Raw genomic sequence first — 121,896 nt, 5'->3', positions numbered from 1 at the left:
GCAAAATATTTAACACATGCCATATTCATGAGTGCCTAAAGATATTATATTATATGACAGGAAAATGGTTTCTACTAACAAAGCATTTGTATAAAAATATCATCATGGTGTTACTTGTTAATAATAATAAACTAAGATTATTCCAAACATATTTTTCCGTGGAAACATACAAGATGTTTTCTCTTCGGCCCCCCGTGTTTCTTTTATACCCCCTGAATTTCCAATTTTGCCCTTGTAAAAAACTTTGGTTTATAGAAACCGAAGTTTTTTTTGGCCTTGAAAACAAATTTCGGTTTATAAAAACCGAATTTTACTCTGAATTTGTACTAAAAAAAATTCGGTTTCTGCGAACCGAAATTTTTATTAGGGGCAAAATTGGAATATTTGGGGGTATAAAAGAAATACGGGGGGCCCAAAGAGAAAACATCAGTATACAATGAGGTTTCTTGTTGGGCCAAAGTATTTGAGCCCAGCCCCCATACAAAGGGCCCAAAGAATACAAAATTGATTTTTTCTGTTCCCATCCCCCTGTTTTTTTTTCTACCTCTCGTTTTTTCATTTTTGCCCTTGTATAAAAACTTTGGAACGCGTTTTTCGAAGTTTTTCAAATTTAAATTTGGAAAACACATTCCGAAAATTTTTTTACAAGGCAAAAAAAATTCGGAAAACGCGTTCTGAAATCTTTTTCTTGGAAATATGTTTTTCTGAATTTTATTTAATGAAGAAAAGTTCCAAAATTTATTGGAGGAAAAAAAATACCGAAGTTTTTCTCGGAAAATTCTCGAATTTTTTTCCCAATATATTTTTTATGGAATGTTTCCGGAAAAAACTCACAATTTTTTTTAAGTTTATTTCCCAAAAAAAAAAGGATTTCACTGTCCATGTGAAAATGGAGGAATAATTCTATTTTTGAAGAAGGATTTCACCGTCCAACTGAACTCACTCATGTCATTTAAAAAAAATGATTTAAGATAGTAATTCCAGGTGCACTCAAACTCATACGCCTGGATGGCCGCACTAGTTTGGAGACCATTTTCATTCGGTGGAAGTGTCCGCCTGAGAGATGTATCAAACTCAATTGTGATGGAGAGGTCTATAAATCTATCAGGGTGTGGAGGCCTTTTACAGGATTCAAATGAGAGATGGTTGAAAGGGTATGCTCCAAAAATTGACACGTGTGATGCTCTCCATGGAGATTGCTTATTGCTATTGATTTGGCTCGAAGATAAGGAATTAAGGCTCACTCTAGCATGAAATTTTATATAGAAAGTGACTCGATAGTCCTCATTGATATGGTGTCTGGGAGAAGCACTCCCAATGGTGCCCCTATACTTTGGTTCATCGTATTCACAAACTTATTGGTCTTTATTGGAATATCTAGATCAAACACAGTCGTTAGTTATCAAAGTAACAAATGCGTTCATTGAATTGCAAATTTTAGTGTCAACTTGAATTCTTTTAAGTGTCATGCTAAACAGTGCCCCCGGGGCACTAGTTAAGCATACTAAAAAAAGAAACAAATGAAAAAGTTAATGATGAGAGAGAATAACTTTTTACATATTAAAACATTGAATGCACAATTTATGAGATGAAATTTCCATATTTATATCCTTAACTAGTGCCCCGAAGATACTGTTTAGCATTTTCCTTCTTTTAATGTGCATTTACTTGATGGCATTTCCAAAGCTGGAATTCTTTTAGTGTCAGGGAACTTCAAAATACTGTATTCTATTTTGTGACATTTCCAGAACTTAATTTTTTTTCTCTTCCAAAAGAATTTATACATGATGACAATATAAAATATATTCACACTATTATCGAATAATATCATATCTTTTAGCACATGGTCTTAAAATAAAACTTAAAAATAAATCTAATTTATTTACTGATAGTTTTTCTTTAAAATAAAATTGACTGATAGCTAAGAAAAGCGGGTATCACGTATAGCTATCAATTTAGGGGGCAAATAAATTTGGCCCGGGCCCAAATATGATAAACATAAATATATTCCTATTATATAGGCCTCAAAAAGACTAAGGTAGTGTTTGGCCGGATTTATTTTCTACTTTTTTACAATTTTTAAGTAAAAGTTAGGCCAAACATATTTTAAATAAAGTTCTCATAATATGAGAAGGAACTTTTTTAGAATGAAGAAAATTGAATACAAGCAACTTTTTTAGTATTTGTAGGTAGGGGTGTACATGGGCCGGATTGGGTTGAGTTTGACCAAAACCAAAACTCAAACTACATATGGTACTCCGGGTTGGGTTTAGTAAAATAACCACCCGTTATAATATTGGGCCGGGTTGGGTAAATCCACCAATTTCCGGGTTGGGTTGGGTTGGGTTGTGGGTTATCCAAATTATTTTTCTATTTTTTTTATATTAAATATCTAAATGTTGAATAATCATATTTTTTCATAAAAAATAACACAATCAATGCATTTTCTTGAAAAATAGGGTAACTTTTTTTCACTATAAAAAATAATCACCCGTTTTTTTGTGTAAATCTACTAATTTACGGGTTGGATAGCGTGTTATCCAAATGATTTTTTTGCTTTTTTTAATATCAAATGACTAAACCATGAATTACTATATTTGTTTACGAAAATTATTCAATTTTTTAAAATTTTAAAAAAATAATGCGAAAAATTATCATATTTGTTCATAAAAATTATTCAATCTTTTTTATTTTCGTAAAAAATAGTATAACTCATTTTCAATATAAAAATATTTAATAATCAAATGAAAAAAAATTTAGTATTTTCATAAAAAAAAAAATTCAAGAAACATAGCACTAGTGGGTTAGTGGGTTTTTTGGGTTGGGTTCGGTTTTACCCGAAACCCGACTTTTTTAATGGGTTTTTCATTTTTGAAATCCATATTCACCCACTTGTCCGACCCAACCCACTTTTTTGGGTTGGATTGGGTGGATTTGCCCAACCCATGTACACGTAGGCTCATCGATTCCTTCTGACAACATTTATTTTTAATTATTTCAGTTTCATTAGCCTACCCTCCGTGTGTTCATTTTGGTCCATCAGTCCATGATCAATTATAGTGCTTCTTTTGTTTTATATGCATTTATGTTTATCAATAATTGATTAAGAAAATGAATTGATGTTTACTGATCAAAAAATATAAATTTATGTTTTATATCATTCTCCTGTTGTTTTATATTGCAATTTCATTTTAGAATGTTTATATATTTTATAATTAAATATGATTTTATTTCCTATTAAATTAATGATAATTTTAATCTTCATAATATTGGAGTTTGTATTAAATTAATAGTTTATATTTTAAAAACTTTTTATACAAAATAATGCTTTTAGTCTTCAAAATAATCTTTTTTTTAGTTTAAGATTTTCATACTAATAACAAGTTAATTTCTCTATTGTTATGAATCAGAGACTAAGTTGTTCACAATATAAAAATGTTGAGAACTAATTTGATTTTAAGTTTTATAGGAACCTAAATTAAACCGTAAAAAAATTGTGAGAAAATAAAATGGATGTTAGTCTCTTTTAAAAAGAATTAATATTTTTTGTTTTTTATTTATTTAACATGGTAGTTTATATTTATAATAAAGTCAAAGTTTTATAAAAATATTTTAACAAACAACTTTTAACATAAAAATAGCTTTAAAATAAAAATTGTCAAACAACTTTAACTTTATTTATAAAGTTCTTAATTTTTACTTTATTCTAAAAGTTACTTTTAGACTATAAAAAAGTCGGGTCAAACGGTATCTAAGTCCCCTCAAATAAAATATAGGTCCCAAGTCTCAATTTATTTTTTTATTCAAAAAAATCCGAGAACTAAGTTCCGATATTTTTTTCGAAAAAAAGTTTTGATTTTAGATAAAACAATTCCGGAGTTTTTTTTTGGAAAAAAGTTCCGATATTTTTATCGGAAAAAAGGTTTCAGATTTTTTCTCCGAAAAAAGTTCTCGATTTTTTTGGGGAAAAATTTTTACGATATTTTTCAGAAAAAAGTTTTCGATATTTTTTCGGAAAAAAGTTCTGATTTTTTTTGGGAAAAAAGTTTCGATTTTAGATAAAAATAATTTTGGAGTTTTTTTCAGAAAAAAGTTCCGATATTTTTATCGAAAAAAAGTTTCAGATTTTTCCGGAACAAAAGTTACTGGTCTTTTTTCGGAAATTATTTTTGATTTTTTTGGGGAAAAAAGTTTACGATCTTTTTTCGGAAAAAAATTTCCGATCTTTTTTCGAAAAAAGTTCCGATTTTTTCTCGGAAAATAGTTTCTTATTTTTTCGTGGATTTTTTTTTTATTTTAGATAAAAAAACAATTCCGGATTTTATTTCGGAAAAAGTTTCGATATTTTTTTCGGATAAAAGATTTCCAATTTTTTCGGAAAACAGTTTCCGATATTTTTTTGGGAAAAATTTTCGATTATTTTTCGGAAAAAAGTTTCGATTTCAGATAAAAACAATTCCTGAGTTTTTTCCAGAAAAAGTTTCCAATCTTTTTTCGGTAAAAAAGTTTAGATTTTTTTTCGACAAAAAAGTTCCCGATTTTAGATAAAAACAATTCCGGAATTGTTTTCGAAAAAAAATTCAATCTTTTTTGGGGAAAAAAGTTATGATATTTTTGTCGGAAAAAAGTTTCAAATTTTTTTGAGGGTAAAAAGTTTTAAAATTTTTTCCATAACAATTTCCCAATAATAAGTTTTTTAAATTGTTCCAAAACAAGTTTTTCTTGAGTATGTGTTAGGCACAATAATAAGGCCCCACAAGGGGGACAATAATTTTAAAAAATATAATAGGGTTGTGTCTAAGCTAATAAATATAAAAAAATTTAAAATGAGGCCTGATATTTTGGGGTTCATTAGGGGGCCTAATAATGAGGTCTCTTTTGACACCTCTAGTACCACGTGGACAAAGGATGCCCTTGAGCTTGAGCCACCATACTGCTTGACGTAGGACTCTCCACGACACATTTTTTTTCTCTCGTAATTTATGTATGCAATGCACTTTAAAAATTTGACAATCGAGAAATAAAGTAAAAAAATTCTGTGCAAAAGAAATTGGTGGGGGGTTGGAGCTAGGACTCCACGTGACAACAACAATGAATACAAAATTTGATGCAATTTGTTGAATGGAGAGTGTGGATGGAGACATGCAGTTATGAATGTATGTACCGATGGTTGGACTTACCATTCCACTTATGAAACCATTTTCTAACGATAAATATTATCATCACAAGCGTGAGGTGAATTAATTAAGTCTCATATTATTTATAAAATTAGAGGTTGAACATTTTATAAGTGAGATGATTCATAAACCTAATCATTAAGATTTTGAGAAAAAAAATTGTAATGCCTAATTTACTTGTATATTTGCTTTCATGACCCGACAAATACTTCCTACAAAAACAGATATTGTTCTGTAAAAAGATATCTTGTTTTAAAGTTGATTAATTCCTCTGATGCTTTTTATAAAAGACGGTAGAAAGTATTATATATCATGTGCATTTGATTTGAATTAAATTAAAAATGTATTATTGATCGAAGTTTCTATCGCCGTTTAATAGTGATAATCTCCACCAAAAAAATCTGTGAAACATATAAAAGTCACTCTCACAATTTTTCTTTTTTCATACACAAGATTGAACTCTTGACCATGCATTATAGGTAAATGTGTATTCATTGATTTCTTGTATATTACTACCTACCTTTTGCATGCAAAAATTTATGGTTCACAACCCCCCAAATCACAATACTACAGCAACTAGTCAATATAATACATTTTGCCATTGTTGTTTTTGCTAGCAGCTACCATTTTCATTCTCCACTCTCAAGCTTCAACCAAAATCATGACAATCTCATCATCAGAGAAAAAACATGTTGCAGTTTATGTTTTTCCCTTTGGAAGCCACCCTGTTCCTCTCTTAAACCTTGTCCTCAAACTAGCACAAGCTTCACCAAACACACTATTCTCATTCATTGGCACTCAACAATCTAATAAACCTATTTTCTCAAAACCAAACATCCCAAATAACATCAAACCTTTTAATATTGGTGATGGAGTTCCTGAGGGTCATGTACTTGGTTTCAACCCAGTTGAAAAACTCAACTTTTTTCTACAAGCTGGTCATCAAAATCTACAGAAGGGAATAGATTTGGCTGTTGCAGATACAAAAGAGAGAGTTACATGCATCATTGCTGATGCTTTTGTTGTTCCTTCTCTCCTTGTAGCTCAACAACTTAATGTTCCATGGATTCTTGTTTGGCCTCCTTTGTCATGCTCCCTCTCTGCACATTTTTACACTGATATTATACGCCAAAGTTGTGCTGAAAACAATGCAAAAGATAGATATTTGGATTTTCTTCCAGGTTTGTCTAAGATGAGAGTTGAAGATTTGCCTGATGATGTTACCAATGGCGGTGACGACGAAACACTGTTCTCAAAGACACTTGCTTCATTGGGTCAAGTGTTACCTCAAGCTAAAGCAGTGGTTTTGAATTTCTTTGAGGAATTAGATCCACCTTTGTTTGTTGAGGATATGAGATCAAAGTTGCAGAATTTTCTTTATGTTGGTTTTCTCACTCTTTCAATTCCTCTACCACCTTTGCCACCATCTGAAAGTGATGAAACTGGTTGTTTATCATGGTTGGACAAACAGAAGGGTAAATCAGTAATTTATGTTAGCTTTGGAACTGTGGTGACACCACCTCCGCATGAGCTTGTGGCATTAGCAGAAGCATTGGAAGAAAGTGGATTTCCATTTCTTTGGTCTCTTAAGGATCATTTGAAGGGACTTTTACCAGAAGGGTTTCTTGACAGGACTAGTAATTTTGGAAAAATTGTGCCTTGGGCACCTCAAGCTCAAGTTTTAGGACATGATTCTGTTGGAGTGTTTGTGACTCACTGTGGATGTAACTCAGTTTTTGAGAGTATTTCCAATGGGGTACCTATGATCTGTAGGCCATTCTTTGGAGATCATGGGATGACTGGTAGAATGGTGGAAGATATTTGGGAGATTGGTGTGAAAATTGAAGGTGGAGTGTTCACCAAAAATGGATTAGTGAAGAGTTTGAACCTTATTCTTGTGAATGAAGAGGGGAAGAAAATGAGAGAAAAAGCTCAAACAGTGAAGAGGACTGTGATAGATGCAGCTGGACCACATGGTAAAGCAGCACAAGATTTGAAGACCTTGGTGGAAATAATTTCTAGCTCTTAATTAGTAACCAGTTACATGTTAAAGTATTTGTGTGTTTTCTTTCTGCATGTGTATTCTATCAATAAATTTAGTGTACTGTGTATGAAGTTTGTTTTGTTTGCAATGGTATAAGTACTAGTAATTTAGGAGTTTGGGATTACTCTCTTTTAAGGGGATTGACCCCTCTTTGTTTAGCATGACCCTATCTTTATGGTAAGAAAGTTTTAGTTACTAATAAGAGAAGAAAAGGTTATAATAAGATAAGAGAGAGAGATTAAAAATAATAATGTTAATGATAGTAAACAAATAAAATTAAGTAATGTATTACATAGAAATACCTAAAAAATAATCATTGCATTTTCTATGTATAGAAATTACACTTTAAAACTTAAACAAATGAGCTTAAATGTTTGTTCACATGTCATTCAAAGAAGTTTATTGAAATAATTTAAAATAGTTTATGAGCATGTCATAAATTATTTTAGGACAACACTTAATAGAGTGCAAAGATTTTCAGAAGCAACATACATTGACACTCTTAAGATTTTTGAGAGGTTGGCATTGCCATGTTAATCTTGTCTTCACTATCTGAGTCCTTCCAATTCTGAGTTACTGTTTTGATTTGTGTATAAAAGTTGACCCCTGCCTTGCCTGTCATACAAACAAAAATACAGCATCAAATCCAAAACTAAGTCCATGATAAATAAACAAGTAGTATAAGTGAAAAAGAAGAGCTAAATTTGTGATACCATAGAAATTAAGATCGCCCGCAAATGATGCCTTGTTGCCAGTAAAGGAGAAAAACGGCAAAGGAACGGGAATAGGAACATTGATGCCCACCTAGTTCAATTCAAGTTACTATCCATTAGAGTATGACTCAAATATAGTAGTGTTTTTAAAGAGTAAAATTTTTACAAAACAATAAGCATAAACTCAATTCACAAAACAATTTTATAAGCCGAGTGCCTAGTCTCTGCTAGGGTTTGCTATCTTCTCTTTTGAGAAGCTTGTTTTTCATAATTCAAAATTGCCGAGATAGATTTTTCGAGTTAAGACACACAAATTCATCCAGCGCATCATGGCTAATGTTAATCTGGAGGACTTATCAATTCACGCTGAGGAGGAAGAGGAGGGATTCATCTTTGACATGAAGGAAGAGGGAGTGAACAAGTGGACTTTAGGTGGTGTCTTATTGGGAGATTCTTAAGTAATCGGCCCATTCATGTCAACTCCATGAAAGTGACAATGGCAGATATCTGGAGGCCAGGGAGGGGAGTGAAGATTAAGGAGGCAAAAACAGGTCTATTCTTGTTCCAATTTGCTCATGCTATTGATATGGAGGAGGTTCTACAAGGAGGTCCGTGGATGTTCGATAATCATATGCTAATCATGGAGAGAATTCAACTTGGAGTTCAAATTGAGAATATCCCCCTGTACCATGTTGACTTCTGGGTGCAGGTGCATAATCTTCCGGTGGGACTCATGGCGGAGAAAGTGGGGACGAAACTGGCTAACTATATTGGTGCCTTTGTTGAATATGACAAAAACAACAATTCTAGTTTTTGGAGACAATACATGAGACTGAGAGTTCGAGTTGATGTTCGCCAGCCACTTAAAAAGGACTCTCGAGTTGACCATCGAGGCCGCTTTATTCTTGCAGGAACTTACTTAATCAATGGAAGGCTTAATACTTTGGAGGGTGAAGCTATGGCCCTCAAGGAAGCTATTTGCGAGGTGAAACAAAGAAGTGTATCCCATGTTGTTTTTGAAAGTGATTCCAAAGTTGTTGTTGATGTTATTTCCTCTAGACAATTAGGAACATCTGAATTTAGTGTTGTAATCTCACATATTAAATCCTTATTAGTGTCGTGTCCAAACTTTGAGGTCAAGTTTGTCAAGCGACAAGCGAATATGGTGGCTCGTTCCTTAGCAAGGGCGGCCTATTCATTGTGTTGGAAAATATTTAGTTTCCTAGTTTGTTATTTCTAGGAGATTCTAAGCTTATCTATCATTTCCTTTTATGTTTGTACTCTTCCTATTTAAACCAGCCTTGAGCTGAGGAATAACACACAACAGACACACAACAGTATTCACTTATTATTTTCTACATGGTATCGAGAGCTCCCGATTTTGGGGGTCTCGTTTCCGCAAAACCCTAGCCGCCGTCGTGTTTACAATCTGACCACGACGACTGATTTTGTGTGCGGCACTGTTCACCTGTGGTACTGTTCACACGCACTGTTCATTCAAAAAACTGTTCATCGGAGGCACTGTTTATACGTACTGTTCACGTGATTACTGTTCACGAGTACTGTTCACCGGCGTTACTTTTCTTTGTTGCTTCCGGTACTCCTTGGTTAAGATTATTAATTATGACGTTTTTTTATTCTCGACGACGATCATCCACTTTCAAATACCGTCGTGAATGCAAATATTGTCATCGTTTGGGACATACTATTTTTCAATGTTGGAAATTACATGGTCTTCCGCGACCTTCAAATCAGAAGAACAAAGGTGGAGGTGAGGGTCATACATTCCAAGCCAGTAATTCTGATCAAGAGCATCAGTCTTCTTCAATTCAGCTTTCATTCACGATGGAACAACTAGACAGACTATACAAAATTCTTGAATCTAACACTCTTTCTGGCTCTGTTGCCCCCAAAGGTACTTCTGCCTTTTTTAGTGTCAGTCCCAGTCGTGCTTGGATAGTAGATTCGGGTGCAAGTGATCACATGACTGGTGATTCTACTCTGTTTTCTTCTTATAGTCCATGTGCAGGTAACCATAAAATAAAAATTGCGGATGGATCCTTTTCAGCCATTGCGGGTAAAGGTTCGGTTGTGTTGTCTCCAAGTCTAACCCTTAAAGATGTTCTTCATGTCCCAAATCTATCTTGTAGTCTCATGTCTGTCAGTAAATTAGCCCAAGATAGAAATTGTCAAACTAATTTTTTCCGTAGTCATTGTGTTTTTCAGGATTTGAACTCGGGGAAGATGATTGGTAGTGCTAAGGAGAGTGGAGGACTCTACTACTTCGACATTGAACCTGAATCACAACTACCTTCCAAACCAATAAGTTCATGCTTTGAATCTTTTTTAGTTCTGAATAATAATAATGATGATGTTATGTTATGGCATTCACGATTAGGTCATCCTAGTTTTCCTTATTTAAAACACTTATTTCCTGAGTTATTTCGTAATAAGGATTTATCTTTGTTTAAATGTGAAGCATGTGAATTTGCAAAACATCATCGTTCTCATTTTCCATTACAGCCCTACAAACCATCAAAACCTTTTTCTGTTATTCACAGTGATGTTTGGGGCCCTAACCGAACGAGTACACTTTCTCATAAAAAATGGTTTATCACATTTATAGATGATCACTCAAGAGTTAGTTGGGTGTACTTGTTAAAGGGGAAATCTGACGTTTGTCAGGCCGTAAAAGATTTTGTTAAAATGGTGCAAAATCAATTTCAAACAAATATTCAAGTATTTAGAAGTGATAACGGCAAAGAATATTTTAACACAATGTTGAGTGATTTTTTTCGTGAAAATGGAATTGTGCATCAAAGTTCATGTCCTAACACTCCCCAACAAAATGGAGTTGCAGAAAGAAAAAATAGGCACTTGTTGGAGGTGGCTAGAGCTTTACTTTTCGCAAGTAAAGTACCAAATTATTTGTGGGGTGAAGCAGTTTTAACTGCTGCATACTTAATTAACAGAATGCCCTCCAAGGTTCTTAATTTTAAAACTCCAATTCATATTTTCAAAGAATGTTTTCCTAATGATCGTGTTTCAAACGATTTGACCTTAAAAATCTTTGGTTGCACTGCATTTGTTCATGAACATAAGAATATTAGCAAACTCGAACCGCGTGCTATAAAATGTGTTTTTGTTGGGTATTCTCCAACCCAGAAGGGATATAAATGTTTTGATCCAAAAAACCAGAAAATGTTTGTCACCATGGATGTTACATTCTTTGAAAACAAACCTTTTTTTGACACGCATCTTCAGGGGGGAAATTTAAATGAAGATTCGTCTCAAACTGAGGACATGAGTTTTTTTAACTCGTTTCAAACTGAGGACATGAGTTTTTTTAATAATTTATCTTTGCCGGTATCACAAAGTTCTAAGACTTATACTTCTGCACCAACGAAAAATGGCCATGATTCTTTATCTAATCCTACTCCTGTTATGAGTAGTGAGCTTGGTGAATCCGAGCCTACATTTTCTCATGAAGAAAACAATGAGAATCTTGAAAACAATGATAATGATGATCTAATTGAAATGCCACAAAATAATGAGTCATATAAAGATAATAGTTTTGAAGCAGGAAACAAGACTTGGAAAGGAAAGGTTTTTGTGAGAAAGAATCACAAAGAAAGTGATGAGTCCACATCTCAACACTGTCATGAATCTGAACCGGAGGATGATCAACTTCCTAAAAAAAGAAAAGGTAAGTCTATCTCTGTTTCTGAGAGTCGTATTTTGTATCCTGATATCGATGATCCTGTGGCTGTTAGAAAACCTGTTAGATCTTGCACTAAATACCCATTGTCCAATTTTATATCATATTCAAATTTGTCTTCATCTTTTTCTGCCTTTACCTCAAAATTGTCTAGTGTAGAGATTCCAAAAAATGTACAGGTTGCTCTAGAAGTTCCAAAGTGGAGGGAAGCTGTACTTGATGAGATGAAAGCTCTTGAAAAGAACAAAACCTGGAGTGTTATGACACTACCGGATGGCAAGAAGACGGTTGGATGCAAATGGGTGTTTACTGTGAAGTATAATTCAGATGGGTCAATCGAAAGGTACAAGGCTCGATTGGTGGCTAAGGGTTTTACTCAAACCTATGGTATAGACTACTCAGAGACTTTTGCTCCTGTTGCAAAATTGAACACTGTCAGAATTCTCTTGTCTCTTGCTGCTAACTTAGATTGGCCCCTACATCAGTTGGATGTTAAGAATGCTTTTCTCAATGGTGATTTAGAAGAAGAAGTATATATGGACATTCCTCCTGGCTTTGAAGACAAGTTTGGATCAAATGTATGCAAGCTAAATAAGTCTTTGTATGGATTAAAGCAGTCTCATACAGCTTGGTTTGAAAAGTTCACTTATTCCATGAAGAAACAAGGATACATTCAAGGAAGCTGACCACACCTTGTTCACAAAGTTCTCCCAAGATGGAAAAATTGCTGTCCTAATTGTTTATGTTGATGATATCGTCCTTACTGGAGATGATATAGTTGAAATGGCAAGAGTAAAAGAGAAATTAGCATTAGACTTTGAAATCAAGGACTTGGGATCCATGAGATATTTTCTTGGTATGGAGGTTGCTCGATCAAAAGATGGTATTGTAGTTTCCCAGCAAAAATACATTCTAGATTTATTGAAAGAAACAGGAATGAGTGGATGTCGACCAGCAGATACTCCCATGGATCCTAATGCAAAAATTTGGGAAGAAGGTAGTGTTCCTGTTGATACTGGAAGGTACCAGAGATTGGTTGGGAAACTGATTTATTTGTCACACACTAGACCTGACATTGCTTTCTCGGTTAGTGTAGTAAGTCAGTTTATGCATTCTCCTTTTGAGGAACATCTTGAGGCAGTCTATAGGATACTGCGATATTTGAAAGCAAATCCTGGAAAGGGATTATTTTTTAAGAAGACTAATGAAAGAAATGTGTCTATCTTTACCGATGCTGATTGGGCAGGTTCAGTCACTGACAGAAGATCAACCTCCGGATATTGTACCTATGTTTGGGGTAATCTTGTGGCATGGAGGAGCAAGAAACAAGGAGTTGTAGCAAGAAGTAGTGCAGAAGCTGAGTTTAGAGCTATGGCTCAAGGTATTTGTGAAGGATTATGGATACACAGAGTCCTAGAAGAGCTTAAGATGAAAATTGAGCTTCCATTGAAATTATACTCTGACAGTAAAGCCGCTATTAGCATAGCTCATAACCCAGTTCAACATGACAGAACCAAGCATATTGAGATCGATCGACATTTCATAAAAGAGAAGTTAGATGCCGGAATCATATGTCTACCTTTTGTAACTTCGAGTCAGCAAACTGCAGATATCTTGACCAAAAGCTTAGCAAGACCCACCTTTGAGCATTTGATCGGCAAGTTGGGCATGATAGATATCTATGCACCAACTTGAGGGGGGGGGGTGTTGGAAAATATTTAGTTTCCTAGTTTGTTATTTCTAGGAGATTCTAAGCTTATCTATTATTTCCTTTTATGTTTGTACTCTTCCTATTTAAACCAGCCTTGAGCTGAGGAATAACATACAACAGACACACAACAGTATTCACTTATTATTTTCTACACATTGTCTAGTCGCGGTATCTTTGAGTCGGCTCCTCGTTGTATTGATAATTATTTGATTAATGAAATGAGTTAAGTTTGCTTTTGTCAAAAAAAAAATAAATGTACAACATTTTTATAAGGGCTAAAATATATATTTAACTATATTTATTTTATGCTTACATAGAGGTGGGAATAGGCTAGGCCGAGCTAGGCTTTGCCAAGCCTGGGCCTGGCCTGTCAAAAAATCTAAGGCCTGAGCCTGGCCTGTGGCCTATCATAGGCCTAATTTTTAGGCCTGAGCCTGGTCTTTTGAAAGCCTGATGTGGCCCGTTGGCCTGTTTAAAAGCCTATTTCATATGAACATATTTAAATAAATAATTATATTTTTTTTAAATATACTTATGAACGAATAAACCAATGTTCCTTTTGATATTTAACATGATATTTTAGAAATTTTGACTATATATGTCATCATATTTTAATTCTAGTTTATAATAATACATTTATATATGTTAAAAACGAATGTAGATTAATAAATTTAAACTACTTAAAAAGTTAATAGATTTATAATTTAACCAAAGTACAAATTTTAATATATAAATTATAATCTTAGTAAAAATATCATTCATATTAAGTTAAATAGGCCGGCCTAATACGCCGGCCTCAAAGGCTTTTTTAATGGCCTGCGGCCTGACCTTTTTAGCTAAATAGGCTTATAAAAAAGTCTTGGCCTGCTCTATTTAAAGAAATAGACTGGCCTGGCCTGAGCCTGTGTAGGCTGGGCCTTAAGGCCCGGTAGGCCGGCCTGGCCTGTTCCCACCTCTATGCTTACAAGAGCAAATGTACAACAACCAACCTGCCCTGCCTCGATTTCGGTCTGAAATTTCCTTGCAGCGACACCAGATCTAGTGAATATAGTAGCACCATTTCCATACCTGTTGCAAAAGTCAGAGTAAGAGATAAGTAGAAGTTTAACAAAAGCAAATGACGCGGGATAGTTATTAACAAAATACTTGTTTCCGTTGACAATGTTTATGGCCTCTTTCAAGCTATCAGCCTGAAGTGAAAAAAAAAACGCTATCAGCATAACATTGCTTTGAGCCAAAATGAAAAATCCAACCAAAAAATGATAAATAAAATTATTCAAATTAGAGGGTTTTGAGGATTAAACAAATAAAATGTACCTCCATGAGAAGAAGAACTGGGCCAAAAATCTCCTCCTGCACAAGCATCATAGATAGTTAAATTTAAGTCTAAAGTTCAAACCTTATTCGTTGGAATTCTTAAGTGAATACGTACACATGAGAGATTAATATTTAATAAGAACATACCTTGTAGCACTCCATGTTGGAACTAACATCTGCTAAGATGGTTGGGCCAATAAAATTGCCAGATTCATATCCGGGGACCTACAAGACATGCATGTAAGAAAAATAACTAACAGGTCAATATCAGTTCCTATGCTATATATAACAGGTAAACCGATCATATACAATAGTAAAGAAATGTGTGAAGTGAACTATAAAACATGAAATGATAGAAATGGTTGAGAATATAACAGTTACCACTATACTTCTTCCATCAAGCAATAGTCTTGCCCCACTTTCAAATCCAGATTGAATTAATCTGTGAATTCGCTCCTTTGCCTGTGCAGTTAGTGAGAATATTTAAGAAACACGCACTGAATGCCTATGACAGTAATTCTTAAACAATACTGAGAAGATTTTATATTAAATTTGAGCTCAAGTTCACAACACAGGAAAAGTAAAATAAGAACCATATACAAACCTGTATGCTAATGACTGGTCCAAGGTCTGCATCAGGTTCAGTTCCGGCGTTTACTTTAAGAGCTTTGGCACGCTCCACAGTTATACTTTCCCTGGACAAACGGTGAGAAGACTAAAGCATGAAATTATACTAGTTAACTTCTTATTAGTGCATGGTTATGAATAAGTTTTATAAGGATGAAAAAGAACTAAGTCAATTTCCCCAAGACAAATTTATTGCATGTCCAAATAATACAACTGTTTTTTTCTCTTGCTAGCTCCGGGGGAGAGCATGAAATTGCTTCAAGCGTAAGATGCTATTTCAAAAGTCATAATAAACACAGATTAAATATGAAACTAATAGAGTATCATACCATGGTTTTGAGCCTCCAACAAAAACAACTGTGCTTAGAGCCATGCACCTTTGTCCAGCAGCACCAAAACCCGCAGCAATTAAAGCATTTATAGTTGCATCAACACTTGCATCCGGCATGACAACCGCGTGATTTTTGGCCCCCATATTAGACTGCAAAACAAAATTTTGTTGCGTGTACAACTTCGATCATTGGCATGGGTAGAAATAAACATTTGCACAATGGAAAGGAGAAAACTAGGACTAAGTGCATCCACCTGAACACGCTTCCCTTTAGCTGTTGCTCTTGCATATATGTGCATTCCCGCCTCAAATACAAAATAAGATAATCAAAATAAGAATATGTAACAAATTGTAAAACTACTCAATTCTGCTGTCATACAGCAGGATTCCCTTTGGTTAAATAGTTTGGTTTATCATTAAGTGTAAAAGAAAAGGCATCACATAGAAGCAGTGAAGTTTAAAAAAATTAAAAAATCATTATTAGATGACTTACAACATTTGAACCAACAAAAGATATAGCTTTGATGTCATCATGATCACAAATAGCATTCACAGTATCCTGTCACCAATTGGATTATCATAACATCAACAAACAAGAAAAACATAAAACAGCAAGGGGCATTGATGCAGCACAATTTGACAAGTGCAAATCTCTACTTTAGAATTTGAATACATGATGAAATTACCAAATGCTGAATTTCTTTACTTGGAAAGTGTCACATGAACACTTAAGCTTAAAAGTTTAATTATATAAAAAAAGGTTACGGCATACATGGGCTCCGTGAACTATATTTAAGACGCCCTCGGGCAAACCAGCCTCCATTGCCAATTCCGCAAGAAGCATAGAAGCACCTAAAAAATATATAAATTTAAATATGACCACCAATTTTCTCTACCATAAGCTGTAAGAAACTAAAAATTTGAATAATGAAAGCTGACAGAAGACTGTATACTTGTGAGTACCATAGGAGCATGCTACATGTACCATCACAAGTTTAGGGAAGAAAAACTAGTGGGGGGCTGATACAATTCAACCATCCATTACTAAATGGATCTATAAGACCACTTTATCATTCATCATTCAGTAAAATTAATAAAACTGTAAAATATGACATTGCTCCTAAAACAATTCTTCGAAAATTCCTTAGTGAGGATCACAGTCAACAAAATTGAATAATATTTGAATTTAATGATAAAGGACGGGTTAACAATGTTTGAACTTCTAGAGCATCAATATTTGGAACATTGCTCTTGCTTCAAAGTTTCAAAATCTCCAAAAAAAATTTATCCAGATTAGCAATATAGATGAGATATTCAAGGGTAATGCTTAAGCAAAGGTAATAAGAAAGATGTTTATTTTATTCATAAATGTCTTAGTCCTGGTGTTCACGATAGTGCAGTATAGTCTAGGCTGATATTTCCAAATTCAACAATGATAATATCATATTAAAGGAGCATAAGTTTCCTTTGTCCATTATATTCAACAGTAAGTTCCATGACAAGGAGTTGAGTCCATGGTAAAAACCAAAATAAGTAGAAAAAAAATCACCTGGATCTTTCTCTGATGGTTTTAGGATGAAAGTATTGCCACAGGTAACTGCCACTGGGAACATCTGCACAATGATCATATACATTTGGAATTTGTTACGATGTCTTTATCGATAACAGTATTTTCATTCTTGTAACCAATACAATACTATATGGTATGTTATAGGAGTAATTCACATAAGTTACTATATAATATGGGAAGATACAACTACAAAGCTATTTCTAGCCTGATCTTTCTCTAATCACTTTACATAATTTGACCATTCTTATCTCATTCATGCTGATATGGACGACATAACCAAAATGCAGAAATTAATTCCATAGCCAAAAAAGTAGAAGCCAGCTTACCCAGAGGGGAATCATTGCAGGAAAGTTAAAAGGACAGATACCGGCACAAACACCGAGTGGTTCTCTAATGCTAAAAGTATCAATTCCATGTGATACATTGGAAACATACTCTCCCATCTGTAGCGTTGCCATCCCACAAGCATGTTCCACCACCTCTATACGACACAAATCAAAATATGCAGAGAACACCATCACAAAAAGTTATGAGCTCAATCATTATCTCATTCTCATCACAACAACTTCTCAAACATCATATTAGAAAGACCAACCTAAACCACGGAATACATCTCCTTGCGCATCCTTCAACGTCTTTCCTTGTTCAGTTGTCACATTCAGGGCAAGTTTATCCTGAAACAATTACAAATTAGTGATAGTATTTCTTAAAAATAAATAAAATTTCTGTCATATAGTGTCAAAATCATTGTAAAGTGCTATGTGTATAACCATATCTCTGCGTATAAGCTCCTGGAACTTCAACATAACACGTTGGCGTTTCGTGATTGGAGTGTTACGCCATGATGGATATGCCTTCTTTGCTGCAGCCACTGCAGCTTTAAACTCTTCATTTGTAGTCAAAGGAACTTGTGAAACAACTTCTTGTGTTGCCTATTATATGAGATTAATGTCAACATTAGAAGCATGTTTTTCTCAAAACCACAAACAAGAAACTCAACTATAAGCTCAGTAGTAAGAAAATCACTTACAGGGTTTATAACATCTATAAAAGTCAATGATTTTGACTCAACAAACTTGCCCCCAATGAGATTCGGAACCCTCTGATTCAATACAATTAAACAAAAATGAGAGATAATCTGAAAACTCATTAAAAGAAGAGTACTAATGAAATTTTGCACAATCAAATTGTGATTGATTCTCAACTATGTAGCACTGACACTTCAGATTGAAGATGTGTTCGGTGTCCAACATGTGTCAGTGTCCAGCACTTACAATACACCAACACAAGTAGTAGTTACAATCAAATATTTCACTTTCTCAGATTATTACCGGCATCGGTGTTTCATAAATTCTCAAGTTCAAATATAAACTTTCTTAATGCATAGTAAATAATATGATATCACTCATTATATTTTACATATGTATAGACTAAAATAAACAAAAGCATACCCTAATTTTCTTGTTCTTTTCAATTTGGTGTATTCTTCCTAACTAATTCAACGAACATGATTAAAACAAATTGAAACAAACACAAAATCCTGAAATTTTCAAATTCTATAGCAAAATTTGTGAAAAAAACATGGAATTTTTCGAAGTAGAGTGAGTTCAAAGATAAAAGTTGAACTTACCAGGGGATAAGGTTGCGTTGAAAAATGAGAAGTTGCCATGAATTGATCAACTTTTGTTCACTGCAATAGCATTAAAATTTGATTAGATTTTCAAATTTCAATTATTGTTAATCATCCATCAATTCATGTTAATTAAATTAAAAGTAAATAAAAAGCGGGAACGGACAAAAGCAGCGTGCTTCATTATTTGGGGAAATTTTCTTGTTTGTGTTGTGGGAATGTGCTGGATTCGATTTGGATTGGATTATTGGATTAGTGTCCGTTTGAGTTTGAATTTGCTTATGATAATAAATAAATTGTTGTCTTAATTGATTACCTTAAAAACTTATAATAAGATATTTTTGCATAAACTCAAAAATAAGTCAAATACAAACGGACACTTAATCTGCATGTTCTTATTTAAATTTTCACTCTTTAACAAAACAAATTTTTTTATATTAGTAAAAAAATAAAATTTTATTTAAGTTAAATCACACTTTTTTTTGTCTCTTTCGATCTTTTTCAATATTTACATTACATAATAATTTATTAATATGACATTTAATTTTACAAATTGTATCATATCTCATTCTCTAATTTTCTACTTCTCTCTCCTTTCTCTTTATTTCTCTCTTAAGAGATAGATAGAGAGGAAAGAGAGAAATATAAAGAATTAGAAGGAAAAGATCTAAATATCAGTTTTTAAGAATATTGGTGAGTTTTAGTAAAAAAAAAAGTATTGGTTAGTTATTTTGCAAAATGTGTGAAATGCGTAGGGATGGCAATGGGTAGGGTATGGGTAGGGTACTATAGTACCCATCCCCATACCCGCGGATTGAAAAAATACCCGTACCCATTCCCATACCCGCGTGGGTAACAATTTTTGCCCCCGTCCCCATACCCTATGGGTACCTAGGTACCCATACCCATACCCGTTACCCACATTTTTACTAAAAATAAATTGATCAATTATAAAATATCATATAATTTTAATAGAATTAAAAAAAATTAAAGATTTTAATATTGACTAATGAAAATTATAAACAAAATTATTACTAACCTTATGTTAAAGTCCATATTTATGTTAAATATTCACATTATTTTTATATTATGTTATAAATAAACATTTTTATTAAAAATATGTAATAGTTTAGTAGAGTTGTATTGTTTTAAATTGATTTACATATATTATAATATACTAATATAAATAAAATAAATAAATATATATTATGCGGGTATGGGGCGGGGTGGGTACTAAGGTACCCGTACCCGCACCCATACCCGTTCATTTTTGCGGGTAATTACCCATACCCGTGCCCGTACCCAAAATGCGGATTTTTACCCTACCCATTGTGGGTAATTTTTGCGGGTACCCTCTGGGTATGGGTCAAATTGCCATCCCTAGAAATGCGGTGTTATTCAACTTAATCAAATTTTATTGATTTTGGTTGGGTTAAAAAAAATCATATTTTTTACGTTAAACTCAAACCAACTAGACTTTCAGTAAAATTTACACTAAAAACAATTCCAAAACGTTTTACGAATTCTCTTTACATATTTTGAGGTAGAAAAGAAATGTGAGGTGGAGAGAAAAATTGTTCAACTAGACCTCAATGACCTCTCGTTGGTTTGAAATTTGGATTGAATCATTAGACTCTATAAGAAATAATATTTGAAAAAATGTCGAAAAAATTAAAAAAAAAATATTTTTCATGAATATTTTAATACTTACACTAATTTTATTTTTTTTGGAAACATACTACAACAAAATACACTATAATAGTATATGTTTTCTTTTCACAATGAAAAAAACAGACCAAAATCACTCAAACAATGTGAAGTGTTAAAATTGCATAATCAATCACAATGCTTTACTAGCCAAAAATGCATTTAAGCTTAACATTAATGTTAAATTAGTTTTGAATGATTCTATCATAGAAACCTCAAAAAAATGTGATTTTGTACGAGAAACAAAGAAGCTGCACACATACACACACAACACAATGATTCTGAATCTTAATTTGAATCCTCTGTCATACAATTGCATGTCATTCTTCACCCGACAACTTTCAGCCACTGTGGTCCACACACAATCCCCTTTAGACCATATCAAAAACTTGGTTTCAAAGGGTCTTTATCACCAAACACTTCAATTTTTCACACAACTACACTTCCATGATCACCATTTCAATTTAATCCCTTGTGTTCTTCCATCAGTTATCAAAGCATGTTCATATACTCACTTTCATGCATTTGGTACACAGCTTCATTGCTTAGCTCTTATTAGAGGCTGCTACTCCGACCCAATTGTCTCGAATTCGATTATTTCTATGTATGCTAAGTTTTCGGATATCCAATCGGCACGCCAAGTGTTTGACACAATGCCTCATAGAGACCACATCACCTGGAACTCCATGATCAATGCTTATTTGCAAAATGGGTTGCTTGCGGAAGCTTTGCAAACGTTTAAAGATTTGTACTTTATTGGTTTGCTTCCCAAGCCGGAATTGTTAGCGAGTTTGGTATCCATGTGTGGGAGGAAAGCGGATTCGGGTTCGAGGATAGGAAGACAGATTCATGGTTTTGTTGTTGTTGATGGGAGGATACGAATTCAACATTCGGTTTTTCTGTCAACTGCTTTTGTGGATTTCTATTTTAGGTGTGGTGAATCTTTGATGGCTCTGAGTGTGTTTGATGGGATGGAGACGAAAAATGAGGTTTCGTGGACTGCATTGATATCTGGTTGCACTGCTAATCAAGATTATGATGTAGCTTTAGCATGCTTTAGAGAAATGCAGGTTGGGGGAGTTAACCCGAATAGAGTAACACTGATTGCACTTTTAGCAGCTTGTGCAAGGCCAGGCTTTGTTGAATATGGAAAGGAGATTCATGGCTATGCATTTCGTCATGGGTTTGATTCATGTCATAATTTTTCATCAGCTCTCATAAACATGTATTGTGAATGTGGAGAATCACTGCACTTTGCTGAACGAATTTTTGAAGGGTGTAGTTTAAGGGATGTGGTGCTATGGAGTTCAATCATAGGGAGCTATTCTCGAAGAGGAGAAAGCGATAAAGCTTTGAAGCTTTTTAATAAGATGAGAACCGAGGAAAATGAACCAAACTCGGTAACTTTATTGTCAGTGATATCTGCCTGTACAAACTTATCTTCATTGAAGCATGGCTGTGGAGTCCATTGCTATATCTTGAAATTTGGACTTGGTTTTAGCATCTTTGTATGCAATGCACTTATAAACATGTATGCCAAATGTGGCTGTCTAGACGATTCTCACAAGATATTCCTAGAAATGCCGAATAGAGATTATGTTACATGGAGTAGTTTGATTAGTGCCTATGGCCTTCATGGCTGTGGAGAACAAGCTTTACAACTTTTTTATGAAATGAAAGAGAGAGGAGTGAAGTCTGATGCAGTCACATTTCTTGCTGTTTTATCTGCTTGTAATCATGCCGGCCTTGTCACCGAGGGACAACAAGTATTTGAGCAAGTAAATGCAGATTGTGAAATTCCAATCACTGTAGAGCATTATGCATGCCTAATTGATCTTCTTGGAAGATCAGGGAAGCTTGAAGATGCTTTGGAAATGTTGAGAACAATGCCTATCAAACCGAGTGCAAGAATATGGAGCTCTCTCGTATCGGCTTGTAAGCTTCATGGAAGATTAGACATTGCAGAACTACTATCATCTCAGCTTATAAAATCAGAACCAAATAATGCTGCTAATTACACATTGTTGAATATGATTTATGCTGAGAAGGGTCATTGGCTTGATATAGAACAAGTGAGGAAAAACATGAAACTACAAAGATTAAAAAAATGCTATGGATTCAGTCGCATTGAGGCTGGAAATTAGATCAAGTTTCTAGCAAAACAAAGAAGAATGTTTGAACTTTGAAGACTAGGTAGACAGGATCAAAATGCTTTGACAGAATGCTTTCTTGGGGCTTTTTTTGCCTCTCAACCAAAGAGCACGTAGTTTGTAAAATAATATATTAACGGGACAAAGCAAGTTGGTTGTTGAAAATCAAATAGGTGGACAATGATCAATGGAATTTGGGCTAATTCACATGGAATTTGTATCTTCGAAAGCAAGCTGTTATAGTCAAATAAAGCAAGAAGGGAAGTGTATTCCTAGCTCAACTAGGAAAATGTTGGTATTGTTACGTCGGACGTCTTCATTTTGCAGCTGTGTGTGTAAATTTCAGTATTACTTGTTACGATACTTCGTCTAAGAAAAAAAAAAGGAAGCCTTACGTGTAAAAAAAAAAGTAGGAAAATAGTAATAGTAATAGTTAAAATTCAACTAACAGCCTGCATAATTACCTTATGTTTAAAATTTAATCTAAAGTAAACAATGTTTTGAAATCGAATGATTCAATTTACTTTTCATAGAGTTTCTATTCAAATCTTGTTTTTTGTACGATTTCTAAGAAAATGAGATTTAGTAATCCGAAGTTTGAACAAAACGATAATATTTTTAAAGATTGTTCAAATCAAGATTTAAACTCGAGTCTTTATAAAAATTCTCTTTTAACTAAAGTTCATTAACCACTTAAGTTTTACCAATTAATTTATTTAAATGTTGTATCTTTCATTTAAAAAATTGTTTTCAATTTATTAATTAATTTTTATTTTTTTAAAAATGAAAAATTAATAACATTATTTTAAATGATAATTATTTATTTGTAAATAATAACAAGTGTTTAAAAAAATTATTTAATACATACTTCTAATTATTAATTTCTCTAGTTCTTTATTTATATTTTAATTACACACTTAGTTATTTATCAACTGTTTCAACCTATTTATTTCTCTATGATAAATATTTTAGAGTAATATTGATTACTATTGCATTGAACCTTTTTTTGGGTAGATACATTGAACTTTAAAAATAACAAATAATTAAAAAAAGTTGTATAGAAAAAAAAAATATAAGCAAAAATGAACAAAAGAGTGATATTAGTTTTTGGTTTTTAAATGAATAATTTCTATTTTTAATTTCTTTATTAATATTCTTAACATATTTTTCCTGAATTGTTAATTTTTTCTCTCTAATTGCCAATATTTAATTGAAGAGAAAATAGGGAAAAAAATAATTACAAGTTCATAGGTCGTCCAATCGTGAATCTTCTTTATGAGATGTATCTATATTTAACGCTCACACACTAACACACCATGTATGATTATTTCTGATAAAGAGAACTTATGAAAAACATTGTTCAACATGTAAAATTTAAATTTTGTCGTAGTCTTCAATGGTAAATAATTTAAGTTCTAACTTTTTATTTTTAACGTGAATATATATATTTTTTAGTGTTGTATGTGCCTTTTAAGTTTAGATACTTCTTTTTTTTACTATGTTAGAATCAAGTAAATTTTAATAGTGAGATGATGAACATAAGCCTCTCATTTAATTCAAGAAAAAAGCTATGTATCCCTAAAACATTAGTCATGATAAAATCACTATGGTAGAATGTTGTTTCCGTGGTTCAAAATCGTTAAAATAGTTTTCATCCACCGAAGAGATTACTGGATTGAGTCGCGGGTCGATACGCTCTCTTTAAGACGTTTCGCGGCACTGCCCAAAATTGTGCAAGGCAGACGATCAACCACGAAGTCCCCAGGATAAAACAGCCCAGTTCTACTGATACCGATAAATACTGCACTGTAGATATCGGGCAAGAATTACACCCTCAATTATGATACTTAAACCAGTGCGCAATGGTTTTAAGTTCATTCTAATATGGTGCTATGACCATTCCAATATGGTATTGAGACCATTCTTATATGGTAACTAAGACCATTCAAATCATAGGGAATATGGTTCTATGACCATTCTTAAATTAAAGGAACCGTGATACTAGGATCACTCTTAAAACATAATAATAATAAGGTTTCTCTCTTATTCATTATGAAATAATATAAAAACCTAGTAACATTAACAAGCATCACTGCTTTTCGGGTATTATAATGACGAATTAAAGTTAAGAGACACTTTAACAAGCATATCAAATCATCAATTTATGTCTCAAAACCCTAACACGAGCAATCACATGTAGCTATGAAATAATCATATAGATATGAATCAAACATAACACTAATATATCACTGTCTTCATTTATTTTCATTAAGAAAATTGAATAAGGGAACATTCACTAGCTGCATGGATTATATAAATATAATATAGCCAAATAAACATATATACAGCAGTCATATAATAATCTATATGTTCCACATTCTCATATACCACAATTTAAGATAGATAGAAGTTGGATGATAGATTATCATTACCATATAATTATGAGAAGCTTGAGTTCGTCATACTCGGCGTTAAACAAACTGAAGAATGAAAGGGGTGATTCTAACAACCAAAATCATGTCATCTCGACTGCTGCTCCCTTGATTTATCTTACCAATATATTTTCTCACTTGATTGCGGCATAACACAAGATAAGAGAGCATTTTATTGTGTTCATGTTCACTAGGTTTTTTTCTCTTTCTGAATTATATATATAAAAAAACTGTAGCAAGCTAACTACTTATTTTAAGATCACACTTATCACTTAATAAATGGGTGAGGTGGTCATTAAAATAGGAACACATGTTTTTACTTTTTCTACTACCATTCCTATAATTTAGTAACTCTAAGTTTCTACAACATGAGTCTATTTCCATTATTTTTATTCTCAAAATACACATTAGTATATAATACATACTAATATGTTCTAGTACCCGATGTGGGACTCAACTATTTTATTTTCAATTCACACATAATGTGTTATTTGTTCCAACATAGAATGATGGTACCTCTTCCTTTTTTAGCCACCCATGTATTCCAATAAATTTAAGATCTAATTAACAACAAAAAATAATTTGTTTCTTTGCCACAAATAGCATGCTCTTAATTCAAACATGAGAGAATCTAAATCCTTTAAATTTCTGTCTAAATGTTTTTCTATATGACTGTGGTACGTTTTGCTTCTTCTCTTCCAAACACACACACACTTCATCAACCAACATTTTAGTCTTTGCTTCTTTTTCAAACACTACAATCAACTAGTATTTGTGTGTCACGTACAACAAGTTATGTATCCACTCAAGAGCCTAAAATTGGAAAAATTAATATCAACGTTAAATATCCATGTCATTGCTTGTAACATCAAGAACATAGAAAGCTAGCCAATGAATATAATATATACCTTGGAGCATAATCTCTTCAATTGTGGATAAGGATAACTTGGTTATTATTTAAAAAAAAGACAAGTTGGTTAGTTTAATTTGAATTAAAATGAGCTTATGAATAATTTTCAAAGTGATATCACTTCATTTCACACATATAAGGTTCAACAATCTAACCATGAATTTGGGTCGTGATTAGTGAATGACTTAAGGAAGGTCACTTTACACTTGCCTTCCCTACGACACAAGGCAATGAACTCCACTTAATAATACTAGCAGTGGTCCATTTAATTCAACCTCCACGTTTTGTTTCATGACACAAGATACAAATACATTAAAAAAACTTAGGCAAATAAGATTCCATCTACAATCATTGTTGAGGTGAGCAATACAGTAAGATTGTTGGTGGTCCATTTCACTCTCTTTAACGCGACTATTACCAATCACCTAACTAGTTTTTATCTTTATGTAGCTTTAACATAAATATATTATTGTTTTTGAGTTTAGTTCAGTTAGTTGGCAGGACATTGCATTATATATGTACGGGGTTGAAGTTCAAACTCAAGTCATCTCACTTATCCATCTTAAGGGTGAAATTTCTAGTCACCAGACTACTTGACAAGAAAAACCATAAATATATTATTATCATCTTTTTGTTAAATAGTGAGGAAAGGAAATAAAAATGTAGGAAAAATGGTGAGTAAATTTCCATTTTCAGCCAAAAAAATTCATCTCTTACATGGTTAATCGGAAACTTCACAAAAATTTAAATTGGATCTTCTATAGTTTCAGGTATAGAACCAGTTGCATTTAGAGAGACAAACTTTATCTTCCTAAATCTAACGATCTCTACAACTCCGCAACATCATACTATAGCTGTAGAGGATCCAGGTCTGCTAAAATTGGACATTGTATGAGACTAAGTGTATGTTTGGTTTCCATTCTGGAGCAGCCAGAATTGATTCTAGATCCGTAGAATTGATTCTGGCTTGTTTGGTTTCTCAAAAGTAGAATTGATTCTGCCTCCAGAATTGATTCTACTTGAAGCTAGAAATTGTAGCTTCTCATTCTAGAATTGATTTTTACACTCAAATTTTTTGTTCAACTCACTTTTGTATGAATATATACAAACATAAATCAATTCTATCAAACTCAATTCTATCAAAATCAATTCTGTCAAACTTAATTATGTCAAAATCAATTCTGTCAACCGCAGAACCAAACACATACTAAGAAATATGCGCACAATGAGTTTCTTTAACTTTTGGCAAAACAAAAAGGAACCCTTTCCTACCATCTTAATGAAATCTGTGATTTTCACCATTACATGTCAATGTCATTGTTTCATGCTTGCAAGAAAATCCAACACCCTTTCTCCCTCCCCCATTCTTCAATCAAGAGATGTACACAAAAGAAGAAAATGATCACACACAAGCCGTACATAGATATAAAAATTGTATTTTGTACAATTTCATAAAATCCATAGTCATGTGTGTGTGTGCCCATAACTGACAATATCCCAAAGAACCATAGAAAAGGTACACACTAGTACACTGCACTCAGTGCAGAATCACATGATGAGCCATAAAGGCACAACGAAATTTCCTCAAAAGATACATAAGCAAATATTTCTCAAGCAAATGAGTATTAGTATGAACCATAAAGTTGAGGCTAATTAACAATTGAAAAATATCAAAAACAAGAAGCCAAAAGAATGGCACTGTTACCAATCTACAAACACACCATATGTACACAGCATTACATGCCTAAAACCATAATCAGATGCTTGCAATGTCAAGTGCTTCATAAAATTCATTCACAAGACTAATGTAGCATAAAACATTATGAAAGTTGGATTACTTGAAACCCAATTCTACATATGACAAAAGATACAAACTTATCATATCACAGTAGTTATTGATAAATTTAAATGCATTGATGGATAAATATAATTTACAATGGGAATAAGGTAAAATGATGCAAAAGGCATTTCCATCTAGCAATCATGATGAGACTGATGAGAATCATCAACATCATATTCAACAGAGAAATTACAAAACTCCCTAGTAAAATCAGCACCTTCGATTAACTCGATTTCTTCATCCTTCATAAACTCCCTAAGTTTCTCCTTAAAAACCCCCAACTGTTCCTCCAAAAAGGTCTTCTGATTCTCAAGTTGCACAACATTCCATCTCAACGATTCAATCACTTCTTGATCATACTCTTGTCTCTCTTCCACCATTCTCCGAAACTGATTCGCTTGAATCTCAATCGAACTCTTCTCACTCTGCAGCCTCAAAATCATCGCCATTGCTTCCTCCGCCGCACTAGAAGCCGCCACACGCTCTTTCTCAATCTCCGCACACGCAGCAAAATACCTATGTCTCTCCATTTTCACCATTCTTCTCAGCGACATTACATCAAACACCTCATCTTCAGGATCCTCCTCCTTCTCTTTCTCCTTCTCCTTATCCTTCTCATCCAATCCAACAACCCCATCATCACATTTCACCGCAGATTTCAAATTCTTATCCAAATCAACCTCCTTTGGCGGTTTCCAAAACCTGGGTGCATCCGAAAACTTAAGAAACTTAAGACAAATCCCAAAGATCAAAACAAGACCAATGAAATTGAACAAACGAGAAACATAACCAAGAAGAACAAAACCACAACCAAGTTCACTAGCTTGTGTGAGAAAATTGAAAGTGGATGGAAAATCCATAAAGAGAAAAAATTGAAGAGAAAATCGAAGAAATTTATTGTAGTGATGAAGAAAAATCAACAAACAAAAACGACCCAGAGTCTGCATCTGCATAATCTGGGTACACTAACAATAGATTTTGACACAACACCCAATCTTAACGTTAAAGGGTGTTACCTAAAAAATTAAAACAAAAAATAAAACACTATTAATATGTAAGACAAAACAAAAACAAAAACAAAAAACAAGGTTGTTGTTTTTGTTGTTGTTGTTGTGTTAGTTTGATTAAGATGTAAGAAGTGGCATGATGAGTGAAGAGAGAAACATGGAAAGTGAGAGAATTGAAATTTGAAGAAGAAGAATGAAGAAAAAAGCGTAGAAATAGATGTAAGGAAGAGAAAACGGTTAGAGATGAGGTTTTTTTATACCGTTGGCTATTATATATTGTTAATAAATAGTAATAATTCATGTTTATCTTTATTTTTATTTTTATTTATGTTATAAAATAAATGTATTTAATTCTAAGATCCACTGTTTGTAAAAATAAGAATAAAATATAAGCTATATTAGTATATAAATTATACTAGTATAAATAGTAATATGATATCCATGGTATCATGATCCGGTTTGATATATTTTTAAATTATTATATTGTAATTAATAGACACAAAATTTTTAATGATGAAAAGTTAAGGAATTTTTTTCCAAAAGGAAAATTTGTGTGTATTAAAATAATGTATGAATTTTCCTTTTAAATTTAAATTAGTGTTAAATTAGAAAAGATTATATTTATTTTTTTATTTTTTATAATGAAGAGGGCCTAAGCATAAAAAAAGAGATTAGATTATATTTTGATTCTTAAAAATAATTACTTTTTTTGACAAAATTCCTAAAAATAAATGATAAAGATTTAGGAGTATGAATGTCTTTGCTGTAAATTTTAATATGACACCTATAATGCATGAACCCTTTCCTTTAAAAAATTTCTATACAAAGCATTTCCACTTTTTCCTTATATTTTTTTCTGATACTTTTGGAATATGTTTCGGATACTTTATATTTTTAAATTTTACTTTTTAAGAATATTTCCAATCCAATAAAGGTGTTTCCGTTTAAACTAGATTTCATATAAAAAAGTTAAATGGTCTAAAGAATAAAATCTACGTGTATGTAGAGACTAGAGAGTAAAGAACAAAAACAAAATTTATTTACCATGCCTCAAATAAAATTTTCTTTAGTTAAAAGAACCTATGAAAAACCAACAAAATGTATTATAGTTTTTTTCATTAATAAAAATGTATAATAGTGTTTTTACTGAAAAATGTTATATGACATTGATATTTTTTCATCAACCAATAACAATGTCTTTTTTTTTTCTTTCTGAAAAAACGCATAATAACAATTATGGTCCGTTTATTATATGTAAAAAAATGTGTCCTAAGACTCAGTTCAATTGACAAATGTTAATATTATTAAATCAGAGGTTTTCACCTGAGTTTGAACTTAGAACATCATAATCATGTATCTAAGTTTTTGGTGGTGATTGCTACTTCGTTTACATATCCACGCACACAAAAAATAAAAATAAAAACTAATCGTACAAATAATCGTGTTTTAGCTCTAAGGGTTTAGTAGTAAAAAGATAAGAAGATTTTTTACGTTTGGACCGGGGAACCATTCCTTCCAAAGTTTCTATTAACAAAACAAAACAAAAAAATATCGGTTTATTTTTCATCTATGTTTTTTTGGTTATTGTATTATATGTACGAATTTTCTACCGCTATTTAGCGCTGGCTAATTTTGTTGAAGAACTTGTATAGTACACAAAGAAAGTTCTTCCCTCTTAACTACTCCCTCCTGCCCTAAATATAAGAGACAAAACACTTTTTTGATTCATTGAAAAATAAATGTATCTAGTTTATAATATAAACCAAATACATTCATTTTTCAATGAACCTAAAAAGTGTTTTATCTCTTATATTTAGGACTAGAGGGAGTAATATTTTTTCATACGCACGAGCAAGGGACGGACATGTGACTAATTACTTAAAAAGTCTAAAATCTCAAAAAAAAAAAAAAAAAAAAATCAAACTCTATAGAAGTCACTAATATAGACATTTTGAAAATAGTTTAATATGTAAGAGTCTAATGTCTAATTCATTCTTGGAGGCCAAATTTCATTCATTCACATTTGACTAGTATGTTTAATATACTTTGTTCTATTTGAAGTGTTTGGGTGAACTCTTGTCACACTAGTACACATTGGGATCAATTTATATGTATGACTAATTAATTGGGGTGGTATAGAAGAGAGCTCTAAATTCTAATAGAAAAAAGGTGTATGCTAATTGAGAGGTGGTTTGGTTATGTCACCACAGGGGTGGAAAGAAACACAGGGGTGGGAATAGAAACATTATTTTAGTTTAGAGATGATGTTAAAGCCCAGTTGACGCAGGTAAAGCCCAATAGAAAACCGAAAATCCAATCCAATAATTGCTAAACCCTTTTCGCGGCTACGCTGTGTATTCATTTCATTACATTACATCATCACCTAAACCCTTCTCTTCCGCCGTAGACAGACTCAGCCACCGCCATCTTCGCAATAAGGTATTCATTTCCCACACTTTCTATCATGTTTATCAATTTCAATATATTCAATCTCCGATTTTCATTATCACCGCCCCCAACCACCTTGTTTCCAATTTATTGTTACACGAATTCCTCTTATGTTTCATGTTTAGGGTTTCACATTTGTAATTCATTGGCAATTATTATAGTTGTATGGTATAGGTAATTATGGATGTGTTTAGGGACTATTTTGTTGTTTCTTAAGATAGTTTAGGGAGTAAATTGAACTATTTTAATAGTTCAGGGACCACTAACGGCCAACGGAAAAGTTAACCGAGGGACGAAATTGTTTGATGTGAGTATAGTTTAGTTACCTTTTAATTGTTTTTAATAGTTCAGGGACTAGATTGGTGAGATAGTGATATTTTAGGGACGAAATTGACTGTTTACTCGGTTTTTCTTTTTTTTTTTTTTACTGCATGAATGATTTTCCCAGTAGCTGAATTTTGCGGAAATGGTTAAATTCTTGATTATTTGAAACATATGTATGTGTGAAATTAATTCAAGCTTTTCATTATGTTATTTGTGATTTGATTTTATGAATCATTATTATGCTACCCGTTTTTGATTGCAAGTTCATTTTGGTGTTTTGTTGGTTGGATTTGTTGTTGTCTAATACTATCCTAGTAACTTTGTTGTTTGCTTGTTGTTCTCGTAATATATCACAGTTTCCAACTTTCATATTTGATTAGATGTAGGTTTCATCCGAGTTATATGCGTATTTATTTTTCAGGTTTGGTTGTGAAATATGAGTTTAATATCTCAAAATGCTCGCTCTAAGAATGAGACTAAGAGAGAGGAGGACAATAAAGAAAAAGAGATTGAAGATGGGAGAGAGAGTGATGTTGATACCCTGGAAGTGAAAAAGAGGAAGCGAGATGATGGAAAGGAAGAACAGTTGGCAAAGGAACAAGTTAAAGCTATGAAAAAACTTGAGAACTTTTTGTTTGGATCTCTCTATTCCCCTCTTGAATTTGGAAAGGGTGATGATGATGAAGTGGATGCCGAGGCTTCTGATTTGTTCTTCACTGATCGTTCTGCAGATACTGTTCTCACCGGTTACGAAGAAGATGCTGACTTTTTAGATGGAAGTTCTGATGATGATGCTTTGCAAAGAAAGCCAGTGTGGGTGGATGAGGAAGAAGAAAAAGTCACCGTAAACATTGCCAGCGTCAACAGGTTAAGGAAGCTAAGGAAGGAAGAGGATGAGAAATTGATTTCTGGTTCAGAGTATGTGGCAAGATTGAGGGCTCAACATGTTAAGCTCAATCGAGGAACTGACTGGGCACAACTTGATTCAGGGTCAAAAATGGGTGATTCTTCTGATGATGAGTTGACAGATGATGAAAATAAAGCTGTTGTGAGCCGAGGTTATGAGGATGAGGATATGAGTGATATTCTCAGAACAAATGAAGACTTGGTTGTGAAGAGCAGCTCAAAATTGTTGCCAGGACATATTGAATACTCGAAACTTGTAGATGCAAATATACAAGATCCTTCTAATAGTGTGATAAATTCAGTTCAGTTCCATCAAAATGGTCAGCTGCTTCTTGCTGGTGGATTAGACCGGAAGCTTAGGTTTTTTCAAATTGATGGAAAACGGAACACAAAACTTGAAAGCATCTTCCTTGAAGATTGCCCCATTCGAAAAGCATCTTTCTTGCCTGATGGGTCTCAGGTGATAATATCAGGAAGAAGAAAGTTCTTTTATAGTCTTGATTTAGTTAAGGCTAGTGTTGATAAAATTGGGCCACTGTTGGGTAGGGATGAGAAGAGTTTGGAAGTTTTTGAGGTCTCTCCTGATTCTCAAATGATAGCCTTTGTGGGTAATGAAGGTCATATTTTACTGGTTTCAACTAAATCAAAGCAGTTAGTTGGTACTCTGAAGATGAACGGATCAGTCCGTTCGTTAGCTTTTACTCAAGATGGACAAAGGCTGTTAAGCGCTGGTGGTGATGGCCATGTTTACCATTGGGATATGAGAACAAGAACTTGTATGCACAAAGCTGTAGATGAAGGCTGTTTAAACGGCACAGCCCTCTGTACTTCTCCAGTAGGGACACATTTTGCAGCTGGTTCATCGAGTGGAATTGTGAATATTTACAACAGTGACGAATTTCTGGGGGGAAAGAGAAAGCCTATCAAGACCATTGATAATCTGACTACTACAGTGGATTTCATGAAATTTAATCATGACTCTCAAATATTAGCAATCTGTTCAAGTATGAAGAAGAGAAGTTTGAAATTAATACATATTCCATCCTATACTGTTTTCTCTAATTGGCCGCATCCAAATACGAGCCTGCAATATCCCCGTTGCATTGATTTTAGTCCACGTGGTGGTTTTATGGCTGTAGGAAATTCTTCGGGGAAAGTGTTATTGTATAAGTTGCGCCATTATGACCATGCCTAAAACAGATTAGAAACTTTGGCATGCAGATTTTTGTTGTATTTTTTTTTTTTGAAAGCGATTTTTTGTTGTATTTTATTTGAGGTTTTGTGGAATTTTTGAGACTTGAGTTATATTTTATCATTAATTAATGATGAAACTTTGTTTTTCTGCATCAAATAACCAGTTTCATGTCTTGTCTTTTATTTTCTTACATCTACTCTATCTGTATATGAAATGCACTTGCTTTTTTTTGACGGTCTGAAATGCACTTGCTTTTGTTATGAGGACACACCCCCAATTCCCCAACTTAGTTGCAGGAAGCTGTCAGTGACCAACTGCAGCAGCATTCAGATTGATAATTTCTGTAGTGAATTTCAAGATTGAAAATGTCCACACTTAAGGAGCATCATATGATCACTTTAGTGCTGAAGCTTCAAAAACATATCAGAATGAAAAATTCTGTTGATAGTTCAATAGAAAATAAATAGATGATTTTAGGGGATTATGTTGCATGATTTTTATTTGTTAAGACCAAGATGAACATAATAGATTAGATTTCTTTTTCCCTTTCAGAAATGTGCCAACAAGTGCCACTGGTTACTGCTTGCCATATCACACAACAACCCATAGCAACCACTTATTTTAGCACAACAATAGTGTTTGAGCTAGCAGAACACAAGTACTTGACATTCTACTTTCAATTAGTATCAATACTGTTTTATTAGCAAGCAGTAACCAGTGGCTTTTGTGCTGAGTAGACTTTTGTTTATATAAAGATCTCATTTTGGCTTGTTCAAAAAAAAATACTGTTTTATTAGCTAATAATGGTTTAATATGAAAAAATTCAGGTTTAGTTCCAATACTGATTTATTTAGTATAAAAATTCTGGTTTACACACTGCACACAAATTGTTAGTTCATGACTGCACACAACTGGTTTAGCTCCAAATATTTTAAGATGGATGTCTTCAATGAATTACAGTAAAGAAACATATATGAAGCACCATTTGAACATATATTGCTGAGAGCTACAACAAACTTGTAACCTTGATCATTTCTATTTTCTAGCACTTTCTACGAATTTAGTTGTATGGGATGGAAACAAACCTGATTTATATGCATCCATAAGACTCAGTTTTGAAGTTAATAGACTTTGAAGGTCGTGTGTAACAATTACTTTTCAAGCAAAACATTGATTTTCTGAGAGTATGGTTGTTTAATAATTCCAGAAAAATCTTCCTTCCATTGCCATGGCACCCTTGATCTTTAGTATAGCTGCATAACTAAGAGTGAAAAGTAACAAGATGGAACCAGGGTTTCTTTTCTTCTTCTTCAGACTGGAGTTTTTAAAAGGCCAAGACACATTTCTTTCCTTTCATTTTGGTCCTAACGATACATCATCAAACTATGTCCTTCAAAATGGTCAATGTATTTTATCAAAGAGTAATAATCTGTTTAACGTCAAGGACAAAAATAACTAATAAAGAGTGGAGGGTTAGTGTATTTTCGTGAGTTAGGGATTGGTGTGATAAGGTGTTACATTTTCATTTTCAGAAATAAAAAGTGGTGTTTTGCCCTAATTATGACTAGTAATAATTAATCAATGATTGAATGAACTATCCTAACCCTCTATCAATTGATGAGTATTTTTTGTGTATATACATGACTTTGTGCACATGCGTGTTGATTGAACGATCATAACCTTCATCAATTTGATGAATGGTTCTATTTTAAAACATTGACCATGACCAAGACGTCACTTATTTGATCTTCAACTGTTTTTTAGGAAAATGGAGTTATGTTGATTTTGGTAGTTTGATCTTCAACCATGCTACCTTTCGCACCATAAACTGAAGCTTGCATCCCCAATGTATAAAAACTGAAAAAGAGAAACAACAACATAGAAGGCAAAAAATGCCTTTTAGTTGATCCATAAACAGTCATTTACAAAACTGTTGCAAGCCTTAGTTTGTTCTCGAAACCAAACTCGTCTAAGTTTTTTGCAACCGAAAAAAGATTACAACAGACTGATACCTAATGTCCCTATTTTATGGCCCTCTCAAGAGCTTTATTTGCATTACTAGATATATGAAATTTGAATCATATATATATCTAGCAATCATTATGAAACACTGAACATCTCTTTGCTTCCTGTATGTAATATCAAACAAAGTAGTTCTTCCATGTCAAACTTCAGAACCAACTTCATATTACTCTAGTTCTACTTAAGGGAGTTTTCAATGTCTATTACAAACCGATATTTCACGTCCTTATTTACGACCCTGTCAAGAGCTTCATTTGAGTATCCAATTGGAATCAGTTCTATATCTGGGTAAATCTTGTTTGCAGCACAGAAGTCCACCATCTCCTGTATTTCTTTTGTACCACCTACAACACTTCCGGAAACAGTTCTTGATCCTGTCAAACAGATGAGGGTTATTTAAGGTTCCGACGCTACAATCAATGAGTTACCTGAAAGAAAACTGACCATTCCAACAAAACTTCTGTACTTCAAAAGAAACATACCTAAATTAAGGCTTGCAGGGCTGAATTTGACTTCACTTGGGAACCCAACTAAGACTAGAACACCAGATATCTTCAACAGTGACATGTAAGGATCAAATGGGTGATCACCGGATGCTGTGTCAACTATAAAATCCAATGATTTAGCCAACGCCTGCATAGAAATCACCATTAATTTAGATAAAGAAAAACAGAAGCACAAGTCATAGTAACAGTGCTTCTCTTCGTGTTTTGAAGAACATGCTATGGTATAAATGGTTCATGTAATACTTACCCTCATCTCTTCTTGATTTGATGAAACAACAAAGTTGTCTGCACCAAGCAGGCTCAGCGCCTCCTCTTTCTTGGAAATACTAGTGCTGAAAACTGTTACACGCAAGCCAAATGCCTTCCCAAATTTTACTGCCATATGACCGAGGCCACCAAGACCAACCACTCCTAGAGACTTACCAGGTTGATTCATCTTATGGCGTATCATGGGAGAATAAACTGTGATTCCAGCACAAAGCAAAGGACCTGCTGAAGCTAAAGGATAGCTTTTAGGTATCATGAAGCAATACCTGCATATGAAAGACCATATATAATACGAAGTTATGAACTGAAGCTACAATCTCCATTTAATATGAAAATCAAAAAAGTATTTTTAGTGCTCATAATAAGTTTCAGGAAGAGAAGGCCTCGCAAAAGTTGACATAACCAGAACAAAGTTAATATCTATTGAGTTTACCTTTCATGTACTACAATGGAAGTGGAGTATCCCCCTTTGGTAACTGTACCATCAAAATCGACACCATTAAAGGTGTAAACTGATCCCTTGACACAATGATTTTCTAATCTATCACTACAATACTCGCAATCCCTGCATGAGTTGACGTAAGTCCCCACTCCAACATGGTCACCAACCTTGAAACGCTGGACATTAGGACCAACCTTTGCCACAACCCCAGCAATCTCATGTCTGGTAAGTAAAAAGGAAAACACAGATAATTTAGCTTATGTCTATAGTATTCTCACCCACCCATACACACATGACACATTAGCAAAGCCAACCACTTACCCCGGCACAACAGGATACTTTGAATCCCCATGTTTATTCCTTGCCCAAATTACATCAGCATAACAAACGCCACAGTGTGTAATTTTAACATAAACATCTTCACTCCCAAGTTCCCTTAGCAATCATCATTATCATATTGTCAGTATTTAAGAAAAAAAATTGAAAAAATGTAAATCTCAGTATGTAAGTCATACAAAAATACATACATTCTTATATGCGTATGTATTTATGTATTGATATGGATGTGTAGCAACAATTAGGAACTTCATTAACTAGTAACTTATGGTGGTAACTGGTAAGGTTGCCTTGAAAATTAAAGGAAAATGAAATTTTATACAAAACAATTACTTCAATCTACAAATTAAAATGAGGGGCACTAAATAACACACACCTGCGATTGAATTTGTAAGGCGACAGAACTCCAGATGCATCTCTTGCTGCCCATCCAAGGCAATCTTCACCGACACCTTCGGAACTCATAGTTTTTCTACTCAAAACATATTAACATAATTAGTCCTCAGTTTAATTTGAAGTTTCATTTCATATAATTGCCATGTTTGGATAAACAACTTAATTTGCAGCTCACAACATAAGCGCTTACAAATAAGCTATTTCTATTACACAAGATAAAATAAAGTCAAATTGTTCTCTTATAAAGCTATAAGCTGTTTTCATAATGTATCTCGGAGAACTTATGAAAATAAGCTGAAAACAACTTATGCTTGTCATAAGTTATTTTCATAAGCTCTCTCAAACTGTCTCACAAGTGCTATGTAAATAGATAAGTTAAAATAAGTCAATCCAAACAGATTCAAATTCTAATAACTCAAACAACGTATGGTTGGGAGAAGAGAAATGTTAGAAATAATGGATTCATGTGACACTTTGATATGAAACAATGATACAATAGTAAAGCAGAGCAATCAACATGCAGAGTAAGAAAATAAGTAGCATTCATAAAACTAAAAACAAAAAAAAATCATAGATCCGACAACAAAAAGAAAACATTTTATTTCCAGAAACACTGAAACAGTATACAACGAAAGTATGAAATGAAATGATAATATAAGTGAAGATAGAATTTAGAAAAGTTATGAAATTCGATTAAAATTCATAAAAGTCAAAACACCAGATTATTTTCCTTCCTCTTAACAGTCTCTAAACACGAAAATGAATAAGAATGAAGAGTTTCAGAATTATAATTCAGAAATTATTTGTTGGTATAATCTAAAGTGTTGAATGATAATTTGGCAGAGAGAATAAGATGATAGAGTTACCTTTGGAATTGAAAGGGATTCACTCACAGAGAGGAAAATGAACAAAACAGGTCTTCGCGGTGTGACTCTGAGTTTTTGTCTTTCTGCATATACACTGCGTTTGGATACCGAGAGAATGAATTAAGAAAGAGAGAAGTTGAGGAGAAATTTAGGATTGTTCGGTAAAAATAAGCTATAAGCTAGCTGATAACCTAATTTATAGTTGATAGCTGATGGCTGGTAGTTTGTAGTTGAAAAGCTAGTAGAATAAAATTAAAGTGTTTGACAAATTTATCTAGTTTTATACTTTTTAAAAAATAAATAAAAAAATTAATGAGGATAAATATGAAATAAAATGAAAAAACTATAAGCTACAAGCTAGTTAGAGAAACTCGTTACCAAACACTTCACATTTTTTTCAAACAAGCTTATAAGCTAGTTCAATAAGCTATAAGCTAGCTTATTGGACTTACCAAATAGTGCCTTAGTATTGTTTGGATGAATAGAAATTGAGAAGAAAAAATAAGCAGAGAAATTAAAATAAATAGCAAAAGACTAATTTAACCTTTATAGTTATAATTTAAATATAATTCATTGTTTTGGTTTTTCACTCTATAAACATTATTTTTAATTATTTTCTAATAAAGTAAAACGTACAACATAAGTATGTGCTTATTTATTTATTTATATTTTTTTAATAAATTTTTATTTTGAAAAATTGACTATAAAAATGAAGTTGAAAAAAAAAAGGTTAAGTGCAAAAGATATATTGTCATGATAAATAGATGATGGAGGGATAATAATGGAAAATCACAAATGCTAGGTTTTTTATGCGACAAATTTCACCTTTTATGGAGAGATTTTTTATTGGATAGTTATGGGTAGTTTCTACCCATTATATTTTCCTCTCTTACCTTTTCTCCTCTCTTCCGAACCATGGAAATACTTTATTTCTTTGCGATTTCTCTCTTTTATATTTCTCTCTTTTCTAAATCTACTCAAACAAACACAATGATAATGTTGACAAATCATATTTTTATGGAAAACGTCAACGATTTAATTGTTGTGCACCGTTGTAAAATTTTTTTACACATGCATTCATTGATATGTTGTCACATCATTTAATGAACGTGACACATTGTGTGTTTTTAAATATAATACATGATGTCATGTGTTAGTATATTATTGAATGTATGTGTAAAATAATTTTACATTAACAGTGTATATAAATTAAATTCAAAGGTCGTACTAATTAAAAAATTCAAATAAAATAAAATATTTTTTTTCAATACAAAATTTTATTTTATTGTTTTTTTTAACTAGTGCCATGACATTACCCTGTCTTTATTTTTGCTTAAATACTTTTATTAAAGTAAACTATTAAATTGTTCTCTGTATTTTGTAACTCGTTTACACTCTCATTCTCTCAAATATGTTGTTTGACTCTATATACCTGACATATCAAAATATTTTGTCTCCGGTGAATTTTTTTAGTTGGTGGTATATTTTTTCGTGTCAAGTAGTCTAGCCGTTAGAATTTTATTTTTTAAGGTGAATAAGTAGGAATATCATAGTACCAGTGCTGACGTGGATTGTTAAGTCTCATTCTCTATTTAGTGGATTTTGTTCCATAGTATTATTCGATAAATCTAAAAAGTCAACTATTTTTTATAAATTATTGATATTTAGAAAACATTAGATTTTGTGGTGGTGCTAAAAGTATATCACTTAAAAGCTTATTACCAAATAATATATTGAGCCCAAATAGCTAGCTCGGCCCGTAAATACAAACTCTCATCAATTTAACATTGTTGAATAATTGCAGAAATAGAAGTTAACACTTTTATTTTATTTTTGGAGAAGAAGTTAACATTTGTTACTTGCTATAAGCTTAATCCCACATAAATAGCTGGGGTAAATATAACATTGTTGAATAATTGGTCAATTTGTCCCTATAAGCGTAATTCTCTCACCAATTTAGTGAATAATAAACTATTAAACGGTATATGAATATCAAATATCATGTTTATGCTGCGTTGATTCAAGACGTTAAAGAGTTATTTTCTCAAAGTAATACTAACTTTATGCAACACTCTCAGAGAAGGAAACAATGGTGCAGATTTCTTAACCAAATTTGGGGGTGGAGCCTCTTCAGACTCTAATCTCATGATTCACGCATCTCTTCTGAAAGATTTCTTTGATATTCTCAGAAGCCTTGTAACAAAAAATATATTATAAAAATGCATCTATTTCATCCTTAGGTTATCGTACAAAATAACTAATGAGTAATTCTATACAATTTTTTTGTGGGTTAATATCCTTTTTTTGGGAACATGATCAACCATGAATTATTATTTTCACTATTCTTCATCCATCGCATAAAATTATCCAGTTTTCGTCTTCTTTAATCTAATGCACAATCAATATGAGTGACAATGTTTGATATTTTTGCAATAAGTACCATACCACAACAATATTCAACACTAAGATGGAGCAATTAAAAATGATGGACAAGAAGAGTGTCACTATCTAACTAATTAATTTTCCACCAAATTCACATAGTAGAACATATTTTTCTCAACAACTCAAGATAGACACATTGTATAATAATAACTCAGATTTTCAATAGAAAACGTGAAGTACAAAGAAAAATCAATCTTGAAGATGCTTGAGAAAATTAATTAGAAGTTACTAAACGAGAAATATGACATGGAGTGGATGTTGGTTGTGGATAAACTGAGCCCCCATGAGTTGTGGATTAGAGGAGAGGGACACTACAAGAATTTTGTGAATTTACGAGGAATAAATTCATAGGAAACAAGTCTAAATTCGTAGGAAATGTTGGTTTCCGAAGAGGTATTTAACAACAAAAAACAATGATGTTTGAGTTTGATGACTAATTGATTGTTTTTGTTGAAATTTGAAAATTTAGAAACTAAATTGATGTATTTTTTTAGCTTAAATTCTGCTAAGCTAACATTCAACTTATTAGGAGTGTTAATTGACGAACGAAATAATTAGACGAGAGAATAAATTAAGAAGTTTTTAGTTGATTTTAATAATTTAAAAACTAAATTGATGATAGTGATAATTTAAGAACAAGATCGACTGTTTATTCTAATATTATTTTTAAGGGTTTGGTTGTGCACTTGTTAAATATACTAAAAAAAATTAAAAGAAAAATTAATGTTAGAAATATAACTTTTTATGTTTTTAATGTATTGAATGCACACTTTTTTTAAGATGAAATTTCCTTATTGATATAATTAACGGAACTGAGAGCTCAGAGACACTGTTTAACATTTTCCTATTTTTAAACCATATAGTAGTTCATATTTGTTGTTCGATACTACATATATGGATATATGGATGATAAAAATATCCGTACTAGTGGATAAAATTTGCCACAAACACGAGGCGGATAGCTTAATGAATATTCGCACGGAAGATAAATGTATATTTTATTTGTAAATATTCACGTGTACCTCAAAATTGGCGAATACCACACGAATATAAATATCACATTTATTCAATAGGTCGAATACGAATATCCTACTTTCTGCCTTCACGTTTATCTATTTACATCCTAACTATATAACATTATGGCCCGTTTGTTTCAGATTTTTTTTCAAAATAATTTTTTTTTTATTTTACTTGTGTTTGTTTCAGATTTTTTTTTCAAAAATCATTTTAGTAAAAAAATTATTTTTTCTTCAAAATGAAAAAATATTTTCAATAACTTTCTTCAAAATCTATTTTTTTAAAACTATTTTCTAAAAAAAATAGCTTTTTGTGATCGTAAACAAACGAAAAATAGCTTTAGATTTTTTTTCAAAATTTCTACAAAAAAAATCTCTAGATTTTTTATAAAAAATCATTTTTTTAAAGTTTAAACAAACATGCCCTATAGCTTGTCAAAATGACAAATTCACACATGAAAGTTTAGGGAGCATATCTCGTTAGGATCTCAAAGAAAAGGTGGAAGCAAATGCAAAGACCTTTACAAACTGTTTCTGCGAACGCGCTGTGATTAATTAACAAAGGAAAATACGTATTAATTAGTGTATTTGAGAGTACTAGTTAATGAATATAATAATATAGTAAAGTATTTTTTTTTTACAATAATATAGTAAGGTAATTTAAAAATTTTATAATCTATTTTTCAAAATATAAAACATGCATTTTTAATTATTTTTTTTAACGAGAACATTAGTTAGCACTTAGCACGACTCATTAATAAATTAGTACAACTTGCAAGAATCCTCGTACTTACTATGATTTTAATACTAAGCCACAAATTAAAAGCAATAATTCTTTAATCCTTTGACAATTTTTTATCATTATCTTATGGCATCTGGAAATGTGAAATCTTATCTAACGGTTTATAATGGGGACCATTAGGCATTACCTAAGTTTTACGTTTTTGCTTTCCACTCATGGAAATGTGAAATCTTATTATAAAATGTTTTTATTATAAATGAAGCAACTTCTTGATTTTTATTTATTTTTGGTCAAAAGTATATGAAAAATATTTATATAGGCCCAAAATATATATTGAAGGGGTCAAAATTGTCAAATTTTAAAATAGGAAGAATAATTCTTCGATATGGTGAAAATAGGGGATCAATATATACTTCATGTTAAGCGAAGATTATTTTAATATATATGTCATTTACATTTTTTAATATAATTATTATTTTATTTCTAATTATACTCTCTAATAAATTAAGTATCATCTCTCTTGGGCACTATAAATTTAGTGGCTAAAATTTATTTATTTTTATATGAATAAATGAAAAATTTCAAATTTAATCTATATCTCTTAGATGTATATCTCTATCAACTATAAATCATGCTCACGATTACCAACTTATCCTCCAAATATTTCGTTGTGTACCATAGAAGTAGTCAATAAAATACAAGTATAAAGTACACTTAATATTAAGATAGTTTAAATTAATTCGTAAATGATGTTTGACTAATTATAGTATAGCCATCAATGAGTGTTGATGATTGACATCTGCTTTCCCTTAGTTGGAGACGTTGTGTTTATGGCTTTATTTATTCTATCGTCTCGTTCCATTGATTGTTTGAGGAAACAAGATATCCTCACTGGTCACATGAAATCTCTATCACGTGGGCTACAACCAATCAAGAGCAAAAGTTACATTATCAAAAAAAAAAAAAAAAACAAGAGCAAAAGATATATCCGGTGTCAATTTCGGTGACTAGTTCTTATAGAATAAAAATACTCTGCCTTTAAATAGGGTTTCTGCAACTGATCGATGGACAAATTAGTCGGTCCTAAGGCCGAATATCAAATTTTTTAAAACAAAAAAGAACAAAAACTACAAATGAATTCCTCAAGCTAAACACTACTAGCCCCCGTCCATGTTAAATAACCTATTACTCTTTTTTAAAAAAATAAATTAAAATTATGTTCTACGTGCAACCGCAGAGATTAATTCACTCGAAATAACTGAAATCTATTTACCAAGATAACAAAAATTACCTTGTAAAAATATAACTAAAAAAAGAATTAATAAGTAGCATTAATGTTAGTAATAGGTATGAAGTTTTTATCATTTTTTTGTTAAATAATCTAGTGACTAGAAATTTCACCTTAAAAGATGAATAAGTGGGGTGTCCAAGATTCAGACTTCGACTTCTGCATATATAGGGCAATATCTTTACCAACTGTGATAAGTTCATGAGAACAAGTTTTTACCATTTTTACCATAGCTCAATTCAATGATGTATGAAAAGCTTATAAAACTGAGAAAAGTTGCTATAAGATGGAGTACATAATGAATATTGATACTGAAAGCGATTATAAAATGATTTTGGCGATATACTGTAAATAGAAATTATGAGTATGGGAGAAGATATTTCCAGTTTTGGAAATGTTACTGAATATGAAAATGACATACATAGTCTTAGCGGCAGTCTTTCCACAAATTGCCAGTTCATCACGTGTACGATGTTTGATTCTTTCTTTCTTTCTTTGTGTTTTTCGATTTCATGCATTTGCCAAATCCTGCTGTTTCGTAACTTGCAAAATCATGACTAGTACTATATCTTTGTTAAAAATAACATAAAATATTATTTCAGTTTTTTATTTATAAAATTTAAATCTAATTTATTTAAAAGGATTTTTTTTAATGCTATGTTAGATCGACTCATATTGTCTACTTGTTTCATGTTTATATTTTGATTAATGCAACTACAAAGCGAACACATATGTAAGATTTGTTGTAATTTTTATAAATTTGGGGCCGATTTTGGCAGCCACAAAGGAAATGTGATAAAATGAGAAATTAGCATTTTGGCATCCTTCTAGCAAGATGTCTAGGTGGGGGAGATGTCCTTGTGACATCAAATCATAAGTTGACACATTATTTGTTTACCGTTTATTTTTTAGGTGGTTGGGGTCCAAGTCTTATATGTTTGAGAGTGTTTATATACACACACGATTATTTTGTCATTATAAAACTTTTTTTTGTTGTCTATATATAATTTGGAGATTAATCACTCGAGATACAATAATATATTTTCAGAATGACATCTCCAAAATATATTCTTAATTTATATAATTTATAGCATACGAGTTAGAATATAAAATTAAAAATTACACCCTATAAAATTAAAGGACCTTATCTATCAATCATGTCGCACTATGTGTCAAACTCAATAATATTCTTTACTTAATCACTATAACTTCTTTAAAAAAGTTTGTCCATTCCGTAAAAAAGATTTTTTTGCATTTCGGTAATTATTACTATTAGTAGCATAAAGCTTGATTTTGAATATAGGGAAAGCTTTTTTACTATATAAGGCATCATCAAATCCACACCATCATTCTCACATACTGTATGTAGTGAGATTACACCAGTAATACCTTCCTTCAAATAGCCTCTACAACATGCATTATAATAATAAAAATATAAATGTAATTTCCATTCTGGAAAAGCAAACGAAACAATAATTGTAGTACCTTACTATTTCTTTTAGTAAACAAACAGGGTTCAATCTTTTATTTCAATAAAATAGTGTTCAATTTAGTACGGTGTTTTTTTATAGTATTGAATTCCCTTTCCCCTAACCTCGTTAAGGACAAAATTGTAAACAGTGAAGAACCGCTTTTAGCAAAACCTTAAAGCAGGAAAAATAAGCGCCCTCGGTTTTAGAAACACCACATGTCAATTCCCCATACGTCACTACTTTTAGGGCCCCCACGATTCCTGGACTCCGATGTTGTCCTAGGATACACGTTTACCCACGCGCATACTTCTAACTTTATCGCCACTCTCTTCCTCAATGAGCGAGTATAATCCACGCGCTTCCCTTGTGGATTTGGTTCAACCAACCAGACACAACAGAACCTTAAAATAAAGGAGTTTAGACCATCTCCAATGGTGTAGTACCTATTACGTACTCATGGTACTTATTAGGTACTACCATTGGAGCACAAAACATTTTAGTACCTAATAGGTACCACTTCTAATATAAGAACTCTCTCTTCTTTTTATGGGACCCACTTTATTTAATATATTCAAAAAAATTTAATTTGGCAATATTATTTTAAATTAAATTTCAAATTTTAATGATGTGGAGTTATTGATGGGACCCATTTTAGAACTTTTTAAGAAATGCTTCATTAGAGGGGTTGAGTACCTATTAGGTACTATTATTAAAAAAATAATAAATTAATGATGTGTCTATGTGGGACCATTTAAGTACTAAAAAATGGAGTGCTCCATTGTGGATGCTCTTAAAACCACTAATCTTAGAAAACCACATTTAGGTTTTGCATCAGAAATAACCAGTTCACACTATCCCCTTCGGCTGTACAGTACTATTATACCTTTGTTTTGGGAGATCTGAGATTTTAAAATGGAAATAAAAATGATACTTGTAATTGATGGATTTGGATCTTCCGATGTGAATTAACATATAGTTTAACGCAGAATTAAATCTCATCCGTTGATTTGAGGTTGAATGATCTGTATTACACATCAATTTTAACTATTAATACACTTTCAATCGTTTGATTGGAATCGAACGGCCGAGAATAATAACTGCGTGCAGCAAATCTGCGTAGACCAAATACACAATTTTTTATGACCCACTTTTGCATATAATTAAGACTAGATCAAATACAATATTAATAAGGCTACTTCTAATGTGCACAAGTAGCACAAATTGTGCACCATGCACAAGTTGCTCGTATTATTATAAGGAATACGAATTTTACAAAATCCACCGTTGGATTGAAAGTTTATATCATATAGATCGTCCATAATTTTTTTAAAAAAAATCGAAAATTATTTGATATGTTATTGTGACCCATCAAAATTAACGGTTTATGAATTTTAATTGAATACCGTTAATCTTGATGAGTCTCAATAACATATCAAATAATTTTTAATTTTTTTAAAAAAATTTATGGATGATCTATATGATATAAACTTTCAATCCAACGGTAGATTTTATAAAATTCGTATTCGTTATAATAATATTCGAAACTTGTGCACCATGGAAGACTTAGTGAAGTCTTCCATGTTAGCCAAAGCCTATTAATAAATAACGGAAAATAAATGTAATACAGTATTTTTATTAAAATTTACCGAATAATATATGTCTTTATTTGACACAGGAAAAAAAAAAGTTACGTTCGAACCGAAACCATATTAGACGAAGTCAGAAGAATCTCATATTCAAACTCAGAATTCTATAAATAATGTCTTCGAATTTAATCGTTATTTGTGAAAAATAATAATAATATTTTTAATAAAGTAATTTAGTTGTTAGAATTCTACCCTAAAATAAATAAATGAAGTGTCCAGAATTCAAACTTCGAATTTTGCATATAAAATGCAATGTTTATACCAACCGAACAAAACTCACGAGTACTAAGAAAAACAACTATTATCTCTCTTTTATATTGGACACCTATAAATAGAATAAAAATAAAAATTATATAATTGTGGTAGTGACTTTTGTCCTAAAGCTCTTTGGTCTTTCCATATAAAGAATTAAAATTGCATCACATATAACTCTTATACGAATCTAAAAACAGCTTTGTCAAGTTCTTCATCTTCTACTTCCTTTTCTCCTTACTATTCACTCCTATAATCTTCAAGTAAGTCAAACATTTCTTTGGATTTTTATCATCCATGATTATTTTACTCTTATTTTCGCTTTTTAGTTTTTCTATAAGCATTTTCTTTTTTCTATTAATTATGATTCAAAAGATTTAATTTGATCAACTACCTCACCATATTAATCAATTTTTTCCCCTTGGTCATGAACAAAGATCTAATTAGAAGAGTATTTGTTTGTTGATCTAGCAGGTGAAAGAAACCCTAATAAATATTTTTAGGAAATTAATATTAAGATGGGAAGAGGAAAGATTTCAATTAGAAGGATTGACAATTCAACAAGTAGGCAAGTGACTTTCTCAAAAAGAAGAAATGGATTATTGAAGAAAGCAAAAGAGTTATCAATTCTTTGTGATGCTGAAGTTGGATTGATTGTCTTTTCCAGCACTGGAAAGCTTTATGATTATTCAAGCACTAGGTACCATATTTAAATTTAAATTATTAATTTTTTGATAGTATTTTAAATTATTGTTCTAAATCTCTCCTTCTCTTATTGTTTTAATTAATTTCTTCGATTTTCGATTTATAAACTTAGTGATCTGAAATCCAAATTTTTAGTTGTCTTTGGAATTACATGTTTTTTATTTACTTGAGGAGAAAAAGATAAAAAAAGATAAATTAATCTCATATTAAAAAGTGTAAAATTAAATTAAATTAAATAAATATACACTATATATGTTTTTTTCTTATATTTTCCATTCAGAAAAATAAAATACCTACGTTTTTTGTGATTGTGATTGTTGTCTATGTTATTTCATGGTTAGTCTAGTTGTGTTGAAGAGTTGCATTATTAATTAGGAGTTTTTGTATGACAATAATTTCTTATGATTTCCCCCCTTGTTTGATGGGTTGATAATTGATGATCATATAAAAAAAATATGTATGTCATCTTCATTTTTTTTTTACTAAGTATGTGTTTAAGCTTAGTTTCACTCCACACAAAATGTAAGCTTCTACTTAATTTCATGTTTCACTCTATCTATCTAAAAATTCATCTAAATTTTGAATATATAAGACTATGTACTCTTATATGTGTAAGTAGTTAAAAGTGGCACAAATGTGTATAGAGATTAAGGTATAGAGATTAAGGTATTGTTTGGGAATCAATATTTTGCACTGAACACGATCAGGAGAATGCAGGTGCATACCTTTTGTTTTGAAGTTTTCGAAGCAATAATTAATAATATTATTATGAAGTAAATCTTAAAAATATAATGGTAAAATAAAACTTTAATATAAAAGACTACAAGAAATGTTTTTATATGGATAATTGAGATTCAATATATTGCAATCCACGCATGCATTGTCTCCAATGTTTTTATTTATTTAATATGATAGTTAATAAGGAGTTAATTAAGTCATAAGTAGATTAAGAGTTCAATTCTAACACCATATGATATTTGTCAAAATGTATACAAAATCCAACTATAAATGTTAGCCACTTATAATTTGGTTATGTTGTTTGGTGTTTGTGGCTATTATTACATAGGACATGGTTTCAAGATGGTGTAGCTTAATGTGTTGGTATCTTTGATCATCTTTCTTGATGTAATGCATGAGTTGTTACCCATTGCACTCCCTTTTTTAAGGATCAATTCTTATATTTTAGACATTCATAATTTTTATGAATAACCTTTGGATTCTTTAGATTGTATTCTTAGGTGATTGTATCTCTTATTTTGTTTGGGGGATAATCTTGGGTTTGAATACTACTTGTATTTCTTCTATTGTACGTTTGGGGTTAGTATCTCATTGCATTTGTTTCCAATTTTGTTTATATAATTGCTACTAAGAAAGAAAAAAAAATTAGACATCCATAATTCTATTTCTCATACACTCATTCAACATTTTATTGTTTTTCTATCTCTCTCTTCCGCATTAATTAAAAATTGACCTTTATCAATCTTGTTATTCAAAATTGATCTTATAGCATATTCCCTCCGTCCCAAAATATAAGCAAAAATGAGTCAAAGAAACTTGATGTATTTTGTTAAAAATTTGGACCAAATACATCCACTTTAATTGACCACCTTTTACTTATATCTTGAAACGGAGGGAGTAAGTCATTATTTAGCCAACTGCAAAACTCTACCTTTCATTTAAGTCCAATAAGTTTAACTTTGATCAATGTTTTCTTTTTCTTTTTCTTTCTGACTTGCTATTGCTCATATTCGAACCCTAACATTTGCTAGCTAGTTTAATGTATATATACCATGTACTATTATTCAGCTAGAAAGATTTGGCTATCTTTGGTCTCACCCACTTAAAGAAACTTAGCTAATCCAAAATGTCACTCGTATCTTGTACATAAAGATAACTTTTTATAAGAAAAGTAAAAATATGTAATATTTATAATATGTGGGACTTCTAATATAGACTCATTTTAACGGCGAATCTTACTATTTTTAGTAAATTTTAATAAAATGTAATATTTATTTTTCATTTTTTTTTATCAAATTGTTATTTTACTAAAAAAGTAAATAATAATAATAATAAGATTCCACCATTAAAAACATCAACAATCTATATATTAGAGAGAGGGTTAGTGGAGCAAATTTATTTTGTTAACAACTACTCATGCATACTCAATTTAATTGTATAAGCATTATTAAATAGGAAAAATATTAATGGAGATGATTTGTCCCTTATAACTTAAAAGAGAAAAATTTTCTTAACTAGCTTTTTGTCCCCAATAATAAATATAAGGGGTACTCGACTCACAAACAAAAAAGTTAAGAAAAATATATCAACTCATCACTATATCTGAGAATAATTTTAAACACTATTCATAGTATAGACTTGTACCTCCCTTTTTCTTTCCCCAAAACCATTTCCATGATAAGAACATAATCAATTATTCATATAGTATAGGCCACTGTTATGTTGTTGGTACTATGTTGGGTTTGAGTTGTTTTAGTGAGCTTTGGTACTATAACCGTTTTACTCTCCTCTTGTACTGCTTGTGCAGAGGTTAGAGTATATATATATAAATTTAGTATTTTAAGTTGGTTCCTTATCTTTTAAAAGTTTTAAGTTGGTATCTTATCTTTTCTGCAAGTTTCAAGTTGGTCATTCCCATCAAATTTTTCACTAAAATTTGGACACATGTCATCTTTTCAAGTGTGGTTTCCGTTTGCCACGTGGCCAAATTTAACGGTAATAGTGAAAAATTTGACGGGAGGGACCAATATGAAACCTGCAGAAAAGATAAGAGACCAACTTGAAACTTTTAAAAGATAAGGGACCAACTCGAAATCAAAAATAAAGATAAGGGACCAAAAATGTAATTAAACCTTTATTTTGTGAGTGGTGTGTTTCCCCTTTTGATTGTATAGTTAGTAATGCCATTGGGGTGGGTATAGAGATTCATTATGCATTTGATTCTCTTTTATTGTTTTGGTGTAGTAATATTTGTAATTGTCTCGAAGTATGAGTTAAGTAACTCTTGTACTGTTACCTTTTATATTAATATATATATTTGCAGTTCAAAAAAAAAAAAAAAAACCAAATTTCCAACACTCTTTAAATCGCCTAAAAAACTGTATGTCAAGTCAACAACAACCCCTTTTTCCTTGCCGACTTTGAATCTCAAACCTTTCTAAAAGTGTAAACAAAGTACCAGGCAACGCATAAATCTTCCCAAGCCAATGATACCTAAGGAAGAGGTGACCCTCCGACTCAACGACCCTGGTGCACCAAACGCTACAAGCCCCCGACGCATCCTCAATAATCGCACCATTTTTTAGTAAATTTCGTCAAGTTGGTATATGACAATGGAACAGTTGAATAGAAAACATTATGACCTTTAAATGTGCATCAGTATCCCACTTTTTTTCCCCAATATTTTACATTTTTCCGGATCCAAAGAAAGGAAGGAGGAATTTTCACTTAAATCCATGTAAAATGGGTGAATTGAGAATATACCTCCGTTTTGATTTTGCCATTGCCAAGAATCCTAATTCTCAAGTTGATACTTGAAGAAAACAATTACTTGGTTTAGTTCATAACGTTATGAAGTTATAGTGAGATTTATATTGGTTCATCCAATGTGGGGTTTCCAATCCTCACAACTGTGAGGTTTTCACTATGACGCGTCAGAAACTTTCTCAACTCCTACACCTAATTCTTTGGAACTTTTACAATATGTATTCTCTAAGCCTCAACAAGACTACAATCACCTATAAGTCGCACTAGACACTAGAAATTAAGTTAAAATATATTTTAGGATTTGCCTCAACACCCTATAATTAATTGGATGTACTCTACTTTCAAAGCATTGCATCAATAGTAAATAAGGTTAGTTTAGTAAAATTGACATGTCTTTTGATAATCATTACATTTATTAATATGTGTGTATTTTATGAGTATTAGGCTAGCAAGGTGCTAGACACTAATATTGACTTTTCTCTGTGTTTGGTGAAAGAAGGAATGCGATTCATTTCTTATATAGGAGTCACTAGGAGATAATGAAGAGAGTAGTTGAGAAATTATATTGAGTAATGAGGCGGTGGTTGAGTAAACATAGGGAGTAGTGGGCGAGTTCATCTTCCACTCTCCTCGACCTCTTCCTAGTTTTTAGGTCATGCTTTCCTTAATGGTTATTGCTTAGTCATTTGATAATTACAACCCCATTGTATGTGCTAAGTTATAACGGTTGTGAATAAGGTCCAAAATGGCATGACAGTTCAAGCGCCCTAACCTTCTAAACTCTATCATGAACAACACTCATTAAAAAGTAGGGTTTGGAGTTTGTGGTTTAGAGTTAGGAAGTTTAAGATTAGGGATTTAGGGTTTGGCAATTGTTATTTTGGGTTTGGGGGTTGAAGTTTGTTGTTTAGGATTTGGTGATTAGGGTTTGGGAACGGGAATTTGGGGTTTGGTGATTAGAGTTTGGGATTTTGGGGGTTTGAAGTTTGTAGTTTAGGGTTTAGAATTTGGGGTTTGGTGATTAGGGTTTAGGAATTCAGGGTTGGTTATTAGGGTTTGGGAATTTTAGGTTTGGTGATTAGGGTTTAGGAGTTTTGGGGGTTAAAGTTTGTGGTTTAGGGTTTAGAATTTGGGGTTTGGTGATTAGAGTTCGGGGTGATTACCCTAACCAAACCCCAAATTCTCAAACCCTAATCACCAAACCCCAAATTCTAAACCTCAAATTCTAAACCAAACCCTAATCACCAAACCCCAAATTCTAAACCTCAAATCTCCAACCCTAAACTCAAAACCTCAAATCTCAAACTCTAACCTTCAAACCCCAAATCTAATACCCAAAAATTCAAACCTCAAATATCAAACTCTAAACCATATACTCCAAACCCCAAATCTAATACACAAAAAATTCATAGCCCAAATATCAAACTCTAAACCCTACACTACAAACCACAAATCTCAATCCCTAAACTCCAAACCCCAAATCCAATACCAAAAAATCCAAATCCCAAATTCAAACTCCAAACCTGAAACACAAACCATCAAACCGTAAATTTCAAACACCAAAACATAGTCGACAACTCCAAACCCTAAACACTAAACCCAAAACTTAAGCCCTAAATTTCAAACCCTTTTATTTCCTACTCGAGAAATATTCTCTCTCTCTCTCCCAAGTCTATCTTCCTAAAAGTAAGTGACATTTCGCTTAAAGATTTTATTTTCTTCACAATGAAGCAATTGTCACTGTATAAATCGCCTTAAATTCGCTTAGCGAATTGTTCCATACAAAATCCCAAAATCCATTCAGAGCATCTCACTTATAAACACACATTCAGGGCATCTCGCAACCGATGTGGAATCCTAACAAAGATTGGGGTAAAATAACATGTTTCATATTAAATTAAGTTAATAAATGCTTTAACAATATATCAAATATCTGGTAAATTTTTCACTTATCATTAACTCAAATACTGATGCTAGCTCAAAGAAAATAAGGATTGTTTTCATCTACCGAAGATTCTCAACACTCACCTCCCCTATAAGAAGTGTATCATCCACATATGTAAGATGAGATATGCCCAATGTCATGTTACAAGATATGTCATGATAAAATTATATACTTTTTGTAAGATTTTACATTAAATTATACTAAATCAGAAAGAAAAATATAAAATTTTACAGTAAGATACTACTCTGTAAATTCCAAAATAATGTTATGTCTGAAATTAGTATAATAAACTAATGTCAACTTTCTATGAATGGCACTAAATTAGTAAATAACAAGTAACTTTGAGGAAATCATGTGAAATAATAATCTCCTTAGACTATATTACATTTAATCATCAATAGTTGCCAAATGTCAAATTTTATTTTGCTGACTTTCTACATTATGGCAGCATGAAATCTGTTATTGATCGCTATAACAAACAGAAAGAGGAACAACATCAGCTAATGAATCCTGCTTCAGAAGTCAAGGTAATTATTACTATACTATTCATCTAAGTGGTGAAACATCAAGTTACTAAACACATTATTCTTGTTTTTGGATTAAATATAACATTGATTATACCATGAAGTTTGCATCTATATTCTTCCTCACTTTGATTCAAAAGATATATGAATTGTTGTAATTATGAGAGTGTAGAAACTAAATCATTTTAGGAATATATATTCTAAAATATTAATATGTAATTAAATATGACAAACTACATATTGCCCGTTGAATATACATGGCCCGACAATGTCGCATAGTGAGGGATAGTCTTACTGGATTGAATTGGCACATTGAGCCTTAAACAATCCACACAAGATTTTTAACACCAGACTTTCACCTGAAATTTTAAGGTATTAGGTTTATGCGTCCTCTCACTTATATGTTGTTCAGCATCATCTCTTTCGAACAATTTGAGACTTAACTCATACTCGATAGATCCCAACATCTCCCCTCAAGTGTGAGTCTCTGCATGTCTACGAGCCTTCGCTACTCACTCACTTATTTCTCACACATCAACTAAGAGAGACGTGTGTGTACATCTTCATCTAAAATCTAAAGGCATTAGGGATTTATGGGTTCTCTCACTTATATGTTGTTCAACATTATTCCGACTAATGTGAGATTTAACTTACACATGATGCATCTCAACACATAGTCATGACTCTTTCAAAATAATTTTATTACATTTGCTGCACACATATGAAAAATTCAATAATTACTCCACAAAATATAGAATCAAAGTGCTTATGTGTGCAAAGAGCACGTATATACTTGTATTTAACCTCCCTAATAATTATATGAAAGAAATCATTAAACTTCATAACATTAAGGGACAAAATAGGAATCTTGAAACAACCTCTAACATAAAAATTAAATTATAAATTCTTGTTCATTATAGTGACAATATTTATTCATAGTATGTTGTAGTGAGTTTACAAAATCTTAACATTTTTAAACATCAATTTTTCTTTCTTTTTTTTATGTTAATCTTCATGTTGTAGTGAATTGCATAATAATCCGCCTTATTCTCCGCTGCATAATATTAGTATATAGACAGCTGAGAGTAAGACATAATTGTTATTTTAAGAGTCCTTGACTCTCTTTGTTATGCTTCCACTACTAGTGTTCGTGGAAGCATGTTTCAACCAAGAGGTTCAAATGCATGCATTTAGGACACAAAGGTGATAGTGATTATATATTCAAAGACATTTAGTCTTCTATGAAATTATCTTCCTTTTTCCTAAAACTAATTATTCATCCTTACAAGATTCCTTGTTAATTAAAACTCTACTGCCACTCTAATGCTAATCAAATTATAACGAGACTAGTCTCATTCTACTAACATACCAATTTCTTCTACCTGTACTTTCACTAGAAAAATAGACACATTACTAATTACTTAAGAGACTACTATTGCAACACAGTTCATGTTGAATACTTACTTGCAGAGCAAGTAACAGGTCACCAAAGCTTAGACTAGATAGTTTAGCTCAAAATTGTTATGGTGAGCATGACTTAGACTAGCATATCTTAAGAAAGTTAGTTAGAGTTTGTTAGCTTCATACACTATATATAGAAATTTCTGTAACCATTTTCATTGATCCAATTTTAGGTATTTCATATTCTCTTCATCACTTTATCATATGTTAAAAATTTTCAATTGCTTATAAGTCCTACATCTTATCGACCCTTTCCTCTCCTCTTCTATTGAAGGCACAAATTAAGCTAGATTTAAGCCAAAAGGTTACACACAACAAGAAAGTATGTATTATATGGAGACTTTTTCTCCCGTCATCAAGATGAATAAATATCAGATTAGTTTTAACTGTCGTTGATGCAAAACATCGACGTTCACATCAGTTAGATGTGAATAATGTTTTTCTTCATAGAGAGAACAACTCTATGCAGTTCCATAAAAGATATACCTTTGATAACTAACATGGTTTATGAACTTTGTGAGAGAGAGAGAACCGAGAGAAAGGTGAACGATCCTAAAAAGTATATTTGGAGTTTTGTTTTTGTGAAAAGGATAAGAAAAAGTAAGGAGACCCCCAATCTTTGTGAAAAGTATATTCATATATCATGTCAGCCCAACCAGTATAGAGGTTTAAAGTCCTTGCTTGAGTTCCTTGGCTCTTAGGCCGACCCTGGCCAAGGTTCTATATGCGCATGTTTGGATTCACTTTTGGTGTAAACTAAAAGTGATTTTGGAGATATAAAATTGATTTTGGTATGTCTTGAAGTTCTAGATTAAAATTGATTTTGCTTATAGAATCTGATTCTAACTTAGAACTAGCTAGGGTTTGTTATGGCTAAAGTCATGGTAACAAAAACTTCATGTCCCAAAAAAAGTAAGATAAGCTGTATAAGATAGCTAATGAAAACAACTTATAAGTTACATGAAAATACTTTGACTTTATTTCATCTTTTATTATAGAGTATAAATAGCTTATGTACAAACAGTTAAAAACTTATATAATAAACAGATCCTTATTTAATCAGGAATAGCAAAACTGTTTTTCCTTTCTCATTTTTATGGTATATTTGGAATTTGTGATTTTGGACATAATAGGCCAAGCCCAAGACTTTGGAACACAGTCAAGGAGCACACAAACTACTTATATATTTCCAATTTCCAACAACAAATGGATTATTTCTCAGTTTTTATATTATATATTTTCTCCTTATAGCTTATTAAGTTCTGTATACAATCATCTATTTAGTGATTGCTCATTTTTCTGAAGCAACCATAATTCCCAGAGTAGTGTTGTTAATCTTAAGGTCTATTAGGAAAAAGGGAACTAGTTTTTTTATTTTAGAATCTAGTGAGCCCAGAGAGCATTCTTAGATCTTCATCCATTTGGACCGGCTATGAGACTAATCTCCGGTTAAAGAGGACTAGTTAGTTAGTTAGTTAAAGGGGTTAGTTAGATAAATAAATAAATAAATGTCTTATTAGAGTACATGCATATTTGAATCTACTTCAAGTGGTAGACAAACTCATTTTTCTCTATCTTTTCATCTATCATTAGTGTTCTTAATCTGTTTTTCATTCATTGTTTAGTTTGTCCATGCAGTACTGTTTGATTATGTTAGATTTACGCATATGAACTTATCATCTGATTTACACATTTTTAACTTGCATGAAAATCTTGTTATTGTATGATTTAGTTATTTACATATTTTTATTGTGGTTTCTAGTTGTTATTTTTACATCAAATAAACTCTTACAAGTGTATGAATCTGTTTTGGTTAACCAATTTCTTTCAACTCTCATCTTTTAGAATCCTTAGAAAAAACAACACAAAGCAAAGATGTAAACAAGAGATTATGAAAAGATTAGAGAAGCTTTGGAAATTCAACAAAGCAGTAGGGAAAACTAGTATAAAGTAAAGATGTGATTTGACTTCTTCTTTTTTTTGTTGACGTGGAACTATAATCGAGGTTAAGTACAACTACAAGATAGCAAAATCAAATTTAAAATGTAAGTTTAATGAATACACACCGTCAATATAATTTAATTTTATATTTACGTCCAATAAAAATGATCAAATCTTTCATGTCATATCAAGAAAGTGAAGTGACTTAACGGAATACAATGTTGTTGATGTTTGACGGTGTAAAACAATTTTTACTCTACATATTATTTTATCTCTATTAATATGGGTAAAATAAATACTACTCCGTCCCAAAATATAAGCAAAAGGAGGTCAACAAAAGTGAATGTATCTGGACTAAATTTTAAACCAAATACATCAACTTTCATTGACCAATTTTTGCTTATATTTTGGGACGGAAGGAGTATAATAAAGGGTAATAGGGGGAATAAAACTCTTCACTGACATTCAATTTGCAAAATCGATTAGAAGAGTCGCAGATGCTACTATTTATTACTTCTGTTGAACTCAATTCTAGAGCATAAAATCAATTTAAACACCCAAACAACATTAAAGCATGGTCATACACTAAACGTTAATCTTTTTTTTTTGGTACAATGTTAATCTTCTAATTGAAATTCAGAAATTGATTTGCCACATTATAAGAGTATAATCTCTTTGACTATAGAAAACCCTCGTTAATTCTTTCCCTTCGAATTATTTGTGAAATCCATCTAAATTTTTTTGAAAGTTGAAGGTTGGAGGGATTGGATAAGTATTAATATTAAAAGAAATTATTAAAGTTTATTAAAAAAAAATATGTGCATGTGCAGTCCACTTTAGATAACCATTTTAAAATGCTTCATTGTAGATATTCTGCACTAGGTTTTTAGATAATATCATTTTATAAGATAGTTTGTAGGTTAAGTTAAAAAATTATGTAGGTTGTTATACTCAAATTAATGAAAAGTAGTTAGAAAGCATATATTCCATAAAAAAAGAAGTTAGAAATAATACATGGTTTAACAGAAGACACCTTCCTTATATCTCTAACAAAGTCCCCTTATATATTTTAAAACATGAAGATCCATTCAGCCAAAAAAAATGAAGATCCAAATCAAATCAAATCAAATTTCAAATTAAATCACATGGATTCTCGGTGGTTCGACCAATGAACCAGTGACCTAATACCCTCACCGGTTCGATGTCCGGTCCGGTTTTTAAAACACTGCATGTTGGTATGTTTGATTTAAGATAAACTCCATGCTTCAAATTAAAAGAGCTCATGCGTACTACAGATGATATAAAACCATTCATAGAAAAGATACAAAATGCATATAGAATACACCAGAATGCAGACATGTAGATTCGACATAAACAGTTATCCCATGGTGCCATTTGAAACATGTGAGGCTAACCAATAAATAGTATCTATCATACATGCTCCCACTTCTGTGTCTCTCTAACAACTTCTCCTCAAAACTCTTTGCCCTGTTGATGGAAATGGAATCATTGCCAATCAACTAATCCAGAAGTGTAAAACAATACCCCAGCAGAATAATAAAACTAAAAGTAGCAAAATGATCTGGGCGAATCACCATATTAGCAATGATGTGTTAAAATCCTCTTCTTGTTGGTTCTTGTCCATAATGTTGTTCTTTGAATTCTCTACATTACAGCTATTGCATTTTAAATCATTTTCTTTAGTAATAACTGTTAAACATATTTCATATTTGTATTTCTACTTCCTAGTTTTGGCAGACAGAAGCAGCAAGCCTGAGACAACAACTGCAGTACTTGCAAGAAAGCCATAGGTAAAATAAATAAATATATAAATAATAAGCACCTAACAGTTGCATAATTGTAATAGGAGTATTGAACCTAACATGTTAATAATGACCCTTTTTTGCTAAAAGATTAGTACATTATTCTGGGGTGAGGGGGCATAAAAAGGAAAGAAAAGGGGAAGTTTTGCCATCCATTTCAGATGAAAATGTATTTTTGTATTTTCTTTTCGGTAAAAGCAGGCAATTGATGGGTGAAGGACTTGCTGGTTTGGGTATTAAAGAACTGCAAAATCTGGAAAACCAGCTGGAGATTAGTCTAAAGGGTGTTCGAATGAAAAAGGTATGCAGGATCAATTCAAATCTCATCCATTCAACATTACGTATTTGTTACGGCACATTAATGACTATTACACTGTCATTTATTTCCCTGTAGGATCATATTTTGACTAATGAGATCAAAGAACTACATCAAAAGGTATTGGGAGTCTGGTTTTCTAGCTGTATTAGACTAAGCTTTCCCACAAATTCTGACCAATTTCCATTAATGCCATTGTAGGGATCTCTTGTTCATCAAGAAAATGCAGAACTCCATAAGAAGATGGACCTTGTCCAAAAAGAAAATGCAGAGCTACTGAAGAAGGTAAATGATAAAAAAAAATGTTAATCATCTTCACGTAAATAAATACACATCATAAAAGACTGAACACACACAGACACAACCATATCTGCACAACATGTTTTTCATTAGGCCAAATACTACTACATCTAGAAGCTAAAAAGCTTCAAGTTAACTTGTGCTAAACCTAAACAAAAGATTTGGATATTAGGTTTATGAAGCAAGGAGTACAAATGAAGAAAATGCAAAAAGCAATCTTTCATGCACTATCAGAAACGGATTTGATTTACATGCACCTATCAGTCTCCAGCTAAGCCAGCCACAGCCTCAATACAGTGAACCAGCAGCCAAAGCCATGAAATTAGGGTATTCCCTTAAACTGATGATGTACAACATATAGCTTCAGTGTACACCTTTTCTTTCTAATTTCTTCAAAAACTAAACGCCTAAATTCTGAACCAGATTACAGCTGCATTAGCAAGAACTGTTCGATAATCACCTATGCTTTCAATTCTGAAAAGTTGTCACGAACCAGTTCAAACATATAATCATGCTGATATGTGTGGGATCTTGTAGTTCAACAACCACATTGTTCAATTCAACAGAATAGAGTATGATATTTCCTATCAAGAAGCTTACAATTGCTATTAAGGATCAGACATAATGATTGCCTCTGTAAATTTTATGAAATAAAGATATCAATGATTGTGCCTTGTGTTGTTTTATATAATTTCTACATCTCTCATGATCAATTTAATGGAATTTGGAACATAACTACTTTGTGCCTGCCTATACATGTGTAGTTCATACTGTCACGATAATTATTCTATTCCTCTCAAACGATAAGCATGACTTGCGATTCTTCATAATGAATTATACATATGAATTGCCAAACAATAACGTGGGAACAGAGATATCCCTGAATGTGACTCAATAATCTTGTATTGATCAGCCAGGTATATAATGCTACAACATAAATATAGGAGTAGACAACTTACATTTAGGCCTCCTCCGGATATATCTAACACACATTCAGCAGAAACAGAAAGTTATCTACCAGGAATAGGAAAAACTTCATGTTTAGAAGCACACCCAAAAAAGTATATACATAGTTAAAGCATCTGATATTCTGATCAAAATTTCAATCATTTATTAGTATGCATATCGCAGCTGACATCACAAATACACAAGGAAAAAGTTACCATGTATATGGGCACTGTCTCCATATGTTTGAGAACGCACAAATGGTTGTGTAGAAACAATCATTCTTGACTAATCCAGGAAGTCCTCATTCCATTTGGAAGAGAACTCAGCTGTAGGGTGACATCACTGACTGTATGATTATAAGAGTTAAATGAATTGCAACTGTGTTCAGAAAATTCAGATACAAACAATTATTTTGGGGGGAAATAACTATTAGCTAATACCTGATAGCACACAATTATGTCTAAGCAAAGTTGCAGCATTTCATATTCGCCCTAAACCCTACATATTGACGATCAAAGGTATAACGTTAATCACATAGCCACATGTCATGTGGCACAATCCCCGTGGTCTCACTATCACACTAGTGAAAAGTCACAAGAGCAACAGTATATGCCAGTAAGTGAAAACACTTACCTAATGAAAAGGGTGGCCATCAACAGTATCACATCAAATGGCTAAAATAAATAACAGTATCAACAATACAACTGGAAAAACAGTGGAAAGGTATGTTATAGCACTTATTATTTTACAAATTTTTTATACATAAAATTAGTATGAGATTGCCAATAATAACAATAAAGTTGCTTTTCTTGTGGATGCATCAGGTGTGCAATAGAACAATTTGGTGGGCTATCAAAGTCTAGGCCTATACTCTCACAGGTCAACCCTGGATTACTATAAAGATCAAATTCATCAGAAAAGCAAAGTTCGTGTGCGTGAACCGTGAAGGCCAGTGAAGGCAAAATATAAAGATTTTACACAAGGAAGCCTATAATGAGTAAAATTCGATTTGTTATGAACCAATCTATGTAGCCCAAAAATTGTTAAACCACAATCCTAAAGTACAAAAATTGTTATGAACCAATCATGTACAGAAAGCAAATGATTCCTGTAGTTCCAATCTTTTCATAGGTGACGTGAATATTCAAATGATTCCTGTCTATATTTAAAAAAATGGTAATTGTAGGGCTGTTCATGGGCTTTAAAGCAAATGCACAAGTTATCAACATTACACGGATGAAATAAAGGACATTGATGTTTATAGAATGATTATAAATTTTGTCTTAAAGCATACTTCAAGGTTCAAGAGCAACCACTATAAGAATTCAAAAATATCTGATTGTATGATTTATCAGCATGAGGGGACGGATCTATTGATAATATATTTAGTAGAATAAACCACCAGGAAGCAGTAAAGCCTGACCATGGGTCAAACTGAACTGGGTCATCCATATTGATTTTGGACAATATTAAATATTATACTAGTGAGAGATGGGCAGTGTGTTGGACCTCTCATTAAAAAATACTATGTAAGGAAGGGAAACCAAAACTGACTTGGCAGTTTTTGTATCAATTTCTGTGTCAGTAAGTAACTATTTATGAGCAGTTACTTTCTAGTGTGTATGTGTGTGTGTGTGTATTTTCTGTTGTACTAGGAATAAATACGGAAAAGTCAGAACAGAACATAGTTGGTTATCCTAGAGTATTGTGTGATTATTTGGAAAAGGAGAGACACAAGGCTCTCAAACCCTTGTGGAAACTGTGACTGTGTTAGCTTGTCCTGTGTAATTTCAATTTTGTGCAAGTGTGTTTAACTGTGTACTACTGTCTCTGATTTGAAACTCTTCCCCAGAGAATAATTCAATAAATTAATTGTTATTTAGTTATGAATCCTATTTTTGTACCAGTTGCTATCAGTGTTTCGATATCTGAGAAAACTCTCATCATAAGCCCTCTGCTTCATCTTTAAAGAAGATTTTTACCAAACCACAGTTCACTGGCCCTCCTCTCCTGCCTACCATCTTAAGTGTTCCATTTGCTAAAAGCCATGTTGCAAGAAAATGAAATGATAGAAAGCAGAACTAGGGGAGTAATTACAGATTTGGGTAAATCTAAAACATCGCTGCAAGTTACAAGGGTCTATTTGTTTTTAAAAAATGATTTCGGGTTCCTTTGATTAAGCTTTAAAAAAATGATTTTGTTTTGAAAAAATCTAGATATTCATTTATGGAGATTTAAAAAAAAAAAAAAAAAAACACTAAAGCTACTTTACGTTTGTTTACTGTCAAAAAAATCTTCTTTTTTTTTTAAAATGGGAAGCTCCTACACTTAGGTTCCTTAATTTTAAAAAAAAAATAGATTCTTGAAAAGCTATTAGGATTAACTTTTCATTTTGAGGTTAAAAATGATTTTTTTTACAGAATGATTTTCTAAAAAATCTATAACAAACATTATCAAAATGATAAAATAGATTTTTTCTTAAAAAAATCCAAAACAAACAGACCCTTCATTTTCTGTGTTGGCATTTATTTGCAAAACAGACACCTTTTTAACTTTGTTTCCTTTTACCAAATATTTGAAAGCAAAATTGTAAATAAAAGTGAAAATTGTTTTCACTGCCTCCTTCACAAATACTTTAAAACAACAAAGCAGGAGAAAACAGAGTGGTAGTTTTGTGAATAAAAGTGACAATAGGAAATGTTTCTTTTCTTAACTAAGACACCTCAGGTTTAAACCACAACCGTGTAAATGTTATTTCATTCTCTTCTCAATTAGGATATAGGTTTATATGGTAGTTAGTTACTAGTTAGCTAAATTTCTGGGCTGAGACTCAACTTGTCAGCTTGTAATTAAATATAATCTATATGAGAATTCTCCAGCTGGAGAACACAATTTTTGGCTTACATTACATTTCTCTGAATTTGCAAATAAAGTATCTAGAAGGCTTGTAGAACTCTTTTTTCCAACAATCAAGAAGTATGCCTCTATACACCAGTTTAATAAGTTTCATTTTTAGTTGACAGAAAACCAAATCCCAAAACAAACCCAACATTTGCATAACCATATAATGATTTTGTTATACACTAGGTGTTGCCTATAAAGCCCACTGTGTTGTACCCATATCTGATATCATACATGGATAATACTCCTAGTATATGTATCCGTAAAGCAAAACAAGATAAAAACAAAGAACTATGGAAACTGCTCCTGAGAGATATTCAAAGCTCCTCTAATGTAAAAAACTTATCCTACAAGATAATCTAAAATGATATTAACATATTGTAAGATATATTCCAATCATTTAACACTCCAGCTCAAGTTTCATAAGTTTGTTATATTACAAAAGAGAAAAATAACCAAATAATATAATTTACATTGAATTGGGAAGTTGGGACTAAATCACAATTGGGACAGGATAACTTGTGTCTTAAGACAAAATGAATGCCAAACTACAACTGAGACAAAACCAGTGCCAAACCACAACTGAGACAAAACCAGTGTCAAACCACAACTGAGACGAAGAAACCAGTGTTTTCAAAGAAACACATCAAACCATAGGTCAGATCAGAGAAGCAAGGGTAGATCATATAATGTGGAGGTGCCGCAGAAGTTACTAATAGTGGAAAAACCAAATTCTATTTAGACCCACAAGACAAAAGTGGCCTTGAAAAAACAAAGAAAATCCCACAAACCAAACTTGACCAGCGAAGTGGTGAACAGGCAGTAAGAAGGTTACACGCGGCCTTCAAATGCCGACTGAAACAAAAAGCTTTGATGGCTGAAATGTGAAGGCAATGTCCTACCTCAGTTATACTAGTTGAAGTTCTAGGGTATTAGATAAGCAGAAAGAGAAAAATTAAAGTGTGCATTTGATCTGCTAAAAATGAGGGATAAGACAAATTCAGTTGTACAATGTTTGATTTTAAAACTATTTATGGGACTAGACAAATTGGGGGTAAGGGACTGGACAAAAATATTTATGTGCCTCACTAAACCACAAGACAACTTGCTTATCAAAAAAAAAAAAAAAAACCACAAGACAACTTTTTGTCCCAGATATAAGTTGTTTAAAACAACAAAATAATCTTTTGTCCACAAAACATCATACAAGACAAGAAGTTGTTCAATACCTTAAAACTTTGTCATGTATTGTTTTGTCCTATGTAGTACTTATCTTTTACAAATCAAACGGACCTAAGACTTTGTATTACGAATATGGTTTAGAATGATTATTATTATTATTATTTGATACAAAAAGACTAAACATCAACTCTTTTTTATAGGGAAACAAATCATGATAAAGCAAAAAAATATAAAACTAATCTTAAGAGATATTCTAAGATAAGAAACTAATCCTACAAGATACTCTAGGATAATATCAAGATATTATAAGATAATTTCCAATCTTCTGACACTTGGAACGATAAAACTATATTGATAGTTTTTTTTTTTTTTTGAATTACTATATTGATATTGTTAAGAGTACCATCATTGGATGAGATAAGCCTTGAACATGGATTTATATGTAGAGGCAGTCCTCTCCTTACAAGCCGGTTTTGTAGAGTTGAGTTAGGCCCAACTCAAAATCCATTGGGCCACCTTCTATTAGGTTTCCTCTACAGTACCACCCACCATTTATATCCATGCACCAAGCTCAATAGTGTTGGACGCGAGGGGGTGTGTTAAGAGTCCCAAATTGGATGAGATAAGGCATGGACATCAGGATATAGGTTTATAAGTAAAGGCAGTCCTCACCTTACAAGCCGGTTTTTTAGGGTTGGGTTAGGCCCAACGCAAATTCTACGAGATATTAATGTAAATGATATATTGATGTTATTTCAAATGTCAGGATAATCCTTATTAATACTTGCACAAAACTTTATTTTCATTACATAAGTATGAGGATATATGGAAAACAGTTCTATCTAAATTGTCTAAATTACTCTAAGATACACCTTCGATATTATGAGATATTGTTCATGTATTCTAATAATGCACTTAACTGCATAGTTATAGGACCTAAAATGATATATGAGATTCAAAGTAGGACGACAACTAATCGACAAAAAAGTTAGCTCGCGTAGAGATGATAATGTTAAATTGGTTGAGTAGTGTCACAAAGCCAAGAAAAATCAAGAATACAATAATGAGAAAAAAAAAATGGGGTATTCATGTTTTTGTTTATAAACTCGTGAAGCGTCCGTAGACTGAATTAGTAAACTCGTAAGAGTTTGAAGGATGACTCTTCCTGATTCTAACATGAAACAAGATTGAAAGTGAGAAAACTCATTTTTCTTACATAGAATTGTAGAATTGAGTTGACTTGATAGATTGACAACCTTGGTTATGTCGACATAAAGCTTATCAGGCGGCCAAGAGGCATCTATCATTTTTCTAGCTCTACAAGATCCCTAATATTTGTGTTATAATCAAAATGACCCCTTTTTAATTATGTTGTTATTTTCTTCCAGTAAACTCAACTCTCCAACTACCTAGTGAGATTATGCATGATTACATTTGAATACAGGTAATCAACCTTCCTTTCTCTTTTATGAGACAGTTTAAGATAATGCCATACCTCTAATAGATCATAAAATGAAAGACATGTGGATGTAAGATTCTTGTTATTATTGCAGCTGCATAGCTAATCTGAACACAATACTCCAGTTCAACGTGCATCTTTTCTGGATATAAATAAAGGGGGAGATGTCATAATTATTTATCAATGAATAGAAAATGACTATATATTAAAATTATAGGAGTGCATGTTTACAATAACTTGGTAGATAATGATAGCTAAATTAGTTGTGAGCTTGTCTTACAAACAACTATGCTTAGTAGAAAAATGATAAAGTAGACTTAGTTTTTATTTTTGAATTCCTCGGGTTCTTGATAGCATGTCTCTTCATATTAAATTCTTAGAAAAATATTTCATATCCAATCATTAATCATGGGAAGCATGTTTATCAATAAACATGACTCCATTTAAACTTTTGCTACAAACAACAACCATAATTTCAATGAACATTAGCATTTTTTTATCAAGAAATTACGCAAATTTTCTTCTCTTTTATAGGACTAATTATAGTGTGACTAAGGAAGACGGGTCTTGAAAGTTAAATGAGTTGCAGCTGACAAGATTTGGTTGAAGATTCCCGAACCTTCTCCTGTTTATCTTGAAAGCACTAAATTGGATATATTGACATCATGTTTCAGTAACTAAACTAGCACTTAAACTAATTCAAGATTATGACCTAATTATATCTTTGAAAAAAGGGGTGTTGTGTTTGAGTAAATAACTCAATTCAGCACTTATTTAATAAACACTTATCATACAAGTTGTTTTCACAATCAAAGGAAAACCAAGGGTAAACTCTACATAAACTGTGTATTCTATAAGTTATCTTAGAAAAATTATAAAAATAAACAGAAAAACATGTCATGAGCATATTATAAGCTCGTCCAAAAACTGACACAAGTGCTTATGTCTTACAATAATTCCAAATAAGCTCTTCTAAAGTTCCCCTTAAAACTCTAAGCTAAGTCCACTTTATTTTCTAAGTGACTAAAGTCCACCTTAATTGTCTACATATACTACATTATACAAAATCTTATAAACCAAACTGTAAATAGAAAGGAAATGAAAGAAAATGATCATAAAACCAGTGCCCTTGTTAAAATTGTAGAGATATATGCATGTGATGAAAATTCATTCATTCATCCAATACTCCCTACATAGTACTCCTTCTAGTCTAATATATAAGCAAACATATATAAGTAAAGATTCTTTTTTTCATGTTCATTGAATAACTGATGTATCTGGTCTATATATGTATGACCAGATACATTGGTTATTCAACGAACCTGAAAATAAATATTTGCTTATGTATGAGACCGGAAGGAGTAAACCTAATTCGCATTAATACTCTCACAGTTATTATTTGTAACTAACTACATTAGCACACTAATGCAAACACAATTATAATGTCACCAAGGCATTAATGGATCGAAAATTGTGAGAAAAAAAATAACGCACTATTACTTGATTATGACAATAGAATTTCGAGAACGATTTCAGTATTTGACATGCAAAGATGAAGATAAGGAAAATATATATTAAAATAATGAGTTAGTATAAATAGAAGGAAAAAAATGAAAACCTAGAGAGATTTTTGTGGATTGAAGGCCGGAATTTTGATGAGAAGGCGGCGGAATGAGTGAACCACCGTGAAGCTAGGGCATGACGGCGAGAAGGAGGAAGAGAAGAAACGAATCGGTCGGAGTGAGTGACGTTGGGATGCGAGCGAGAAGAATGTGTTTGGCTTTTGGTAAGCAAAGGGAACGAACGAAAGGGTTCGGTTCGTTTCTAACCAATCACAAGACGAAGATCCTCCGCGGTGTCCAACTACCAACTGTATTCTCAATTTTATTTTCAATAAATAATAAATGGGTTTCAACTCCGAAACATGCATATCATCTGAATTAAGTTCACTAGACGATTTGTTCTGAGTTTATGTGAATTTATCCATTACTAATATATTAAAATCAATTACCGTCAAAGTTACTAATGTATTCTTATTACTTTTAACCACGTTATAAATTTTATATACTTTATTGTAATTTTACTAAAAAAAAATATAGAAAGATTTAAATATAGGAACAAATCAGATTATATATAAGAACAAAAACAATAGGAAAAAAAATTATAAAAAGTTTAGTCAATAAAAAAATTATAGAAAGAATATAGAAAAAAATAAAAAGAAACCGCATAAAAATAAAAATATAGAAATAAAAAAAATACTCTATAAAAAAAATAGAAACATAAACAATATTTTTCATTAAAAAAAAAGAAACAAAAACAATTTTTTATTATATAAACGAAACATAAATAATATTACTACAATGTTTACTAAATTATCCTAAATATTTCTAATAAAATTTCTAATTTTTGATTAAAAATATACATGGGACCATTATTTATCACTTAAACATAAAAATTGAATAAATAAATTTAAAAGAAATAATTAATACAATAATTCCACTTATATTTGAACAATATTATATAACAAATTTTTAAATATTTAATTTTAAACAAATTTTTTACATTAATATACTGACAAACTCAAATATCGAATAAAAGTCAATAGACCAGCGCGAATGCACAACTACTTTATAGATATAAGTTGTTGTACTCCCTTCGGTCCTGAGGTACTGTTTGACCTTTTTTTTTCCTTAGAAGTAAAAAATTAGGTCAAACAACAATTTTTAAAAGTTCTAGTAAGAAAAAAAAAACAACTTCTATTTTTTAAGAAAAATATATTATCAAACATATTTTCTAACCCTATTATAATAAAAAAAAAAAAAAAAACTTTTAACCCTTTTTTATAAAAAAAAAGGTTAGATTTATCAAACAACTTTAATTTTAATTTTAATTTTAAAGCTATTATTTATAACTTTATGATTAAATTAACTTCTACACCTAAAAAGAGTTGGGTCAAACGGTTTCTAAATATAAAGAAAAATCGACTTTTTTGATACATTATTTTTTTAATGTATTAAAAAATGGATTTTTTTAATACTATTTAGAACAAAAGGGAGAGTTAGTGTTTGGGTAAATTAGTAAAAAATGTTTATCACAATTTCATAGACTATTTATGTCATGTTTTAATAAACTCTCACAATATGCTTATTATTAGGCTTAAGAAGTAGCTTATGAAAAATTATCTCACCTGTATGCTTCATTATACACAATATTTGCATTTTTTTTTCTTTGCACTTATATTTTAAAAGTATCCCACTTATTTTTTTTAAAATTCATCTTTTGACTCAATCTTAAATATATAATTCCTTATGTAACTACACATCAGAACACTCCAATTTTCGTAAGTACTTTTTGGTAAACATCTTCAAATGTAAAGAGTTTATTGTATATTGCCTATGATGTAAATTCTCATGTTACTATAAGCATTTCTATAAGTTTATTGTAGTCTCAAAAAGTCCGGTCAAAAAAAAAAATTGTAGTCTCGAAAAGTACTTATAAAAATATTTATATTTATCTAATTGACAAGTTTTTTTTTTTCAGTGTTTTAATTGACAAGTTTTTTTGGTTAGCATGTTATTGGTACCACGCCGCTGTTTATTATTGACTAATTTTTATGAGAGAACTCACAGGGCACACAAGATAGATTTTCCTCTCTAGATCGAAATTTTGTATATGCAAGAGTTAAAGATCAATCTGCTAACCATTTATGTAAAAGACACCAAATTCTTACCACCTAAATTAATTAATTATTGGTTTAATTAACGAATTTTTGTATATTTTAAAAATTACTAATAGATAACTTTGTATACTTAAGGCTATCAATTTTAATAACCATTTAGTTTGGAGTTTAAATTAAACAAAGAGTGATATTTAGACAAACCTCCCTTGTTATCAATTTTTCATAATATTAATCCATCAATACTTATTCTCTCTTTCTTTTTTTTCAAATTCATACAGTGCCTTTTCATTTTATAAAGCTGCCTAAAATTTGTTACACAGATTCTCGTACTGTTTGGAGGACTACAACAATTTCCAATTTTATCATCATCTTGTTATTATCTTTACATTCTCATGTGAGATAATTTGAATATAAATTTATAAAATATAGATAATTTTTACCTTACAAATTAGTTTTGTTGGATTGAGTTAGATCTAACTATCAATTCTAAATTGGTATAAGAGCATTCCTTCAATATGTTATTCTTAATTTATAACTTCCCAATTTTATAAGATTCCTAACCTGCTTGCTCAAACAAAAAAAAAACCATAACAATAACATATTGGAGTACGGCAAAAGAAGGGAAAAAAAAACCAATTGAATACAAATGAAGAAACCTAGAAACAAAGGGTGTGGAAATGGAGGAGGTCGAGAGATGAAAAGATGATGGACGGTTTTCTTGTATTGTACATATATGATATGATTTATGAGATGTTTTGTATTCCAAAACATAATTATATCATTTTAAATTAAAATGAATTATAAGTGATAAAAGTGGATTCTAGTTAAAATAATAAGAGCAAAAGAGGAAGAAAAATGATAAGTTATAAGTCAATTTATGGTACTGCCGAATAGGATATTGAAAAAAGTTTTACTTTTAAAAAATTGAATGCACAAATTTAAAGCAAATATTTCTATATTAACTTCGTTAGCATGTGTCTTAAGCTACTATGTCGTAAACCTATGATAGAATGTGTGACCTATTTTTATCCATGTCTAGCTAATAAGAAACTATTTTATTTTTGCGAGTTATCCATGTTACTATTGCACACAAAAAATTAAAATTATTGAGCTTTTTTTTTTATCATGTTATAAGTATAAAATTTTTACCGTTCTTTAACAATAAATAATCTTCTTCAAAGAAGATGGGAGACATACAAGAATCGTTCTTCCCTTCCAACTAAATTATATCCGCACACAAGGTTAAATAATTAAACCTCTGACTACTTGTTTAAATGCACAAGACTCTTACGGGTTAAATTAATTCATTTTTATACCTGGTTCAATAATCAATTCATTACTTGTGAGTAGAATAAGTTTTTTAATAATTTTAATTACAAATAAGTAATTACTAACTAAATATCATAAAATGTTTAAAAAAATAAAAAACTAAATATCGTAAAAGATAACCATGACAGTTGGATGTTAAATTATACATAAATATTAAAAAAAAAAATCATATTTGCATTGCTTTATATTAAGGGTCATGATAAACAGTGCACACTTGTTAAGCATATCAAAAATAGAAATAAAGTTAATGTTGATAAAAATAATTTTTTACACTTTCAATGCATTAAATGTACGAGTTTCAAGATAAAATTTTCTTATTTATGTGTTTAACTAGTGAACCGAGTGCAATATTTAACATTTTCCTTATATTAAATACCAATCGAGCATCCTTACTATTAAATGTACTATTACTATTAACCTAACCAAATAAATGTACTAATTTAGGCTACACACGGTTAAGTAAATTTAAAATCAATTGATAAAAAAGTAAATTTAAAACAAATAAATAAATAAAAGCAGAAAAGATATAAAACAAATATTGTTGAAAAAAAAAAGAAAGAAAAATAAATCAACAAATATTTATTTATTACATAGAAACTCAATCTGATTTCTCATAAGAAAAAAAAAGCAGTTTGAAAGGCAAAAACACATGTGTAATATACCCCAAACTTTAAAAGAAATAAAGGTGAAAAATAAAATAAAAGAATATTTAGAGAATAAATAACAAATTAAATAAATGTATATAAACTAATATGAAGATATATCATGAATTAATCGTACCTAGTAAAAATAAAAGACCAGATCTGTCTCTATCATGTTTTGTAGCTTCCTCGATTGATGTCTGTAATATAGCCACCAAATTAAGTACAACAAATTAACCTGTTCACAATAATTAACCAAACATTTTAAGTTAATTAAGTTCAGTTTAATTCAAATCACCAACGTTTGAATTAAAAGAAGACAAATTATACTCACGACGGTGATTTGGAAGAGAAATGAAGGTGAAAAGGAATCAAGGGTTCTTCTTCCAAATATAATGAGATGATTGATAGATTGGAAGTGGAATAAGAATAATCAAAATCAGGATTATAATTCGAACAGGTGTTGGATAGTGGTACTTTAAAAACACCAACGTGGTTAGAGAGAGAACAAAATATCTAAGGTTTAATTAATATTAAATTATCCATTGGGTACTAATTTATTCCTTTATCACACAAACTAGTCTCACACTCGTGCGATGCAAGGGTGTTGTGCGGTATTTTATATTATAATAATGTTAAATTCATTTCTTTTAATCACATGCGCAATAACATTTAAAACAATTAAAATAGAGACATATTATCTAGATTAAAATATCAATCAATATATGAGATTTAAATTAAAACGAAAGCTAATAATTATTATCAACTATTTTTTCTTCTTCAGTTGAATTCAAAATATCTTGGAATGACATAAAATCAAAATGATTTAATGGAATGTGTGGAGCATCGATCTTGGTAAATGTAGTAGTGTGAGATGCACGGACATTATGCGTTGTTTTATAATGAAGCGTCAAAAAATTATTTGTATAAATAGTAAATTAATAATTGAAACAATAGATATTATCAAAATAATATAGCAATAAAACTTAATTAAAAAAATTAATAATATGAATTATATTTGTAATTGCATATCAAACAATTTATTTGTAGTGTTTCGTAAATATCATGTAAAGTCCCACTACAGAAATATCACAAATTAGACAATAAGAATGCTAAGAAAAAAAATATATTGAATATTAAAAGGGAAAGAAATGAAGAAATAAGATGAGAAAGAGGGTTGGGTAGAAAGGTTATACAATGACTATGATAAAGTGTTAAAATAGAATAAAGAGCATCAAAATCTATATATACTTGCAAAATCAACAATATAGTCTCACTCGTTAAATACAAAGAAAAAGAAAGATACAATAAAATCATAAAATTTCATAAACATATCATTCTTCTACAACACTAATAACCCTTCCAAATAGAAATTTCACATGCCCATATATGTATGAGGAGGGATATAAGACATATATATTATAAAATAATTAATTCACAAAACCGTTTTTATTATAGTGGGAATGTCAATCAAAAGGCTTGGCACTAAAAAAACATTAAAAGAGGAGATTGTTTCACTTATTATCTAACTCTTGATTTATCCACAAAAAGAAATGATCTAAAGGCTATGATTGATTGATACAATTAAGGTTAGGATTAGTGATAGGAGAACGATCTAGGATTTATATATATTCACAAAACCGTTTTTATTATAGTGGAAATGTCAATCAAAAGGCTTGGCACTAAAAAAACATTAAAAGAGGTGATTGTTTCACTTATTATCTAACTCTTGATTTATCCACAAAAAGAAATGATCTAAAGGCTATGATTGTTTGATACAATTAGGGTTAGGATTAGTGATAGGAGAACTATCTAGGATTTATATATATAGATTACTCGATGTAAGAAAGATTACGATGATACGAAAATAATAAATTGGTTTAAGTGATAAATTCTTTTGAGTCTTTTAAATAGATTATCAGAAGTTTTGTTTTCGACTCTTGCGTATGAAAATATATTTTTTTGTACTTATCTTGTCTATTTTATAGGTTTTCTAATAGATATTAGTTATTCATCAAAGAAAAATATATATTAGTTATCGTTAAGAAAAGAGCTATAGATCATAACTACTTGTTTAACAAGTCTAAATTTCTTACTACTTAGATCATAAAATGGGTTCTTCTCCCATCTCTTTGTTGATTAGAAAGTTACTTTTTTAATGCTCTTTATGATAATGTCAAATTTTGAACTTATAACTTATAAGTTTATATTAGAAAAAAAAAAGACATATTTCATAACATTTTTTCTCAAGAACTTATAGTTTATCTTTATCAAATTATAACTTATTTTGATAAGCTAACTTATCATATTCTTTGTTATCTTACTTGAGAAAAATTAAATATTACTAATTAAATATATTTTTTATATCATTTCATATTTATAAACTTGTTTAACAGTTAATTTTATCAAACACTACAAATTCAATCACCTAATTTTGTTGTTGTCAAACAAACAAGTTTATTTAACTAATTTTTATGGCTATAAGCCATAAAAAATATTGTAGACCTAATGATAAAAAATATCTTTGAGATAAGCGAACTCGAACACCCAACACAAAATAACATAATCTCTAAATTCCCAACTAACGCGACCATAAAGGCCAACAAACCATATTTTTTAAAAGGGTCGTGCATTATAATGTTGTGTCTCCTAATGTAGTTTTTCAAAAATTAAATTTTGCTATACAAAAAAGTTTAACAGCCAAGTTTATTATTCGTCTATGTTTTATTAATGTGTAATTATCTTATATAATATGATCTTAAAACATACTCCGGAGGGAGTAAGCTAGCTGTGTGTGGATTTGCACAAATACTTTAGAAGCTGTCGGAATAGGAAATTTTGGAGACAGAGGTAACGATGGAAGGGTGTTCCTTAATCCTTGCCTTTGTTGAATTCAATGATTGTATTCAAAGTAAGTGCCCGCAACTTGAAGTGCTTTTTGAGATAGTGGTAACCCTACAATACAATACAAGGCCATTCTCTTTGTCATTCTTCATAGAATCTGGACACGACCATATCAGCAAGTGGCCAACTTGAACACAATTCACTAGGAGAACAAAAACCAAAATACTAGTATTATACTGTAGTACAGCAGTAGTAAAAGAACACCATAAGTTGTTACATTTAATACCTTTTTTTTTTAATCTTCCACGTGCTTTTATTCCCAACAAATATATTGCTATTAGAAATATTTTAGTTAGTCTAGTTGATTTGCCTTGTCTTTATAAAAAAAATATCGATATTTAAGATTTCATGAATAGTCTTACTTTATGTTATCTTTGTTATGAGTGAAAAGTGCATTTTTAAATCAATACGAGAAGTAATACATTATGAAACATTTTAAAACAACTCAGAGCGTGTATGAAATACGATTATCTACTAAAAATATCTTATGGTATTAGAAGATATTTTCTGAAAATATAAATTTTACTGAAAAATGTTTTTTGAGTAACTTTTTTAGTGTGAGCATGCGAACAACAACCATAAACAAGTTTTATACAAAAATTAATAATATCCTTGTACTCAAGCCTAATCCAAAAATATCAAGCACCAAATGGATCCAAATTCTATAATTTGTTGAAGAGGTTATCATGAGAACATGAGCTATGTTATTTTTTTAGTTGAAGACTATTTCCTATTAAAGTATGATTCGAGTAGGCCATTAGAAATGTTACGATGATCATCTGTAGGGAAATAGTCTTCAACTAAAAAAATAACATAGCTCATGGATCCAAATTCTATTGAGAACATATGTCATGGTGATCTCCTGTAGGGAAAGAAAAAAAAACTTTTTACATTTCTGCAAAACTAAAACCAAAGTCCCAAATTTGCAGTGCAGATTCACAACTAATAATCGTGGATTTTGGCTTGAACACTATCTTTTTATGCTACCTTGTTTTGTTACTTTAAAAAATAAGATGATTACTCCTGCTCATTACCCCCAATATAACAAAATCAGATAATTGTTAGAATCGGAGATACAAATCAAAGGAATGAACAATGGAGGCTACTAGGGTTTCATAGAATTACAAATAGCTTAGAATACAATGAGTTGTCTTATGAATATATAGAAAACATAAATAGACTAAATTACTATTATGCCCAAAGCTCAATTACAACCAAAAGCCCATTATATTATTAAATCACTAACATATTATCTAACATCTCCCCGCAAACTCGCAATGCCTTGACATGAAACATTGAGAGTTTGTCAAACAAGACATCATTGAAAATGCAGCAAGAACCATCACCAGTAGAAACGTCCAAACAAAACCAAGTCAAACCAAACTTATCCGGTCCAAACTAAACCAAATCAAATTGTACCAATCCAAACCAATCAAGCAAAACCAAATCAATCCAAACCAACGTAGAGAAGAACCAAACCACCAAACAGAAGAATCAGTCAATAGAAAGAGAAACAACCAAAATAGAAGAACAGACGGAGGGGAGCAATCCGACAGAAGAGAAAAGAGAGGCAATCAAACAAAAGAAATCAACAGGGAGAAGCAATCAGACATAAGAAAATCAGCAGAGAGAAGCAATCAGACATAATTCAGACAAAAACATCATCAATGAGAAGACCAGACAGAAGAAATCATCAGAGAGAAGCAATCAAACAGAAGAATTGACAGAGGAGTGCAATGCAATCAATTAGAAGAAACAATAGAGAGAGAAATGCAATCAATCAGAATCCAATAGAGTGAAACAATCAAACCAATAGAGAGGGGGAACCAATCAAACAGAAGAAACAATAGAGAGAATCAATCAAACAGAACAATCATCACAAGAGAATCGATCAAATAGAAGAAACAATCAAGAGAGATGGGTGGTGGCCAAAAATTCAAATCTTTCTTCAATGAGAACTTTTCACAAACACCTTGCGAGCACTATCTTAACTAACCAAATTATCCAAAAGAAACACCACAACAACTAGCTACAAACCAAAACCAATCGAAACAAGCCAATCCAAATTGAATTCAAAACAAATGAGTATCTTCTGAAGCAACAACCATAAGCGAAGTATAACACCCAAGTATCAAACTTAGTTTCACCATAAACAGTAACAACACCACCAAGTAAAAAACGAAACCATATTACCCATAGTTCCATAATTTTTTTAAATCCTTTTTTTTTTTCTTCTAACAAAACACCAATTGAATAGATAGCAACACACATGATTTCACCATTGACTCAAAATTCACAAACAAACTTTAAAGGTTTATCCACCAATCATATTAAACATTGACCGTCTAAAAACAATTAACCAAATAAAAATAGGAAGAAGAAACAAACCAAAGCCAAAGGAAAATGAGCAAGAGCCAATCCAGCAAAAGAAATGCAATTGAATCAACCTGATTTTCTGAAAACGAGAGAAATCAACAAATCTCTTTCTTCAATCAAATCGACCTTTACTATCCGAATTGCAAATTGGTAAAACCAGACAACGTAAAAAGGAAACATCACCAAACCAAACTTGCGTTCCAACAAAAGACAAAGCAATACATTCCCAAACTATCAAGAATTCGGCAGCGGAATAACAACATACAATCTAAGGAGGATCGAAACAAGCTCTCGATACCATGTTAGAATCGGAGATACAAATCAAAGGAATGAACAATGGAGGCTACTAGGGTTTCATAGAATTACATTACAATAGCTTAGAATACAATGAGTTGTCTTATGAATATATAGAAAACATAAATAGACTAAATTATTATTATGCCCAAAGCCCAATTACAACCAAAAGCCCATTATATTATTAAATCACTAACATATTATCTAACAATAACAACACTAACTTCTTTTTAATGAGTAAGAACTGAAATTGGTACACCGGAGTTTACAATACTTTCACACATTGCGCACCAATCATTTTGAGCTAGACCCCAATGGTACCATGTAATGTAACACTAACTATATACAAGCAAACATAGATTTTATGCATCACATTGTGCATTACTTAATACATTTTTTTCACATACGTGGTATTAACTGTAATTAATGAAACGATCAAAATGGCATAGACTCACTATTGTACCGGACAATCACCAAACTTTATGCCTTTTGCAGTTGGGCAAGATGCTAGTGGACAATGTTCACCATCAGTTCCCCACCAAGTAATACTTCTGTTTTCCAAACTCAGTGAAAAGTAAAGCAGAACAGTCATAAAAGCAACTCCAGTATCAAGTGCTGCGGATAGAACATAGTTGTATCTCTGCCACCAATTCTTTCTGTAACGGAACACAAAGAAGTTGAAAACCGTCCCAACAAAAATCCAAGCATTGTAGTTCAATGTTGTTGCCGGTGGCATCATTGCGGTAGCTCCAAGGAGAACTGGAAGGTTGATCAAAGGAATCCATGACTGTCTAGGAAATGCTTTATGCAATAGCCAAACAAGTATTGGTCCTATTGCACCTCCAACGAAAAACCAATTCATTGCACTGTAGTTTCCTTTAGAACCAAAGATCCTTTTTGGTCCTACTAGACCCCAAATAACCGAAGCATCGAAGAAAACACGGTCACCTGGACATGTCCAAGGGCTGCCTTCCGGCAGGAGATCATCGTGACATATGTTCTCAATAGAATTTAGCAACCACCATGCTACCCCAATGTTGATGGTTCCAGCAAGCATTGTGCCTATGAACTATATATGTATGAACAAATTGAATGCATCAGAAAACTATGAGTAAGTGTTCAAACTTCAAAGTTGTGTCTTGGTGTTATATTTCTTTTATGTTTTTCTTTAACAAAAAAGTTATGGGAAGAGGAGTGGAATCATAATGTACCTGAACCAAGAACATTGATCTTGGGGGGATTTTCATGTAGTGTCCAAGCTTGAAATCGCTCAGGAACGAGACCGCTTGTGCCATGCTAATGTAACCATAGGTTTTGAAGCATACATTTGCTATTGGTCTTCCAGGGTAAATCAAACCGAAGACATACTCGGTGATGATATTCAATCCTGGTGTCTGCAGACAGAGCATAATGTTAGTTCACAGAGGAAAAAAGTTCAACTAAAATCATATCATTTTGTACATATATGTTGGACATCATATCAATTTGATGTCTTAATCGAAAAGCTTAAGCTTTTAGAATAGTTAGTGTTTGAAACAATAAGAGCTCTTATGACAAAGTGATTAGGAACATGATATTTGTCGCTATTCTTTTAACTAAAATGAAATTTTAGCACAAGGAGAAAGTTTACTAATGCATATAGTAATAGTGAGCAAAATTTTCAAGATCTGAACCTGATTTGTGGTGGCAGTTATGATGCTAATAGGAAGAGTGAAAACAAAAGCTAAAGCTCCGGCGAAGAGAAGTCCCCACCAAGGCATCTGAATTTGGTCATTGAGAAAGATGCATAGTGCTAGAGAAACAGCAAGTGTCACAACCAGCAACGCGTAAAACCACCAAGAAGGTATGTCTTTGTATCTTTTCATCAATCTTGTGTGGATATCTTCTTTACCCTTAGAAGAAGCACGATACCGCTCCATAATCTCCCTGCATATTTAGTTACACATCAAACTATAGCAATTTTTTGAATGACATGGCTTATAGCTCAATAAAAGTATAAGCTGCAAAGTAAGTAAGTTAGTTCCTCATGTTCAACAATGTAAACATCTTAAAATGTTGCACAAGAACTCTTAAGAGAGCTGCGGAAAGAAAAAAAAAGCCATCTTAAAATGAGTGATAGTCTAGAATTCTGAAAATTATCTTTAAATGACAGATATTCATTGATTTTCACAATATGCTATATAACTTGCATTAAAGTTTTGTCTGCGGAAGCAATACGATATTGAAAACATTCATCTTATTAAATTAAGAAATTAAACATCATTTCCAAATAATTTGGATAGCATTACTACCTTCCATAGAAGCAAGCAACATGCGAAAGGGTGGAAGCTATGGTGGCAAATCCAAAGCCATAAGTGAGAGCGAAAAACACACTTAGATGAATTTTACCTTGCTCTTCATACTTTGCAACATCTAGCTCAAACTTGTCATTAACAATAGCAGATATGTTGTATGTTTTACCTTGAGCAGTGAACAAATGAGAGGAGAAAATTGGAAACGTTTTAGCATTGTAAACATTTAGGCCCCAATATGCAATGGGAATCACTCCATAGATTATTATTGTAAAGCCCACAAAAACATTGGCAATGGCAAAGAATGGTGATATAAGAGGACTGAACAAGAATGATGCCACGACAGACCAATCAAGTGTAAGGGCACCAATTCCAAGGCCTTTCATTCCTGAGCCCAACTGCTGAGCTGTGACTGACTTGGAGAATACCCAACAGACCCATGATATGCTTGACAGTGTTGTGAACAAGTATCCTGGGATCACATACCATGAAAAACTGCATACTAGTGCAATAAAGAAAAACTTTGCCCGCGAAATTCGGTGGTCGTCATCTTTCTCATGCAAAGCTCTGCATAACAACAATTTTTACATGTAAGCATGTGTATGGTTCAGAAAATACATACATCAATACACAATCTGCACTGCACACAATGAGGTTAATTTAGTGTGAAATATTTTATTGCCATCGCCTCTGTTATGAAATCAATGAGATGTATACTCAAGTAACTGTCATATGCAAATGAATCATCCTTTGATACCAGAAATTATGTGAATTTGGCACAAAAGAGGTAATGTAATACTAACTTTGTAATAAGCCACATAAGCATCCTATTATATCTTATGTGGCACGTTACTTGACACTTACCTTGCCACATAAGTAAGTGTGTTGATGTTATAATGGACTTAACATAAAGACCAAATTGACTTCAGATTAGTTTTTACATTTTTAATGCATTTCCTTGTTTTAGGACTAATGTTACCTACCCTTACACTCTTACACTATTAAGGACCAAAACTAAAACTATGTTTTACTCTATTTTTCAAAGTCAAATGAAAAAATAAATACATTAAAATATGTCATCAATGAAAAGGGTCGAATGTAATGGATGACTTTAGGTGAAAACAAACAATGATCATAGGTCACATGCCGTGAGGGAGCTTGTTAGTGTGGACAGAGTCATTAAGTTGTTTCCACTTGCAGTCAAGCCTAATAGAGTAATAGGGACTTTAATAACTTATGGACCACAGATTATTTCCCGTATGAAAACAAGCTGGAATGTTTGACATCGACGTTGCTTTTCTGGCTTAACTAGTTTCTAACATTTAAGTCAACTGAGCGTGGAAGTGATGAGCATATGGCCCAGCTGGCCCAGCTCAGTGTTCTTATTTCCACAAATACACATCCATTAATTAATACCCTCAATGTATGGCTACATACAAGGAGAATAATTAAGATCCATTCCACTATATCAATAGACTAATTTTCTGATTAATACTATTTTCTTACCCTTCAATAATGCTTGATTATCTGTATTTTAACCTAATAGCTTACTAAGTACGTGAAACGATATTGTGATACATACTGAGTACTGACTGGTTATAGATAAGACAAACTTACGTACACGTCATTGAAATAAAGAAAACGTTTGAATCAATTAAAAATTCAAGGTAATCATAAATAGAATAAAAAATCACAATCTAATGTCTACGAAACCTAATTGTTATTTATTTCCCTCTTACTTGTACTTCAATTCATATTAATTGATTGATAGTATTTTGAAAGCTTTGAACAATAAAATATTCCTTCATTTTATTTTAAAAAAAATTGAACAATTACAAAAAAAAAAAAATCTTCTGAAAAGTCTAACGGTGAAACTCATAAACACTACTGAGTGTTGAGAAGTGAGAAATTACGAGCTAAAACTCGCGCATATGAGTTTGTGATAAGAAGAATATAATATTCTATTAAAAGTTAAACAATGGTATATATATGACTAATCAGTGTAACCGAGTTTGGTTTCTAGATGTGTAAAATGATGTCTATAATCATGAATGTGTTAAACTTAATATTAGTGGCTTCTATTTGTAGTTTTAGAGACAACCAAACCAACAAGACAAATTCGACAACCAATATATATATATTTTTTTCAAATAGTTCATGTTAGAATGTTTCTTTAAAGTGAACAAGTGGTAGTAATTCTTCGAACCACGGTCCTACATATTATATGCAACATCTCCATGAGAAATACTTATATGATCACAAGCCCAAATAATTATTTCTTAGGCACACTCACAACATGCAAAAAAAATTAAAAAATAAATAAATTAAATAGTATTAATTGATGTGACAAATTTATTTTTCATTTAATTTTTTTGACTTTTGTGTGTATGCCTAAATTAAGTGTCTAAATGCTTGTGTGCAGGGAAGACTTCCTCCTCCATCTCTATTGCTCACGAGGACATTTGATAATAATATAATAATAAATCCCTCCCGTGGAAATTCCACTACATACTCTCATGTTTTGATTTAAACCAATAAAATTCATCTCTCTCTTCAATTTTTTTATCTCTATTTTTTTGAACGGTTATAATTTCACAAGACAATAATGTCACTGTAGGGAATCCATTCTCGTACGTACCGATTTTGGTTACTAGATGTGTAAAGTGATGTGTATAGCCATGAATGTGTTAAAATTAATATTAGTGTCTTCCATGTGTAGTTTTAGAGACAACCAAACAAACAAGACAAATTGGAAACTAATATATATTTTTTCAAGTAGTTCAGAGCTAGAATTCTTTTTAAGTGAATAAATGGGAGTACTTGTTCAAACTTTGATCCTACATATTCCATACAATATCTTTAATTACATGCTCACCAGAACATTTGATAACTAATATAATAATAGAAATAAAAATTAAAATAAGTTTTTGTTCATTATTTATGGGCGTACCGGAAAAGTGAAACCTGAACAAGGGTGCTGGGCCACCACATATGGGCCGGCTCCACTACGTATTTCCTCAGTAACCCAGCCCATCCGTATCCCAGAACCTGCAAGGACACAATTTGTCGATTATTACAATGTATTTATTTACAAATTTTTTTACAAATTAATTACGAGCAGCAGGCGCTCTAACGGTTCGATATAATACGCCCAAAATCCCAATTACTTAAGCTATTTGCCTAAATAATGCTTCAAATTTTTTTTGTAATAATATGGGGAAGAAAGCGAGTCAATCGTTACATGAGAATGAAAAGGACTAAGCACCAACTATAATGATAACAAAAGATGGTGGTACAAACAAAGTTAAATTTATCTTTTTGGATAATCAGCTTATTTTCAATTTATAGTATAAATGCATATTATGATAAGTATTTATGTATAGGTTTATATAAGTTATTTTTAAAGTAAAATATATAATAAAGATAAGTTGTTTCTATATATACTGTTGTTTTCATGATGAGTTTAATTGTTATGTATCGTCGGTGTAATTTTTTTTTACACATACATCTAATGATGTGTTGCCACATCATTTAATGAATGTGACACATCATGTGTTTTTAATGACCATACATGATGTGTCGGTATATTATTGGACGCATGTGCAAAATAACTTTACACCGACGGTGCATATAAATTAAATTCTTTCATGATTTATATTTGAAAACTTATGAAACAAAATTATAAAAATTATCATAAGTGATTTACATAAATTCTCTCAAACAATCTCATAAAAACTATATCTATTGATAAATTTAAATAAGTCAATTCAAATAGACCAAACGTCTTAAAAATTTACTAGTGATTCTTTTTTTTTTTTTTTTTACAGTATTTACTAGTAATTCTTAAAGCATATAAAAACTAATATACAGTAGCTTATTTATTTTTTGACAATAATAAGTGTTTATTTCTACAAAAAAAATATAATAAAGTTAAATGAATTTTAAATAAGTTAAAAGATATTTTCATAAGCTAAGCTATTTTATAAAATTTACAAAAAAAACTAAAAATGGCTTATACATAGGAGTATGTAATAAACTAAAAATGGCTTATAAATATGTAATAAAGTTTTTTATAAGTTCTTTCAACCAATCTAACATATATTTATGTATGTAAATAATAAGTTCAAATAAATCATAGAATACTTATAAAGTATACAAAATCCATCGTGCAGAGTTCGAATCCCGAACATTTCATTTATTTACTTTTAAGGTAAATTTTCAGTCACCAGCCTACTTAACAAAAAAAAAGTATACGGAGTCTATTACAATATTGAAATAAAAATATATGAATATCTGTGTGTTTTTTAAAATATATTCATTTCAACTTATTTTTAATCAATTTGAATAGTGGAGTAGCCAAACAGAGTACTACTAATTTTAGCGGTGAAAAAGAAACCTGACCTGAGTAGTAATAATGAGAATCCAAGCAGCATGAAACGAAATACTCCGTCCATAAAACGCTTTAATAATATTCACAATTCCAACCGCATAAGGTGACCCGGATCCGAAAGCACTTCCAGCATTAGCAAAAATAGTAATCAAAACATGTTCCTTCATATTAAACGGACCTGGATTCAACGACATAGTCTTCGACCCGACCCGAAACTTCCTCGACGGTAAAACTGCCGCCATGAAATGACCGATAGGTAGTGTAGCTACTTGAACGGAGATAAGAGTAATGATAAGCGGTTCAGTTCGGTAAGCGAAGAATTGGTTGAGAAATGATAAGAGTGAACATGAAATGAGACCTAAGAACCACATACGGAAAGTCCATACGGGTTGAGTCGGGTCATCGGTGTTTGTTACGGTTAAACGAACTTGTTCAATGGGGGATATTTCATCTTCATCTTCTTGATCTAATTGTAGTTTTTCTGTTGCGGTTGTTGCTATCTCTGTATCGAAAGTGTTCATTTTCTGTTAGAGTTTAGAGAGAGAGAAAGTGATGAGAGAGAGTGGTGGTTTTTTTCTTACAACAATAATTGGATTTGGAAGTGAGGAAGGGATTATATATAAGGAGTTTGTAAGTTGTAAGCTTATGCGGTTGTTGGATGGATACTATTAAATTGGATTCTTTTTGATTCCTTATGGTGTGCTTTTATTGGTGTTTTAGACTTTTTGGTAGGAGTATTTAATTTTCAAAAATTTGTTATTTGACCTTTTGAAAGTATTTTTTGGATATGGACAATTGAGTGGGCCAAAGTATTTAAGTGGTGGATTTCAAAATTTAAAGTTAAATAATAATGTGTCTTTGGTAATACAAATAAATTAGCTTATAGTTTATTATAATAGTTTATAATATCTAGTTTATAAACTTGTTTCATAAAATTAGAATTGTTTGGTAACGATTTTTTTTATTAGCTTGTAGTTTTTTTTTCAGATGTTATTTCAAGTAGCGTTTGAGTTTATAGATTTTTACCTTTTATTCAAATTTTAACCTTATTATTTTAATTTCTTTATTTTTTTAATAAAAAAACTATTCACTCACAAAAATAACTACTCACTCGCATAAAATAAGTATGCACTTTTATGTCATTTTATTTTATGATTACAAAAGTTAAATTTACCAAACACTTTAATTTTATTCTACTAACTTTTCAGCTATCAGCTAAAAATTAACTTATCAGCTATCAGCTAACTTATAGCTTAATTTTACCAAATACAATAATGTGGAATTTAAAGTATTTAAATGGGGCAAAGTTATTTTATTATGCACATGCTAGTGGTTAGTTTGTAAGTAAGAGTATGATATTTGTAAATGTTAGTGGTTACTTTGGGTAAGGATCTCTCTAAGGAGAAAAAAGGTTGAGTGATTGGATTTAGATTCTTTTTAATACTTTTTTCATGTTTTTCATGTTGTCATAATTTTAATTATTTATTTAGTATTTTTTTTCTTTTCTTTTTTCTTTATGACATCATCAACTATTGAACTAGAAAAAATAGAAAGGACCGCACTTAAAAGTTGAAGAGAATTTAATTTCGATTACTTTGTTATGAGATGATAACAGGTTGTCAATAACTTGTTATCTTTCAGTTGATTTTACAACTTGTCATTAAAAGATACTCGATCATGTCACTTACAATCTTACATAAAATATATATCATTTTTAATTTGAGATCAGACGACCAAAATCGAATCTATATCCTTATCGTAGTGTTTTTATGGTGTATCTTATTGTGCCTTTTGAAAAATGCTACTAGCTAGTGTCTAGTGGAGTAGTACTATAAAACAAATGGATAAGGTAATAAGAATACTGAAAATTTGATGCAGCCTGCATAGAATGAATGATCCCAAAGCAGATAGTGTCTACTAGCATTTTGATTTTTACTAGTTTGTTTATGGTCTCACATAGCTATCCACGTACATGACGCTGCAAAAAAGATATATGGTGGCAATTACTATATGATGATATATATCAAGTTGCTTATTTATAATTAGCTGTCACATGTAAACGCTTGACTTGCATTCTCTCTCCCAGAGTTTCAAATTCAATGAATGGATCACTATGCCATACTACTTTATCGGTTCCAATTTAAGTGTCAATTTTGTTCATTCATAGTTGATGTAAGATTTAATCGTTTATATTTAAAATTTAATGATTTGAATCAAAATTCTAATATCACTAGTTAGAGTTAGAGAGTCCAAAGAAACGTTAGGAGTAGCAACAAATCAATGCTCTAGAACCAAAGGATGCTATATCAACCTAAACTTTAAAGTCATTAAGTATATTGGACTTGCATCTAATTCTTTCTCCCTAGGGATGGCAGGAAAGCCCAAACTCGAACTCAAACCCAAGTCAACGGGCGAAACCCGAGTTGACTGGATTTGAGTTTGGGTTTGGGCGGCACCCGAATATATGGGTGTAGGTTTGGGTAGTATCAAACTCACACCCGAAACTCATTCACCCACCCATTTGTATATTAAATTATCTATTTACCTCTATATATTTTGCATCCTTTTAAGTTTTTGAATTTTGTATTGGTGCATGTTGTAGTGATGATAACATTTGATGAATTCTTTAGTAAAAAAAAACTATTTTGAAATTTACAAACTATATTACCAAATTATGCTATATTTTGCATTTTATCAAATATAGTTCGGGTCGGGTTTGAGCAGATAATCAATTATGCGTGTTCTTGTTACGAGTTTCGGGTTTGGGTGAAAAACCGGAACCCAGCGAGTGTGGGTTTCATTTTCACACCCGAACAACATTTGAGTTTGAGTTTGGGTGGCACCCGAATATATGGGTGTGGGTTTGTGATCAAACCCGCACCCATTGCCATCCCTATCCCACCCATAGTTTCAAATTCAATGGAGCCACGCCTTTTGAGAATATTGCACTATGTCATACTACTTTATCGGTTTCAATTTAAGTGTGAATTTTTTTCATTCATAGTCGATGTAAGATTTAATTACTTATATTTAAAATCCAATGATTTGAATCAAAATTCTAATATCACTAGTTAGAGAGTCCAAAAGAACGTTAGGAGCAGCGACAAATCAATGCTCTAAAATCAAAGGACGCTGTATCCACCAAAACCTTAAGTGATCAAGTATATTGACATCTATCTTGTATGTCAAACATTACACTCATTTATAATCAATGTGTGTAACTAATTTTGTTGCCTTAAATTGTTAGGGAGATTGAAATTATCCTAGTTCTACTCAAAGACATCCCATGGGAAGAATGAAATTAATGAAATAGAGCTTTGAAAGTTTTAGAGAAAAGATATATTTTGTTCAAATGTTGATTGATTCTCAAATGAGATACAAAGGGTATAAAATGACATGTAAAACTATTATTTAAATAAACTAATATGCTAATACTACTTTTTTTTTCTTCACGGAAGCTAATACTACTTAAGTCCACTATTATTTAAAATCAACAAATAAGCTAAATACTACTTAATTATGTAACAATGTGAAATTTAACCACACACCCAAACTTTAAAATCGAACAATATACACCAACACCACATAAAACTCATACAAACAATTACAAGTTCCTATCGGATAAAAATATTTAATTTAACGCTATTATATTGGTATTGTCAGTTAAATGACACATCAATTTTGTTTTATCATTTAATTAGTAAAGTTTGTTTTCCTTATTTTCATTGAATTTTTATACTAGTAACATTTTGTATCATAATTTTTTATAAAAATAATAATAATAATTAATGTGTGAGAGATAATGATACTATTTTAAATAACTTTTAAATAGTTGTATTAAATACCAATTGTTAGTTGGTTTAATAGTGATTGACGCTGAACTTGGTAGGGAGCACCGCGGTTCAATCCGTCGCAACTATGATTGGAAGAGGGCTGGAACCACTTAATGCCAGAACTGACCCCCGAACCAGATTCGACCGGGGTGAATAACAAAAAAAAATAGTTGTATTAAATTTGTTGCTATCAAGTACTCCTATATATCAAGTTCAACAACCGCAGTTCACTTGATCTGAAAAATCAACCAACTGCAGTTCAACGTAACGTGGACTGTGGACAACTGCACACAATTTCTTGACAATCTCCAAACAACTTTTTTTTAGGGCAGTAGGCTATGAAGTACGACACAACACCGACATTTATAATTACACTTAATTATGTCGTTTTCTCAAATTATTATCAGTGTCGATATGTCAGTGTCTGTGTCGTGTCTGTTTCGTGCTTCATAGGTAGGAGGAGGTACTCTTAATTCCACATTTTAATGCACAATGACTTTTGTATCAGTCTTTCCTAATAGCAATATTTCGTGTCATATACTCGTATTACTGGATGATGCACAAGTTATTCTAGATCTTTTCTTGTTTTTGGTCAAACAAAGTTCCCGCTATTCTATTGGATAATAAAAGGATACGATTAAAAGTCTTGCAGAAATTTTGCATTCTATGATACAGTACTACTAAGCAAATTAATATTAATATATGTAATTAAAGTTTATTTTATGTTGGTGGAAAGGATTCAGAATCCCCTAAAGGAATTACAACTATAATTCTATAGCCTTGGTTACCATTTTATATTATGATGACATGCCAATAAATATATACAAAGTGTGCCAACAGGTAGCAAGTAGGGAATAAAAAAAGTGATTTGAGTTTTTTGGGTTTCTCTAATATGAAACTCACAAACAGGGTACTCCTATGGAATTTTATCAATGTCAGTGAAAAATAAATTTTAGCCTTAAATATCTTAAATATGTTACTAGTCTGAGTTGTAACATATTTTGATTTTAGTCTCTACAATTTTTTTTGTTTGGTATTAGTCTTTGCACTTTGAAAAACTTTGTTGTTGCTCCTTGACATTGGTGAATATGTTAAAAAAAGTTAAAGTTGACGGAGTACCACGTGGCCCAATCATTTCATGCCACGTGGCACATTAAAAGTCTTTTTTGTAATTAGAATAAAATAATACAATAATAAAGTTGATTAATTATAATTTGTTATTTATAATTATTTTAACAATAATAATTAGTAACTAAAATGAAAGAAAGAAAAGACCAAAATCATGCTGTCTTTTTCTCCATCCCTGCAGACAAGAAGGTGGATGAAGATGCAGAGGAGAAGAAGAAGAAGGCTTCTGCAGACAAGAAGGTGGATGAAGATGCAGAGGAGAAGAAGAAGGATAAATAGAAGAAGAGGTTGATCAGCTTATTTTCCTAAGCTATAGCTTATATTATTGCCAAATAAACAATTTTTGTACTGCTTATTTGAGAGTTTTGTACTGCATATTGAGTATTATGTTATGTTAGTCATAGGGAGAGAGGATAACATGGGATGATAGTCAAAATATTTTGCCTTCTATTGAATCTCACACAATCATCAATTGCTCAACCCTAATTTCATGGACATGAATGAAGAAGAAAAAGAGCATTGTGCTCTGTAATTTTATTTCTGAAAAAGATAATGAGTCAAAATTAGATACAAAGAGGAGTTACAACTCTATTTATACCTAGGTAGCAATCTAACTGACTCAGAGGATTGAACATGCTGTCGAATGAAATGACAATCAATGTCCACATTCTTTGATCTTTCATGACTCAGGATTGGAGGCGAGTTGAATTGCTGATTGACTGTCACAAAACACCATTACAGACTGCAAATGAACTTCAAAAGTCCTGAGGAGCTGCTTGATCCACAAAAGTTCTGAAGTAAGCAAGGCCAAGGCACGATATTCAGCTTCAGCTGACAAACGAGCAACAGTAGGTTGTTTTTTTTATTTCCAAGAGATCAAGGCATCACCCAATAAGACACAAAACCCTGTTGTTGATTTCCTTGGAACTACCCCCAATCAGCATCAGCAAAGGCAGTAAGTCTGAGGGAGGACTGGGTGGGAAAAAAAAGTCCCTTGCCATGATGAACTGCAGCTAGATGAGGGGTGCGAGGATGTCACATTCTACCTCTAGTGTTGGTAATTCCAATCAGTAACTATATGGATGTCACATTTCAATATCCATATAAATACAATTTTTTTTTGAAGTACATATAAATACAATTGAAAACAAAGTACAAGTAGTAATTAACCCATGTAGTCGGATAAGTACATATGGTACTCCACCAATTTGAAAAAAAACATACATCGAAACAATAAAAACAAAAGTCTCGACCTCCATTACACCATCCAGGTAATATTATCTACGTATACAGTATACTGGGTTAACCAACCATTCATAAAAAAGGGGTGATTTCTTTCCTAATAGCCATTGCCAAAAAATGCTCTTGCATTCGTCTTTACCTGTGTTCTATTCTATTGATCCAGTTTAGGCAGCTTTCATTATCTATAAACGTTGAATTCGCTCTAGTGCTTCATGAACAACATGAACTTTATGGGTTGGTGCATTGGTATTGGCTTGGGACCTGGGAGTGTGCTCCTCTTGAGGTCTGAGGTTCGATTCTCTCTGGTGCCAATTTGGGTAGGCTAATTTAGCTTCTTCAAAAAAAAACTTTATGGGATAAAATTGCTTCCTTGTCCTCCCAATCACCCAAACAACCGCTTGCCAAAAGTGTGAAACATATACATACAGAATGTGAAACATTGACTCTAATATTACTATCTTTAGTTTAAAAATAGAACGCCAAAAGTGGATAAAGTTATTTAGATATTTTAGTTTTTACATTTGGTTTCTTAAACTCATGCTCCCAAAAGTATCTAGGCAACCAAGACAAACCATATCAATAAAAAATAACGGAATCATTAGGCAATACCTGAGAATAATACAATACTCAATCGGTGACATATGCTAACCTAACCCATTAGTGGCGATAACTAGAAGGAAATTTTGAGCACGTGTTCCTTTCATACACATAAAAACTACTTTCTGTCATGTGATCATGTCAAAATTTACTTTCATGTTCTGAACAATTTCACTAAAAAAGACACTCTCCAAAATTACTAAAGTTAAAAGTTAAAATAATACCACAAAGACCCATCCAAAAAATCGTCAAAATTAAATTGCATACCACGTACTCCAGTGTCTCTTGACATATGATTTTGCAACACCCAAAATTAGACTCTGCAAGCCACAAAAGCATAACTCTTTAAATACAAATCCAACCTTTCAACTTAATAAATAAATTAAAAAAATCACCAAACGACCTTCCAATAAAGGTCCCCAAAGAAATAACTTTAACAAAAAAATCACCAAACAACCTTCCAATAAAGATCCCCAAAGAAATAGGTTTGCGGTGGAAGCTTGCAGCAACAAGCTCGGTTTAGGTGTATATTGGTGTTTTGTTTATACATACTTATAATTTTACTCAAAATAATTGTATCTATGTGATGCATTTTTATGTATGATAGTTCAAATGGGAAGGTGAGTTATGGGTGTAGGCAGTGTAGCACACTTTGAGATTACTTGTTCAAAAAAAAAATAGTACTTTATTTTTGTTCTACGCGTAATGATGGAGAAGGGATTGCCTTTTATTGAGGATGATGATTGGTGAAAGGTTTAGTTTAGTTAAAAATAAAAGGGAAAGATACAACTTATTATCAGGCAAATAGCTAGCTAGCATCAAGTAATTTCTGTTAGGGACAAATAGTTCAGGTATACTAAGCTAGAGCTTTAAATTTTTGTTTTCAAAATAAAGGGCATAACTACATATCTCAATATGATGTACAGTAATAACATTTTACAAAAATAATTGAGGTTCAACCATATATATGACTTACATGGTCAATCTTTTTAGTCTTTTATCATATATGAAACTAATCCTATCAATATTATTATTTTAAACCTTTCACAACTTCACACATGCATACATATACTTAGCTACTAACATACAGATTATGCAAAAAAATTGACAAGAAAGACTGTTAGATGGTTTACATGAGAAACATCCTCCGGTGGTCCTCCATTAAAATGGTGCAACTACTATTATGCAAGTTGAGAGACTTCCCATAAGCTCACTTTTTATTTATTATTGGTCAGATTTATGAAGGACAGCACAGTATGGGGAATTCCTCTGAAAAATCAGTTTGCAATTTGTTAATTGTGGGATAGAGTTTGCAATTCATGGAAAATGAGGATCAAGTCATTAGGATTCCACTTAATGGTTCGGCTCGGTTCGAAACTAAGAACTGTTTCACTGAACCATTAATTTGGTCCGGTTCAGTTCGAGAGATAATCATAACAGTTCAGTTCGGTTCTTTTAAACTGCTGTCATGGTTCGATTCGGTTAAGTTCAGTTTTATGTCTGAACTGAACCATGAACAGTCCTACTTATCAGGTTTCAGGAGGCATGTGTGTCGCGGCGCGAAAAATCCTCGAGTGTGAACACTCGAAAAATAAACAGAGTCGCCACCGAATTTTATTTATCCCAAGGAAGGGAAAGGAAAATATCGAGAAAACCTTGAGGGGTGAGAAAAATGGGTTCGGGAGTTGGTTATGCGAGGGGAAGGTATTAGCACCCCTCACATCCGTTGTACTCAACGGGAACCTTTTAGAGGGAAATGTTTGTTTGCTTTAATGTGTTTTTTAATGTTTGCTTGATTACTCGTTTCTTGCTTCATCGATAGAAAAAGTTTGTTTTTATTATTATTTATGTTATTATAGATGCGGGGAAAAAGGTTTTGTTTTTTATTATTGTGTGATTATAGATATGGGGAAAAATGTTTGTTTTTTATTATTGTGTGATTATAGATATGGGGAAAAATGTTTGTTTTTTATTATTGTGCCCGACAAGATGTTGAATCCTGCTCCTACGTATTCCCAGGTGCAATGGGAAAATCAGGGTTTCGTAGTTCAGGGTAAAAAATGTTTGTGGGTTGGTTGCTTTTAGACGCATGACGTCTAAGTCGCATTCTCGTAGTTAAACGCTGCTTGTATGCTCGCACTTCGGAGGCTTAAGCGTGGTTTGTATTACGGAGAATGTCGCATTCTCGTATTTAAACGCTGCTTGTATGCTCGCACGGCGGAGGCTTAAACGTTGTTTGTGTTACGGAGAAAGGAAAAAACGTCACCCGTTTTGTGAAAAGGGTTTTACTTTTACTGCGCGCGTGGGCAGAGAAAAGGTTTGAGTGTGTTGTGTTGATTTTAGGAGTTTTAATGAAAACGTCCGAGAATGAGGATAATCCGAGTCACGAGCCATACGTCAGGGCCTCGAATTATCCGGGGAAGAAAGCCATACGTCAGACTAACCCCTTTTCACTCTAATTATGCTTAAGTTCTTTTATTTGATTTAAGAAAATCAAAAGGAAAGATAAAGCGGATGATGAAGTGTTTTAATGTTTTTTAGCGTTGGGGAATGAGAATGATTCAAGTCACGAGCCATACGTCAGGGTCTCGAATCATTCGGGGAGAGAAAGCCATACGTCAGACTAACCCTTTTTCATTCCATTTATTTTAATTATGGGTTTTTTCAAGTAAAGAAGTGTTTTTGAGAAACAACCTTGAGATAAAAGTATTAAATCAAGTAAATAATCCAAGCATGAACTTATTCAAATAAGCTTGAAAGTTTTTGATTAATTAATCATTTAACTAATAATCACTTATTTAAGTATTTAACCATTTAAGCACTTAGTAACTTAAGCACTTTTAATCAAACAACTTAAATGGTTACTCACTTAATCATGTGTTTAATTAATTGACTAATTAATCAACAACTCAAATAATCATTTCCAAATGATAAGCACTTATCTAAATAAGCATTTATGTGAATAAGCTCTTATTTGAATAAGCACTTATATAAATAGGCACTTAAAAATGGACAAAAACGCCACTGGGGTGCAAAACTGTGTCCTGGGGGTGAAGCAATAGTAAACTGCAACACCAGGCCCAGCCCGAGGCCCACTTCGTCCAAACAAAAAAAGAGCAAAAAAAATAATCCAGTGTGGCATGCGAACAGAGGTGCACAGTAGACGTCATGGATCTGAGCCTTTTGATTAAATCATGTGGCTGTGATGTAAAAATCACATAACAGATCTCAGCCTTTGGATCTTTAAAATAAAATCAAACGGTTTAAGGATCCGGTGTGGCATGAGAACAGAGGCACACATGGACGTCATGGATCTGAGCCTTTTGATTAAATCATGTGGCTGTAATTTAAAAATCACATAACAGATCTCAGTCGCTGGATTAATCGAACAGTCACGTTTTAAACTAAAGGGAACCAACCACGGGATGACACGTGGTCATCCCTAACCTTCATCTTCTTCCTCGCGAAGAACAAACAATGGAACGGCCATGGGAGCTTCATGAAGCTCGGCCAATCAACAACACAATCATCAAAACAACACCAAAAATTACAAATGAGTATATGATTTTGCTCGGTTTTTCGCACTGGTCATGAATCTATGCTTAGATTTCACAGTGGAGGCTTATATTTTGAAAAAACGGAACAACAACTTGAGAACTCAAAAAACCAAAATATGATTTAAGCAAGCTTAAGCAAAATTAACGAATGGAAAAGCTTCAGTGGGTGTTCATGAGTAAAAAACGTTGAGAAACCTACTTGTTTTGAGCTTTGTATCAGTGGGTTTGTTAACCCCTTTTTCTTGGCAATTTTGGAGTTTTGGGTAGGCTTTTCTGGACGGTTTTATTTCGTTTTTTCGATGGTTATTATCTACTGAAAGTGTTTGGATGCTTTTGGGTGAAGAAAAGTGAAGGTTAGAGGGTGTTTGAGTCAATTTCGGATTTTGTAAAAGTGATGAAAAAATGAGTTTTTTTGGTTTTTCTCTTCCTCCGATTTTCTCCTCCTCCTCCTTTTTTTCTTTCCTGCGTGTGTTTTGGCTCTATTTATAGAGCTCTCAAGATCAAAGTTGACCTTTGATCTAGAGTGTGTGAGTGAACAAAGTTTTATGGAAAATTACAAAAGCAAAATGTTTGGTCTGCTACTGTTTGAACTTGTTGATTAAAGTGGGATTTTTGCAGGAGAAGAATGGGTTGTGATCAGAAGAAACAATCACAAAGCTCAATGCATGAGTTGTTGGAGAAAAGCATGCTTTACAAAATGTCAATGGAGCTTTATGCAAAAAGTGCTCCAAAAAGGAGATGCATTTTGGACAATGCTTCAAACACTTGGATAATGCACCAAAAGTCTGTGTAAAACATCAGTTTTTCTGAGATTAGAAGCAATATAGGCCTGTAAAGCAGGATTACAATGTTGGATTTGGTTTGATCAAGAAACTTGACATGATTATGGACCTATAAATCAGCTTCACCATGGTCACTTCATCTCTTCGAAACTTGGTACTCAAGCAAGATAAATTCATGATCTTGATTTCAATGGAAAGAGGGCATGACATACTACAACTTTGATGTTGAACACTGGAGCTGAATCATCCTGGATCAAGTAGAAAACTGGCCATCCAAAATCCAAATTGTCACTGAAAACACTTGGAAAAAAATCCTAAGTTCCTGGCCATTTTCACAACTCTGAATTCTCAACTTTGGGACTTCGTATCTTCCAATTCCCATGAGATTTTGGTTTAGTATTTCCACAATAATGAATTATGCCATGTTACCTTCAAATATCATCCTCTAGCATGAAAAATGATTGCTTGCATTGATCACAAATTGTCCATGAAGTCATGCATTTGGCAAGATCAAAACTCTTAGAAAAATTCTAAGTGTTCAGATTTTCAACAACTCGGAGATTCAACTTTGGTCATCAAATTTAAGCATTGTAAAGATCCTTTTGACTTCAAATCTTTTTGCCACATTTCAAGCTGCCACGAGAGCTTTCCAAAGAGTCTTTGTTTGCAAATTTATGATACTTGCCGAAGAAGATACGATCTTGATAAGTTGGCTCCATGAACATGAAATTTTCTATACTTAGAAAAATTTCAAAAACCCTAGTCTTTGATTTTAATAATGCATAATAACAATAAAATAAAAACCAATAAATAAATAATAGGGTGAAAAATAATTTAAAAAGAGGGTAGTACAAAATTAGGGTATGACAATGTGGTGCCCTGGATTTACTAGATGATGATAGAGAGTTTATTGATGCAATTACTGAAATAGGTGAGTTGGGTTCTGGGCATCAGTTAAGAAGTATATTTGCCTCTTTATTAATTATGAACCCAATTTGTTTGGAAAGCTACATGGATATTATTGACTGATGGAATTCTATTTGAAAAAAGAAAACAACTGAACAATCAAAGTATGTACTTTATCAGTAATTAATAATCATTCTTTTCCGTTCTCAGTATTTGAGTTACTTATTTACAGATTTTCGCATCAGCGATGATGATCTGAAGACTTTATGTTTGATTGAAGTTGAAAAGTTGCTTCGCTCGAATGGGAAGAGTCTCAAAAAATTTAAATCAATGTCGTATCCTGACATATTGAAAGCAATCAACTCCAGCAACAGGTTAATTTTGGATCAATTAAACTATGATAAACAGGAAATGACCAAATTACATGAATCAATGTTGCAGAAGCTAACTCGGGAACAGAGGTCTGTTTATAATGGGATTATTGATTCAGTTTCGACTGGTGATGGTGGTTTATATTTTTTATATGGTTATGGGGGCACTGGTAAAACATTTTTGTGGAATACCTTCTCTGCAGCCCTTAGATCATAGCGAAATTGTTCTTAATGCGGCTTCAAGTGGTATTGCAGCGTTGTTGTTGTCAGGCGGACGAACAGCTCATTCTACTTTCGCTATCCCAATTTTGTTAACTGAAGAGTCTATATGTGATATTAAATCAAAGAGTGTAAGGGCTGAACTTCTTGGAAAAACTAAACTTATCATATGGGATGAAGCACCGATGATGCATAGGTTTTGTTTTGATGCATTTGATAAGACAATGCGCGAACGCGCGATGTAATGTCTTATGTTAATCCAGAGGCCAAAACTAAACCGTTTGGTGGAATGACAATTGTGGTGGGAGCTGATTTCAGACAGATTTTACCTGTTGTCAGAAAGGGAAGTAGGCAAGACAATTATAAGCTCGGTAGTTAATTCATCCAACCTTTGGAGTTATTGTCGTGTTCTAAGGCTTGCCAAAAATATGAGGTTAGGCTCATCCACAATTCAATTTGAGGAAGAAGAAATTTAAAACTTTGCAGATTGGATACTTTCTATTGGTAATGGTGAAACTGGTCCCGATGAAAATGGTCAATATGTCATTGCTACTTGCTAGTGCTTGTCAGTCAGATTCAAACTCAGAAATCCAGCCTGACTGGTTTACTCCGGAATTTTTGAATGACGTTAAGTGTTCAGGAATTCCTAATCACAGGTTAAAACTAAAAGTCAGTTGTCATGTCATGCTTATGAGGAACATTGATCAAGCAGCTGGTTTGTGTAATGGCACTAGGCTAACCGTAACTGATTTGGGGAAGAACTTTATTGGTGGAACGGTAATTACAGAAAAAAAATGCAGGAGACAAGATATTTGTGCCAAGGATGAATTTGGTTCCTAGCGATTCCGGACTACCATTTAAATTTAGGCGTAGACAGTTCTCGTTGACTCTTTGTGTAGCAATGACTATAAACAAAAGTCAAGTTCAATCGCTATCACAGGTTGGTGATGTAGTTTGGTTCCAAACCCATACAGTATTCTAAAATGGTATAATGTGGAACTGAAAATGGAAGCTCACTGAATCCTATAATTTTTCATTGTTATTTCAAACACTGATATGTTAATGTTGTTGCTGCTGTACACATGGGTCATTCATTGTGGATCTCACGATACAGAGACAGAGATAGAATAGAACTATCCATGTCTTTTAATCTTCTTTATCTTTACTTTATCTTTTTTTTTTCTTTCCTGAATTATCCCATTTATTGTTTTATTTTATTTTGACAAGATGGAAACTCCACTTTTTCTATTTTTATTTTTGTTTAAATTTTACTTAATTTTGAACATTTTATTGGAATTTTGTGCATTCAACATTTTTAACATTATATATTTCATCCTATATTAATTATAAACAAATTTTTAAATTTTAAATACATTGAATAATTAATGTATATGGTCGTATATAGACCAAATACATTACTTATTTAATTAATCTAAAAAATAAAAATTTATTTATAGTTAAAATGAGAGCACATGTTAACTATACTTTTTTATTCGTTTAAAGAAAATACCTTTTTTTATTTGAGCATAAAATTTACAAACGTGCATAGTTGTTTTTTTTAAAGGTGAAACTTGTGTACAATTTTCCTGAAAATCTTTGGTTTTATCTTAAATTAAAGTTTCATGTATTTTTCTTAATCATAAATTTTATTATACACATTTTAAATTATAATATAGATTCATTTATTACATATAGTCAAAAGACAAAAAAAAGTTGTGTGACTTATTTGAGCATGTTGATTTATGGACGTTATAATTTTATCAATTTTTTATTTTATATTTATTAATTTAAAATATTAAAATGTTAATTCTTTTCGTCGCATTTTTACCCGTGTGGAAATGTGAATACTAGTTTTTTTGACAACTGAAATTGTGATACTAGTCATTTCCAATTCATTCTCTATATACTCTATTTATGCGGTTTTCAATTCATGCCATTATTTTTCAGTTAGGATTCTTTCCATTTCCAATTATTTTCATTTCCTCCATTATTATATAATTTTAAAAATATAAATGTAAAATTGGTAACTTTTATTTTTATCAGGAAGTAGAAGAGAAAGGTTCCCTCAAAATCGTCAGGAAGTAGAAGAGAAAGGTTCTTGACATATTCTTTTTTAGGGTTAGGTTTATCATATATAAGATTACAATTAATCTTAATGAATCACACTTGACATTCTTGATAATGTTTACATGTCCCTATATAAAATCATCAACAAATTCAATCGGTTAAAAAAATCAACAAATTCAACTTGTTATTTATAGAGAGATGTAATATTGTCACTTCATACATTCTTTTTGCTTTCATGGTTAAGAAATCATTCTTGCACAATGCACATGAGATTCGAAAGAATATGTGGATATTGCTTATTCTTTTCTTATTTTAACAATTATTAATTGTGGTATAAAAAATATAATTAAGAAAAGAATGAATATTGAGTATAATAAAGGGAAACTATAAAACTGTCAAAAAAAAAAAATCATAAATGTGATGAGAAATAATTGGGGAATATGAAGTCTATCATTATTAATGAGAATTAATTTTAGTCCATTAGATTTAAACAAAATCAAGGATGGGGATGTAAAATAACTTTTTAAAATTACTCTTGGAGTCAATATAACCATTCTCTAAAATGAAAATAGAAGTTCATTATAGTAATTGTTCATAAAAAAAACTAACTTTTAAAAGAAAAATAACCATTTTCGAAGATAATAAAAATGTAAATTTAAGATTTTTTTTGACCAAAAAAATGTAAATCTAAGATTTTTTTTCTTTTTTTGGATAGATTTTTAAGAGTTAGGATCCTCTCCATTTCCAATTATTTTCATTTCCTCCATTATTATATATAGTTTTGAGAATATAAATGTAAAAGTGTGACATTAAATGGGTCCAAATATCATTTATACATCCAAAAAATATTTAAAAACTTTGATAATGAAAGCAATGGAAACAATAGAAAATGCAGAGGATCCCAACTCGATTTTTAAGTTGTTTTTTTTTATATAAAGCAATCTAAAGTTTTTACATATATGGCAAAATATTAACAACTTAACGCGTTTAATTAATTAATTAATTAATTATAGTTTTAAGTTTGAATAAATGCACTAAATTTCCGGCAACAATTTTCAGTTTAAAGACAACAAATTTATAACTCAGAGTTGCTGTATCTTAGCGAAAATAGATAGATAGATAGATTGAAATTTTAGGTTTTATTAGATATTTAAATCCCAATTGGAAGTTTCGTAGAACCAACCTCACAAACTACTTCATTTTCAATATATTCTCTTTCTCTTTCTCTTCCCTTTGATTTTGTCACGTTTTGCTCTATCCAGATTCAATTTCTCAGTAATTCAATTCAACAAGGTAATGCATTTCCATTTCTATTTTTTTTTTTAAATTGAGTAAAATTAATGTTTAATTTTATGATTATACTGTTAATTTACTCTGGGCTAAGAAGAATTTATTGCAATTTTGATTCAGGGTTTGATTCATATTGTGTAAAGTGAGGTTTTTTACAAGATTTTTGTCAAGTTGTGTATTGGGTCATTTGATTACCTTTCTGGGTTTTCAATACTTTTAGTTATTTTGGATCAATTTCATAAATTGAGATTATAATGCATGTGAGATTGGGGATTTGAATATTGAAGTTGGAGTTTCTGGATCAAGTTGTTTGTTTTATAATATTTTGTGTAATTAGTGTTAGAAGATTTGTTTTGGGGGTAGTTTGTGGTAGTTATGGAACTAGCTAGGCATAGAGTAATGGAGAATGGGGGAGCTGAGGAAATGGATATTGGAAGTCCTGTGGATGAGCATAGATATTATCCTTCTCATCCTTTTGGTTTGGTGAAGAAGAGAGCTTATATATTTGATGGTTTGGGGAATTTTTATAATAAGGAATGGGATCTGGCTGACCTTTATCAAAAAGAAGAAAAGGAATTGGATGCGGTGGAAGGACGAGCGAATGAGTTTTCTTGGTACCATGTGGAACTTCCAAAAGGGAATCAAAAGTTGGCGCAATCTGCACAGGATTTGATTGATGTTTTATGTCCACCTTTGAAACTCCAAGATATTCTTTCACTTGTTAGCAATGGACCCTTTTGTGCACATGTTGATGGTGCACTTGTGTTTCGGGTTAATTCGCCTGGCCCTCCTTCTAGTGATTTTACATTTAGACTTGCTGCTAGAGTTACAGAGAATTCGGTGATTACCGTGTCATTGGGACGTGTTCCTCGGCTAGGTTTCTCACGCATGGGTGAATCATTACTTTCAGAAATTCCTAGAGTTGAAAGCTCCTCTCGATTTAGTGGTCAGCAGAAAGAAGGAAGTGGGACAGTGATTAAGGAGCATGTTCTTGAATTCTTATTGACTATGAATCATTCTGAGGAAGCTGACAATCCTGTTCCTAGATCTGTCTCAGAACTTGTTGTTCATATAATTGACACACATGTAGATCAGCTTCAAGATCTTGTGACAAAGCTTGAGATGGAGTTGGACTCTGTGGAGCTTGATCTGGATAAAGGTAATTCCCATTATACGCTCTTTCAACCCTCCCAAGCATTCCTATTCTCTAATAATGACATTAACATTTTATATGCTTGTACCATTCCTAGTTAAATGGCTTCTAGGATATAATCATTCTCAGCTTTTATTCTCTTCATGCTTCAAATCTTACAAATTCAAGCTGTTCTTAATTGCTGGAAGTTTAGCTTAGTTTCTATTACCTGACTTAAAAGGAATTGTAATGTGAATTTAGACGCATTTTGTTTTCTTTCGGCTGTAGGAGTATTGAAATTGTCAGACGGATGGCATTTGAAATTTGTGATAATTACTTTGCTTGATTGAATGTAATAACTAGTACCAAGACCCTGTTTAGATTAGCTTCCGGCTTTTAGGAGCTTCTCTCAATTAAAATAAGTTTTTAGTTATTTTCTTACACAGAAGTCCTCGCATGCTTACACAACAGTTTAGATGCAAAATCTAATTTCAACGTATACGGAAAACTATTGTTATTTAAAAAATTGATGTCATTGGAAGTTTTTATCTTTATATTTAAAATATGTCTAAATATTGGAAGTTGTTATTTACTATGTTATGTTAAAATGTAAAATAAGGGCAGATTAGTGAAATTTAAGGGATTGGTAATGAAAGCATTTATTTCAGATGAAAAAAATATTTTTGCAATGAGAACAGCGGTTCCTCTAATTTCAAGTAAAGTCTGTAGGACTTATTTCCTTTTTCCACATCTTAATATTTAGACATAATAGATAATGACTATATGATAATGGATTTCATGAAAACCTGTACTTATCCATGCAAATTTAGACATAATGGATTTCATGATAATGTATTTTGATTTTGACTTTTGCTGAAAATTGACAGAACCTTTTGTCCAAAATATAGCCTTGAGCTTGCATCCTTGTATTGCCTTTTGTCTTTCTGTAGTTTTTGGGGTCCTCGGATGTGTGCAGGGCGGTGGTAAAACATTTGCGCCTTTAAATGTTCTTACCACTAATTCTACGTGGAATGGCTTATAGAGCATAATATTTTACAGAAAGACTGTTTGGATGGATATATAATTGTTATTGTTAACTATTTACACCATCTTCCCTGGCTAAAAGCCAAAACTAGGGGAAGAACTCCTAGTATGGCTAGTTTATAAAATAATTAGAATGTCCACATGGCACCAAAAGGCAAAACAAGGGGAAAAATTCCTGGTATGGCTAGTGTATGTATAAGATAATTTGAATGTTTACATGGCATTTAATAGCAAGCTTTTTTGTTTATCTGGGTGGGTTTTATGCATCAGTCGATTCGGTTGTGTTATTGGACCATCAAAATACAGACACTGTATGTATTTATATCTATATCTTTGTCTTGTCTTTTATCTTCTACAACTTACACACGTCAAAAATACATCCGAAAACCGGAGGATTATATTTGACATCAAAATTTTGATGTCAAGGAATAATTTCTCATATGTAAAATCTGAAATTTCTTTTTCCAACACAATATTTGAACATTTGGTTCAAGTTGCTTCTAAATTACATCCTTGATGTACAATATTTGAAGAATGGAATTAAGGAAACAGAATTTGCTTTATTGTAGGTGGTTATGATTTGAAGAAACAAATGCTAGATGATAGAAGATTCCCTAAATTACATATTAATTTGCAGCGGCTCCTGCAGGTGATATACTTCACTCATTTTATACATTCATTTTGATTTATTTTTATAAATAAACCCCGAGAGTTGAGAGGATAAACTGAAAGCTTCTAGAAGGATTAGTCATTATTTCAATGAATCATGAAGAGAGATGTTATAGTTTTGCAATCAAGCATAAGGACTGACGCCTTGTGGGTCCCATCCCCATCATCATAATATAATCATTGTCATCAAGATTCAATAACAGTATATTTTGGATTCATAAAATATTAATCTGGGAGATAGGGTATATAAAAGGATATTTATGCGTTTTGTTATGCATGCATGAGTTCCTTTTGTCACCGTTCTGACAGTTTAGTGAGGTTATACATAAAACTGCCACTAAAAAGTGGTTCTTTGTATTGTTAGATGGAAAAATGAACAAAGATGGTGTTGCTGTTTCCATTATTTTTGTTCTGGTATTTATCAAATTAGATTGTATGGACCGAGCTTCCTTTTCGTCTTGCATTACCTTAATCCTAAATTTTTAATTCAGGTGATTGCCCATGGAGAACAAGTGTATCTTCGTGTCAAAGAAAAATCCTCTTCGAAAAGATGGTTTGCGAGCGAAGACATTAACTCCCTTGAAGAACTAATTGGAAGGTTGAGGAGGCTAAAGGAGAATGTAGGGTTTATAGTTAATCGTGTCACAGCAATACAGGCTAGTCTTGACAGTTGGCAGTCGGAGCAAATAAACCGTAAACTGTATTATCTTTCGTTCCTTTCAATAATATTCCTCCCTTTGTCCATCATAACAGGAGGTTAGAAATCTGCTTATTTGCGATCTTTTATAATTCACATCTATAGGCATTGCAAAGCTTTATGGTTTTGATTTTTGGACTCTGATTGCAGTGTTTGGCATGAATGTTGGAGGAGTTCCATGGACAGGTCAAAATTCACCAGAGATAAAGGATGGTTTTCGCAATGTTATGTTACTCTGTGTCGCTATGCTTGTTTTTGTACTACTCTGTTTCCTTTTCCCAGCTCTTTATAGACGGATAGTTACTGGTTGGCGAGAAAAGAGAACTCTTGGAAAAAGCTGGTCACTGAACAAGAAGTCGTTGCTCAGGAAACCGTTAAGAATAGATGATGCGGCGAGAGGGGGTTACCTTCGGATTTAATGGTGTTAGAGTGTCGGTTTCATTTACACACTTCTTCTGTTTATAAGAATGTAACACTCACTCACAAGCAAAAACTATCTTATCAGATGGTTTTCTTCAATGGCTCACACAGAAGAAACTTGTAAAACTGACATTTAGTTGTCAATAAAAGAATCAAAAGAAGCACAAATGGAATCCTCATGAAGCACATATTTCTGGCTGATGAAATGAGAGATTGTGATCAAGCAAAAGATTTTTGCTTATTCTTTCATTTTCCCCCCCTTCTTGGGAGACAGGGTGTGTGATCACATAAACTTGTACAGTGTATTTTTCTTTACATGGTTAGGAAATGAATATGATTACAATTTTCCTGCTCTTTTCAAAAGATTAATCCTTGAACTTTAGTGTTAACAAAATTATGAAACTAAGATGCAATTAACTCTATTTTCAATAGATATCATATTGAAAAGTATGATATCCAGTTGCTTCAAATTATGACATCTATTGAAAATTAGAGTTAATGGTGGCTTGAAAATTGAAACAGTGTGCTACTTAGCTAGTTAATTACAAAAATGCTAAGTTTTTTTTTTTTTATAATTAATTTGTTTTTATAATTAATGGTGGCTTGAAAATTGAAACATTGTATATTTTTAAATAATAAATATTTTTGTGAATATTTTTAATTAATATTTTTATTTTAAAAATTAACGGGGCAATCCGTTCCTCTTTAGAAGGGTTAATTACGAGGAGGTAGGGTGAGTTGAACCATTTTGTCAGCTCAACCAATAAGTCACAAAACAAAAATCTTTTTTATTTATTTATATTTTTGACAAAATTTATTTTACATGGAATATAAGACTTAATTACAATTTTAATCCTCAAGTTTTCACTCACTCATAAAATTGGTCCCTAATTTTAAAATTACACTGTAGTTCGTTCATTAAATTTTTGTACTAAAGGCGATGCATTGGAGTAAGATTTTAAAGGATTTTAAAAGATTTTTTTGTGGAAACAATATTTTGTGGTATTCAATCAAGACTTTTATAAAATATAAACAAATCTTGTGGTATTCAATTAAGACAATTAAGATTTTTTTTAATGCAACAAAATCAGTAGGTATTCAATTGAAATTCGTTGTGACTTTAAAAATGTCTCTAGGTATTCAAAAATATACCGGTTTTGATAGATTCTTTTGTGAAATGGATTTTGAGAGACTTTTTGGTTGAAAATATAAATACTTTTGTCATCCAACAATCTCACTCAAACCCTCAAGACTTTTCTTTTCTTCTATAAACTTTTTTTTTTCCTGTCAGCAAGATTGGAGTTCACGTTCTTTCTTTTACACCATCTTCTTCTTGAATGACTATCATATACATCCATACAAAAGCAAACTATATGTGTTTCGTTTCAATCTATGCCACAGGAAAATTTCTGTAACATAATTTGCTAGCAACCAAAACAATAATTCAATACAAATTTCTCTAAAAAGAAAAGTCTTCGTTTATTTTTCTTTTTTCATAGTATATTGATTAGTTGATTTTATCTTAAGAATTGCAATTTCTTCATTCATAGTTTTTTTTTCCCCTTTATTTTGTTTGATTCATTGATTTTTTTTAAGAAATGATTTATTTTCATTGATTATTAATTATTGATTGATTCATTATTTAGAATAAATTTGTATCAAATTTATTGAGTCATTAAAATCTTAAAAATTTATAAAGTATCTAGAAATCTCAAGAGTCTGTGTTATAAATCTCACAATTTCTTGCGTTAAAATCTTGATTGTAAAAAGTCTTTTAAAAAAGTCTCACAAAATCAATAAAATCTCACAAAGTCTTTTAAAATTCTCAAGATTTTTTTTTGTCAAAATAGTCTTTTGAAATCTTAATTCAATACACCCCCTAAAAAATAGTAACTTAATTTATTTTTGATGATGTGACATATAAATATAAACCCCTTTCTATTTTTTAACTTGTCTAAAAAGTTAAAACTAAACCCTGAAAGTATACAAAACCCCTCTGCTGCCAATATACATTCTCTTCTGCCCAATGGCTGCTGCCACCACCTTTCTCCGCTCTTTCCGCCGCCGAGATGTTGCCTCTGCTTCCATCTCTGCCTATCGTTCGGTAACATCTCTTAACTCTTCTATGTTTTTCCTTCTCAGTGTCTGGTGTTTGCTTGTTTTCGGCTATTTTATCAATGTTGGCTTAGTTTCTATTCTTATACAAGTTTTATCGCATGGAGGGCCTTAATGAAATACTCCTATGTGAACAATTGTTTGATATGACTAGTTTATAGATTGTGCTGGGTCATGAGAGAGTCTGCCGATCATCACATTAATCAGTTTGACACCACATTTTAACCTAAAACTTAAGACATTAGGTATGTGGTTCCTCTTCTTATAAAATGTTCAAATCTACTTTTTCATTCAACGTGGGACTCAACTCACACTTGAAATATAAACAATCTCCCCCTCAAGTGTGAATCCATCCATTTTTTAAGGGTATGCTCCCTCTCAAACATAAGCTTTTTCATCCATACACTTGTACCACGACATGCCGCCTGACCAGGAGCCAGCCGATTTATCGAAGGAACTAATTCATGTGTATCTGTTATCGAAGGAAAGGTTCGTAAATCGTTAATGCTTTGAATTTGTTAGTATGTGTTGCTGTTTTTTAATTGATGGGATTTATGCTGACTTAATTTATATCATTTCAGAATTCAAAAGTCATCGAGAATTCTGAAGGTGCACGAACTACACTATTTGTGGTTACCTTCAACCAGTGTTTTTTTCTTTTTCTGGTTAAGAGCATAGTTTTTTGTTTAGTATACAAATTATTAAATGTCACTGAATATTGTGGTTAGAAATGAATACATTGATTGCAATTTTCCTACTCTGAACTTTAGTGTTAACAAAATTCTTGTTTACCTCATAATCACATTGCTATCCAGTGTTTTAAGGTGACTCTTTATGTCTAATAAGTACTCCCTCCATCTTTTGTCATAAGACCCTCTAAATATTGTAAAGGCTACATGTATAATAGGATGGATCGGATAACCCGAACTTGTCCGTACTCAATGTCGGGTTAATTTTTTAATCACACGGGAGGTAGGTGTGTCAGAGAGTTTGTAATAAGCATTTCTTATTAAATAATATGTAATTTTATGCGAGTGTGACTAAATTTTGTGGCCAAGGCAAAGACTTGTATCCATTTAAGTATTTATATCTCCTTCTTTATTGGCAATTATTGATGCAAATGTAACTCAAATTAGATTAGATGTTTGAAATTTGAAACTATTAGCCTATTTGACTGTTATGCCTCACCATAATCTATTTGAAACTTTATGTTCTACTCTTCTACATGCAGATTTGTACAAGTGATTTTATGGTCATGATACTTGCTAAATACACAACCTACATTGGCAATGGGAAGGAAAGAACAATTTAAAGGAAAGGGGTCTATGAATAAATATAAAATAGATGGATACCATGCTCCAATGGATGAATGAAAGGAATTGAACAATTGAAAATGACCATAACATCTATCTATCTATATAATATGCAATTGTTACTACATGCCGATCAAATAGGCAAACACAACCATATACGTAACGTAACTATATATAGTATATACACAAAAGAGGAAGCAGATTGACCATCACGGGCAAAAAAAAAAAATTGGTTTCCTTAAATTGTTTTTATGATTGATTAGCATTCAGGATTGTACATTTTTAATTATTTTTGTCAATATTTTTAATTAAAAAAAATATTGATGGGACAATCCGCTATAAAACGGAACACAGGATAGGGTGAGAGATTTGTGTTATTTTTTGTAAAACTTATTAAACGAATATATTATAATGACAAATATTTATCCAATTTTTTAGGCATATGTGATAAATAATTGTCCCGTGTATTTTATTTAATAAAAAAATTAAAAATTTGATTAGGAATATATATATATATATATATATATATATATATATATATATATATATATATATATTATGGATAATTAGGAATATTTAGGTGATTTATGAAAAATATTGTTTATGTTTCTATTTCTTTTTTTGACTTATGTTTATGTTTCTATTGTTATGCATATTGTTTATGTTTATGTTTATGTTTCTATGGTTTATTTTTCTATTTCTATATTCATATTTTCATGCATATTGATCTTTTTTTGTTGATAATATATTGATCTTATTTTTTCTATATTCTTTCTATAAATTTTTTTATGGACTAAACTATTTCTAATTTTTTATTGTTTTGTTCATATTTTTATGCATAGATTCATATTGACTAAACATAGATTCATATACTACTCAATTCTTCACAAAAAATAGTTATAATTTAATAATAAATTATAACTAATAATATACGGGGCGAAGCCTTGTCAAAAAATAATTTTTCTCTTCCCATCCCGTGTTTCTTTTCTACCCCCCGTTTTTCTTTTTTTGCCCTTGTATAAAAATTTTGGAACGCGTTTTTCGAAGTTTTCTTGTTCAAATTTGAAAAGACTACGGAAAATACATTCCGAATTTTTTTCTACAAGACAAAAAAAATTCGAAAAATGTTTTCCGACATATTTATTCAAGGGTAAAAATGGAAACTTGAGTGTTAGAAAAGAAATACCGGAGGTGAGAAGAGAAAAATTTGTAAAAAAAATAAAATAGAAGCCCAAAATCCAATACTCGGATTGATGAAACTCCATTTATTACTTGGCGACACGACATCGTATGGTATATTAATCGATCTAGAATCTTCCTCTCTAGTATTTTTATTTGGTAAGAAGAAGAACTAGAATAATCTAGCACTAACCAAAAACCCTAACTAAACCCTCATATATATACCAAACCCAATTCTCTTCTCTCTTTCATTTCCGATAACTAATTCTACATCCTTTTCTTCTCCTCATGGCTGCTGCCACCGCCTTGCTCCGCTCTCTCCGTCGCCGAGACGTTGCTTCTGCTTCCTTCTCTACTCTTCGTTCGGTAACATCTCTTAACTCTTGATTCTGTTTAGATTTCGGTTCAGTTTGTTTGAATTTTGGACTTTCGCAATTGATTTTTCTGGTGTTCTTGTTATTTGAGCTATCTATTTCTTGATTTTCGCTTTTGGTTTACTAGTTTTGTTGTTGGATATCGTTGCACACGAGAACTCGCACGAAAAGAAAAATTGGAATGTAACTCCTAATTTTATTGTGTAGATCTTTGAATTTTAATATCTTGAAAGCTGATTTTGTAATAGGATTTTTTCGAGCTTAAGATTTTATGTAAGTTTTCGTAGATCATCTTCGGCTATCCATTATTTGCTTTAGTTCAGATTTTGGCTCATCTTGTTTGAATTTTGGTCTTTATTTGGTTTGGCAATTGATTTTGTTGTGTATTTGTTGTTATTGGATATAGTTGTACAGTACATTATGAGTAATTCACGCGAAAGGAAAAATATAATTATAATTCTGATTTTCGTGTTAGAGTAGTTACATTACATATGTAGTTATGTGCGCTTTTCTTAGATAATTGTGTTTTTGTGTTAACCAACTTCGTTGTTGGCCAATGATATTGCTTTTATAAAAATCAGTCTTAGCCTAATGGTTTCTACTGTACGGTATTAGAATTGCTGGAATTTTGTTTTTAGCCTACGCTACAGAATTTGTCTATAGAATTATGATTAATTGCCGTGCCATTTTGTATTAAGTGTTTTGATAAGTTGATTATTATTCTGAAGGTAATTTTTTCTTACTTTGTTGTTGTATTGCAGTTGACAGGCAACACTAAGCCTGCATATGTAGGTAACAGTTGGTCAAGTTTGTCTCGACCATTCAGGTGATTGTTGTTTTGGTTATTATTTTGCAGTTCTATTAGATAAGCCATGTTTTCAATATTATATCCAAGTTACTCATGATTTCTTTTTTATTATGCAGTTCAAGGCCTGCTGGAAATGATGTCATTGGAATTGATTTGGGTACAACTAATTCATGTGTTTCCGTTATGGAAGGAAAGGTAAGTCTTTGTTGATTTGAATATGTTTGTATGCGTTCCAATTTTTTCAATGATGGGATTTGTGCTGACTTAATTTATATATTTTCAGAATCCAAAAGTCATTGAGAATTCTGAAGGTGCACGAACTACACCATCTGTGGTTGCCTTCAACCAGAAAGGGGAGCTGCTTGTGGGCACACCGGCCAAGCGTCAGGCTGTAACAAACCCAACAAACACACTCTCTGGTATCAAGCGTCTGATTGGTAGGCGCTTTGATGATGCTCAAACCCAAAAAGAGATGAAGATGGTTCCTTTCAAGATTGTTAAGGCTCCAAATGGAGATGCGTGGGTTGAAGCTAATGGGCAGCAGTATTCCCCTAGCCAAATTGGTGCTTTTGTTCTCACCAAGATGAAGGAAACTGCAGAATCTTATCTTGGAAAAACACTTACTCAGGCTGTAATTACTGTTCCGGCTTACTTCAATGATGCTCAAAGGCAGGCAACAAAAGATGCTGGTAGAATTGCAGGTCTTGAGGTGTTGAGAATCATCAATGAGCCCACTGCTGCTGCGCTGTCATATGGGATGAACAACAAGGAGGGCCTCATTGCTGTTTTTGACCTTGGTGGTGGAACATTTGATGTTTCCATCTTAGAAATTTCTAATGGTGTTTTTGAGGTATGCTAATTTATTTATTCTGTCCATATACTTTCTTAACCTGTTAGAAGGAATGGTATGAGAAGCTTGTTTGTACTGATAACAATTTTCTATCAAGGTGAAAGCAACAAATGGTGACACTTTCTTGGGAGGAGAGGACTTTGACAATGCCTTATTAGACTTTCTGGTGAATGAATTTAAGAGGACAGAGAGTATTGACCTTTCTAAGGATAAACTTGCCTTGCAAAGGCTTCGCGAAGCTGCTGAGAAAGCTAAGATAGAATTGTCCTCTACATCTCAGACAGAGATAAACCTTCCTTTCATCACTGCTGATGCATCTGGTGCTAAACATTTGAACATAACATTGACTAGATCTAAGTTTGAGGCTCTAGTAAATGACTTGATTGAAAGGACTAGGGCTCCATGTCTGAGCTGTTTGAAGGATGCAAACATATCTACCAAGGATGTTGATGAAGTTCTTCTTGTTGGAGGGATGACCCGGGTTCCTAAAGTCCAAGAGGTGGTTTCAGCGATCTTTGGAAAGTCTCCCAGTAAAGGAGTAAATCCTGACGAGGCAGTTGCCATGGGGGCAGCACTCCAGGGTGGTATCCTAAGGGGTGATGTTAAAGAGCTACTGCTCTTGGATGTAACACCACTCTCTCTAGGTATTGAGACTCTGGGTGGCATCTTTACCAGGTTAATCAACCGTAACACTACTATTCCTACCAAAAAAAGTCAGGTAATCCTTAAATCTATTGATGATTCTTAAATACAATTGTTTCTTAGTTGTCAATCTTGGAAAGGGTATTCAGTCTTTCCAAAGTAATTGGTTGTTGAAACTATGCTTATGTTTATTAGAAATTTCTTGCGCACATTTGAAGATAAAAATATTTACTATTAAATTATTTGTATTTATGTTGTGGCTGAATGTTTTCCTTACCTGTGACATAATTGTTCCAGGTCTTTTCAACAGCAGCTGACAATCAAACACAAGTAGGTATTAAAGTGTTACAGGGTGAGCGTCAAATGGCTTCGGACAACAAAATGCTTGGAGAATTTGAGCTTGTCGGCATTCCTCCTTCCCCTAGAGGTATGCCTCAAATTGAGGTCACCTTTGACATTGATGCTAATGGCATTGTTACTGTATCTGCCAAAGACAAATCCACTGGTAAAGAACAACAAATCACTATTAGGTCGTCTGGTGGACTATCCGACGATGAGATCGAAAAGATGGTGAAAGAAGCAGAACTACATGCTCAGAAAGACGAAGAACGAAAGGCTTTAATTGATGTCAGAAATAGTGCGGACACGTCCATCTATAGCATTGAGAAGAGTTTGGCTGAATATAAAGAAAAGATTCCTAGTGAAGTGGCCAAGGAGATCGAAACTGCGGTTTCAGATTTGAGAAGTGCAATGGCAGGGGACGACGTGGATGAAATTAAGTCCAAGCTAAATGCTGCCAACAAAGCCGTGTCTAAAATCGGGGAGCACATGGGTGGTGGTGGTTCAAGTGGCGGTCCCTCTTCTGGTGGTGGTTCTGAGGGTGGAGACCAGGCTCCTGAGGCAGAATATGAAGAGGTGAAGAAGTGAAGACACAACTGTGTCTGTGATTATTATTCATTGGTTCTTTAGATAAAATTAAATGGTTTTTCTTGTAGTTTAGCAGAAATATAAGATTGCTTATTCTTGTATCTAATGTTGGAGATCTTTTTTTTGATGAGAAGCCTTTCGATTTGTAGTGTTTTGGAAGAACCGAAGTACACTACTCGAATAACCAATCATAATTTTTGCAGTGGCTTGTTTATTCTTAACTTTTGAGTGATTGTCTTTATTTATTTATTTTGCACATTGACTGGAGTATCGTCTTTATTTAATACTACTTAAGTGCATGTTCGGATTATCTTTGATAATCAAAGTGAACCGCCGTAATCTACATTTCGTAGTTTCAACAAGATCACATTGGCAATGTAGTTTTGGGGAATTTAACAACCATCCAAACATATATTTAATAGAGGCTGTTAAAAATAACAGCAGTGATGTTTATAAAATATTGCAGTGGATGTATTGTAAATTTCATAAGTTGCTCAGCCTTCCCACACCCTCCCAGTCTCAACTTAACCAAAGAGGCTTTCTAGTTTCTAGCATTCCCTATAGCTCAGCATCATAAGTTGTCTTTTCCATATTTGAAAATGTTCATAACCAGTAACCAACCATGCAAGTATAACTCTTGAGTTATATCCCCAGTCTATTCCAAATCTTCATAATGCTGCAAATTCATCAACAGAGAATGAAAAAACAAGAGGCATTATGGACAATATTAGGGTGTACATACATGTTATATACATTGAAAGCTAAAACTTAACTGTAAAAATGCAACAGCCTAAGGGGACACACAGCTTCAGCCATGTGAATCTCATATAGGAGGTTTTGAACTTGCATTACAACAGCCTGCTAACTAAAGATTTTATCCTCAAAGACATAATGATTTATTTCTATGTATATACACAAAACTACGATTTAAATGTGTATTAAACCAGCTCCTTTCATCATCATTGGTTCTATGATTAAAATTAAACCTGAACTGATGCCAAATCGGCTTCGCCAAATCGCAGTCGCGCAGCAAGTGTAGTGTCGTTTCAGTCGAGCAAAGTGGACAGTTCGACTGTGATGACAGTCTACATCTGTTCCTCTCTTCATTTGTCTTCAGCCAGTCATTAATTATCAACCATAAAAAACACTTGATTTTTTGAGGTCCCTCCCATTTCCACACATTGTTCCATAGAGCCCTCCCTATTGCATTAACATTTAGGAGAAATTCATAAGCTGTCTTTACAGAGAACATACCGTTTGATGAGTAAGGCCATGATGGTTTATCATCTCCCAAGTGTTCTGATGTGGATGTACAACCGAGAACTCTGCTCAATAACGTGGTCCAGAAATAGAATCAAGTCTAACACACTATGTAGCTGCCAATTTCCATTATACTATGTTAGTGAATATATTTTGTTGTTATTTTTTTGTTGTTATTTTTTCATAAAGTATATCAACCGAAAAGAAAAAATATTTTTTTAAAAAAATTCAACATATAAAAATTAGTTTAATAATAATATTTGAAATATATATTTATTGAATTAATAAACTTAAAATATTCAAAAAAACTTAAAATATTAAATTCTAAGTATCTTAAATAGTATTAATTTGATAAAAAAAAATTATTGAATTAAAGATGTTATTTTATGTCATTTTACATTTATCAGTCAGTTGAATCGTTAATTTTATCAAACACTTTAATCAGCTAAAAGTTATCAGCCATCAGTCATAATCTATTAGCTAGCTTATCAACGATAAGCTATTTTTGCCAAACAGAGCCAAAGTAGTTAAAATAGTTTATTTATTTTAATTATGTAGTACATACAACAAAATAATTAATATGTTTAATTGCATTTTTTTATATTTTATTTTATAACTCATCAAAATAGTCTTTCTATTTTAATATCAAATATTATGGTCTCTATTTTTATATTTATTATAATTTTAGTCTCAACCTATATTTTTTCATGATTTTTTTGACGTTCTAAAATGTGGTTTATTGTCCAACATTAAATATATTGTGAAATATCACATTTGAGAGAAAAATTCACTTCATCAAACATTAAAAGTGGCCACTTATAGAATAAAAATATATAAATTAGAACCGAAAATACAATAAATGTGAAAATAGATAATAAAAACTCTATGTTCAAATGCTTATGTGCAAGCAAGTGTTGCTTGACAACTTAACCCATATACAAATATTCAGGTCAATAAACAAACTTAAATATATTATTCACAACTCCCATACAATGACACCTTTATTATGTGTCAAATTAATACTATTTCTTTAGAAAATTCATATTAATATTTTTCAAAATATAAATTATAATTAATATCAGTTCAACCAATAAAATATTAAAAAATTTAGACCTGTTATGAACTATTTCTAAAGAATAGCAAGAATATAGAAGGAGAAGAGAAAGAGAGAAGAGAAAGGAATAGACCATTGTTATTATTCTATTCACAAGTGTGTATTACATTGTAACAAATGAGTCCTATTTATAGGACATATTTAGGAGACAAGAAAACCTACATAATAATGGACATTCATTACTATTATTATTCATAACACTCCCCCTTGAATGTCCATCAAGGATATGCCTCGTTAAAACCTTACTAGAGAAAAAATCATTAGGAAAAAAAATCCTAGTGAAGGAAAAAGAGTACATATCATCCTTTATATGTAAACTGCCTCGTTAAAAACCTTACCAGGAAAACCCAGTGGGACAAAACCACGGTGAAGGGAAAAAGAGTGCAGAACATATTTATATCTCCCCCTCATAAAAACAATTATTATACATGAGATGAAAAATCAAATAATCTTCTGTACTAGCTGCTCCAAAGTTTTACTAAAAGTTGACTCTGTAGAAAAATCTCTCATATCTTCTTTATTATACTCTTCTCTAAATTAGCACTGCGTCTGATATTATCTTCATGTTGAGTTGTTGCAGGAACCATCATTTTGTAATAAAACAACGAATTTCTTGTATGTGTTGAATTACAATCCTCAACAAAAACATCTTCTCAACTTGCTTGATGTAGTGCTAAAATCTTCACATGATTGGATGATATTGTTGTTTCTTTAAAGTATAAATAATTGTATGCTTTGCTTTACTTCAATATTTGGGTTGGATGAATAGGCAAAAATAAAATACTACGAAATTATAGCAAATATATTAGTGTGCTTAATTGAATTAAGATATGGTACTTCAGGACCAATTCAAATTGTTCATCATTTTCTTGAGACATGACATATCAAATGACATTGCAACCATTTTAGTATACAACAAATTAGATTTGTCAATGTCAAACTGTTTTAACACTTTTGCTATATAATCTTATTTAAATTATAAATTTAAATGAGAATATCTCATAAGCTCTTCGGGAGTCTAGATGATATTTTATCATTAATATAAGCCTCGGATATAAATAATTCATTGTCAAATATAACTAAATCCTTCAGGGATCATCATTATCAAGTGAGCCAGTAAAATACGTTAAAACACATATTTCACATGAATTGAGTATTTCAGATGCTACTCAACTTAATTAATTTTTGAATTCACTTCAGGTGAATATGCTTCTTGAAAATCAATGATTGACATTTATCAATATACTTGAATAACAATTCAAATTCTAAACATTTTATTTTTATTATTTTTCTCTTGAAAACTTATTCATATCGATTTATCTCCATCTGCAGATGAAATGGACTACTGGTCCAAAAACATTTCGCTTTGCAAAGCTAGTTTAATTTTGTATCAATTGCGTCTATCTTATTTAGTCAATCATTTCATTGTCTATAATCCTTAATAGACTTTGATTTATGATCCTCATTGTCATTTATCACATATATAGCGCTTTATTATGTGCAAAAATATTGTCAACGTTGACTTCATCTCGGTTCCATCGTATTCCATTCATGACATAGTTTGTCGAGATCTCTATATTTTCGTAAATTACAGGTACCTGATAAGTTCTTCTGGAACTGGAAAATTAATTATGTCAAATACTATTTTCATATCCTCACTCGGGTCATCTTTGTTTTTAGCTCCTTTTCAATATTAGGAGGATTTTTATCTTTGGAACCGATTTGCTTACCATGCTTCACGCGTGGTTAGGAATCATTTGCAATATTAGATTGTCCAACAGGGACATTCATTTTTATTGGAGCATTAGCAGCTGTTGATTGATTTCATAAACTTTGCAAATGAGTTATCTTTTGAACTTCTGGTTCATATTGATTTCTAAGAGGATCAAAATAACAATTATTAATTTATTTCAAAACATTTCAATTGAACTTCTAGTTCATATTTTTAGCTGCTTATTATCTCCCCCTAATATTGGGAAAACTAATTCACCAATTGATAATCAGCCCATAAAGCTGTAAAAAAATCTCCAATTATTGGCTCACTTTGGAGATTCATATAAAAATTATTTTCCCAATATTCTTTTACTACCCATTTAAATGTATTATATTGGAGCAATTGAGACGTACCCAACACATCCAAAAATGTTTATATGGGAAAATAGGTTTATAAACTAAAATTCAAAAAAATTAGGGGAGAGCTTATGTATATAATAATTTGTTGGCATGATGCTATTCAATATCTAAACATACATGTTTGAGTGTTCCCAACTATAACTTAGAATGAATCTTCAGGTTCATTATTTTTTGTTTGTATGAACATATTTCACAAGATGTTTGGTATAAATTTCAATTAACATATGATATTTATCAAATATTTTCTAGAATAATATATATAAAACGATCTCTTAAAAATAATCTCACAAACTTCTGGTTGTGAGTTTATAACAAACATACATGTGACCATTTAGTTGATGCATCAATTAAAATTTTAGGAATCTAATCGGTCCACATGATCGGTGTATTGATTTACAAATATCACCTTATATATATTCTAAAAAATAAAATATGCTCAGTTACTTAATTTATCAACTTCCTTCGGGAACTAGTAACACATAAAAATTATTAAATTGAAGAAACTTCAGGCCCTTCAATTCATATAAAATTATTTTATATTTCACATCATAATAGATTCGGGATGACTCATCCGATCTTGCTAATTACAAACTTAATATATTTTAAATTGTAAACTTCTGATTTACTTAAACATGTGCTTAAGTTGCACTAATATCATAAATACACCACAAACTAGAGATAAAAGTTGATAATATGTCTCGTAATATAGAGATAAAATATCTCCGTCGTTTCTTGTTTCAATATGATATTCATTTATGTGAATATCCTTCGGTAACAAATTTCTTTAAGACTTAAAATATAAAATACATTAGCAAAGTGCAACTTTGTTTCTCGATATAACAATGCATTGACTCTTCTGGAGTCTTCAATAATTTTCGTACTACCAAATATAAAATTTAATTTTTCATGAACAGTAGTATCGATGAATATTTTCAAGCTAAACAAATATGTTTCTACAAAAAAATCTTTTCGGTGGAACACAATAAAAAAAAATAGTAATAATTTATTTGTATGAGAATTAAAAGAGTAAAAATAAAGTATAATTTTTTTTTTTTTATGTGGATTTCAGTAGAATTAGAAATTAAAATATAGTAACAATTAAAAGATTTTAAAATTAAAATCAATCAATTGATTTAAATATGTAACCGGAATAATTAAAATCAGTTTATATTTACAAACTGTAACCGAATTATAATTATAAGTAATTAAGAAAATAATTGTATTCAAAGCTTAAGAAAACATAATCACCATAAAATAAATTCAAAGTTTAATGTATAAAAAGCTAAATGTAACTTTTTTCTTAGGCATATATTTCATAGGGAATAATAATCGTCTACCTCATAGTAAAATATAAAATAGATAGATAGAGATCTTACTAAGTTGTACATCGAGAAATAAAGTCGAATTATCATGTAAAAACTTTCACATTTCAATTGATAATTATTGAAATTGTATACCAATCTAAAATATGATTAATCAAAAAAATTTTGATTTTTTTTTTCATAAGTTTGCTACTTCAGGAGCATATTCAAGAGACATACATAATTGTTCTTTTAATTTTGGTCCAATTTATACTAAGATCAAATAGATCATATGGACTTTAATCATGTTGTAAACAAAAATTAGTTCTTCAGGAACTCAACAACAAATCTCTATTCAGAATGACTAGAGAAAAACACAATTTTACAATCTTTCATAATATTGGTTAAGAAAATCCATATTCTTTGAGCAATCCATCAAAGATGCGCCAAATTAAAGCTTTAGCTTTTCAAGAACTATATCACAAGTGATCTTCATATAATGATCATAATAATCTTCATAATTTCTTCAAGAAAATTTTATTCTTTGAGCAATCATTCAAAGATGCTTCAATATCAAGGTTTTCCCTTTTTATTCTTTAATTAGTTCTTCGGGAACTAGCTAATATCACATATATTTTCATTAGTTTTGCTAATTTGTCTATTTTTCCTTTTTTTCTTTCAATTCTAGCGAGAAGCCGAGCTTTTAAAATTAACACGGCCATGACTATTACCTCAACGATGGCCATAATTTTTGTCCATGGTAATCGTGTGTTGCTACATTCACTTCTGGGAATGGAGTAACATCAATGGGTTGGACTTCATTCACTTCTGGGAATGATTTTTCATTCATTTATTATTGATATATACTATCATCAAATAATAAAATTAAGCAAATACTTAGATAAGCATAATAAACATAGTCAAATAAAAAAAAAATTAATTCCAATTATTTTTTATTAATACTAATGTAATGTAACATACTGAAAATTTATAATGCAAATTAAATAGTAACTTAATAATAATTATAATGTAACCTATGTTATGAATAAGATTAATTAGTAACTTATTGAAAAAATAAAAATAAATTGGCATATAACGTATTGATAAGAAAATTGGCATATGATATACATTTTTTATGTTTTGTACAATATAGAAATAAATAAATAAATCCATTGAAAATTGAAAATTGTAAATTGCCAAAATTTTATAAAAATTGGTAAAACTATCCTTTAGGGATGCATATGTATATTGAATTCTTCTGGAATTCTTAAGAAATAATTTGATTTTTCTTTTGAGTTCTTCAGGAACTATATAATATTGTTATAATGTAAGAATAATTTTTTATGCAATCCTCATAAGAATAATCCATATTCTTCGTTATATTATAATATATCTAATTGTACAATCCTTCAAAGATGTATCCGTAATGAATTCTTCAGGAATTCGTGGGTAATACAAATTGATTTTAAAATTGTTTAAGAACATGTATAACGGATCAAATATATATTCAATCAGTTATTTATCCAATCCTTCAGGGATTGATGTTCATTTTACTTATATCTATGAATCTTCAGGATTCATATTTTAAAATTTCATCATACTATGAATCTTCAGGATTCATATTTTAAAATTTATCACACCATGAATCTTCAGGATTCATATTTTAAAATTTATCACACCATGAATCTTCAGGATTCATATTTTAAAATTTCATCATAATATGAATCTTCATGATTCATATTTTAAAATTTTATCACACTATGAATCTTCAGGATTCATATTTCAAAAATTTCACCACGATACTTCTGGATCGAAGGTTTGTGAATCAATATAAAAAAAACAAGAAGACAACAAATTATCTGAAAGAATAGAATAAAAAAAATCATACATAAAATAAAATTGTCACTTCCCTTTGTTGCTATACCTTTCTTGAAAGGGGAGAGACTATCGTGCTGATAACGTGTTATGAACTATTTCTAAAGAATAGCAAGAATATAGAAGGAGAAGAGAAAGAGAGAAGAGAAAGGAATAGACCATTGTTATTATTCTATTCACAAGTGTGTATTACATTGTAACAAATGAGTCCTATTTATAGGACATATTTAGGAGACAAAAAAACCTACATAATAATGGACATTCATTACTATTATTATTCATAACAAGACCGAATATCTATAATTTTTAAATTTCAAATTCAAAATCTTTCAATTATATATACGTGGTATTTATTATTCGTTTAAGAAAAACACACTCATAACATAAGTCTTAAAATTAATATTTAATATGCCAAAACAATAAATTATATTTTTTTTACGGTAGGAAAAATATATATACTATTACATCATCGACAATAACTATTTTTTCTTTCATCTGTCAAAAGAAAAAATTCTTTATTTTTTTTAGGTTATATTTTCTTTTAGAGGCTGTTTGTTATAACTTATTTTAGAAAAAAAAACACTTTTTTTTATAAAAATAATCACTTTTAATTGTTTTGCATTTGTTTGTTATAAATTTTTAAAATAATCAGAAGCTAAAAATAATCAGAAAACAGCTAAAAATGATAAGCTACTGAGAGTAGCTTATAAAATAATAGATTTTTTTTTAGAGGAGAGAGAAAAGAAATGTTAAAATAAGAAAGTTATTTGTAATTAAAAAAATCACTTTTATAAGTTGTATCAAAACAAGCTAAAGATTATTTTATTTAAAAAAAGTGATTTTTATTATAATAAACAAACATCAACATTTTTCTAAAATTCAACTTACATTAAAATCACTATTTTTTTAATTTGTAACAAACGGACCCTTATTTTTTTTTAGGTTATAGTTTCTTTCATTTTTAATTTAGGCAAAATTATACTATAGGTCCTTTATCTTATTTTTTTGTAACACTTTGGTCCTTTATTTTTTTTTTCGTAACACTTTGATCCGTATCTTATTTATTTATAAAAAATAAAGGACCAAAGTGTTACAAATAAAACATGATAAAGGACCAAACTGTTACAAAAAAAAGGACTAAAATGTTACAAATAAAAAAAAATAAAGGACTAAAGTGTTACAAATAAAAGATAAAGGACCAAAATGTTACAAAAAAAAAAGATAAAGGACTAAAGTATTACAAAAAAATAAGATAAAAAACCTATATTGTAATTTTGTCTTTAATTTATAATAATAATGTTTAATTCATTTTTTTTTGACACGACATAGGAAATTAAAAATATAAATTATTTCCATCATAAAATAATCTCGATGAGTAATCGAAAGCCCTTTTTAACCTGAAAACGCACACTGCGTTTGGGTTTAAGCAGAACCCTAAAGCCGCGCAACACTTTCTTCTTCTTCTTCCTCTCTCACTCTTCAATCTCAATCACCAACAATGGGTAGTACCACCAAAAACAAACGCAACAATTCCGTTTCCGACGAACACGAAGAAGAAACCAAAGATTCTCACGAAAAACCTCTCAACAAAAAACCTAAAACCACCACCGATTCTTCCACCACACCAACAATGGAAACTCATAAAAAGAGTAAAGCTTTCGACAAAAACAGGCGTAAGGACAAATTGA

The 121,896-nt window shown here is 31.6% G+C and overlaps 11 protein-coding genes, 2 long non-coding RNA genes and 1 pseudogene across 21 annotated transcripts in view; 8 read left to right on the top strand and 6 right to left on the bottom strand.

Moving 5' to 3' along the window:
* The first annotated feature begins 5,838 nt into the window (after window positions 1–5,838).
* LOC123910555 (anthocyanidin 3-O-glucosyltransferase 7-like) lies at window positions 5,839–7,374 on the top strand. Its single transcript, XM_045961705.1, has one exon. It carries the CDS (start codon window positions 5,839–5,841, stop codon window positions 7,204–7,206), a length of 1,368 nt encoding a protein of 455 aa, XP_045817661.1. The 3' UTR covers window positions 7,207–7,374.
* Window positions 6,476–19,127, bottom strand: LOC123910554 (methylmalonate-semialdehyde dehydrogenase [acylating], mitochondrial-like). Of its 5 annotated transcripts, XM_045961702.1 has the most exons (20): window positions 19,005–19,113; window positions 18,839–18,898; window positions 18,239–18,310; window positions 17,979–18,140; window positions 17,804–17,882; window positions 17,535–17,689; window positions 17,188–17,251; window positions 16,411–16,490; window positions 16,132–16,197; window positions 15,893–15,943; window positions 15,637–15,788; window positions 15,285–15,375; window positions 15,062–15,142; window positions 14,828–14,905; window positions 14,681–14,716; window positions 14,510–14,553; window positions 14,353–14,431; window positions 7,935–8,025; window positions 7,714–7,836; window positions 6,476–6,604 (listed from the first exon to the last, which is right to left on the bottom strand). In XM_045961702.1, exons 2-19 carry the CDS (start codon window positions 18,875–18,877, stop codon window positions 7,724–7,726), a joined length of 1,533 nt encoding a protein of 510 aa, XP_045817658.1. In that variant the 5' UTR covers window positions 18,878–18,898; window positions 19,005–19,113; the 3' UTR covers window positions 6,476–6,604; window positions 7,714–7,723. The 5 variants fall into 5 exon arrangements, with proteins under 5 accessions (XP_045817658.1, XP_045817657.1, XP_045817659.1 ...); XM_045961701.1 differs by having other exon boundaries at window positions 14,353–14,553; XM_045961703.1 differs by lacking the exon at window positions 6,476–6,604 and having other exon boundaries at window positions 7,460–7,836; window positions 19,005–19,127.
* Window positions 19,128–20,648: 1,521 nt separating this feature from the next.
* Window positions 20,649–23,169, top strand: LOC123910553 (pentatricopeptide repeat-containing protein At4g31070, mitochondrial-like). The gene has a single exon (XM_045961699.1). The coding sequence runs from the start codon at window positions 20,821–20,823 to the stop codon at window positions 22,687–22,689; it is 1,869 nt and encodes a 622-aa protein (XP_045817655.1). The 5' UTR covers window positions 20,649–20,820; the 3' UTR covers window positions 22,690–23,169.
* A 4,499-nt stretch (window positions 23,170–27,668) lies between these two features.
* LOC123910552 (probable myosin-binding protein 5) lies at window positions 27,669–29,136 on the bottom strand. The gene has a single exon (XM_045961698.1). It carries the CDS (start codon window positions 28,828–28,830, stop codon window positions 28,012–28,014), a length of 819 nt encoding a protein of 272 aa, XP_045817654.1. The 5' UTR covers window positions 28,831–29,136; the 3' UTR covers window positions 27,669–28,011.
* A 2,100-nt stretch (window positions 29,137–31,236) lies between these two features.
* LOC123910550 (U3 small nucleolar RNA-associated protein 18 homolog) lies at window positions 31,237–33,913 on the top strand. The gene is made up of 2 exons (XM_045961697.1): window positions 31,237–31,323; window positions 32,078–33,913. Exon 2 carries the CDS (start codon window positions 32,093–32,095, stop codon window positions 33,755–33,757), a length of 1,665 nt encoding a protein of 554 aa, XP_045817653.1. The 5' UTR covers window positions 31,237–31,323; window positions 32,078–32,092; the 3' UTR covers window positions 33,758–33,913.
* A 1,723-nt stretch (window positions 33,914–35,636) lies between these two features.
* On the bottom strand, window positions 35,637–38,739 carry LOC123910549 (probable cinnamyl alcohol dehydrogenase 1). The gene is made up of 7 exons (XM_045961696.1): window positions 38,593–38,739; window positions 37,707–37,802; window positions 37,316–37,429; window positions 36,986–37,216; window positions 36,533–36,818; window positions 36,262–36,412; window positions 35,637–36,153 (listed from the first exon to the last, which is right to left on the bottom strand). Exons 2-7 carry the CDS (start codon window positions 37,793–37,795, stop codon window positions 35,957–35,959), a joined length of 1,068 nt encoding a protein of 355 aa, XP_045817652.1. The 5' UTR covers window positions 37,796–37,802; window positions 38,593–38,739; the 3' UTR covers window positions 35,637–35,956.
* An 8,841-nt stretch (window positions 38,740–47,580) lies between these two features.
* Window positions 47,581–60,655, top strand: LOC123910546 (MADS-box transcription factor 23-like). Of its 4 annotated transcripts, none has more exons than XM_045961694.1 (9): window positions 47,581–47,713; window positions 47,925–48,150; window positions 54,053–54,131; window positions 59,289–59,341; window positions 59,555–59,654; window positions 59,748–59,789; window positions 59,871–59,954; window positions 60,142–60,296; window positions 60,393–60,655. In XM_045961694.1, the coding sequence occupies exons 2-9, from the start codon at window positions 47,969–47,971 to the stop codon at window positions 60,406–60,408; spliced, it is 711 nt and encodes a 236-aa protein (XP_045817650.1). In that variant the 5' UTR covers window positions 47,581–47,713; window positions 47,925–47,968; the 3' UTR covers window positions 60,409–60,655. The 4 variants fall into 4 exon arrangements, with proteins under 4 accessions (XP_045817650.1, XP_045817649.1, XP_045817648.1 ...); XM_045961693.1 differs by having other exon boundaries at window positions 59,280–59,341; XM_045961692.1 differs by having other exon boundaries at window positions 47,618–47,713; window positions 47,922–48,150; window positions 59,280–59,341.
* On the bottom strand, window positions 58,776–59,473 carry LOC123910548. Its single transcript, XR_006810230.1, has 2 exons — window positions 59,126–59,473; window positions 58,776–59,018 (listed from the first exon to the last, which is right to left on the bottom strand). It is a non-coding gene; the product is annotated as an uncharacterized LOC123910548 (long non-coding RNA).
* On the bottom strand, window positions 60,039–72,601 carry LOC123910547. Of its 2 annotated transcripts, none has more exons than XR_006810228.1 (4): window positions 72,443–72,601; window positions 72,248–72,346; window positions 61,358–66,601; window positions 60,039–61,263 (listed from the first exon to the last, which is right to left on the bottom strand). It is a non-coding gene; the product is annotated as an uncharacterized LOC123910547 (long non-coding RNA). The 2 variants fall into 2 exon arrangements; XR_006810229.1 differs by having other exon boundaries at window positions 60,039–61,621; window positions 66,496–66,601.
* A 5,115-nt stretch (window positions 72,602–77,716) lies between these two features.
* On the bottom strand, window positions 77,717–85,071 carry LOC123910545 (oligopeptide transporter 4-like). The gene is made up of 6 exons (XM_045961690.1): window positions 84,375–85,071; window positions 82,924–83,021; window positions 79,974–80,540; window positions 79,356–79,608; window positions 78,894–79,076; window positions 77,717–78,751 (listed from the first exon to the last, which is right to left on the bottom strand). The coding sequence occupies exons 1-6, from the start codon at window positions 84,882–84,884 to the stop codon at window positions 78,137–78,139; spliced, it is 2,226 nt and encodes a 741-aa protein (XP_045817646.1). The 5' UTR covers window positions 84,885–85,071; the 3' UTR covers window positions 77,717–78,136.
* An 11,535-nt stretch (window positions 85,072–96,606) lies between these two features.
* On the top strand, window positions 96,607–97,980 carry LOC123904572 (annotated as a pseudogene).
* Window positions 97,981–100,107: 2,127 nt separating this feature from the next.
* On the top strand, window positions 100,108–104,660 carry LOC123910544 (zinc transport protein ZntB-like). The gene is made up of 5 exons (XM_045961689.1): window positions 100,108–100,358; window positions 100,476–101,514; window positions 103,101–103,180; window positions 103,692–103,956; window positions 104,048–104,660. The coding sequence occupies exons 2-5, from the start codon at window positions 100,731–100,733 to the stop codon at window positions 104,314–104,316; spliced, it is 1,398 nt and encodes a 465-aa protein (XP_045817645.1). The 5' UTR covers window positions 100,108–100,358; window positions 100,476–100,730; the 3' UTR covers window positions 104,317–104,660.
* Window positions 104,661–108,988: 4,328 nt separating this feature from the next.
* On the top strand, window positions 108,989–112,746 carry LOC123910543 (heat shock 70 kDa protein, mitochondrial-like). Its single transcript, XM_045961688.1, has 6 exons — window positions 108,989–109,290; window positions 110,060–110,124; window positions 110,223–110,301; window positions 110,390–110,956; window positions 111,054–111,674; window positions 111,896–112,746. The coding sequence occupies exons 1-6, from the start codon at window positions 109,213–109,215 to the stop codon at window positions 112,523–112,525; spliced, it is 2,040 nt and encodes a 679-aa protein (XP_045817644.1). The 5' UTR covers window positions 108,989–109,212; the 3' UTR covers window positions 112,526–112,746.
* An 8,810-nt stretch (window positions 112,747–121,556) lies between these two features.
* Window positions 121,557–121,896, top strand: part of LOC123910541 (rDNA transcriptional regulator pol5-like) — a 7,580-nt gene continuing 7,240 nt past the window's right edge. The window contains exon 1 of the mRNA XM_045961687.1: window positions 121,557–121,896. This exon is cut by the window's right edge and continues 347 nt beyond it. Coding sequence (XP_045817643.1) covers window positions 121,707–121,896 — 190 coding nt within the window. The 5' untranslated portion in view covers window positions 121,557–121,706.

The sequence above is a fragment of the Trifolium pratense genome, linkage group LG2, assembly GCF_020283565.1.
Source record: "Trifolium pratense cultivar HEN17-A07 linkage group LG2, ARS_RC_1.1, whole genome shotgun sequence".
NCBI classification, from domain to species: domain Eukaryota; kingdom Viridiplantae; phylum Streptophyta; class Magnoliopsida; order Fabales; family Fabaceae; genus Trifolium; species Trifolium pratense.
The sequence above is the reverse complement of the archived record's forward strand: the minus strand, read 5'-3'. Positions and strand labels throughout refer to the sequence as shown.

Excerpts from the sequence above, each read along its gene's own strand:
- LOC123910550 (XM_045961697.1), top strand. The coding sequence starts at position 32,093 with ATGAGTTTAATATCTCAAAATGCTCGCTCTAAGAATGAGACTAAGAGA.
- LOC123910555 (XM_045961705.1), top strand. The coding sequence starts at position 5,839 with ATGACAATCTCATCATCAGAGAAAAAACATGTTGCAGTTTATGTTTTT.
- LOC123910546 (XM_045961693.1), top strand. The coding sequence starts at position 47,969 with ATGGGAAGAGGAAAGATTTCAATTAGAAGGATTGACAATTCAACAAGT. Across the intron at positions 54,132-59,279 it reads ATCCTGCTTCAGAAGTCAAG|TTTTGGCAGACAGAAGCAGC; the intron begins GTAATTATTACT and ends TCTACTTCCTAG. Across the intron at positions 59,790-59,870 it reads TCAAAGAACTACATCAAAAG|GGATCTCTTGTTCATCAAGA; the intron begins GTATTGGGAGTC and ends ATGCCATTGTAG.
- LOC123910545 (XM_045961690.1), bottom strand. The coding sequence starts at position 84,884 with ATGAACACTTTCGATACAGAGATAGCAACAACCGCAACAGAAAAACTA. Across the intron at positions 83,022-84,374 it reads TTCTCATTATTACTACTCAG|GTTCTGGGATACGGATGGGC; the intron begins GTCAGGTTTCTT and ends GTGTCCTTGCAG. Across the intron at positions 78,752-78,893 it reads GATCAATGTTCTTGGTTCAG|TTCATAGGCACAATGCTTGC; the intron begins GTACATTATGAT and ends ATACATATATAG.
- LOC123910543 (XM_045961688.1), top strand. The coding sequence starts at position 109,213 with ATGGCTGCTGCCACCGCCTTGCTCCGCTCTCTCCGTCGCCGAGACGTT. Across the intron at positions 110,957-111,053 it reads TTTCTAATGGTGTTTTTGAG|GTGAAAGCAACAAATGGTGA; the intron begins GTATGCTAATTT and ends TTTTCTATCAAG. Across the intron at positions 111,675-111,895 it reads TTCCTACCAAAAAAAGTCAG|GTCTTTTCAACAGCAGCTGA; the intron begins GTAATCCTTAAA and ends TAATTGTTCCAG.
- LOC123910552 (XM_045961698.1), bottom strand. The coding sequence starts at position 28,830 with ATGCAGATGCAGACTCTGGGTCGTTTTTGTTTGTTGATTTTTCTTCAT.
- LOC123910554 (XM_045961701.1), bottom strand. The coding sequence starts at position 18,877 with ATGGCAACTTCTCATTTTTCAACGCAACCTTATCCCCTG. Across the intron at positions 15,143-15,284 it reads GACCAGTCATTAGCATACAG|GCAAAGGAGCGAATTCACAG; the intron begins GTTTGTATATGG and ends CTAACTGCACAG. Across the intron at positions 14,717-14,827 it reads CCAACATGGAGTGCTACAAG|GAGGAGATTTTTGGCCCAGT; the intron begins GTATGTTCTTAT and ends ATGCTTGTGCAG.
- LOC123910553 (XM_045961699.1), top strand. The coding sequence starts at position 20,821 with ATGATTCTGAATCTTAATTTGAATCCTCTGTCATACAATTGCATGTCA.
- LOC123910544 (XM_045961689.1), top strand. The coding sequence starts at position 100,731 with ATGGAACTAGCTAGGCATAGAGTAATGGAGAATGGGGGAGCTGAGGAA. Across the intron at positions 101,515-103,100 it reads GGAGCTTGATCTGGATAAAG|GTGGTTATGATTTGAAGAAA; the intron begins GTAATTCCCATT and ends GCTTTATTGTAG. Across the intron at positions 103,181-103,691 it reads ATTTGCAGCGGCTCCTGCAG|GTGATTGCCCATGGAGAACA; the intron begins GTGATATACTTC and ends TTTTTAATTCAG.
- LOC123910549 (XM_045961696.1), bottom strand. The coding sequence starts at position 37,795 with ATGAGTTCCGAAGGTGTCGGTGAAGATTGCCTTGGATGGGCAGCAAGA. Across the intron at positions 37,217-37,315 it reads AAGTATCCTGTTGTGCCGGG|ACATGAGATTGCTGGGGTTG; the intron begins GTAAGTGGTTGG and ends TTTACTTACCAG. Across the intron at positions 36,413-36,532 it reads CAAATCAAGAAGAGATGAGG|GCGTTGGCTAAATCATTGGA; the intron begins GTAAGTATTACA and ends ATTTCTATGCAG.